Below are 121,896 nucleotides of genomic sequence, written 5' to 3'. Positions count from 1 at the left end.
GGGGGGGAGAGGGGGACCATCTATAAGGGAGGGGGGAGAGGGGGACCATCTATAAGGGGGGGGGGAGAGGGGGACCATCTATAAGGGGGGGGGGGACCATCTATAAGGGGGGGAAGAGGGGGACCATCTATAAGGGGGGGAAGAGGGGGACCATCTATAAGGGGGGGAAGAGGGGGACCATCTCCTAAAAGATCAGCACCCTCCTCTCCTGACATCCTCTGTGCTGCTGTGACCTCTCCTAAAAGATCAGCACCCTCCTCTCCTGACATCCTCTGTGCTGCTGGGACTTCTCCTATAGGATTAGCACCCTCCTCTCCTGACATCCTCTGTGCTGCTGGGACCTCTCCTATAGGATTAGCACCCTCATCTCCTGACATCCTCTGTGCTGCTGGGACCTCTCCTATAGGATTAGCCCCCTCCTCTCCTGACATCCTCTGTGCTGCTGGGACCTCTCCTATAAAGTCAGCCCCCTCCTCTCCTGACATCCTCTGTGCAGAAAGGGACCAAACATTATGTTTATTGGGGACAGCAGTGGGGGGGGGGGGGGCAGTAGTGGATTATAATGTGGGCGTCATTCTATAGTTCGCCTCGGGCAGCAGAGAGGCTAGAATCACCCCTGTATATATATATATATATATATATATATATATATATATATATATATATATATATATATGCTTTACTGCTGGTGCACTGATAACCCCAGACCTCTGCACTGGAGCTCTGCACATTTTCCTTTCCTACTTGATTGCCACCTGGAGAACAGAGGTTATCAGTGCAGTGAAGCAGAGATCTCTTCAGAGATGTCTTCTGCTTATTAACCTTTTTTTGTGTTGCAGCATGTAAGTAAACATTGGGTCACTTACACACTGCAGTACATAAGGGGTTAAGCAGAAGGACACACGCTCTTACCTTCTTCCCCGGGCCCCCCTCCTGCACGGGCCCCATAGCAACTGCCTACCCTGCCTCTATGGTAGCTACACCACTGTCTTCAGTAAAGAAGCCGCTGTGTACTGTGAACTAGTGATGGGTAGTTCGTGAGTGATTAGTTCAAAATGAACTAATCTTCAGAGTGAACTATTTCATCTAGTTCACCATCCTGACAGAGATTCGTTCATTATGAACTAAACAGAAAGTGGGAGGAGCCAGTGATCCCTCATCCAGCTCCAGGAAACAAGCTCCCTGCTCTCACACTTGCTCTATAGCTCCTGATGCTGCAAAATAAGGTAGTAAAACACTATACCGCACACATCACATACAAATATAATAGTAATAATATTAATAACATTGAGATTGCACAGTAGACAGACACAGCCCATAGGTGTGTATGAGAGAGAGAGAGTTAGTTTCTATGTGTGGTTCATGTCCCTCACCAGTCTTTGGGATTAGATCGGCCTCCTGGAGCCTAGAAGATCAGTCTTGCTAAAATCTTTACCCCCTGGCTCCTGTTCTGTACTCAAAATGGTGGCTGCTGATCTGCTCCTCAGCTCCCTCATACACATTCATTATGAGTCAGTACTCTACACCACCACAGGGGGCAGTGCTGGGCTCAGTGATATACATCACATTGAACTAGACCTGATTCCTGATTCACTCTCAAACCATTTAGTTCAGCAGTTCATCTAGTTCATTTAGTTTACAGGTCACATGATGCCTCTCTCTATCAGCTCCTCATAGGATATGGCTGGAGAATCAGCAGGCTGTTTTAGAGAAGGATTTTCTTTGCCCCCATAGCAACCAATCACAGCTCAGCTTTCTGATATTGTTCTGGCAAGTGAGAGAACTGGAGAATGATGAAAGTTAAACATTTAAAAAAAAAAAGTAAGCTTTCCAGTACTTATCAGTTGCTGTATGCCCCACATGAAGTCATGTAATCTTCCCAGTCTGACACAGAGCTCCTTGTAACATGACATTCTGTGGGACATACAGCAGCTGATAAGTACTGGGAGGCTTGAACATTTAAAAAAGAAAAAAAAGGAAATTACTAACTTGAATAAATAACTTTTGAATTTATTTTCTCCAGAGTACCCCTTTAACAAAAGTTTGTTATATAATGATCAGATGTATTAACTATATCTGATCATTTTAACAAGACTATAACTCCTCCTAGGAGCCGGAGCTTCTGTGTAATGAACTAGAACTGTTCAATATCTTCTCAGCAGAATCCAGAGAAATACTGAACTAAATGAACTCATCTTTTCAGTGAACTAATCACCAAAACGAACTAGATTGTACTTTTGCTACAGCTGTAGGGCCGCGAAAAAATACAATTCCCATCATGCCTGGACAGCCAGATATACAGGATTTAGCATTGCGGGCATGATGGGAATTGTAGTTTGTAACTGCTGGGGTGGGAGGAGCTGGTCGTTTTCCAGCACTGCTCTATACTGTTTGCTGTGCATTGTCTTCCTTTCAATAAAGTTGGTTGGAAAAAAAATTGAATCGACTTTATTGACAGCTAAGAGAGAGACAAAAGGCACAGAGGGAACAGCTGAGGTGACAGGAAGGTGAGTGCAGTTATATATGGATGTGTATGTGCTGCTGGTGTTAACCCCTGCGCTGCTGGCACTTCTGTGCTTGCAGGGTTAACCCACGAACTGCTGACACGATTGCTTCTATACTGCTAGATCTCTTACAGTTTGCAATAGAATACACTGAGTGGCTTTTGTAGTGCAGAGCCGGTGGGGTATATAGAGCCCAGAGCACAGCCCCCTGTATACAGAGCACAGCCCCCCTATATGCAGAGCCCAGAGCACTGCCCCCCTGTATATACAGAGCCCAGCCCCCCCCCCCCCCCTGTATGAGAGCCCAGAGCCCAGCCCCCCTATATGCAGAGCCCAGCCCCCCCCCCTGTATGAGAGCCCAGAGCCCAGCCCCCCTGTATATACAGAACACAGCCCCTCCCCCTGTATGAGAGCCCAGAGCCCAGCCCCCCCCCCCCTGTATATAGAGCACAGCCCCCCTGTATATAGAGCCCAGAGCACTGCCCCCCCCTGTATACAGAGCCCAGCCCCCCCCCCTGTATATAGAGCCCAGAGCACAGCCCCCCTATATGCAGAGCCCAGAGCACTGCCCCCCTGTATATACAGAGCCCAGCCCCCCCCCTGTATGAGAGCCCAGAGCCCAGCCCCCCCCCCCTGTATATAGAGCACAGCCCCCCTGTATATAGAGCCCAGAGCACTGCCCCCCCTGTATACAGAGCCCAGCCCCCCCCCTGTATATAGAGCCCAGAGCACAGCCCCCCTATATGCAGAGCCCAGAGCACTGCCCCCCTGTATATACAGAGCCCAGCCCCCCCCCTGTATGAGAGCCCAGAGCACTGCCCCCCCCCCCTGTATATAGAGCACAGCCCCCCTGTATATAGAGCCCAGAGCACTGCCCCCCCCCTGTATACAGAGCCCAGCCCCCCCCCCTGTATATAGAGCCCAGAGCACAGCCCCCCTGTATACAGAGCCCAGCCCCCCTGTATATAGAGCACAGCCCCCCTGTATACAGAGGACAGAGCACAGCCCCCTGTATATAGAGCCCAGAGCACAGCCCCCCTTGTATATAGAGCTCAGAGGCCAGTCTCCCTGTATATAGAGCCCAGAGCCCAGCCCCCCTGTATATAGAGCCCAGAAGCCAGTCCCCTGTATACAGAGCCCAGAGCACAGCCCCCTGTATACAGAGCACAGCCCCCCTATATGCAGAGCCCAGAGCACTGCCCCCCTGTATATACAGAGCCCAGCCCCCCCCTGTATGAGAGCCCAGAACACAGCCCCCCCCATATATAGAGTCCAGAGCCCCCCCGTATGAGAGCCCAGAGCCCAGCCCCCCCCCCTGTATATAGAGCCCAGAACACAGCCCCCCCCATATATAGAGTCCAGAGCCCCCCCGTATGAGAGCCCAGAGCCCAGCCCCCCCCCTGTATATAGAGCCCAGAGCACAGCCCCCCTGTATACAGAGGCCAGAGCACAGCCCCCCTGTATATAGAGCCCAGAGGCCAGCCCCCCCTTGTATATAGAGCACAGAGCCCAGCCCCCCTGTATACAGAGCCCAGAGGCCAGCCCCCCCTTGTATATAGAGCCCAGAGCACAGCCCCCCCCTGTATACAGAGCCCAGCCCCCCTGTATACAGAGCCCAGAGGCCAGCCCCCCCTTGTATATAGAGCCCAGAGCACAGCCCCCCCCTGTATACAGAGCCCAGCCCCCCTGTATACAGAGCCCAGAGGCCAGCCCCCCCTTGTATATAGAGCCCAGAGCACAGCCCCCCCTGTATACAGAGCCCAGCCCCCCTGTATACAGAGCCCAGAGCACTGCCCCCCTGTATATAGAACACAGCCCCTTGTATACGGAGCCCAATCCCCCTTGTATTGTATGCCCTATCCTATAAGGTCACTTCCCTCCAGGTTAACTCTATCCATTGTTCTTAACAAAGTTGCAAATTGTAGCCATAAAGTGTCAGCTGGTCCTCCCCTGCTCCATCCTCTCATCCTACATTATACATCACAGGTGTCAGACTCCAGGCATGATGGGAAATGTAGTTTTGCAGCTGGATAGCCTGAGTCTGACCCGCCTACTTATTGTAGCCCTGCAGTCTGTATAGATCAGGGGTGGGGAACGTCCGACCCACAGGCCGTATCCGGCCCACAAGGTCCTTCGATCCGGCCCCCAGCTCCCCGACTAATAGTAAAATATTCCTGCTGACTTCTTCACCGCGCTCCCTGACTGCTTAGGAGCGCAGTGAAGAAGTCAGCAGGGATAGGTGGAGGTGGAGGCGGGCGGGCACAAGGCCACCGTGCGATAGGCCGCATCCCCTGTCACTCTCGCTTATTGGTTGCGTACGCCGCAGCGGCCGTCCACTACGGCGCTACGCACGTGTCCGCACCCACACCAGCGACTGTCCTCCGCGCCATCCTCTGCCACATGCTGTGTCGGACAGATGGAGGTTCCGGGGGAGAGCTAGGGGGGGAATAAGGAGCGGGAGTGCGGGGGACTCAGGAACAGGAGTGGGAGAATCAGGAGCGGGAGTGCGGGGGAATCAAGGGAGGCACAGCTGTGGCAGCATGATATACAGGGGGCACATGTGGCAGCATTACTCTGTGCCCCTGGCTATAATGCTGCCACATGTGCCCCCCTGTATATCATGCTGCCACATGCCGTACCCCTGACTGTAATGCTGCCACATGCCGTGCCCTTGAATATAATGCTGCCACATGCCGTACCCCTGACTGTAATGTTGCCACATGCCGTACCCCTGACTGTAATGCTGCCACATGCCGTACCCCTGACTGTAATGCTGCCACATGCCGTACCCCTGACTGTAATGCTGCCACATGCCGTACCCCTGACTGTAATGCTGCCACATGCCGTGCCCTTGAATATAATGCTGCCACATGCCGTACCCCTGACTGTAATGCTGCCACATGCCGTGCCCTTGAATAAAATGCTGCCACATGCCGTACCCCTGACTGTAATGCTGCCACATGCCGTACCCCTGACTGTAATGCTGCCACATGCCGTACCCCTGACTGTAATGCTGCCACATGCCGTGCCCTTGAATATAATGCTGCCACATGCCGTACCCCTGACTGTAATGCTGCCACATGCCGTACCCCTGACTGTAATGCTGCCACATGCTGTACCCCTGACTGTAATGCTGCCACATGCCGTACCCCTGACTGTAATGCTGCCACATGCTGTACCCCTGACTGTAATGCTGCCACATGCCGTACCCCTGACTGTAATGCTGCCACATGCCGTACCCCTGACTGTAATGCTGCCACATGCCGTACCCGACTGTAATCAGTACCAGCCCATGTAAAACGCATCGCCAAGGAAAAGCATTTCCAGCCATCACATTAACGGTGAGTTTTTCATTTTTTATAATGTTATTTTGTACGGCCCTCAAACTATTTTGTAAATTTCAAAATGGCCCCCGACAGGAAAAAGGTTCCCCACCCCTGGTATAGATGGACGTTGTTCTCTATCTGTACAGTGATGTTAGAGAGCTGCTGCTTTTATGTGTATGTGTACTGTATGTTGATACTGAGTAAAATGGGTGGAATTCTGCGGCGGAACTCTCCGCCCGTTGTGTGAACATACCCTAAACCAGCAGTGATGCTTTTCCGCGTTCAGCACAGGGGAAGGGGGGGGGGTATCGTTTCTATGGGTTTTTCGTCTTTGCAATACTCGTCTTTTGGAGTTTTTATTTGCCAGTCTTGCATCTTAAAGCTTTTTCTCTTCTCATTTTTGCAGTTATTAAATTCTTTTATCCAGTATATGCCATAAAATGCACCAAACGTATTGTATATTTCTGAGACTTTCTGCACCTCCATTGAAAATGTCTGGTATAGAAGGGAAGGATGTGGTTTGGTATAAGAAATTTGCAGAACTCGCATTGGCTTTAAAGGGTTAGGTCACAAAAAGATATTCTTTTAAATCAACTTTTATTTATATTAAAAAGTGTCCAATCTTCCAGTACTTATCAGCTTCTGTATGTCCTGCAGGAAGTGGTGTATTCTTTCCAGTCTGACACAGTGCTCTCTGCCGCCACCTCTGTCCATGTCAGGAACTGTCCAGAGCAGCAGCAAATCCCCATAGAAAATATTTCCTGGTCTCCAGACTGGAAAAAATACCACATCCCGCAGGACATACAACAGATGATAAGTACTGGAAGATTTTAGAATTTTTAATAGAAGGAAATTACAAATCTGAGGACAGGGGTGGTGCTGTGTCTAGAAGAAACCAACCATGTTTTTTTTTCCCAATTCCGGATAACTCCTTTAAAAGAACATCAAGTCTGACAAGAAAACTATTTGGCACTCACTGTCACTCATGTAACTTTATTGTAACAAATTTAAATACAAACAGGAAATAATAATAAACACATTTAAATAATACTGAGACTCTTAATGAGGGGTATATAACCAGCAAGCCCTGGGAATGGCTGCAGTGGAATACGCCTTTAAAGTGACTGTACCACCAGGCCCAGGCTGAAGCACTGGAGGCGGCCGACCCACCCTTAGTGGGAGGAAACCCTAGCCCCTCTATGATAAGGTTCCATTGATTCTAATGGAATCACGTCATGGAGGGGCTGGAGTTTCTTCCCCATCTCCAGGGTGGGTCGGCCCGCCTCCAGTGCTTCAGCCTGGGCCTGGTGGTACAAACACTTTAAGCATCCCGCCAGGTCACATGTGAAGCTATTGAGTCACAGCCGCACAGTCCTCTCTGGTCTCCTGTGTGCTGATCTCTGGAAAAGCTGCAGGTGATCGTCATTCCCGTCCTGTGTAGGGATCAGGCTGTAGCCCAGAGAGACCACCTGGTGTACAACCTGAACCCCTCCATTCCCCAGAACACCTGGAATCCTTACTAGAGATGAGCGAACCTGGAGCATGCTCGAGTCCATCCGAACCCGAACGTTCGGTGTTTGTTTAGCGGTGGCTGCTGAAGTTGGATAAAGCCCTAAGGCTATGTTTCCCAGACAAGCTTAGAGCTTTATCCAAGTTCAGCAGCCAGTGCTAATCAAATGCCGAATGATCGGGTTCGGGTGGACTCGAACCCGGTTCACTCATCTCTAATGCTCACTCATAGACCACCAATAGTACTGACCTAAACCCCCTTAAGTACCCTAGACCATTAGGGATATTAACACTGACCTTTTCAATTCCCTCAGATCACCAGGGATGCAGTCACTAGCCCAGTTCACTCCCCTAGACCACCATGGAGGTTGGTATAAATCAATTTACTACCCTAGAACACTGGGGGTGTTGGAATGAACCAGTTTTTTGCCCTAGATGACTACGGTTGATGGCATTGACCCATTCAATCCCTTAGACTATCAGAAATGATAACATTGACTACTTTAATACCCACAAATCACCAGGGATGTTACAATTTACCTTCTCAGTACCCTAGATCACCAGGGGTGTTAGCATTTACCTTCTCAATACCCTAGATCACCAGGGGTGTTAGCATTTACCTTCTCAGTACCCTAGATCACCAGGGATGTTACAATTTACCTTCTCAGTACCCTAGATCACCAGGGGTGTTAGCATTTACCTTCTCAGTACCCTAGATCACCAGGGGTGTTAGCATTTACCTTCTCAGTACCCTAGATCACCAGGGGTGTTAGCATTTACCTTCTCAGTACCCTAGATCACCAGGGGTGGTAGCATTTACCTTCTCAGTACCCTAGATCACCAGAGATGTTAACATTTACCTTCTCAGTACCCTAGATCACCAGGGGTGTTAGCATTTACCTTTTCAATACCCTAGATCACCAGGGGTGGTAGCATTTACCTTCTCGGTACCCTAGATCACCAGGGGTGTTAGCATTTACCTTCTGGGTACCCTAGATCACCAGGGGTGTTAGCATTTACCTTCTGGGTACCCTAGATCACCAGGGATGTTAACATTTACCTTCTCAGTACCCTAGATCACCAGGGATGTTAACATTTACCTTCTCAGTACCCTAGATCACCAGGGATGTTAGCATTTACCTTCTCAGTACCCTAGATCACCAGCAGAAATGTTGACATAAACCAGTTTACTTCCATAGACTACTAGGAGTGTTAGGGCCCTATTCCACGGGACGATTATCGTTCAGATAATCGTTAAATCGTTTGGGTCAAAGCGATATTTGTTCGGTTGAATAGCAGTTAATGATTAAACAACAAACGAGATAAATAACACCTGGACCTACTTTTATCGTTGCTCGTTCGTAAATCGTTCGCATGGAATAAGACGTTGTTTGTTCGTTCACAATAGCGACGACAAGACGAGCGCAAGAACGATCATAAGTAATGATCATCATTCCGTGTAAATGGGTGAACGATTTCAGGTCGTTCGCAATATTGGTCGTTTGAGATCGTTCATTGTTAACGATTATGCGAACGATATTTGTCCCCTGGAATAGGGCCCTAAAATTAACAACTTTCCTGACCTAGGCCACCAGGGATGTTAGCATTGAACTTTTCACTCCCCTAGATCACCAGGGATGCAGACACTAGCCCCATTCACTCGCTTTAACCCCCCAGAGATGTTGGTATTGATCCATTTATTACCTTTGACCACCAGGGATGGTAGCATTGACCTTTTTAAAAACTTATAATACTGATTTCAGCCTAATTCATTGTCGTAGACCACCAGGGAGGTTGGTATAAACCACTTCACTCCCCTAGACCACCAGGAATATTGGCCCTAACCACTTCACTCCCCTAGACCACCAGGGTTGGTATTGACCCTTTCATTACCATAGATCACCAGCTGAAAATTTACAGGAAAGACCTATATGTTTTTTTGCTGAATCTCAGTCCACAGATATGACATTATACATAGACATTGTGGGATGTTATTATGCTACAGTAGTAACATCCACGTGCAGCTAAACCTATTCTTTCTAAAAGATTTAGTAATTAGTGATGAGCGAACCTGGAGCATGCTTTGGTATTTGATTAGCGGTGGCTGCTGAAGTTGGATAAAGCCCTAAGGCTATGTGGAAATCATGGATATAGTCATTGGCTGTATCCATGTTTTCCAGACAACCTTACAGCTTTATCCAAGTTCAGCAGCCACCGCTAATCAAATACCGAACGTTCGGGTTCGGATCGACTCGAACTCGAACCCGGTTCGCTCATCTCTAGTAGTAATACCTGCAGTGGTGTAAGCAAGGGGGGAGCTAGAGGTAGTATGTGCATCTTGGCTCTTTGCCAAATAATTGGAGGCCGTTCTTATAGCATAAACAGCTACTGGCCCCCGGGTACAGCACAGGGAGGACATGTTACATGTATATAGATATATAGGCATCTGCTAATGACTGTAACACAAGCACAAAGCTGGGGAGCATCTCTGCACAGGGTTATATCTCCTGGTCGGGGGTCGGGTTTTGCCGTCTGCATCTGTGTAAGAAAAGGAGGAGGGCGCAGAGGGAAGCCATGTACATGCTGCAGACCACAGCCACCTGCCTAATGTCACCTGGGGGGGAAACAAAGAAAAAACGAATTTATTTTATTAGAAGATACTGGGTTTAATATTGAAAGATCTATCTTATATGTATGCATTGCACAATGCCCTGTATGTGTGTGCTCACTACCCTGTAAGTGTGTGCTCACTACCCTGTAAGTGTGTGCTCACTACCCTGTAAGTGTGTGCTCACTACCCTGTAAGTGTGTGCTCACTACCCTGTATGTGTGTGCTCACTACCCTGTATGTGTGGGCTCACTACCCTGTATGTGTGTGCTCACTACCCTGTATGTGTGTGCTCACTACCCTGTATGTGTGTGCTCACTACCCTGTATGTGTGTGCTCACTACCCTGTATGTGTGTGCTCACTACCCTGTATGTGCGTGTGGGCACTCTACCCTTTATGTGCGTGTGGGCACTCTACCCTGTATGTGTGTGGGTACTCTACCCTGTATGTGTGGGCACTCTACCCTGTATGTGTGGGCACTCTACCCTGTATGTGTGGGCACTCTACCCTGTATGTGTGGGCACTCTACCCTGTATGTGTGGGCACTCTACCCTGTATGTGTGGGCACTCTACCCTGTATGTGTGGGCACTCTACCCTGTATGTGTGTGTGGGTACTCTACCCTGTATGTGTGTGTGTGCACTCTACCCTGTATGTGTGTGTGGGCACTCTACCCTGTATGTGTGGGCACTCTACCCTGTATGTGTGTGTGGGTACTCTACCCTGTATGTGTGTGTGGGTACTCTACCCTGTATGTGCGTGTGGGCACTCTACCCTGTATGTGCGTGTGGGCACTCTACCCTCTATGTGCGTGTGGGCACTCTACCCTCTATGTGCGTGTGGGCACTCTACCCTCTATGTGCGTGTGGGCACTCTACCCTCTATGTGCGTGTGGGCACTCTACCCTCTATGTGCGTGTGGGCACTCTACCCTCTATGTGCGTGTGGGCACTCTACCCTCTATGTGCGTGTGGGCACTCTACCCTCTATGTGCGTGTGGGCACTCTACCCTCTATGTGCGTGTGGGCACTCTACCCTCTATGTGCGTGTGGGCACTCTACCCTCTATGTGCGTGTGGGCACTCTACCCTCTATGTGCGTGTGGGCACTCTACCCTCTATGTGCGTGTGGGCACTCTACCCTCTATGTGCGTGTGGGCACTCTACCCTCTATGTGCGTGTGGGCACTCTACCCTCTATGTGCGTGTGGGCACTCTACCCTCTATGTGCGTGTGGGCACTCTACCCTCTATGTGCGTGTGGGCACTCTACCCTCTATGTGCGTGTGGGCACTCTACCCTCTATGTGCGTGTGGGCACTCTACCCTCTATGTGCGTGTGGGCACTCTACCCTCTATGTGCGTGTGGGCACTCTACCCTCTATGTGCGTGTGGGCACTCTACCCTCTATGTGCGTGTGGGCACTCTACCCTCTATGTGCGTGTGGGCACTCTACCCTCTATGTGCGTGTGGGCACTCTACCCTCTATGTGCGTGTGGGCACTCTACCCTCTATGTGCGTGTGGGCACTCTACCCTCTATGTGCGTGTGGGCACTCTACCCTGTATGTGTGTGTGTGTGCACTCTACCCTGTATGTGTGTGTGTGCACTCTACCCTGTATGTGTGTGTGGGCACTCTACCCTGTATGTGTGTGTGTGCACTCTACCCTGTATGTGTGTGTGGGCACTCTACCCTGTATGTGTGTGTGGGCACTCTACCCTGTATGTGTGTGTGGGCACTCTACCCTGTATGTGTGTGTGGGCACTCTACCCTGTATGTGTGTGCACTGTACTCTGTATGTATAAAACAGCTCCATAAATCTCCAATTTTGTATGGGATTATTTTGAGTCTTTAAAGGGGTAGTTCATCAGAAAAAAAAATTCTTTCACATCAACTGGTCTTCCAGTCTTTCTGTACTCATCAGCTGCTGTATGTCCTGCAGGAATTGCAGTATTCTTTCCAGTCTGGAGAGCAGGAGAGGTTTTCTATGGGGATTTGCTGCTGCTCTGGACAGTTCCTGACATGGACAGAGGTGGCAGAAGAGAGCACTGTGTCAGACTGGAGAGAATACACTACTTCCTGCAGAGCATACAGCAGCTGATAAGTACTGGAAGACCGGAGATTTTTTTTTTAATAGAAGTAAATTACAAATCTATATAACTATTTGACACCAGTTGATTTAAAAGAAAAACATTTTGGTGAACAACCCCTTTAAAGTCAATGGGAGTTAAGAAAATTTCTTATACCAAACCACATCCTTCCCTTCTATACCAGACATTGTCAATGGAGGCGCAGAAAGTCTCAGAAATATACAATACGTTTGGTGCATTTTTTTTTTTTGCATATACTGGATAAAGAAATCTTATAACTGCAAAAATGAGAAGAGAAAAAGCTTTGTGATGCAAGAAGGGCGAATAACAACTCTAAAAGACGAATAATGCAAAGACAGAAAACCCATAGAAACGATAACCCACCCCACCCCCTCCACCTGTGCTGAACGCAGAAAAGCACGCCTCTGTCCATGTCAGGAACTGCCCAGAGCACTGCTGGTTTTCTCTGGGGATTTGCTGCTGCTCCGGACAGTTCCTGACATGGACAGAGGTGGCAGCAGGGAGCACTGTGTCAGACTGGAGAGAATACACCACTTCCTGCGGGACATACAGCAGCTGATAAGTACTGGAAGACTGGAGATTTTTTAAGAAAGGTAAATTACTTGTTATTATAGAACACAGTAGAATATAGATATCGGGGGTTCTCACCTCTCCACTCCGCAGCCACGTGCAGGGTTGTGGTGCAGCACTTGGCAGTGCTCGGGCTTTGTGGATCAGGTATAACCCAGCAGCTGTAGTTGCCGCCATCCTGCGGGCCCATCACCTGCACCTGCAGACTGGTATTTCTGCGCTGGTACCAGTAAGATGTTTGGTTCAGGGTTTGGTTGTGCAGCACAGTGTCCTCTGCTCCGTCCGTCGCCTTGGTCCAGATCACTGTCAGGTTACCAGCGGACGTTCTATACCCAATGATGCAGGACAGGAGAGCGGTGTCCCCGACATTAGTCACAACCTGACGCTTGGAATAGCAGATTGGGACGTCTGGGAGGTAAAAACAAAGAATCTTCACTTAAAAATGTCTGGATAAAAGCGCCTTCACGTGTGTGATAATGTGCAGGGATCGGTGTATAATCAGTGTGTAATCAATCACACACAGAAAATCTGCAAGCGTCAAATAAACTGGTGTCAGAAAGTTATATAGATTTGTAATTTACTTCTATTTAAGAAACTCAAAGTATCACTGTCATTTAATTTTTTTTTTTTTTTTGCAGAAATCAATAGTCCAAGCAATTTTAAGAAACTTTGTAATTGGGTTTATTAGGCAAATCTTCCATTATCTGCATTCAAAAAGACTTTCCCCAGGTCCCCCCTCCCCCTCCTCTCTCTCATTCACTGCTCATTATCAGGAAATCTCGACATCAGTCGAGCCCTGTGTAACCTATGGAGAAGGGAGGGGGGAGGAGGGAGATTAGTTGCCAGCAGAGAACAAAGGATTACACAGTGGGACCTGTGTGAAAGCCGGTATTCAGAGGTCAGAGAGGTCAGTGCTGACTGTCCGGTGATGTAGCTGTAAATTAACTCTTTGTTGTCCTTTTTTGGTGCCTCATCTCCCTCCACTCCTCCCCCCTCCATAGAGAACAATGAAGACAGGGGGGAGAGCTTCAAACTGCTTTTTCATGATAAAAATAAATTATAAATGATAAAATAAACCCAATTGCAAAGTTTCTTAAAATCGCCTGTACTATTGATTTCTGCAAAAAAAAAAAAATTAACAGTGACAATTTCAATACTTATCAGCTGCTGTATGTCCTGCAGGAAGTGGTGTATTCTTTCCAGTCTTGCACAGTGCTCTCTGCTGCCATCTCTGTCCATGTCAGGAACTGTCCAGAGCAGCAGCAAATCCCCATAGAAAACCTCTCTTGTGTGGACAGTTCCTGACATGGACAGAGGTGGCAGCAGAGAGCTTGTTTTTTTCTATGTGCAGTTCTGTACAGGAGAGAAGTCTGTGCTTAGTGCCTTCTTTCTCAACTCTGTATCACATGACCAATGTAAGTCTATGGGGCCATCTTTTTTATGTGCCACAAACCTTTATAAATGTGTCATGGGGGCGAGGCCTTCATACATGTCTATGGGGCGGTATAGCTTTTTTGTCGAGGCCTCCATACATGTCTATAGGGCGGTATAGCTTTTTTGCCAAGGCCTCCTTACATGTCTATGGGGCGGTATAGCTTTTTTGCCGAGGCCTTCTAACATGTGTATGGGGCGGTATAGCTTTTTTGCCGAGGCCTCCATACATGTCTATGGGGCGGTATAGCTTTTGGCTGATAAGAATATCCGTCAGCTATAGAAGGTGTGTGAGCATGTATGAGCGTGTTTAGACCTGACTGTGCTTGTGTTATGAGTGTGCAAACCATAGTGGGAAGCCCGTTGCAGATATTTTAGGTTCAGACTAATAATAAATGCGTCACAAAAAAACTAAACAAGAAACCGATGCAACATAATAGTGCGCCACAGCCACACAGCCGTGTTTAGTTTCTCTTTAAATGCTGGTGGTTTGTTCCCCTTTAAATGCTTGGACAGGGTTGTCTAACACAAGGACAGTGTGACTTACCTCTCGATCCTGCAGCGAGGCACGCCGTGAGGACACATAGGTAGCCACAGACCACCCCCATGGTAGCCATCATCCGCACATCAGTGGCCAGTACAGATTAAGTGCTCGTGATCGTGATGAAGTTAAAGGGATCCGTCTGTAATCATTTTCACTTTCTGCCTTAGAGGAAAAGGAAACTTGTTACTATGCATGCTGAGAAATATAACAACAAATGCTGAAAATAAGAGAGATCAGCCTGTGGCCCTGCCCTGTGGATCCAGAGGAAGGGTTAAATACCCACCAGGGGGTAAAATTCCTTCCTGACTCCAACCCTGGTCATCAGAATAATCCCTGCATCCACCTCCCACCTCTAGAATCCATTAACTGCAACCTGTAATAGTATTATTATTATTATTATTAATTTATAAAGCGCCCTTAATTCCAGAGCGCTATACAATAGATAGACTGTACAACCTGTAATATTATTACACTCCAGAACCTACAACCTGTAATATTATAATACTCCAGAATCTACCGCCTGTAATATTATTACACTCCAGAATGTACCACCTGTAATATTATTACACTCCAGAATGTACCACCTGTAATATTATTACACTCCAGAATGTACCACCTGTAATATTATTACACTCCAGAACATACCACCTGTAATATTATTACACTCCAGAACATACCACCTGTAATATTATTACACTCCAGAACCTACAACCTGTAATATTATTAAACTCCAGAACCTACAACCTGTAATTTTATTACACTCCAGAACCTACAACCTGTAATATTATTATACTCCAGAACCTACAACCTGTAATATTATTACACTACAGAATCTACCACCTGTAATATTATTATACTCCAGAACCTACCACCTGTAATTGTGTTACACTACAGAATCTACCACCTGTAATATTATTATACTCCAGAACCTACCACCTGTAATTGTGTTACACTCTAGACTCTAGAACCTGTAATATTATTATACTCTACAATCTAGAACCTGTAATATTATTGCACTCCATAATCTAGAACCTGCAAAGGGTTAAATAATAAACTATCTCTACTTACCTCTCCCTGTGCCTCCCAATCGCTGTCCCACCGCTCTGGGATCCCCCAATGGGCTTCTCAGCTGATGGATAACATGCTCAGCCAATCAGTGACTTGGCAGGACACCACTCCAGTCACTGATTGGCTGATTGGGCAATCAATCAGCCAGTTCCCATTTTCCCTTTAGTCGTGATGACATTGCAATTCGGGGGGAAATGAGTTCTGGCGAGGATCCTGGAGCCTGTGATGCGGCACATTGGGGGCACGGGAGAGGTAAATAACACTTGTTTATTATGTTCCCCCCTGCCTAGCCTGCTGGGAAATTTTAAAACTCACCGGACTTCTTCTATAACAAACTTCCCAGGACACTTCTGTATCCCCAGGTCAGTAGGCCACAGGCATAACACTATCTGCCTATATATACTCCCCATAGCCAGCCTGCACATATAACAGTATCAGTGCCCATATCAAAACATCACTTATAGGCTATGTTCACACTACATGAAAGACCGTCCGGGTCACAGAACCGCCGGTCTCTGCCAGATAATCCCGGCCGGTACTGTAGTACTGGCTGGATGATCTTTTTGGCTGCAGTGTTCTAATGCAGACGCATCAGCACGCGCCCGCATCAGAATTCCTTGCAGCTCACAATGAAGCAAGCGGCCGTTGCCGCTCGCTTCATTGTGTGAACTGACAGGTCTGAATTGCGGCCGCAGAAAACTGACATGTCAGTTGTTTGCGGCCCAGTATGGGATCCCAGCCGGAGCGCATACGGTGTGTATACGATCCAGCCGGCATCCCATGGCAGAATAGGCAGTGTTCCACACCGTACAAAGTACGGCCGTTGTTGCCGATGGCAACAACGGCTGTACTTTTACGCTGTGTGAACATAGCCATAATCTGTGTTGATTGGTGAAGCTGCGTTTTTGTTTTTTTCCTGAAGTAAAAGAGTGTTTTTTAAATGCAGGAACGGGAGACACTTTTTCCTCTAGGGGGCACCAGAGCACATCGATAATAATTGTCATTAGTGTAGTCTTTACTGGATATGGGCCATATATCTGCACAAGGATACATATGCTTCCTAAATCCCATGTGGGGGCAACTAAAATATCTAATAAATATTAACAATATATTACAGTCAATAATAATTATTATTACAGTATATACTATATGGGCAATAGTATACGGACCCTCTTCCCATTGAGTTTGAATGTTTTCAGGTGCATATAAAAAGCACACAGCAATGAATTCTCCATACATAACTATTGGTAGTATTTTGGGGTAGGCTAAATTTACTATAGCCCCGGTGGTCATCATGTCCTATTGCTTAGAAGGCATCTGGTGGTCGCTTTGGGTAGCCTGAAGTCTGGGTACCGGCCACAGTTATTGGGGATCCTCAAGTACTAGTGATTGTTAGCCATTAGTGCTCAATATTCCCAGAGCCGATGAATATGGAAGAATTGGCCAGCCACACTCACTGAATGGCCTGGTGGCTTCTCTGCATGGAGATCAGAACCCTGACCCCAGAGTGCTGCATAAAATTCAGTGATCAGTTTTCTGTAAATCATTTGTGTGAATCCACATTAGATGAGAAAATATAATGATGAGCAACTTGAGGCCTGGTTATCGGGGCAGGCTACCCGGAGCCAGGATGTCACTGCCAAGTTCCAACCTTATGAGGTTTTCTCATGTAAAGGCGTGAAGAGTATACGGAGAATGGTGCCATCAAGTAAGAACATCCGGAGAAAGGGGATCCTGTGAATGGAAGCAACTCATAGCCATAAGGAGTCAGAGGAGGATGACGGGAATCGTTCTGATGCATCCAAATACAACACCGATGACCGACTAACATGTCTACACCCACAACTCACCACTTCTTAGCACAGATGAGATATAAGAGCACATCAGAGAGATTATGACCATCAGAGCCAGATGGATCCAGATCTCTGTGGAAGAACATGGCCGGTCAGATGGATCCAGATCTCTGTGGAAGAACATGGCCGGTCAGATGGATCCAGATCTCTGTGGAGAAACATGGCCGGTCAGATGGATCCAGATCTCTGTGGAGAAACATGGCCGGTCAGATGGATCCAGATCTCTGTGGAGAAACATGGCCGGTCAGATGGATCCAGATCTCTGTGGAGAAACATGGCCGGTCAGATGGATCCAGATCTCTGTGGAGAAACATGGCCGGTCAGATGGATCCAGATCTCTGTGGAGAAACATGGCCGGTCAGATGGATCCAGATCTCTGTGGAGAAACATGGCTGGTTGGACGGATCCAGATCTCTGTGGAGAAACATGGCCGGTCAGATGGATCCAGATCTCTGGGGCACCATGGAGAAAAATGAGCCCCCTCTGTCAGGTGTGAACAGGTCAGGCTGGTAGAGGAGGTGTAATGGAATGGGGATTGTTTTCTTTGGGTACCATGCCTCCTCTGATAACCATGGATGGACGTTTGGACAGTAGAGTTTATCTAAGCAATATGGTTGACAAAGGGCCCTACTACACGGAGCAATAATCGTCCGAATTAGGCCGATTCAGACGATTATGGCTTAGGGTTCATGTACACAGAGAGATTATATGACAGGTTATCTGCCAAAGATTTGAAGCCGAAGCCAGGAATGGATTTGAAAAGAGGAAAAATCTCAGGCTTTTCTTTATAACCTGATATCTGTTTATAGTTTGTTTCTGGCTTTGGCTTTAAATCTTTGGCAGATAATCTGTCAGATAATCTTTCTGTGTAAATGGACCCTATGTGTAATAGAGACAACGATCAGCCGATGAAACGATCATCGGCTGATCATTGGTTTAGGTTTCGACCTAGAATCGCTGAGTGATGTGCGGCCGACGGCTGACAAGTGCCCCAACACCTGACACCTTACCTCTCCCCGCTCGTGGTCTTCTCTCCTGTGCTCCACAGCTTCCCGATCCCGGCAACAGCAGCGTCTGAGCCAATCACAGGACAGGACCACTGCGGCATATGATTGGCTGAGCGGAATGTCAGCTGACAGGCCACTCAGACGCTGCTGCTGCCGCCAGGACTGGGAAGCTGCAGATCACAGGAGAGAAGACCGCGAGCGAGGAGAGGTAAGGGATCAGGTGTTTGGGCAAGGGCTGCATGGACATTGCTAACGATGTCCATGCAGCCCTTACCGCCCAATTATCGGGTTGTCTAATAGGTCCAGTAAAATAGCGGTGATCTGGCAGATCGGCGCTCGTCTACTAAAATGATCGGGCCGTAGTCGGCCTGTGTAATAGGACTCTAAGTTTCCCCTAGGGCAGATGGAGACAGTGAGCAGGACAATTTATTATCCACACGTCAGGACCTTGTCAGGACCTCCATGAAAATGAGGCCATTGTGAGAAGCTATCCCATCTGTATGGGCCAGTATTCCTATCCATCACCTTGTGGGGTCTATGCCATGATGAATTCCTGTAGCTTCTAAAGCCAATGGAGGTCCAACCTTCTTTCAATATATGTGCGTGTGGTACTTTGCATGTGTCCCATTTTCTATCTGTGACAACTTGTCTCTTTCTCCTAATATGCTGCTTTTTCCTTCCCATTGTGGACAGCTCAATGTCTAGGTTACCGAGCACCACTCTGCTCTAAAAGCAGGGGTCTGGCTTGGGTGTATAAAGCTATTATGTATATGTACAGAAATAGGGGGAGATTTATCAAACATGTGTAAAGTGAGACTGCCTCAGTTGCCCCTAGCAACCAATCAGATTCCACCTTTCATTTTCCAAAGAGTCTGTGAGGGATGAAAGGTGGAATCTGATTGGTTGCTAGGGGCGACTGAGCCAGTTTCACTTAACACCATGTTTGATAAATCTCCCCCATAGTGTACATATACTGTATAATATGTATAAATATGTATACCATAGCTATATATACACCAGCCAGGCCGCCAGAGCTGTGGTTGGTAACCTAGACAACAAGCTGTCAACAGGAGCAGCATATCAGGAGACAAGTTTGCTAAATGATTGTATCTACCAAAATATTTAAAGGGGTTGGCCACTTTATAGTAAAATAGGTCAGTACAAAGTATTAGTAAGTGTCAATGGCGGATTATAATGTAGGCGGTTTGGGCGGCAGCCCGGGGCCCGAGGCTCCGGGGGGGCCCATGCCTTGCCGCCCACATTATAATACCGCCCGGGAGGCCCCCTCGTCACTGCACTTTTGTGACCGCAAGCATTGTTTCGCTTGCGGTCACAAGAGTCTCCGGCTGCCTCCGTCTGATGCGCGGCTGCCGGGGGTGTCCGGTCCTCTCCCCGGCAGCGCGTGCATCACACAGCTCCTAGTGCCGCCTGGGGCCCTGACTTCCGGTACTGGGAGCGCACGTACCGGAAGTCAGGGCCCAGGCGGCACTAGGAGCTGTGTGATGCACGCGCTGTCGGGGAGAGGACCGGACACCCCCGGCAGCCGCGCATCAGACGGAGGCAGCCGGAGAGAGGATCGACGGGGGAACGCAGGGTAGGTGAGTTGTATTTTGTTATTTTTGTGTTATTTACTCACTGGGGGGCATCTATAAAGGGGGGGCAGCTATAAAGGGGGGGGGAAGAGGGGGACCATCTATAAAGGGAGGGGGGAGAGGGGGACCATCTATAAGGGAGGGGGGAGAGGGGGACTATCCATAAGGGGGAAAGAGGGGGACCATCCATAAGGGGGAAAGAGGGGGACCATCTATAGAGGGGGGAAGAGGGGGACCATCTATAAGGGGGGAAAGAGGGGGGCCATCTATAAGGGGGGAAGAGGGGGACCATCTATAAGGGGGGAAGAGGGGGACCATCTATAAGGGGGGAAAGAGGGGGGCCATCTATAAGGAGGGAAAGAGGGGGGCCATCTATAAGGGGGGAAAGAGGGGGACCATCTATAATGGGGGAAAGAGGGGGACCATCTATAAGGGGGGAAAGGAGGACCATCTATAAGGGGGGAGAGGGAAGAGGGGGACCATCTATAAGGGGGGAAAGGGAAGAGGGGGACCAGCTATAAGGGGGGAGAGGGAAGAGGGGGACCATCTATAAGGGGGGAGAGGGAAGAGGGGGACCAGCTATAAGGGGGAAAGGAGGACCAGCTATAAGGGGGGAAAGGAGGACCATCTATAAGGGGGGAGAGGGAAGAGGGGGACCATCTATAAGGGGGGAAAGGGAAGAGGGGGACCAGCTATAAGGGGGGAGAGGGAAGAGGGGGACCAGCTATAAGGGGGGAAAGGAGGACCAGCTATAAGGGAGGAAAGAGGGGGACCAGCTATAAGGGGGGAAAGAGGGGGACCATCTATAAGGAGGGAAAGGAGGACCAGCTATAAGGGGGGAGAGGGAAGAGGGGGACCAGCTATAAGGGGGGAGAGGGAAGAGGGGGACCAGCTATAAGGGGGGAGAGGGAAGAGGGGGACCAGCTATAAGGGGGGAGAGGGAAGAGGGGGACCAGCTATAAGGGGGGAAAGGAGGACCAGCTATAAGGGGGGAAAGGGGGACCAGCTATAAGGGGGGGAAAGAGGGAGACCAGCTATAAGGGGGGAGAGGGAAGAGGGGGACCATCTATAGAGGGGGAAAGAGGGGGACCATCTATAGAGGGGGAAAGAGGGGGACCATCTATAGAGGGGGAAAGAGGGGGACCAGCTATAAAGAGGGAAAGAGGGGGACCATCTATAAGGGGGGAAAGAGGGGGACCATCTATAAGGGGGGAAAGAGGGGGACCATCTATAGAGGGGGGCCATCTATAAGAGGGGGACCATCTATAAGGGGGGAAGAGGGGGACCATCTATAAGGGGGGAAAGAGGGGGACCATCTATAAGGGGGGAAAGAGGGGGACCATCTATAAGAGGGGGGAAAGAGGGGGACCATCTATAAGGGGGGAAAGAGGGAGACCATCTATAAAGGGGGACTATCTCCTATAGGATTAGCACCCTCCTCTCCTGACATCCTCTGTGCTGCTCGGTCCTCTCCTATAAGATCAGCACCCTCCTCTCCTGACATCCTCTGTGCTGCTGTGACCTTGGGGGGGGGCAACATCAGGGGACCAGGTGAGGTGGCGATATGTTTATTGACTGGGGGGGGGGCCCAGGTTGGGTGGACAGCCCGGGGCCCAGAGTACATTTAATCCGCCACTGGTAAGTGTACTCACTGTATATACTGACAGCCGCTCCCTGTGTACCTCATAGAGCTAAAATCAGACTCCCCTTCACCAGGCTGGGGTGCCCTGCTCTGTTTTGTTTCAGTCCACAAAATGGCCGACATGGAGGAGCATGTGACCATGCCCTGTCCACTGTGTTCTCCATAGACATATACAGGCTGTGTGGTGGACACTGGGGGGCGGGGCCTGGTCACATGCTCCTCCATGTAAGGAATCTTATGGACCAAAACACCACAGAGCAGGGCAGCACAGCCTGGAGGAGGGGAGTCTGATATTAGCTCCATGAGGTACACAGGGAGCTGCTGTCAGTATATACAGTGAGTACACAGGGAGCTGCTGTCAGTATATACAGTGACTACACTTACTAATACTGTACATTGAGCAATTTTACTATAAAGTGGCCAACCCCTTTAACTTAGTGCTAGTAGTATAACTATATACTGTAGCTGAGATTGGAGTATACCTTTAAGATCAGAGACATAGATGTCCCCACTCCTGTCAGAAGCTGGACCACCTCCCAGGCCACCATCACTTTGATTCCTCTGTATCTGCTAGACAGAGTGTCTGCACAGCCCATCTGTGTCCAGCATGTAGCCAAAGCCTTGCATTACATCTATCTGCCAACTAGTCAGACGCAGTGTGGCTGGGATCGGCGTCATCGCCTTGTATCAGTGCCCCGTGGTATCATGTACATGAACTAGAGGGAGCTGCCCTGCTACTGTGGCAGCTGAGGAATGGTGTATGGCCGGTGTTCCTGATAGCACCAAATAACATCATGTAGCTCTGGTATAGAAGCTGCTGCCTGTACTATATGAGGACATGTCCCTGCGGGGTCCCCCCCCTCTGGCTGGCAGCAAATGCATTGCATTAAATTTTAAAGACACATCAGAAGAGGCACAGAATGACACCACAAGAGGCCGATCATGTATGTACGGCCGGAGGGGAACGGAACCTGCTTATAATAATACGTATATGTGGTACAGGTCAAAGGAGCTATCCGGGATATTAAAGGGGAACTCTAGCAAAATATTTCTCCTCAGTAGTAGTAAATCCCCATAGAAAACCTCTCCTGCTCTGGACAGTTCCTGACATGGACAGAGGTGGCAGCGACTGGGAAGAAAACACCACTTCCTGCAGGACATACAGCAGCTGATAAGTACTGGAAGACTGGAGATTTTTAAATAGAAGGGAATTACAAATCTGTATAAGATTCTGAAACCAGTTGATTTGAAAGAAAAAGATTTTCACCAATGTACCACTTTAACCTCTTAAGGACATATGACGTACCCCTACGTCATATGTCCTCACTTGCACTTCAAAGCGGGGCCGCGCGGCGGCCCCGCTTTGAAGTGCCGCGATCCCGGGTGCCGCGAGTAGCCCGGGACCACTGCTATTAGCGGGCACGGTCTGATCGCCGTGCCCGGTAATTAGCTAATCGGAGGCAGCTGTCAAAGTTGACAGCTGCCTCCGATTACCGGAGGCAACGTTTCCCTGGGGTCTAGTGGGGGAGATCGCTCCTCCGGGACCTTGTCCCGGAGGAGCGATCTCCGTTACTGATGCCGGCCGGGGACGCGTCCAAGATGGCGCCGTCCTCGGCTCGGCACTCGTTCGTTTTCGGCTGCAGCAGCCGAAAGCAAACGAGTGCCGATCTCATGGATCTCTGCAGCATATCTATGCTGCAGAGATCTCAATGAGAGATCCAAGTGTATATACTAGAAGTCCCCCAGGGGGGCTTCTAGTATATGTGTAAAAAAAAAAAAAAAAAAGTGTTGTTTATAGTAAAAAGCCCCCTCCCCTAATAAAAGTCTGAATCACCCCCCTTTTCCCAGGTTTTAAATAAAAGTAAACAAATAAATAAATAAACATGTTTGGTATCGCCGCGTGCGTAATCGCCCAAACTATTAATTAATCACATTCCTGATCTCGTACGGTAAACGGCGTCAGCGCAAAAAAATCCCAAAGTGCAAAATTGCGCATTTTTGGTCGCATCAAATCCAGAAAAAATTGAATAAAAAGCGATCAAAAAGACGTATATGGGCAATCAAGGTACCGATAGAAAGATCACATCATGGCGCAAAAAATGACACCTCGCACAGCCCCATAGACCAAAGGATAAAAGCGCTATAAGCCTGGGAATGGAGCGATTTTAAGGAACGTATATTGGTTAACAACGGTTTGAATTTTTTACAGGCCATCAGATACAATATAAGTTATACATGTTATATATCGTTTTAATCGTAACAACTTGAGGAACATGCATAACAAGTCAGTTTTACCCCAGGGCGAATGGCGTAAAAACACATTTCCCCCAAATAAAAGAAATGCTTTTTTTTTTTCAATTTCACCACACTTTGAATTTTTTTCTGGTTTCGCAGTGTACTTTATGCAAAAATTCAGCCTGTAATTGCAAAGTACAATTAGTGACGCAAAAAATACGGGGTCATGTGGGTTTCTAGGTGGAAAAATGCAAGTGCTATGACCTTTTAAACACAAGGAGGAAAAACCGAAAACGTAAAAACGAAAATGGGCCTAGTCCTTAAAGGGTTAAAGGAGAGGTTCGGCTCAAAGTATTTTTTAATAGGTTATTACATAAGGAAAGTTAGACATATTCCTAATATACACTTATTATGGGAATTGCACATATACTGCTATTTTCCACAATTTAGTAGATCAGGTAGACTTCAATTTTGCTAAAAAAAAGTGACATCACGAATCAGATCAGGGCTAGGTGTAATTCCAATGAAGCGTCCAGCAGGGGGAGCAGTACATGGAGAACTTACATTGTAATTTCAGCAGGGGTTGCAGTCATCCATAGCAGCTTGTGCACTCATCAAGTGGCAGGAAGAGGCTAGGGGTGGGGGGGTGGGGGTGGCTAGGGCAGTGCAGCCGGCAGGATGGACAGGTGTGGGGGGTCCTTGGGGGCTAGGGGAGCCGGTGTGGAATGGATGGGTGCCGGTGAGCCTCTTCCTGCCACCCGGTGAGTGCACAAGCTGCTATGGATGATTGCATCCCGTACCGAAATTACAATTGTAATTTCTCTATATATTGTGCTCCCTGCTTGACGCTTCATTGGAATTACACCTAGCCCTGATCTGATTCGTGACGTCACTGTTTTTTTTAGCAAAATTGAAGCCTGCCTGATCTACTAAATTGAGGAAAATAGCAGTATATGTGCATTTCCCATAATAAGTGTATATTAGGAATTTGTATAACTTTCCTTATGGAATAACATAGTAAAAAATACATTTTGGCCAGAGTTGTTCTTTAAATGCTCTGTTTATACCCATGTCAGTACAGTCTTGCGAAGATTCAAACACTTTGGGTGCTCCCGGCATCATAATGATTCATAACGCTGGACGTTCAGCAAGTCCACCGCACAGTAATCCATGGAGGTTAGGAGTGTGAAGCTGCCCGGTGGACTCGGTGAACGTCCAGCATCATGTATAAGGCCTTACTGCTGCCACTCAATAAAAGAAAAATCATAATAATTTTTTCTTTAATAAAGTTGTGTTATGACGTAATATAACTGTGTTAAAGATACACAAAGTAAATAATTTTCCCAATTTGCTATAAAGCAGGGGTAGGGAACCTTGTCTCTCCAGCTGTTGCAGCTAAAGCTTTGGCTGTCCAGGCATGATGGGAGTTGTAGTTTTGCACCAGCTGGAGAGCTGAGGTTCCCTACCCCTGGTATCATGAGCCCCCCGCATACAGCTGCCGGACCCTTGTTGTGATGGGTTAGGTTCCATCCTCTTGGTCAGCTCTTACACTATGTTACTATACAGGTCTGTTATCGGAGCCTCCATGATACCTTGCACTTTGGGAAATTTTAGCTTTAGGCCCAGCTGAGGGGGAGCAGAGTGTAGTGGTTCTCATTGAGGAGACCCAGCTGGTGTATGGAGGCGGCTACACTATATGGACCAGAGTCATGGGCTCCAACTCGTACAGGGAAAGTCCCATCTCAATCAACATGGTTATTCTTGTAGGACTCTAATCTAGGTTACCAGTCACAGCTCTGCTCTAAAAGCAGTGGTCTGGCTAGTGTATATAAAGCTATGGTATACATATATACTGCTTTTAGAGACCTAGACAATGAGCTGTGAATATCTTCTGTATCCATGCCCTGACTCATTCTACATAGTTGGCTCAGCTGAGAAAATATCAGAACAATCTAAAAACTACCAGAGGCAAAAAGTCAATGTTTGATTGTCTTCTTGGTGCTGAGCCCAGTGGGTGTGTGTCCCTGGCATACGTCTTGGTTATATTTATTCCACTTCATAAAGGGCTCTCTGGGATTTCACCGGGTGCATGTTAGGAACAAGAAGAAAGATCTCGGCTTCTGCCATCTCTATAAAGCACCGAGCTGCAGCGTCATGGGCGAGATGGCAAATGTGTCTGGAGACAAAGAAGAAGATCTGCTTGTAAAAAAAAAGCAGAAACATATTTCATATCATGTGCAAAATTGACATTGTTGATCCCACTCGTCCATTAGCGTAAACCAGAAGTAACACTGCCTGTAGACTGAATGGATGCAGTGAGTGCGCCGCAGTGTATGTCAGCCTACCTGGTATTGTGATGGCAGAAACCAGATGTGAATGGGGCCTAATACTATGTATTCCATGGTGCGGCCCATTGGCTGCAGCTTTATTTAGCAAAATCAGCTGTTTGCTGGGGGGGGGGGCACTAATAATCGGCACTCGATGCAAGAGGCGGTTACAAAGCCCGGTTATGGGGAGTGAGGGGAAATGATCGCGCACACGGCCATTGACTTACATTATTGTCCACAGCACATTCCCCTGTTTACACAGATTGATTATTGCCTCTTACTGAATGCGGATTGATCTGGTTGTTCAGCCTGCACTGATAGCCTGCACTGACACCCTGCACTGATAGCCATCACTGACACCCTGCACTGATAGCCTGCACTGACACCCTGCACTGACATCCTGCACTGATAGCCATCACTGAGACCCTGCACTGACAACCTGCACTGACACCCTGCACTGACATCCTGCACCGAGACCCTGCCCTGATAGCCTGCATAGACAGCCTGCACTGGTAGCCAGCACTGAGACCCTGCACTGATAGCCTGCACTGAGACCCTGCACTGATAGCCTGCACTAAGACCCTGCACTGACATCCTGCACCAAGACCCTGCCCTGAAAGCCAGCATAGACAGCCTGCACTGGTAGCCAGCACTGAGACCCTGCACTGACACCGCCTGCACTGACATCCTGCACTGACACCCTGCACTGTTAGCCATCACTAAGACCCTGCACTGATAGCCTGCATAGACACCCTGCACTGACATCCTGCACTGAGACCCTGCACTGACACCGCCTGTACTGACACCCTACACTTACACCCTGCACTGACACCGCCTGCTCTGACACCCTGCACTGACATCCTGCACTGACATCCTGCACTGACACCCTGCACTAACACCCTGCACTGACATCCTGCACTGAGACCCTGCACTGATAGCCAGCACTGACACCACCTGCACTGATACCCTACACTTACACCCTGCACTGACACCGCCTGCACTGACATCCTGCACTGACATCCTGCACTGACGCCCTGCACTGACACCCTGCACTGACATCCTGCACTGAGACCCTGCACTGACACCCTGCACTGATAACCATGCTTTTTATGAGGATTAAGATCAGCATCTCACATCGTATTAGCACTGTATACATTGAGTGCACAGGTACTGTATATAGTAAATGCACTGTAATAGTATACAATGAATGCACTGGGGCAGTACAGTATATAGTGAATGCACTGGGGCTGTATACAGTGACTGCACCAGGACTGTACATATAGTGAATGCACTGGGGCTGTATACGGTGACTGCACCAGGACTGTACATAGTGAATGCACTGGGGCTGTATACGGTGACTGCACCAGGACTGTACATAGTGAATGCACTGGGGCTGTATACAATGAATGCCCTGGGAGGTGTGAGCTCTGTGTACGCTCTATGGCAGCACTGTGCTGTGGACTCTCCCAGCAGCCAGGAGGGAGGGCCGGGGCCCTGATGTCTGCTGTTACTGGGCACAGAGGAGGAGGAGGAGAGATGTGTGAGGACACTGGGAGGTCCCTGCTCTTTGCACTGTCCTGACTCTATTGCTCTCAGCACGTCCTGAATTCTGTCCGAGCCTCAGGGACATTTAGAGGGTCTTTGAAGGGGGAGTACGTGACGCGGAGGTGAGTTGCATATATATTTAGATTGTTTGCTGGATAACAAGGATTGTTTGCATGCCAGCATGGTGTCAGCTCCCTGTGTGTCCTGTGCACAGTGTGCCAGTGCCTGGTCGCACACCTTCCCCTCTGTCCTCCTCCTGCCAGTCTTCTTCATTGCTCTGACAGGTTGGAGCCATGTAAGTGCACAGTCACCGGGATGGGGTTGCTGTCCCTTTTCTCCATTGCCAGCTGATGTATTCCTTTCCTGTTCTATTACAGGGGTGCAGTATATTTTATATATTTCTTTTCTATTACAGGGGTGCGGTATATTTCTATGTCCCAGCTGCCCAGCCAGGAAGCCACCATGCAGTCCACTAGGCAGGTTCGGGTTCTCATGCTCAACGACATGGAGAAGTTGGAGAAAAGACTTTTTCGGCTCGAACAAGGTAAAGCTGCGGACCCTGTTCACACTCTGCGTGTGCAAGGGCTTACACAATAATAATAATAATACACTCCATTCACACTCAATGGGAAATTTCTTTGCATAATTTTACTGCCATCCCATATCATTATTTCTGATAAGGATTAAGTGTATTGCATTGCAATGGGGTAATGCATGCAAATCTGTTGCAACCCTGCAATGGAGCGTTCCTGCACACATCCTCACCGCCATCCCACATCACATATTTCTTATAGAAACGACAAGGACTAAATGTCTTCTTTCAAATCAACTGATGCCAGAGATTTGTAATCTTCCAGTACTTATCAGCTGCTGTATGTCCTGCAGGAAGTGGTGTATTCTTTCCAGTCTGACACACTGCTCTCTGCTGCCACCTCTGTCCATGTCAGGAACTGTCCAGAGCAGGAGAGGTTTTCTATGGGTATTTGCTGCTGCTCTGGACAGTTCCTGACATAGACAGAGGTGGCAGCAGACTGGAAAGAATACATCACTTCCTGCATGACATACAGCAGCTGATAAGTATGGGAAGACAGGAGATTTTTAAATAGACGTATATTAGAAATCTCTGGTACTTTCTGGCATCCGTTGATTTGAAAGATAATTTTTTTTGTGAACTATCCCTTTAACTCATGCAAATCTGCTGCAACCCCATTCACATACAGTGGATAATTTCTGTGACTATTCTTATTGAATGAGTGCACCATGAATTCACTGAGCGCTCCTATAGCCCTGAATGAGTGGTATGGACGATCACTACCCTAGCAGTATCTGGGGATTGCAGTTCTTAGCTGTATAGGAGAGGGTTGTGCTGCAATGATATAATATGAGGCATCCGTTACACCACTCGCAATGTCAACACTCACTAAGCAATTGCAAAAGGCAGAACTGCTGAGCGCCGTGCCTTCATGTTTGCTGATGATTTAGGACTCAGTATATAACAAAGTCTTAGAGTACAACCTTTCACATACATCGCCATGCGAGAGAAGCACATAGACATGGAGGAGGGCATGACACCAGGATATTAGGCTGATTCCGGCCCCCCCAGCTGCCGCCTTTGTTCCTGGTATCCCCCCCCCCCCTTCATACCCCCAGCCGTATTTGCTGACTCCTTGCACTTAATTACATGTGCTAATTGCCTGGTAATCCACCGGAACGGATCTTAAAGGTTTATGTCAAGTCACCTGTTTACGGTGTAAATACAGGAACAGCTGGCGACACAGTGGGCGACAAATGGCTCGGTCACCCGACATACGCACAGTCCTCTGTTATATGACCCTGCACTGACAAATCTTCAATGTCACATCAGCTTTAAAGGGGTTAAATTGATTGCGTATTTTCTGAATCAATATTAGATTGCCAGGGGCCCAATACTGGCACCCACTGCTCAGATGTTTTATAAGGCCCTGGCACTAGACATGAGCAAATCTCGAGCATGCTCCATGCCCTGCAGCCCGTTCAGTATTCAGTGATCCATAGTTTTTTTTTTAATGTAGAAAACTCCTTTAAGGTTTACCTGTATATGAAAAATGATTATAGTGCAAGACTATGCACAATAATCATTTTTCTAAATTACTTTAATTTTCAATTACATAGTTACATAGTTAATATGGTTGATAAAAGACACATGTCCATCAAGTTCAACAAAGGAGGGGATGGATACAGGGAAGGGGGAGGGGTGATAGGTTCTATACATATGCATTTATATTATTTTGCTCTAAGAACTTGTCTAGGCCGGTTTTGAAGCCCTCTACTGTTTTTGCTGTGACCAGATCCTGTGGTAGACTGTTCCACAGATTCACAGTTCTCATGGTAAAGAAGGCTTGTCGCCTCCGGAGATTGAACCTTTTTTCTCCAGGCGGAGGCAGTGCCCTCTTGTCCTTTGAGGGGGTTTTACCTGGAACATCTTTTCCCCATATTTCTTGTAGGGGCCATTTATATATTTAAATAAGTTAATCATATCTCCCCTTAAAAGTCTCTTCTCCAGACTAAACAAATGTAATTCCTTTAATCTCTCCTCATAACTAAGATGCTCCATTCCCCTTATTAGTTTAGTTGCCCGTCTTTGTACCCTCTCCAGCTCTAGAACGTCCTTTTTATGAATCGGGTTCCAAAACTGGACGGCATACTCCAGATGGGGCCGCACCAAAGCTTTATAAAGCGGTAATATTATATCCCTGTCCCGAGAGTCCAGGCCTGTTTTAATGCATGACAATATCCTGCTGGCCTTAGAAGCCACTGACTGACATTGTGTGCTGTTCTGTAGTCTATTATCTACAAGTACACCCAGATCCTTCTCCATCAGTGACTCTCCCAGAGTAACTCCCCCCAGGACATGTGATGCATGCGGGTTATTAGTACCCAGGTGCATAACTTTACATTTATCCACATTGAACCTCATTTGCCAAGTGGACGCCCAAACACTCAGTGTGTCTAAGTCATCCTGTAACATCTGCACATCCTCCATAGACTGTACTGTACTACAAAGCTTGGTGTCATCTGCAAAGATAGAAACATTGCTGTTAATTCCAATCTCAATATCATTAATAAACAAGTTAAATTTGATGTCAAAATCCCTGTGCGAATCAAGCGTTCCTGCTGGTAGCTGCTCATAACTCCTGTCCCATCATACATGGCACCTGTAGCCAGTGTGAGAATCAGATCCATAGCATCAAATGAGACCAGGTCTCCCAATGACTACATGGAGGCAAAGCAGGAGGTGTCATCATCTCCCAATGCACAGTACATAATGATTGCTTTAGATGCCGGTTTTAAAATTAATTTAGATTATTATTGTTCACAGTGCTGCACTATAATCATATTTTTCAATTTTTCATATAACATTGCTGATACACTTTAATATCAGACATTTTTTAATGGGGTATTCTAGCAAAAAAAATAATAATTATAAGTTATATTTACTTACTATGGCTTTATTAAAGCAAATGCATATATATATATATATAATTTCTTTATTGGCACAAGTTAGGGACATCAAGTTCCTTCTGCTGTCACTAGTGTGTAGGGAACTGCAGGGCTACTGAAGCCCTGGTCCCAGCACAGTTACACAATAGACATCACAGTTGAAGAAGCTGTCAGTAGCGCTGCAACCACAGCACAGTGTAGCAGAGCGAGTGGTGATGAGTGTCAATCACTGCTTACTCTACTACAACCTGCTATTCCTGCAGCACTAGTGACACAGACAGCTTCCCCCAGTGTCATTTCTGTTGTAATGGTAACATGTATTATATAGACATCAGGGGAGGCTGCAGCACTACTGACACAGACAGCTTCCCCCAGTGTCATTTCTGTTGTAATGGTAACATGTATTATATAGACATCAGGGGAGGCTGCAGCACTAGTGACACAGACGGCTTTCCCTAGTGTAATGTCTATTCTAATGGTAACATGTATTATATAGACATCAGGGGAGGCTGCAGCACTACTGACACAGACAGCTTCCCCCAGTGTAATGTCTATTCTAATGGTAACATGTATTCAGGGAAGGCTATTTGCATGTAGCAGTAATAGTGATATGTAACTGTTCTAGAACCAGGCCTGAGCATCCTTGCAGTTGCCAACACAGTGAGTGGTGGCAGCAGAGGGGAGGTGTTGCCCCTTTTTGCTGCCACTAATGTGAAAATGTTTACAGTATCTTTACAAAGTTATATAACATTACAAAAGATTTTTATTCACGAAATTCCCTTTAAAGGAAGTAAATGTTGTCTTACATCACTCATGCTGTGTCACCATTCTGTATCCTGTTATGTATAACTTTCTGTTCATTTTGAAAACTAATGCAGCTTTGTACATAATAGGATACTATGTTTTTGGTATCTGAAAATAATACTGCCATACAGTGATTAAAGGGGTACTCCAAGATAAGACTAACTTGAATGAATAGATCCGCTAGCTGATATGGAGATTACAGGGAGGTACGGAGGTGGGACCCCCCCGCGATCTCTTACTTGTTCCTTGATCTCTAGATAGGAGGCGAGTTTGTTTTATCCTAGAATACCCCTTTAAATAATGCTACAGCACAGTGACCAAATCGTGTCAAGTTTCAGTAACTAAGTAATACCACCCTGTCATGACTAAATTAATCCACTATATGTTAAAGGAGAAGTCTGGCAAAATTAAAAAATTTTTTTTTTATTAAAGTATTTTATTGCCCCCCAAAAGTTATGCAAAACACCAACATACTGTACATTTATTATGGGAAATGCACATAAAGTGTTTTTCTCCCTGCACTTACTACTGCATCAAGGCTTCACTTCCTGGATAACATGGTGATGTCACTTCCTGGATAACATGGTGATGTCACTTCCTGGATAACATGGTGATGTCACTTCCTGGATAACATGGTGATGTCACTTCCTGGATAACATGGTGATGTCACTTCCTGGATAAAATGGTGATGTCACTTCCTGGATAACATGGTGATGTAACTTCCTGGATAAAATGGCGATGTCACGACCCGACTCCCAGAGCTGTGCGGACTATGGATGCTGGAGAGGATGATGGCAGAGGGAAGCTCAGTGTCCTCCAGTGCCCTGTGTCCCTCAGTGTCCCCCTCCCATCATCCTCTCCAGCAGCCACAGCCCGCACAGCTCTGGGAGTGACATCACCATGTTATCCAGGAAGTGACATCACCATGTTATCCAGAAAGTGACATCACCATTTTATCCAGGAAGTGACATCACCATGTTATCCAGGAAGTGACATCACCATGTTATCCAGGAAGTAACACCACCATGTTATCCAGGAAGTGACATCACCATGTTATCCAGGAAGTGACATCACCATGTTATCCAGGAAGTGACATCACCATTTTATCCAGGAAGTGACATCACCATGTTATCCAGGAAGTGAAGCCTTGATGCAGTAGTAAGTGCATAGAAAAAAGCACTCTATGTGCATTTCCCGTAATAAGTGTATATTGGGGATTTCTATAACTTAAATAAAAATGTTCACTGGACTTCTCCTTTAACCAAAAACACCAATATAATGTGAGCAATAAAATACTACCATCCTGTGATAAAATAATGTTGGCATATGGTGACTGAATAATACCATCATACAGTGACTAAATGATGCCACCATACTGTCACTACAAAAAAAAACAACTACCACCATACAGGTGACCACAGGATATCTCCATACCATAACTTATTATTACCACTATACAGTGAATGAATAACAGCATAAAACAGAGACTTATACCACCATATAGCGACGAATACCACTATACTTCAGTATTGTGACTGAATACCACCATACAGCGACTAAGTACACCTTATTGCTACTAAATAATGCTACAATACAGTGAATAATACCACCATATTGTGAATGAATAATACTACAATATAATACTAAAACAAAATAATACCGCAAGCAGTGACTGTATAATAGCAGTATACCATGTACAATATGAATAGTACCACCATACAGTGGCTGTATAATACTACTATACCATGCATTAATAATACCGCCATACAGTGTAATACCACTATACCGTGAATGAAAAATACCACCATACAATGACTGAATAATACCACTATACCATGAATTAATAATACCGCCATACAGTGACTGTAATACCACTATACCATGAATTAATAATGCCGCCATACAGTGACTGTAATACCACTATACCATGAATGAAAAATACCACCATACAATAACTGTATAATACCGCTATACAATTAGTGCCGCCATACAGTGACTGTATAATACCACTACACCATGAATGAATAATACCGCCATACAGTGACTGTATAATACCGCTATACCTAGACTGAATAGTACCGCCATACAGTGACTGTATAATACCGCTATACCTGGACTGAATAAAACCCTTATACATACAATAATAGCACCCGGACGGTCATGTATACTGTATTGTCAGTGCCTGTTGTAGGATCCCATGTACCTGGGGGCTCAGTATGTCAGGAGTCGCTCAGTTATATGGGAATATGGACATATATAGGCAGTACAATAAGGCTCTTTTGATAATGACAATCATGTTATGTTCCCTATTCAGAAATACAGCATAAAACACAAGATACCGGAACACAGACCCGGCCAATGGCCATTCCACATCATGTTCTACTTTGTCAATCAAAGGATTGCCTATTAATATCCATCATGTATATATACCATACACCATCCATGTTCTATATCCATCATGTATATATACCATACACCATCCATGTTATATATCCATCATGTATATATCAAACCAAAAAGATGGTGGAATGATACCACCAAAAAACAAATGCAGGACCAAATGTAGGAAAATATATAATTTATCTTTTATTCACATATATGTAGAAAAATAATATACAAAATACTTTAAAAACAGTATAGGAGCTGATACATGAACAGATCCCCAGAAATTGGTGGTAGTAGATAATAAATATCCACAATAGAAAAATGTATAAAGTAAATGGTGTTATTAATCTACATAGACAGAGCACTGGGCATTGGGCATATACAGTAGCTAAGTAATGTTATATGAAGTGATATGCAAAACAAATACAAATACAAAACCAATATCCTTAACCATAAATACTACCCATAGAAGTTGTCCTTAGTGCAATGACCACCATACCACTCACCCGACGCGCATTTCGCGTATTAGCTTTATCGAGGGTGATCAGTCATGTATATATACCATACACCATCCATGTTATATATCCATCATGTGTATATACTATACACCATCCATGTTATATATCCATCATGTATATATATATATATATATACTATACACCATCCATCTTATACAGCCATCATGTATATATACCATACACTATCCATATTATATGGCCATCATGTATATATACCATACACCATCCATATTATATAATCTTTCATGTATATATACCATACACCATCCATGTTATATATCCATCATGTATATATACCATACACCATCCATATTATATAATCTTTCATGCATATATACCATACACCATCCATGTTATATATCCATCATGTATATATACCATACACCATCCATGTTATATAATCTTTCATGTATATATACCATACACCATCCATGTTATATATCCATCATGTATATATACCATACACCATCCATGTTATATATCCATCATGTATATATACCATACACCATCCATGTTATATAATCTTTCATGTATATATACCATACACCATCCATGTTATATATCCATCATGTATATATACCATACACCATCCATGTTATATATCCATCATGTATATATACCATACACCATCCATGTTATATAATCTTTCATGTATATATACCATACACCATCCATGTTATATATCCATCATGTATATATACCATACACCATCCATGTTATATATTTATCATGTATATATACCATACACCATCCATGTTATATATCCATCATGTATATATACCATACACCACCTCAGGGCACCTGCTCAACGATCATCAGTAATGCATACAGCATACACAATACTACTTATACTGTAACAAATAATAATAATACTAATTTATATACACAATATACAAAACACCACATACAATAGACCCATCCTCAGTACATCTCCCCAAACTACAATGCTGCTATCTGTCTGGAGAGCTGCCCCGGGGTTCAGGACGCTATCTATTACTATTAAATGCCAGTGCTTAAAAATAACCTGAAGTATCGGAGAGGCCATTACAGTATATAGAAGGAGAATACAGAGCGGTCCCGAGGACTTCCACCTCATCTACATGATCTACAATCTCTCTGGCTTGTCCTCTAAGAGGCCAGACAATACCTTAGTGCATCCGCCCGGTATGACGGAGCCTTGAAATGGTCTCTGAGGTCAAATGACTGTTACAGAAATACACGACAAGTACTATTTATATGCTTCAGACTTAGAATTATCCACAGAGAATAAACACAATGCCGCAATATAGTGACCAAATAATACTGCTGTACAGTGATTAAATCTTACCGCCATACAGTGACCAAATAGTACTGCTCTATTAAATCCTACCGCTATACAGTGACCAAATAATACTGCTGGATACACAACAAAAACTATGGGTATAAAGTCTGAATAATATCAAAATTTATTTACCATGATGCATAACATAACATGATTAACAATAAAATATTACATAAAAATTGTATATATACTTTTAAAATAACCACACAATAATAAAATTACATGTAAAAAATGACCCACATGAATGATTTACCAGATTGCGAGTGTTTAGAAAGTGAGGAAGCCGGGGTTGGCGAAACGATCGTAGGGACAGTTGTGACCCACATAGTGAACATGGGTGACTGGTAAATACTATGGAGATTTTATATTGTCTGTGGATAATTATATAGTCCTTTTACTAATATGGTGGCTATGTTTACATCCCTGACACTGTAGTAGACACTTTCTAAACACTCGCAATCTGGTAAATCATTCATGTGGGTCATTTTTTACATGTAATTTTATTATTGTGTGGTTATTTTAAAAGTATATATACAATTTTTATGTAATATTTTATTGTTAATCATGTTATGTTATGCATCATGGTAAATAAATTTTGATATTATTCAGACTTTATACCCATAGTTTTTGTTGTGTATCCATTCTGTTGGTGGATTGTTCTGGTTGTATGGTGGAGTGACGCCCGGGGTTGCAGTACATTTCTGTGCCCTATATAGCGATATTGGGTTATTGTGTCTTACCCACCAGTGAGCCTTTTTGTGTATATTCAAATAATACTGCTGTACAGTGATCCAATAGAGCCATCACACCCTGACCAAATAATACCGCTGTACAGTGATCAAATAGAACCGTCACACCCTGCCCAAATAATACCGCTGTACAGTGATCAAATAGAACCGTCACACCCTGACCAAATAATACTGCTGTACAGTGGCCAAATATTACCATCATACTCTGCCCAAATAATACCGCTGTACAGTGATCAAATAGAACCATCACACCCTGCCCAAATAATACCGCTGTACAGTGATCAAATAGAACTGTCACACCCTGACCAAATAATACTGCTGTACAGTGGCCAAATATTACCATCATACTCTGCCCAAATAATACCGCTGTACAGTGATCAAATAGAACCATCACACCCTGCCCAAATAATACCGCTGTACAGTGATCCAATAGAACCATCACACCCTGCCCAAATAATACCGCTGTACAGTGATCAAATGGAACCATCACACCCTGCCCAAATAATACCGCTGTACAGTGATCAAATAGAACCATCACACCCTAACCAAATAATACCGCTGTACAGTAATCAAATAGAACCGTCACACCAAGCCCAAATAATACTGCTGTACAGTGGCCAAATATTACCATCACACCCTGCCCAAATAATACTGCTGTACAGTGATCAAATAGAACCATCACACCCTGCCCAAATAATACCGCTGTACAGTGATCAAATAGAACCATCACACCCTAACCAAATAATACCGCTGTACAGTAATCAAATAGAACCGTCACACCAAGCCCAAATAATACTGCTGTACAGTGGCCAAATATTACCATCACACCCTGCCCAAATAATATTGCTGTACAGTGATCAAATAGAACCGTCACACCCTGCCCAAATAATACTGCTGTACAGTGGACAATTACCATCATACTCTGACCAAATAATACTGCTGTACAGTGATCAAATAGAACCATCACACCCTGACCAAATAATACCGCTGTACAGTGATCTAATAGAACCATCACACCCTGCCCAAATAATACCGCTGTACAGTGATCCAATAGAACCATCACACCCTGCCCAAATAATACCGCTGTACAGTGATCAAATAGAACCATCACACCCTGCCCAAATAATACCGCTGTACAGTGATCAAATAGAACTGTCACACCCTGACCAAATAATACTGCTGTACAGTGGCCAAATATTACCATCATACTCTGCCCAAATAATACCGCTGTACAGTGATCAAATAGAACCATCACACCCTGCCCAAATAATACCGCTGTACAGTGATCCAATAGAACCATCACACCCTGCCCAAATAATACCGCTGTACAGTGATCAAATGGAACCATCACACCCTGCCCAAATAATACCGCTGTACAGTGATCAAATAGAACCATCACACCCTAACCAAATAATACCGCTGTACAGTAATCAAATAGAACCGTCACACCAAGCCCAAATAATACTGCTGTACAGTGGCCAAATATTACCATCACACCCTGCCCAAATAATACTGCTGTACAGTGATCAAATAGAACCATCACACCCTGCCCAAATAATACCGCTGTACAGTGATCAAATAGAACCATCACACCCTAACCAAATAATACCGCTGTACAGTAATCAAATAGAACCGTCACACCAAGCCCAAATAATACTGCTGTACAGTGGCCAAATATTACCATCACACCCTGCCCAAATAATACTGCTGTACAGTGATCAAATAGAACCGTCACACCCTGCCCAAATAATACTGCTGTACAGTGGACAATTACCATCATACTCTGACCAAATAATACTGCTGTACAGTGATCAAATAGAACCATCACACCCTGACCAAATAATACCGCTGTACAGTGATCAAATAGAACCATCACACCCTGCCCAAATAATACCGCTGTACAGTGATCCAATAGAACCATCACACCCTGACCAAATAATACTGCTGTACAGTGGCCAAATATTACCATCATACTCTGACCAAATAATACTGCTGTACTCTGCCCAAATAATACCGCTGTACAGTGATCAAATAGAACCATCACACCCTGTCCAAATAACACTGCTGTTTAGTGACCATATAATACCATCATACCCTGTCCAAATAATACTACTGTACAGTGATTAAATCATACCACCATACAGTGATCAAATACTACAATCACACCCTGACTAAATGATACTGCTGTACATTGACCATATAATACCCTTAAATAATACTGCTGTGCAGTGACCATATAATACCATTATATCCTGCCCATATAATACTACAGTACAGTGACCATATAATATCACCATACTGTTTAAATAATACTTCTGTACAGTAACTGAATAATACCATCATACCCTCCCGAAATAATACTGCCATACTGTGACCATATCATACCATCATACCCTGCCCAAATAATACTGCTGCACAGTGACCAAATAATACCATCATACTCTACCCAAATAATACTGCTGTACAGTGACTAAATCATACTCATACTGAATAGTGCCACCATACTGATACTGAATAATACCACCATACGAATACTCAAAAATTCCACCATACTGATACTGAATAGTGCCACCATACTGATACTGAATATTACCACCATACTGATACTGAATAATACCACCATACTGATACTGAATAGTGCCACCAAACTGATACTGAATAGTGCCACCATACTGATACTGAATATTACCACCATACTGATACTGAATAGTGCCACCAAACTGATACTGAATAGTGCCACCATACTGATACTGAATAGTGCCACCATACTGATACTGAATAGTACCACCATACTGATACTGAATAGTGCCACCATACTGATACTGAATAGTGCCACCATACTGATACTGAATATTACCACCATAATGATACTGAATAATACCACCATACTGATACTGAATAGTACCCCCATACTGATACTGAATAGTGCCACCATACTGATACTGAATAGTGCCACCGTACTGATACTAAATAATACCACCATACTGATACTGAATAATACCACCATACTGATACTGAATATTACCATTATACTGTTACTGAATAGTGCCACCATACTGATACTGAATAATACCACCATACTGATACTGAATATTACCACCATACTGATACTGAATAGTGCCACCATACTGATACTGAATAGTGCCACCATACTGATACTGAATATTACCACCATAATGATACTGAATAATACCACCATACTAATACTGAATAGTACCACCATACTGATACTGAATATTACCACCATAATGATACTGAATAATACCACCATACTGATACTGAATATTACCACCTTACTGATATCAAATAGTACCACCATACTGATACTGAATAGTGCCACCATACTGATACTGAATAGTGCCACCATACTGATACTAAATAGTACCACCATACTGAAACTTAATAGTGCCACCATACTGATACTGATACTGAATAATACCACCAAAAGTGTTGTGTCCCATGTCAGGGCGCCCATACACCTTATACTAAGGTCACCCAACCACTCATAGTACTATATGGTGTATAGTGGTCCCCTGATGATGATGATGATGATGATGATGATGTAGGGCAGGCATGGGGAACCTTTGCTCTTCAACTGTTGAAAAACTACAACTCCCATCATGCCCGGACAGCCAAAGCTTTAGCTTTAGCTGTCCAGGCATGATGGGAGTTTTAGTTTTGCAACAGCTGGAGGGCCGAAGGTGAAGGTGTAGGTGGCAAGAAGCATCTGCCACCCAGCTCTTTTGTTTTGGAAGTATAAGACCACCAGAGTTAAATTACTGTGGTTCACCGCCATAGAGGGCAGTCGGCTGTGCTGAACGTCAATCTGTATGGGGAGGCCAGGAGAGATGACTGTCGGACGAACAACCGTTTCGAATATGTATGGGCACCTGAAAATAAATCCTGCAAGCTGCCCCCTTGAGGCGGCCATGCACGTTAGATAAGTAGGTTGATGGTTAAAGGGGTTCTCCAGAGAAAGAAAATCAAATGAACTGGTGCCAGTAAGTTATACACATTTTTATATGACTTTTATTTAATTCTCAGCTCTTCCAGTACTTATCAGCTGCTGTATGCCCTGCAGGAAGTGGTGTATTCTTTCCACTCTGACACAGTGCTCTCTGCTGCCACCTCTGTCCATGTCAGGAACTGCCCAGAGCAGCAGCAAATCCCCATAGAAAACCTCTCCTGCTCTGGACAGTTCCTGACATGGACAGAGGTGGCAGCAGAGAGCACTGTGTCAGACTGGAAAGAATACACCACTTCCTGCAGGGCATACAGCAGCTGATAAGTACTGAAAGACTGGAGATTTTTACCTAGAAGTAATTTACAAATCTTTATAGCTTTCTGACACCAGATGATTTGAAAATAATGCTGCAGATCTTTTCTCCATTTTCTGCAGATCTTCTCTCCCTTTTCTGCAGCTCTTCTCCACCTTTTCTGCAGATCTTCTCTCTTTTCTCTGCAGATCTTCTTTCCTTTTTCTGCAGATCTTCTCTTTCTTTTCTGCAGATCTTCCCTTCCTTTTCTGCAGATCTTCTCCACCTTTTCTGCAGATCTTCTCCCTTTTCTCTGCAGATCTTTTCTCCTTTTTCTGCAGATCTTCTCTCTTTTCTCTGCAGATCTTTTCTCCTTTTTCTGCAGATCTTTAACCTGCAGATCTTCTCTCTTTTCTCTGCAGATCTTTTCTCCTTTTCCTGCAGATCTTCTCTCTTTTCTCTGCAGATCTCTTCTCTGCAGATCTTCTCTTCCTTTTCTGCAGATCTTCACTCCCTTTTCTGCAGATCTTCTCTACCTTTTCTGCAGATCTTCTCTACCTTTTCTCTGCAGATCTTTTCTCCTTTTTCTGCAGATCTTCTCTCCCTTTCTTGCAGATCTTCTCTTCATTTTATCTCCTTTTTCTGCAGATCTCCTCCATATTGCTGATGCTGATACTCTGCAGGTCTCGGCCTCCATGCCGGTAACATGTGATCACTCCTCTCCTAGATTTATTTTTGCCGCACAAATAGATGGAATGGATGACTCCTGTCACCTTAGTCATGTATAGCGGCTGCGGCCTATCACTCTGCATCCTGTATGGAGGCCCAGGAGGGTCACATCTAACCTTCTCCCTGGCTTTAAGGCTGCCGACATCTCTGTGCTGGTAAAAGGCCAAGTTAATTTAAGACAAATATTCCCCCGGTGTCCTCGGCCTTAGAAACAAGACACCGATGACTTATAAGTGGCAGGGCAGGCTAATATTAGCGGCCATTGCATTAGCCGGGCTGGACTGGGGCCTGGAGGTGACCTTTCAGTGTCCTGCACCGTTCTATAATAACCTAGAGGAGGTGAATGTCACCCAGATGGAAGAGATGCACATAGGGGGAGAGTTATCCATCATGGTGTAAAGTGAGACTGGCTCAGTTGCCCCTAGCAACCAATCAGATTACACTTCTCCTCACATACTCTTTGGAAAATGAAAGGTGGAATCTGATTGGTTGCTAGGGGCAACTGAGCCAGTTTCACTTTACACCATGTCTGATAAATCTCCCCCATTGTCCTTTGTGTCAGGCTGGGTTCACACTGTGTTTTTGCAGTCCGTTTTATGCAACAACAAAAAAAAGGATGCATTTGGTGCATTTTCCATTGACTTTCGTTATAAAAAACTGATTAAAACACATCCATTTTTTTTTTTTTTTACACAAAAATGTGGTCGAACACGATGCGTTTTGACCCATTTTTTTTATAATGGAAGTCAATATAAAATGCATCAAATGCCTCCGTTTTTTCATCCATTGTTTTTGCATAAACCCAGTGTGAACTCAGCCTTTGGGTCCTATTATACGGGGCCGACTATGGCCCGATGATTTTAGTAAAGGAGTGCCAATCTGTTAGATCCACGCTCATTTACTGGACCTATTAGATAGCTCGATAATCAGGCAGTAAGGGCTGCATGTGCAAAACAAGAGTGCGTGGAGCCTCGGTTGTGAGTCTCAAAACACGGGATAGCCAGATATCTCTAGCCTGTTGCCACGGGGTGCCTCCATGATGGGTAGAGCACCACACCACCCTGATAGATAGCCCCTTAAGTCCCACTCAGTTGTGAGTATTAGAACATAAATAGGGAAACAACAGGGTGGCCCCTTTTTGTCAATGTCTAACTCAAGATGCGAGTATTGGATCATGACAAGGGAATCCATCCACAGACAGCCGTTTCGGGGGAATTTGCCCCTCAACAGTGTGGAGCAGGATTCTGGCTCTTTGGGGCAATGACAAATCAACCAAAAAACACAGTCATCGCTGAACTCAAGGAGAACAGTGAAAAAAAACTCCAATGAAGTACTCAATGAAGAGTCTCCACTGATGCCCCCAAAAATATAAATATGCAAAACAAGAGTCCGTGGAGTCTCGGTTGCGAGTCTCAGAACACGGGATAGCCAGATATCTGTAGCCTGTTGCCAACGGGGTGCCTCCATGATGGGGAAAGCACCACACCACCCTGATACATAGCCCCTTAATTCCTACTCGGTTGCGAGTATTAGAACATAAATAGGGAAACAACAGGGTGGCCCCTTTTTGTCAACGTCTAACTCATTAGTGATGTCCATGCAGCCCTTGCCCTGACACCTTACCTGTCCCCGATCCTCTCTCCTGTGCTGCACAGCTCCCCGGTCCCAGCAGCAGCAGCATCTGAGCAGCCTGTCAGCTGAAGCTGCCAGGACCAGGAAGCTGAGGAGCTGAGGAGAGAAGACAAGGAGCAGGGAGAGGTAAGGTGTCAGGTCTTATCAGGGCAATCATCAGCCGTGCATTAATATTACACATATCGATGCGCCGTCGGTGCGCCGATTTTGGGCCCAAACCTAAACCAACAATCAGCCGATGATCATTTCTTAGGCTGATCATTATCTCTATTACACGGAGCGATAATCTACCAAATCAGCCCTATTCAGCCGATTATCTCTTGTTTCTATTGATTGTTTCCTTCTTAGTATTGTGGATCTGGGCTTAGACGGATCCCAGGAGGCCGAAAGCCATGTTCACAGCCGCTCCCCGGCTCATCTTGTCGTCTTCTTTCAGGCTTCGAGCTTCAGTTCCGTCTGGGACCAACACTGCAGGGCAGAGATGTCAGCGTCTACACCAACTACCCCCTGGCCGGCGGGATCTTTGATCGTCAGACCTTCCATCCCCTGCAATGGCACAACCCCAGCGGTCGGGAGGACGACTCCGACAAGTTTTGCAAAATCGATTTGCAGATGGCCGGATCCTATCAGTATCGCTTCAGCCTAACGTAAGTGAATAATACTGAAAATAAATGTAAAAAAAACATCAGAACTGTGACTGTGGAATTCACAAGTAAAGTGTCGCTCACCTTAGGCGGTCGTGCTCCGAGCACAGCGCTGCCAATAGCAAGGATCAGACTGAAGACGTCTGCTGCCCGTACCACAATTCCAGATAACCAGTAATAGATGCAGGAACAAGAAGCTCACAGGCAAAGATGGTACAGGATTCTGGCCGCTGATCGGCACTGCAGAGAGGGTACCGCATCACAAAGATTGGGGGTTGGGTTTATTTGTGTTATGACGCTTTTCAAGGGTTTTCCTCTTCAGGTCCATATATAAACCTGATGAAGCGGGAAACCCTCGAAACGCGTCATCCGACAAAGTGTTTTATGCAGTACTACAGCTCCCATCCTCTGTTACATCATACTATCTCTGCAGTGGTGATCAGTGCCGATTATGAATCTGTATAGTCTGGAGGAAAGAAGAGAACGGGGGGACATGATGGAAACCTTTATATATGTTACAGGAGGAAGAAGGGAAAGGGAGGACATGATGGAAACCTATATATATGTTACAGGAGAAAGAAGGGAAAGGGAGGACATGATGGAAACCTTTATATACTGTATGTTACAAGAGGAAGAAGGGAAAGGGAGGACATGATGGAAACCTTTATATATGTTACAGGAGGAAGAAAGGAAAGGGGGGACATGATGGAAACCTTTATATATGTTACAGGAGAAAGAAGGGAAAGGGAGGACATGATGGAAACCTTTATATACTGTATGTTACAAGAGGAAGAAGGGAAAGGGAGGACATGATGGAAACCTTTATATATGTTACAGGAGGAAGAAAGGAAAGGGGGGACATGATGGAAACCTTTATATATGTTACAGGAGGAAGAAGGGAAAGGAAGGACATAATGAAAACCTTTATATATGTTACAGGAGGAAGAAGGGAACGGGGGACATGATGGAAACCTTTTTATATGTTACAGGAGGAAGAAGGGAACGGGGGACATGATGGAAACCTTTATATATGTTACAGGAGGAAGAACGGAAAGGGAGGACATAATCAAAACCTTTATATATGTTTCAGGAGGAAGAAGGGAAAGGGAGGATATAATGGAAATCTTTATATATGTTACAGGAGGAAGAAGGGAAAGGGAGGACATGATGGAAACCTTAATATATGTTACAGGAGGTAGAAGGGAGAGAGAGGACATGATGGAAACCTTTATATATGTTACAGGAGGAAGAAGGGAAAGAGGGACATGATGGAAACCTTTATATATGTTACAGGAGGGAAGAAGGGAAAGGGACGACATGATGGAAACCTTTATATATGTTACAGGAGGAAGAAGGGAACGGGGGACATGAAGGAAACCTTTATATATGTTACAGGAGGATGAAGGGAAAGGGGGTACATGATGGAAACCATTATATATGTTACAGGAGGAAGAAGGGAAAGGAAGGACATAATTAAAACCTTTATAAATGTTACAGGAGGAAGAAGGGAAAGGGGGGACATGATGGAAACCTTTATATATGTTACAGGTGAAAGAAGGGAAAGGGGGACATGGTGGAAACCTTTATATATGTTACAGGAGGAAGAAGGGAAAGGGGGGACATGATGGAAACCTTTATATATGTTACAGGAGGAAGAAGGGAACGGGGGGATATGATGGAAACCTTTATATATATTACAGGGGGAAGAAGGGAAAGGGGGGACATGATGGAAACCTTTATATATGTTACAGGAGGAAGAAGGGAAAGGGGACATGATGGAAACCTTTATATATGTTACTGGAGGAAGAAGGGAAAGGGGGACATGAAGGAAACCTTTATATATGTTACAGGAGGAAGAAGGGAAAGGAGGACATGATGGAAACCTTTATATATGTTACAGGAGGAAGAAGGGAAAGGGGGACATGATGAAAACCTTTATATATGTTACAGGAGGATGACGAGAAGGGAAAGGGGGACATGAAGGAAACCTTTATATATGTTACAGGAGGAAGAAGGGAAAGGGGACATGATGGAAACCTTTATAAATGTTACAGGACTAAATTAGGTTCAGGAGGGAAGTGATTTTAGAAAAAACTGAACTCGAGAACAAGAGGACACAGTTATAAGGGGAAAGGTCAGAAGCAACCTGAGAAAATATTACTTTACTGAAAAAGTAGTAGATACTTGGAACAAACGTCCAGCAGATGTGGTTGGTAAACCTACAATAACAGAAGGTAAATGCATGGTATATACATATATCTATTCTGAGATAATAAGACGGAGAATACTAAGAGGGCGGACTAGATGGGCCGGGGGCGTTATCTCCCGACAATCTTCTATGTTTCCATCGGTGCCCCCGTATCATTTTTGGCCGTGAATTTCATCCTGAACTCCTTGTTCTTGGTAATGTTAGTAAATACTATAGCAGTCTTTTGACAATATAACATGATGTACACCTGCACGGTGGGGTTGGCATAAAGCGTGGCACAGATTTCTGAGACATTTGTACGGCAGCCTGGGAGGCCCAGGATTTATGGGGAGACGTGGACCTGGGGGCCGTGATAAATCCCCCCTATGGGTCAGCTTTGCGGTAAACCGTTTCCATAGTGAGTGACTGGCGGCTTCTGGTGTTTGTGTGCTCTCATTTATATGCACATCAGCGGCCGTTGTCCGGACTGGGAGGAAGCTCTTTCAGCCTCTGGGTAATGGAGGACTCGGCAGGGAGCTGACTGATCCAACGCCTTCTGTGTATAGGATAGGTGGGAGGATGGGAGTTCTCAGTATATGGAGGGCCCATATACATACTGGGGGAGATATATCAAACATGGTGTAAAGTGAAACCGGCTCAGTTGCCCCTAGCAACCAATCAGATTCCACCTTTCATTCCTCACAGACTTTAAAAAAAAATGAAAGGTGGAATCTGATTGGTTGCTAGGGGCAACTGAGCCGGTTTCACTTTACACCATGTTTGATAAATCTCCCCTCAATGTTTGATAAATCTCCCCCACAATGTAGTGTCCCTCAACCTGTCGCTTTCCAGCTGCTGCAAAACAACAACTCCCACCCTGCCCTGACAGCCGCAGAAATACATACAATGCAGAGGGTTTAATACAGCGTCACCCGACCTCCGCTTCTCCGGCCTGTTGCAAAACTACAATGCTAAAATGTAGTTTTGCTCCAGGTCGTTGTTTTAAAAAATACAAAACAAATGGATGGATCTGGCTTCACCTCGGGCCTGTATCTGTCTGTACGGTGACCGGCTGTAACGGGAGAGATTATTAGGAAATGATCCCTTGTGTTCTCTGAGTCCTGACAAAGTGCTGAAGAGTTCTTTATCTCCTTCATTTCCAGGTTTCTGGCTCTTTTAAAGGGGTTGTTCACCAAGAATTGTTTTCTTTCAAATCAACTTTCTATTTTAAAATCTCCAGTATTCCATTACTTATCAGCTGCTGTATGTCCTGCAGGAAGTGGTGTATTCCCCCCAGTCTGACTCAGTGCTCTCTGCTGCCACCTCTGTCCATGTCAGTAACTGTCCAGAGCAGGAGAGGTTTTCTATGGGGATTTGCTACTGCTCTGGGTAGTTCCTGACATGGACAGAGGAGGCCGCAGAGAGCACTGTGTCATATTGGAAATAATATACCACTTCCTGCAGGACATACAGCAGCTGATAAGTATTGGAAGACTGGAGATTTTTTAAATAAAAGTGAATTACTAATCTGTATAACTTTCTGGCATCAGTTGATTTGAAAGAATCTTTTTTTAGTTCCCCTTTAAGAGTTTATGGGATAGGCACTGGCGTATAGGTGGAGCTAGAGAGACAGTTTCCTTCGACCTGCAGGAGAGCTGATTTGCATACTTTTTCCCATGATCCATTGTATGTAAGAATCATTAAAGGAATTATGCAGTCGTATTAAAACCACGGCTGCTTTCTTCCAGAGACAGCACCACTCTTGTCTTCAGTTTGAGTGCATGTTCTGTAACTCAGTTCCATTGAAGTGAATTAACCTGACCTGGAGACAAGAACGGTGCTGTGTCTGGAAGGAAGCGGCCATGTTTTTGTAGCTCTGGATAACCCCTTTAAGACTTACTTACCATCCTCTCTTGGCTCTAGTATCTCTCTGGTGTCTGTATCCCATATTATATACTGTACTGTTTATGTTTCTGTTCCCCTTTCTGCTACAGCAAACAGAGCAGCGGTGAAGGTTACATTGTGGTGGATCCGGTGCTGAGAGTTGGCGCCGATGACCGCGTTCTTCCATTGGATTGCATCACCATTCAGACTTTCCTCTCCAAGTGTCTGGGGCCGTTCGATGAGTGGCAGGACCGGCTGAGAGTAGCCAAGGAGTCGGGTAAGCCCATGTTATTGCTTATTACCTGGCAGCCATGTTGTATTCCTCAGATTCTTGATGATAGTGTTTGTCACTGTTTTGCAGGCTACAACATGGTGCACTTTACCCCCCTGCAGACGCTGGGGACGTCTCGATCCTGTTATTCGCTGGCCGACCAGCTGCAGCTAAACCCGGACTTCTCCAGACCGGGGCAGAGCTACGACTGGTGTGATGTGGGGAAACTGGTGGAGAAGATGAGGAGAGAATGGAACGTGATGAGCATAACGGACGTTGTATATAACCACACAGGTGAGGATACTGGCCGTGCCCGTATAAGCTGCTGCAAAACTACAACTCCCAGCATGCTCTGACAGTCAAAGGCTCCTCTGCATCGTTCCGACGTTGTTCCACCCCTGGCCGGCCCGTTCCTTTCGTTAATCGGCACAAATATTCCACTTGCAATCCCCGCCCACAGACATGTCAGTTCTTTGAGCGGAGAGTGAAGGCGAGTGAGGCCTTCCATTGAAAGGGATAGCAGGTGGCGTTTGGGACATAGAAATAGTTTTATTCTGTATTTATTACACATTACACATTTGTATTTCTTTGCAGCTTCTAACAGTAAATGGATCCAGGATCACCCGGAGTGCGGATACAACCTGGTCAACTCCCCACATCTCAAACCGGCCTGGCTTCTGGACCGAGCTCTGTGGCACCTGACCTGCAATGTGGCGGATGGGAAGTACACGGCCCGGGGGCTTCCAGCACTGATAGAGAATGACCAGCAGATGAATGTACGTGAGTGACAGGACCACAGTATGGTATAAAGCAGAACTGTTTTAGCTTTCTGACCTCTGGCAGCTACCCGGAAAGCCAATATCCATTAGAGCATTGCCTGTATACCTCCATTGTCCCCAGTGAGAATGGGTACTCCCCTTCTCACATGGGCATCTCATTGATCCAGCCAGTACCCAGCCCTGTACTGACAAGGAAGAAGAATCCCCGAAACTGCTGTCTAACATTTGGTGACTATTCCTGATCATGTTTTAAAGGAGAACTCCTGCAACTTTTGTTTTCTTTCAAATCATCCAGTGCTAGAAAGTTATACAGATGTGTAAATTCCTTCTATTTAAAAATCTCCAGTGTTCCAGTACTTATCAGCTGCTGTATGTCCTGCAGGAAGTGGTGTATTCTCTTCGGTCTTACACAGTTCTCTCTGCTGCCACCTCTGTCCATGCCAGGAACTGTCCAGAGTAGAAGAGGTTTTTATGGGGATTTTCTACTGCTCTGGACAGTTCCTGACTTGGACAGAGGCGGCAGCAGAGAGCACTGTGTCAGAGTGGAGAGAATACACTACTTCCTGCAGGACATACAGCAGCCGATAAGTACTGGAAGACTGGAGATTTTTAAATAGAGGTATAATACAGATCTGTATAACTTTCTGACACCAGTTGAATTGACCTATAGGTGGCCCTAAAGAGACAGTCTCCTTCCAGCTAAATTGCATACTTTTCTCCCATGATGCATTCTCTGTAGGAATCATTAAAACAGGGATAGGGAACCTAGGCTCTCCAGCTGTTGCAAAACTGCAGCTCCCATCATGCCTGGAAAGCAAAGGTTCCCTACTAGAGATGAGCGAACCTGGAGCATGCTGGAGTCGATCCGAACCCGAACTTTCGGCATGTGATTAGCGGTGGCTGCTGAACTTGGATAAAGCCCTAAGGCTATGTGGAAAACATGGATATAGTCATTGGCTGTATCAATGTTTTCCAGACAACCTTAGAGCTTTATCCAAGTTCAGCCGCCACCGCTAATCAAATGCCGAACGTTCGGGTTCGGATCGACTCGAACCCGAACCTGGTTCGCTCATCTCTATTCCCTACCCCTGCATTAAAAGAAATCACTATTATATAAAACTGTATACAAGGTCTTGTGCTGGAAGCTGGAGCTGCACTGGATGCAGGGACTGCACTGTATGCTGTGGATTCTGAGCTGCTGCTGCTGCTGCTGCTGTGCACAGGGAGCTGAGGCTGCTGTACTGGCAGGCAGAGAGAACAGCAGGAGGCCACAAGCTGCTGCGCTGCGAGACGAGAGGAGGAAGGGAGGGGGCACAGGAAGGAGCAGGTGGGGGCTACAGGAGTAGCCAATAAGAGGCAAGCCAGCGGCGGGAAGGGCCGAAAACGGGCGGGCGCTCCGCCCCCGTGACGTCACTCGCGTGCGCCGATGCGGCCTAGCTCCGGCAGAAGCCGGGGGCTAAATTTATGGGCAGGCCGGCGGCAGCGAGACGGCGGCGCGGAGCGCTGAAAAACGCGGCCGCCGGCAGAAGGGAATGGAGAAGAGCCTGGCAAACCACCCGGTCGCCCCTATGGAGCTGCTGCCTGCGGGCAGGAGCTCCAGAGACTCCCTCCACCCCCTCTCCCTGAAGAAAGAGGCCCGCACAGACCATCCTGCTCAGGGCCTCTGAGGGGGAAGGCAGGGAGGGAGAGAGGCAGAAAGGAGAGAGAGACAGGGGGGAGAGATATTTAGGTGCCCTGGTAGGATGACCCCCCCCCCCCCCCCAGATTCCAAGGAAGGCTAAGGACAGGAATACTCACCTGTCCGGCGTCTTCAGGTGCGCGCAGGGTCACCCCTTCGGTCACCTCGCACCTTAGTGGGGGACCGGTATCCTGCCGCAGGGAGCGGGCGTTGGGGGACGGGTGACCGGCGCAGGGAAAAGAAACTTTCCATGCACCCTCAGGGGGAACTGCGTCTGATGTGGCAGCCCACGCCGACGGTCCCCCTGATAACCTAAAAGAAAAGAAAAAGAAATAAAAAATGGAGGTGCATGGCACCTGTGTCTACCTCTACGGACACTAGACTAAAACTGGGTTAGCCTGGTGTCTGTAGGAGGGGTATAGGCTGCCAGGCGGAGTCACTTCTTCTTCTGTCTAGTGTCGCCTCCTAGTGGCAGTAGCCTATACCCACTGGTGCTGTGTCCCCCAATGACAGGCACAAGAAAGGCTATCTTCTTGATGCTATAGAACAGGATTGCACATGTTCTATTGGTTACATCGATCTCTTCTATGTCCTTGCAGAATATCCGCGGCATCATATGGGAGGAGATCTACCCCAAACTCAAACTCTGGGAATTTTACCAAGTCAACGTGGCCAAAGCCGTGGAACAGTTCAGAGCGCTGCTCACCTCTGGGGGTACGGATCAAACATTACATGGAGCCATCACAGTATATAGGTGTCTGTTATACACTCCATACTCCAGCACTTACTCCGGAATAAAGTATGGCTCTGTATGATGTAATGCTCTGTATGTATGTATCTGTATGTATTGTATGATGTATGGCTCTGTATGTAATGTATGATGTATGGCTCTGTATGTATTGTATGATGTATGGCTCTGTATGTAATGTATGATGTATGGCTCTGTATGTATTGTATGATGTATGGCTCTGTATGTATGATGTATGGCTCTGTATGATGTATGGCTCTGTATGTATTGTATGATGTATGGCTCTGTATGTAATGTATGATGTATGGCTCTGTATGTAATGTATGATGTATGGCTCTGTATGTATTGTATGATGTATGGCTCTGTATGTATTGTATGATGTATGGCTCTGTATGTATTGTATGATGTATGGCTCTGTATGTATTGTATGATGTATGGCTCTGTATGTAATGTATGATGTATGGCTCTGTATGATGTATGGCTCTGTATGTATTGTATGATGTATGGCTCTGTATGTAATGTATGATGTATGGCTCTGTATGTATTGTATGATGTATGGCTCTGTATGTATTGTATGATGTATGGCTCTGTATGTATTGTATGATGTATGGCTCTGTATGCTGTATAGCTCTGTATGTATTTTATGATGTATGGCTGTGTGTGTATTGTATGATGTATGGCTCTGTATGTATTGTATGATGTATGGCTCTGTATGTATTGTATGATGTATGGCTCTGTATGATGTATAGCTCTGTATGTATTTTATGATGTATGGCTGTGTGTGTATTGTATGATGTATGGCTCTGTATGTATGATGGATGGCTCTGTATGATGGATGGCTCTGTATGTATTGTATGATGTATGGCTCTGTATGTATTGTATGATGTATGGCTCTGTATGTATTTTATGATGTATGGCTGTGTGTGCATTGTATGATGTATGGCTCTGTATGTATTCTATGATGTATGGCTTTGTATGTAATGTATGATGTATGGCTCTGTATGTATTCTATGATGTATGGCTCTGTATGTATTGTATGATGTATGGCTCTGTATGATGTATGGCTCTGTATGTATTTTATGATGTATGGCTGTGTGTGTATTGTATGATGCATGGCTCTGTATGTATGATGGATGGCTCTGTATGTATTGTATGATGTATGGCTCTGTATGTAATGTATGATGTATGGCTCTGTATGTATTGTATGATGTATGGCTCTGTATGTATTGTATGATGGATGGCTCTGTATGTAATGTATGATGGATAGCTCTGTATGTATTGTATGATGGATGGCTCTGTATGTATTGTATGATGTATGGCTCTGTATGCAATGTATGATGTATGGCTCTGTATGTAATGTATGATGTATGGCTCTGTATGTATTCTATGATGTATGGCTCTGTATTGTATGATGTATGGCTCTGTATGTAATGTATGATGTATGGCTCTGTATGTATTGTATGATGTATGGCTCTGTATGTATTGTATGATGTATGGCTCTGTATGTATTGTATGATGTATGGCTCTGTATGTATTGTATGATGTATGGCTCTGTATGTAATGTATGATGTATGGCTTTGTATGTAATGTATGATGTATGGCTCTGTATGTATTGTATGATGTATGGCTCTGTATGTAATGTATGATGTATGGCTCTGTATTGTATGATGTATGGCTCTGTATGTAATGTATGATGTATGGCTCTGTATGTATTGTATGATGTATGGCTCTGTATGTATTGTATGATGGATGGCTCTGTATGTATTGTATGATGTATGGCTCTGTATGTATTGTATGATGTATGGCTCTGTATGTAATGTATGATGTATGGCTCTGTATGTAATGTATGATGGATAGCTCTGTATGTATTGTATGATGGATGGCTCTGTATGTATTGTATGATGTATGGCTCTGTATGCAATGTATGATGTATGGCTCTGTATGTATTGTATGATGGATGGCTCTGTATGTATTGTATGATGTATGGCTCTGTATGTAATGTATGATGTATGGCTCTGTATGTATTGTATGATGGATGGCTCTGTATGTATTGTATGATGTATGGCTCTGTATGCAATGTATGATGTATGGCTCTGTATGTAATGTATGATGTATGGCTCTGTATGTATTCTATGATGTATGGCTCTGTATGTATTGTATGATGTATGGCTCTGTATGTAATGTATGATGTATGGCTCTGTATGTAATGTATGATGTATGGCTCTGTATGTATTGTATGATGGATGGCTCTGTATGTAATGTATGATGGATAGCTCTGTATGTATTGTATGATGGATGGCTCTGTATGTAATGTATGATGTATGGCTCTGTATGTATTCTATGATGTATGGCTCTGTATGTATTGTATGATGTATGGCTCTGTATGATGTATGGCTCTGTATGTATGATGTATGGCTCTGTATGATGTATGGCTCTGTATGTATTTTATGATGTATGGCTGTGTGTGTATTGTATGATGCATGGCTCTGTATGTATGATGGATGGCTCTGTATGTAATGTATGATGCATGGCTCTGTATGTATGATGTATGGCTCTGTATGTATTGTATGATGTATGGCTCTGTATGTATTCTATGATGCATGGCTCTGTATGTATGATGTATGGCTCTGTATGTAATGTATGGCTCTGTATGTATTGTATGATGTATGGCTCTGCATGTATTGTATGATGTATGGCTCTGTATGTATGATGGATGACTCTGTATGATGTATGGCTCTGTATGTAATGTATGATGTATGGCTCTGTATGTAATGTATGATGTATGGCTCTGTAAGTATAATGGATGGCTCTGTATGTATTGTATGATGTATGATGTATGGCTCTGTATGTATTGTATGTATTGTATGATGGATGGCTCTCTATGTATTGTAGGATGTATGATGTATGATGTATGGCTCTGTATTACAGGCGCCCAGAAGCAGGGAACCAAATCTGACAAAAAGCAACTGATGATCGTCCAGGATCCGGAATACAGACGGTTCGGGAGCAGCGTTGATATGAACACAGCGCTCAGCACCTTCATACCAAACAGGTGAGATGTATATAGATGTATATAGTCACCTATCATTCATGATGTTAGAGGGGATCTGGTGACAATGGTAGGATATACAGGAGCAATGGGCCAGTCAGAGCCCATGTGACAAGATGGCGGGGGCAGTGTGATGGGGAATGTTCTGCTGGAGACCTTGTGTGCTGGCATCATGTGGATGTTACTGTGACACCAACCACCTACCTAACCATTGTACACACCAAGTCCCCCCCTTCATGGCAGCGGGACCCCCTAATGTATGTAATGGATAATGCCCCGGGGGCCGCACTGCAGACATTGTACAGGACAAAGAGACCAAGGTGGTGACTTGTCTTCCAGATTCCCCAGATCTCATCCCATCCATCATCTGTGGGATGTGCTGGAGATACAGGTCCCATCCATGGAGGTTTTTATTAGTTTGCCATTTTCTTGTCTCTTCCACCCTGACATTATTATGGGTGGTGAGTGTCTGTATCTGGAGAGTGATGTGTGTCTCTATTGTCACAGTAATGGTCCCGCAGCCATAGACGAGTGCTGCACCTGGTTCCGCAAGAGGCTGGAGGAGCTGAACTCGGAGAAGCACAGGCAGATGAACTTCCACCATGAACAGGTCTCTAGAAATAAGATGACTGTCTGATCAGGCGTCTGATCCTGGGTGATAGGGGACAACTGTCTGATCAGGCGTCTGACCCTGGGTGATAGGGGACAACTGTCTGATCAGGATCTGACCCTGGGGATGGGGGACAACTGTCTGATCAGGCGTCTGACCCTGGGTGATAGGGGACAACTGTCTGATCAGGCGTCTGACCCTGGGTGATAGGGGACAACTGTCTGATCAGGATCTGACCCTGGGGATGGGGGACAACTGTCTGATCAGGCGTCTGACCCTGGGTGATAGGGGACAACTGTCTGATCAGGATCTGACCCTGGGGATGGGGGACAACTGTCTGATCAGGCGTCTGACCCTGGGTGATAGGGGACAACTGTCTGATCAGGATCTGACCCTGGGTGGTAGGGGACAACTATGTGATCAGGGTCTGACCCTTGGGGGGGGGGGGGTCTGACCCCTGGGGATAGGGGATAACTATCTGATCGGGGGTCTGACCCCTGGAGATAGGGGATAACTGTCTGATCGGAGGGGGGGTGTCTGAACCCTAGGGATAGAGGATATCTGTCTGATCGGGGGTCTGACCCCTGGAGATAGGGGATATATGTCTAATCGGGGGTCTGATCCCTGCAGATAGGGGTTAACTGTCTAATCTGGGGGTCTGACCCCTGGAGATAGGGGATAACTGTCTAATCGGGGGTCTGACCCCGGGTGGTAGGGGATAACTGTCTAATCGGGGGTCTGACCCCTGGAGATAGGGGATAACTGTCTAATCAGGGGTCTGATCCCTGGAGATAGGGGATAACTGTCTCATCTGGGGGTCTGACCCCTGGAGATAGGGGATATATGTCTAATCGGGGGTCTGACCCCTGGAGATAGGGGATAACTGTCTAATTGGGGGTCTGACCCCAGGGGATAGGGGATAACTGTCTAATCCGGGGTCTGATCCCTGGAGATAGGGGATAACTGTATAATCGGGGGTGTGATCCCTGGAGATAGGGGATATATGTCTAATCGGGGGTCTGATCCCTGCAGATAGGGGTTAACTGTCTAATCTGGGGGTCTGACCCCTGGAGATAGGGGATAACTGTCTAATCGGGGGTCTGACCCCGGGTGGTAGGGGATAACTGTCTAATCGGGGGTCTGACCCCTGGAGATAGGGGATAACTGTCTAATCAGGGGTCTGATCCCTGGAGATAGGGGATAACTGTCTAATCTGGGGGTCTGACCCCTGGAGATAGGGGATATATGTCTAATCGGGGGTCTGACCCCTGGAGATAGGGGATAACTGTCTAATTGGGGGTCTGACCCCAGGGGATAGGGGATAACTGTCTAATCCGGGGTCTGATCCCTGGAGATAGGGGATAACTGTATAATCGGGGGTGTGACCCCTGGAGATAGGGGATATATGTCTAATCTGGGGGTCTGACCCCTGGAGATAGGGGATAACTGTCTAATCGGGGGTCTGTACCCAGGGGATAGGGGATAACTGTCTGATCGGGGGGTCTGACCCCGGGGGATAGGGGATAACTGTCTGATCGGGGGTCTGACCCTGGGTGGTAGGGGATAACTGTCTGATCGGGGGTCTGACCCTGGGTGGTAGGGGATAACTGTCTGATCGGGGGTCTGACCCCGGGGGATAGGGGATAACTGTCTGATCGGGGGTCTGACCCTGGGTGGTAGGGGATAACTGTAATAGGTAATAACTGGATAGGTAATAACTTTGCAAAATGGAAACCCCCTTAAAGGAACAGTATTTAAGGGGGCTAGATTGTTACATTATAGTCATATCTTCTTGTATTTAGGCAGTGAATTGCATTTTGGGGACTGTGACATATGAACGTTTGGCGAATAACGGTCCGAAGCTTGGAGCCATAACAAGGAAAGATCCTATTGTCACCAGGTAACATCATTCACCGGAATGCCCCTTTAAACCAACTGTAATAACTGTAAAACTGTATAACAATCTGAAACCAATTGATTTGAAAGAAAAAAAATTGCTGGAGTACCCCTTTAATAGCCTTTACAGTCAGTGTACGGTCATTGTATGGCTATAGCCCAGGCCTTACTGTTACTGTAAAACTTCCTTTTTTCTTTTTAGTTATTTCACTTTCCCGTTTGGAAAAATGTCCCTCGAAGAGGAGGAGGTGCTCATGCATCAGCCCGATAAGGCGTGCTACTTCATGGCTCACAACGGCTGGGTCATGGGGGACGATCCCCTGCGCAATTTTGCTGGACCAGGTACGGACGAGTTTACTGTCTGGTTATAGGAGTGTTAGATATCATCCATCTCAGATGAAGAAGCTGTCACCTTTGCTGCAGTTTATAGTATGAAAATATAGATTGTTATGTATTCCTGTATATATGGGGCGCTGTGCCATTCTATGTCATGTTACAGATTACATATGGCTGCACATTTATTTAAATGGTTCCTCTTCTTCCAGACTCCAACGTGTATCTGCGCCGGGAGCTGATCTGCTGGGGGGACAGCGTGAAGCTGCGGTATGGTGACAAGCCGTCAGACTGTCCGTATCTGTGGGATCATATGAGGAGATACACAGAAATCACCGCTACCCACTTCCATGGAGTTCGTCTCGACAATTGCCATTCTACCCCTATTCATGTGGCTGAGGTAGGCAGCTCTGCTGGCGGTGAGATGTCGTGTCCTATCAGAGACGTGTTATGTGCGAGCGTAGTCATGTGACAGTCGGTAGTGATTCCCAATCCATGGTGAAAAAAGTGCATCAAACTGGTGGGTGTCCAGGTGCAGTGACCCCAGTGATTGCTGACCATACAGTGATGTGTAGGTAGGCCTGGTCAGACACTGATACGTGTAGATCTGCCCAGCCCTACATCGATATGGGTAGATCAGCCTGGCCATACATTGATATGGGTAGATTGGGCTGGTCATACATTTATATGGGTAGTTCAGGCTGGTATACATTGATATGGGTAGATCTGCCCGGCCATACATTGATCTGGGTAGATCGGGCTGGTATACATTGATATGTGTAGATCAGCCCAGCCGTACCTTGATATGTGTAGATCAGCCCAGCCGTACATTGATCTGGGTAGATCGGGCTGGTATACATTCATATGTGTAGATCAGGCTGGTATACATTCATATGTGTAGATCAGGCTGGTGTACATTGATATGTGTAGATCAGGTTGGTGTACATTCATATGTGTAGATCAGGCTGGTGTACATTGATATGGGTAGATCTCCCCGGTCATACATTGATCTGGGTAGATGGGGCTGGTATGCATTGATATGGGTAGATGGGGCTGGTATACACTGATGTGGATAGAACAGCCTGGCCGTACATTGATCTGGGTAGATGGGGCTGGTATACACTGATGTGGGTAGAACAGCCTGGCCGTACATGATATGGGTAGATCGGGCTGGTATACATTGATATGGGTAGATCTGCCCGGCCATACATTGATCTGGGTAGATCGGGCTGGTATACATTGATATGTGTAGATCAGCCCGGCCGTACATTGATCTGGGTAGATCGGTCTAGTATACATTCATATGTGTAGATCAGGCTGGTATACATTCATATGTGTAGATCAGGCTGGTGTACATTGATATGTGTAGATCAGGCTGGTGTACATTTATATGTGTAGATCAGGCTGGTGTACATTGATATGGGTAGATCTCCCCGGTCATACATTGATCTGGGTAGATGGGGCTGGTATACATTGATCTGGGTAGATGGGGCTGGTATACACTGATGTGGGTAGAACAGCCTGGCCGTACATTGATCTGGGTAGATGGGGCTGGTATACACTGATGTGGGTAGAACAGCCTGGTCGTACATTGATATGGGTAGATCAGGCTGGTATACATTGATGCAGGTAGATCTGCCCACCATACACTGACACACGTTGGTCCTTCCTTCCTGCACATTCATGGCCATCCATGTGTCACACACACGCAATGTTTACACCTGAGCAGGGACTTTTCCTTGCAATGTCTTCTAGTATGCAGGATCCTAAGCAGGAAACCCCTCCTATGAGGTCCCCCTACCCCAATAGGACATGAAGTCTATGAATCTATGCGCATTGATGGCCCCCCTGGTTAGATGAATGACTGTGAGAGTCTCCTGTGTCAGTCTATATGTACATGTAGTCTGTGCACTGTATCACAGCCGGCACTTTGTATCTGTAGGACATGCTGGCCACCGCCCGGGCGGTCAGACCCAATCTTTATGTGATTGCTGAGCTCTTCACAGGCAGTGAATATATCGACAACGTATTTGTCAACCGCCTAGGGATAACCAGCCTCATCCGAGGTATCTGCTCTGTGGAGCTGCTGCTCTGAAGGACGTTAATGCTGCTGTCAAATACTAAATGTTGCCGTGTTTTGTTTTTTTTTCTCCCCCTAACTCTCTGCTCCTGGCTGTCTCCTCTTGCTCTGTGCTGTCTATGCATCTCCTCCATGTCTACCCCATACCCATCTATGCCTAGCCTCCTCTCCTCTCTCTATCCTTTCCTTCCATCATCCCCTTCTCTTCTGTTCTTCTCATTTCACCTCTTCTTGTTTCCTGCTTTACCTCTTTTATCGCTCCTTTTGGCATGTGCACGTTTTTCTTGTTTTCTTCCTCTTTGTTCTGCACTTTGCACGCCTCTCCTTCTCTTGTCCCTCCTGGTATCTGTAGTACTTGCTGGATGCTGCCAGGAAGCTGCGGCCGGACTTGTATGTGGTGGCTGAGCTGTTCACAGGGAGTGAGGAGCTGGACAATGTGTTTGTCACTAGGCTGGGCATTAACTCGCTCATACGAGGTAGGCCGCAAACGGGAGGGGGTTGCATGTATAAATGTGTACCTGTCACAACATTTTCTTTCTTTTTTTTTTTTTTTTTTTAAAGAAATCAACAGAGGTTGTGATCACACACTGTTTTGCTTTTTTTTTAAGGTTCTTTTTTTTTTTTTTAAGTTTAAAGGGGTTATCCAACAAAAATCTTTTTTCTTCAAATCAACAGGTTTCAGAAAGGTATATAGATTTGAAAAATCTCCAGTCTTCCAATACATTTCAGCTTCTGTATGTCTTGCAGGAAGTGGTGTATTCTTTCTGCTGCCATCTCTATCCATGTCAGGAACTGTCCAGAGCAGCAGCGAATCCCTATAGAAAACCTCTCCTGCTCTGGACAGTTCCTGACATGGACAGAGGTGGCAGCAGAGAGCAGTGTGTCAGACTGGAGAGAATACATCACTTCCTGCAGGACATACAGCAGCTGATAAGTACTGGAAGGCTTAAGATTTTTTTTTATTAAATGTAATTTACAAATCTATATAACTTTTTGAAACCAGTTAATTTGAGAAGAAAAGATTTTCGTCTGAGTAGCCCTTAAAATCAGCATTATACATACGGCCACTAGGTGTCTCTTTTCCTGTCACACTGTGCTCCATGCTCCCTCCATGCTGATATTTGGTCTTTTTTCTGTTCAAAAAAGAGACCAAACATAGGAAGTCCCCGTCCTCTATGCGGTCTCACAAGATACCTGTCCATCATGCAGGTTGTATATTACCTGAGGGCAATTACCTTAGACTGATATTATTAACTTTTACTAATTTTATTATCAGCTCTGCAGGTTACCAGGAGACAATGCTCTGTGTTATGCAACAATTCAGTTAGTATAATGTCACTGTGTGGTTACAGAGGTTTTGCTGCTGTGTAACAGGAGAGCTGACCATACAATGCAAGAACCCCTGGGATTCTTTGCTACTGAATGTGGATGCACAGCAGCTGCACACATGTGCAGGGAAGGAAGACACTTAGTGGCCATATGTGTACCATTGCGTTAAACATAGAAAACATCAAAAATAAATAGTGTATACTGCAAAACTGGTTGTGGTCCCTGTTGATTTCTTAAAAAAAAAAACTTTTACCTTTGCTCTTCTAACTGGACTGTAACTGCATTGTGTGTAGTCCTGTAAATGCATCATAAACCCATTAATATCATTAGGATTCTGTGGTTTTTGCACATGTTATATCTTGTTTGCGAAACATAAGCTTATAATAGGAGAAGGAATATAAAGTATCATGCATAGTAAAGCCTTGTGCACATGTACATCCTGTAGATACATATGTATAGTGCTAAACAGCAGGGATGGGGAACCTTCGGCTCTCCAGCTGTTGCAAAACTACAATTCCCATCATACCATTACACCACTTCCTGCAGGACATAAAGCAGCTGATAAGTACTGGAAGACTGAAGATTTGTACATAGAAGTAATTTACAAATTTATATAACTTTCTGAAACCAGTTGATTTGAAAGAAAAAGATTTTCGCTGGATAACCCCTTTAAGTGTTGCGGAATCTGTTGGCACTGTACGAATAAATATTCCCGTCAGTGGTTTTGGCGTTATGGCCGATCTCTATACATATAATACACACACAGTTATATTATTATATTTATTATTATTAGTATTATTAATATTATTATTATTATTATTTCTTCACACCTTTGCTCTATTAAAAATAGTAGTTTGAGTTTTATTATGCATCATTGTTTCTTTAGCATAAATCCGTCGGCCGCCATGCAGTGCCCTCTGCCATGCAGTATATATATTGGTCACGTCTCTGGGGATACATAATAATTATTATTTTTTTTTTTTCTGTCAGAGGCCATGAGTGCGTACAACAGCCACGAGGAGGGCCGGCTTGTATACCGCTATGGCGGGGAGCCAGTGGGATCCTTCGTGCAGCCGTCTCTCAGACCCCTGGTTCCTGGCATCGCCCATGCTCTATTCATGGACGTCACACATGACAATGAGAGTCCCATTGCAGTAAGGAAACATCTGACCTTCATCTGTCATCCCTGTTATATGACAAGCAGACAAATGAGTTGGCTTTATTTCCAGATACATCACATTGGTTCACACTGCAATCCATTTTTTTTTTCCATCCATTTTATGAAAGAAAAACGGATAAAAAACAGATAAAAAAAACATGTTTTTTCCATTGACTTCCATTATAAAATACAGATCAAAAGGCATCCGTTTTTTAGCCTTAGCAAAAACATCAATCATGTTGTTTTGTATTCTTAACAAAAGGATGCATTTTGACCTTTTTTTCAGACATTTTTCATCTTTTTTTTTGCATAAAACGGATTAAAAAAAGAAGAAGAAAAAACGGATTAAAAAAACACAGTGTGAACCCGGCTTTGCTTACAATACTATCTGCAATGGGAGCTACTTTTCTTTGGGTCAAAAAACTTTTTATTATAGCGTTTGTTTGTTTATTTAGTTCTAAAAATGTGTTTTCATGAGAAATGATTTGTTTTCCAGCACCGATCGGCTTACGACTCATTGCCGAGCTCGGCTATTGTCTCCATGGCGTGCTGCGCTACCGGGAGCACCAGGGGATATGATGAGCTGGTGCCACATCAGGTTAGTACATGACAAAGAAGATGGAGAATATCCAGACTAGACAGGCTGCTGTGTATGTGTCTGTAACTTACTGATCGCTGCTGTGTATGTGGGTGTCTGTAACTTACTGATCGCTGCTGTGTATGTAAATATCTGTAACTGATCACTGCCTTGTATGTGTCTGTAACTTACTGATCGCTGCTGTGTATGTGGGTGTCTGTAACTTACTGATCACTGCCGTGTATGTAAATATCTGTAACTGATCACTGCCTTGTATGTGTCTGTAACTTACTGATCGCTGCTGTGTATGTGGGTGTCTGTAACTTACTGATCACTGCCGTGTATGTAAATATCTGTAACTGATCACTGCCGTGTATGTGTCTGTAACTTACTGATCGCTGCTGTGTATGTGGGTGTCTGTAACTTACTGATCGCTGCTGTGTATGTGGGTGTCTGTAACTTACTGATCGCTGCTGTGTATGTGGGTGTCTGTAACTTACTGATCGCTGCTGTGTATGTAAATATCTGTAACTCATCACTGCCGTGTATGTGTCTGTAACTTACTGATCGCTGCTGTGTATGTGGGTGTCTGTAACTTACTGATCGCTGCTGTGTATGTAAATATCTGTAACTGATCACTGCCTTGTATGTGTCTGTAACTTACTGATCGCTGCTGAGCGATCTGCTCCATCCTGCTCTATGGGGTATATATACTCAGTATAGATTGTTCTCCCTCCTTGCAGATTTCGGTGGTGACAGAGGAGAGGTTTTACACTAAGTGGAACCCCAATGCGCCCGCCGCCAGCGCTGGAGAGGTGAACGCTAGAAGTGGAATCATTGCGGGGAAGAAAGCTCTGAATAGACTCCACCAGGAGCTGGCCGCCCGCGGCTTCATCCAGGTAATTGTCTAGTCACTATGTTAGGGACCATTTAGACGCATCAATCTTTGACCTCTCTATTTCCCAAACTCAACCTTTCTAAAACTGAACTTCTTGTATTCCCTCCCTCTAACCAACCCAAACCCGACATCTCACTCTCAGTCTGTGATACTAGCATAACGCCTGTGCATCAGGCTCGATGTCTGGGGGTTATGCTAGACTCTGATCTATCCTTCACTCCCTATATCCAAGCTCTTACAACTCCCAACTAATCGGTCTTCCTTTCTCTAAGCTCTCCCCTCTCCAGTCTATCCTTAACGCAGCTGCCAGGCTCATCTTCCTCTCCAGCCGTTATACTGATGTCTCCTCTCTGTGCACTGGTTGCCTATTAAGTCCAGAATTAACTTCAAACTCCTTACCCACAACTCTGCCCCTCCATACATCTCCTCCCCCATCTCCACCTATCATCCTTCCCGTACTCTACGCTCTGCTAATGATCTAACCTCTCATTCCCGCCTCCAAGACTTCTCTCGTGCTGCACCAGTTCTCTGGAATGCCCTACCCAAAGACCTCAGACTCATACCCAATACTCACAGTTTCAAACGTGCCCTGAAGACTCATCTCTTCAGGCTGGCTTATAACATTCCCTAAACTTGTTCCCCCTTCTGTTATCCCCTCACTCTATATCTCTGACGGTTCCTGCACTTTATGAGTATTACCTGCAATCAGACATCGGCGTGTTACTGGCTCATCCTATTCTTTCCACTATGTACAATGGCTGGACCATGGACAAATAAAGCACTTGTACCTGGTGTCGACCCCAGTTGTAGTCTGTAAGCTCCAACGAGCAGGTCTTGTATACACTTTTATACAATTTTTATTTATTCTAATTATTTAACTGTGTATTATGTAACCTCTCTACCATATATGTGTATAAGAAAAATAAGCGCTGCGGAATCTGTTGGCACTATACAAATAAATATTATTATTCTATTATTGACCGTCCACAGCCGGTCAGCTTGCAATGCCTTTACACGGCACAACTGATCGAACATCCAGGCCACATGAACCATCTCTGTATCATCATGAATTCGGCGCTATCAGTCGTACACAGGAAGATGTGCAGACGATAAACGATGATCGTAAGGCCCGCACAAAAGATGGAGTTAGCCAACTGATCGCTGACACAGAGAGATTATTATCTTATAAAGATTTGGCGTAGCGATTTACATGTTATTACATGGAACGATTGCTGTACTATTACGCGTTTTTTTTTTTTTCACAAACAACCAAGAGATTTCTTATAAGGACTATTCCCATCTCAGCTTGTTATCCTCCATGCTATGGGTAAGGGATAACAGGCTGATCACTCGGGGTCTGACCACTGTAACTCCCACCATACCCTGCAATGAATGGCACACTCACCACACCTGTGCGGTCATGTCGGCCTGAATCCCATTCATTCTCTATGAGGCGGCTAAACACTAATTAAACGCACCATTAATCTTCCCCTCCTAATTGAAAGCACATGCATGCACAGCTGAACCGAGCGGTTGCAGCAGACTGCTGCTATCTGCTATGGTCTGCCCAGAGGATCCCCGGACAGCCGCCCACAGCTCCCCATGGCCCCCGCTGTACTCACCTGCTCACAGCCGATGCGTGTAATAGCGGCGGCAGCAAGCGGGGAATGAGGAGCAGGCGAACGCTGACAGCGCTCGCTTGCTCCTCTCAGTCACCCCGTGTAATAGGGGCTTTATTGTGTGCAACTATTCTATGAAAATGCAAAAATTGCGCAAGCATATTCACCTGGTACTGACCAGACTTAAGTCTGCACCTGTTTGTGCGACTTTTTAAAAAGTCGCAAATGATAAATTGGGCGCTAATCCTGGATTATACAAACTTTCGGGTGAATTAAAAAAGTTGCATCTAAAAAATATTCGCCTGTTGAAATAGAGCTTAGACCAAAACTGGGTGAAAAATCCAATTATTCACCGAATAATAGGCGCAAATCCCTTGATAAATTTCCCCCATAGTGTCTTGTCTCCATCCCCGTCTTGTCTTATCTAAATGTTTTGTTTTTTGTTTTTTTGCCCCTAAGGTTTATGTGGATCAAGTGGACGAGGACATTGTAGCGGTGACCCGTCACTGTCCCCATACACACCAGTCAGTGGTCGCTGTGTCCAGGACGGCATTCAGAGATCCCAAAACTTCATTCTACAGCAAGGAGGTTCCCCAGATGTGCATTCCAGGTACAGTGCTGTCTGTCGTGTCTGTGGATGACCGGAATTCATTCGTTCTGAAGCTGCAGCTGTGGGATCGGGGAGGAAACTGTAAACTGTTTGGGCAAGGGCTGCATGGACATCGCTAACAATGTCCGTGCAGCCCTTGATAAACGATTCAGGCTATGTAATAGGCCCAGTAAACGAGCGCCGATCTAGCAGTTCTCAATATTGATCGGGCCTTCATCGGCCAGTGTTATAGGACCCTTAGCATTGTACAGAAAGTATCGTACAGTCCTACAGCACCATGAGGAATAATCCAAGTTTATCCAGTTTAGAGGATAGATACATGATGGTATACCTGCAGTCACTATGCAGGGGTCACGACATGTAGAGAATCTAACTGCATCCATGGTATACCACAGATGGTTCCGGATTCTCTTCACTACATGTTGTAGAGACCTGTCAGACAATTTCATTGGTCAGGGAGTATAATTAGCATAGAGAGAAGTGCGTGGCTGAACGCTTCTCTCCTCGCTCTCTGAGCACGAGATGGTCCCATTGACTTCCATTGGGATTCTGTCTCTATCACACTTAGCACTCACTTCTTCCAGCTAATTCTAGTGATCAGTAAAGGGTCACGCCAGCGATTTTTTTCTTTAAATCCTGCAGGAAGTGGTGTATTCTTTCCACTAGAGGTTTTTCTGTGTGGATTGGCTGCTGCTCTGGACAGTTCCTGACATGGACAGAGGGGGCAGCAGAGAGCACTGTGTCAGACTGGAAAGTATACACCACTTCCTGCAGGACACACAGCAGCTGATAAGTACTGGAAGACTTGAGATCTTTAAATACTATTAAATTACACATCTTTATAACTTTCTGACACCAGGTGATTTCAAAGAAAATTGTTTCGCTGGAGTGCCCCTTTAAGGAGTTGATATAACATTATGATCTTTAGAGTAATACTTTTTTTCTGTGTTAAGGAAAAATCGATGAGGTGATCCTAGAGGCCAGGACGGTGGAGCGGAGCGCGGAGCCCTACAAGCAGGACCAGCACTTCATCAATGGCTTACCTCAGTACACTGTAGAGATCAAGGAGCACATTCAGGTAAGAAGATATAGCGGGTTATTATATAATGTACTGTGTTATTAGGGGTCTCTGGCGGGGTCACTGTTCAGATGAATACATTATGTGTTTCTTTACCCTGCAGCTGGCAGACAGTAAGATAGTCAGACAGGCCGGAGTGACCACAAAGGGGCCCAATGAATACGTCCAGGAAATCGACTTTGAGAACCTGACGCCAGGAAGTGTCATTGTATTCAGGTATCGCTCTGCAGTCGGTGTATATCAGCTTCAGTTCACACCTGTTCTGTCACAGGAGCAAAAAGCCGATTCTGTCTCCCCCATGGCCCAACTAGCGCCTGATGACCCCCATGGCTTATTATGGGATGCGTCAGGTTCTGCCATGGTGCCTGTGCTTGGGAACATTTTCACATTTGTTTTCTTTCAAATCAACTGGTGCCAAAGATTTGTAATTTGCTTCTATTATCTCCAGTCTTCCAGTACTTATCATCTGCTGTATGTCCTGCAGGAAGGGTGTATTCTGTCCAGTCTGACACAGTGCTCTCTGCTGCCACCTCTGTCCATGTCAGGAACTGTCCTGAGCAGTAGCAAATCCCCATAGAAAACCTCTCCTGCTCTGGACAGTTCCTGAGATGGACAGAGGTGGCAGCAGAGAGCACTGTGTCAGACTGGAAAGAATACACCCCTTCCTGCAGGACATACAGCAGCTGATAAGTACTGGAAGATTAAAGATTTTTTAATAGAGATAAATTACAAATATCTGAAACCAGTTGATTTATAAAAAAAAAAACAAAAAAAAAAGGTAAACAATCCCTTTAATGGTTCACTGCCATGATGCGTTCCCACCGACTCTCCACAGATTGGCATAGAGAGACGTCACTCATGCCAGGGTGGTCCGGTTGCTGAAGCAACACCCCACCCTGATGAGTGAGCGCCATTCATTGGAATAAGGCATGTGCAAGGGACTTGTCCGGAGCAGGGCGTATTCACAGCAATGCATCATGGCCTCCATCTGTAGTTTGATGCACAGCTGATACACAGTGTATAGTTATTGAGTCTTCTCCTCTATATTATATCCTATCACCCTCAATTTACAAGTGTTTCATTACTTATAAAGTCTCGTGTCTGTACAGGGTAAGTCTGGATCCCAACGCCAAGAAAGCCGTGGGCATCCTGCGCAGCCATCTCATCCAGTTCAGGCCACATTTCAAGTCGGGCAGCCTGAAGGACGACCAGCAGTGTCCCGCCCTGCAGGTTCCATTCGAGACGTGAGTATGGTGCACAGATTGGTTTGTTTCTAATGTATTTTCTATTGAAACCACCTATAGATGTTAGGTGAAAAGAGACGTCTGACTCCTATAGAGCTATTATGTACGGACAAGCATGCCAACCTCTATGTGTATATATAAAGCTGCAAACCAGCAACATGATAGATGCCGATAACGGGGTGATGAATTGTTCACACATTCAGCCACTGTATGTCCTGCAGGAAGTGGTGTATTCTTTCCAGTCTGACACAGTGCTCTCTGCTGCCACCACTGTCCATGTCAGGAACTGCCCAGAGCAGCAGCAAATCTCCATAGAAAACCTCTACTGCTCTGGACAGTTCCTGACATGGACAGAGGTGGCAGCAGAGAGCACTGTGTCAGACTGGAAAATATACATCACTTTCTGCAGGACATAAAGCAGTTAATAAGTACTGGACGACTGGAGATTTTTAAATAGAAGTAAATTACAAATCTATATTGTAATTTGAAAGAAAAAGATTTTTGCTGGAGTATCCCTTTAAATCATAGTCTCACAATGAGCTTATACACTTGCTCAATAGTGGATACAGAAGAAGCACCACTCTCACCCCGTCACTGTGTTGTAGCCATCTCCAATCATACATTGTCCACTCTCTCACCTCCAGCATTGCATCCAAGCTGTCTCTGTCTGACCTCAACCAAGTACTGTATCGCTGTGAGTCGGAGGAGCAGGAAGATGGGGGTGGTTGTTACAACATACCAAACTGGACTCCCTTAAAGTATGCCGGTCTACAAGGTGAGGCGGCTGCACTTTTATCCCTGCATTGCCTACACTGTTTTGCCAAAATCGGCCAACCATCTAATGTGTATATAAGTCTCCGCACTCTTAGCATGTTGGATATCAACATAACCGATCCTTTGATTGATTTATTACTTATATCATACTGTTCAGACGTACTCCTAATATGCAGGAGAATAGCATTCTTGCCACACCCCTCCCCCGCCCTCCAGCTACCGATTGACCGTTGCTGCCTATACACAGCAGGATAGATAACTGCCAATCAGCAGCTGGTAGGCAGAGTTTTCTGCTTCTCATGAATATCCAGGACTACTGAGCTCATGCACATAATGGAAAGGACTACTTTTTGTCCATGTTATTCAGCAGGATATCTCTGGATCAGCTGCACAGAACTATGTAAGTGATACATCATTCTGTTCAGCTTCTCTGTCACTAGTTTATGGTACATTGAGATAGCACAGCATAAACCTATAAAGAGTGCCTTTGTATACATGAGTGCTCAGCTAAACCGAGCGTACATATACCTGTGCAGATCCAGATAGATCTGTTGGCTTCATGCTTGCAGAAATGTATGGCTGGCTTTAGTTTCTGCGCATAGCGTCACAATCTGTATCTGCATCATCTTCTGGGTTTAGGCTCTGACCCCTATATACATCCCTATATACATCTACTGGGCAGGAAGGTTGGAAAGCTAAAAAATCCAGTCCTATAGAATGCCATAGTAGAAGATGGACACCTGTGATCATGTACTTGCTTATTCCGTACTGGCCGGCTGTTATGACATCTATGTGTTGTGTCCGGTGTCTATATACAGTCTAGAATCTAATCCAATCCCTTCATGCCTTACCAGGTTTGATATCTGTCATGGCCGACATCAGACCCAAGAATGATCTGGGGCATCCGTTCTGCGATAATCTGCGGTCCGGAGACTGGATGATCGATTACGTCAGTAACCGATTTATCGCTCGCGGAGGAGCCTGTGCAGAAGTAAGAAAGAGCAAGGATATAGAACAATGATTGCAAAACTACAGTTCCCATCATGCCTGGACAGCTTTTGGCTGTCCAGGCATGATGGGAATTGTAGTTTTGCAACAGCTGAAGGGTCAAAGGTGACCTTCTATCTGTATTTGACACTAAATCTGCATTTCTTTGTGACTACAAGGTGGGCCAGTGGTTTGCAGGGATGTTCTCCTACCTGAAGCAGATCCCGCGTTATCTTATCCCGTGTTACTTTGACGCCATATTGGTTGGGGCCTACACAACACTATTGGAAGCCGCATGGAAACAGATGTCCAGGTATGACATGTATACGGCTCATCAGCTCTTCTCTATCTTCCCACAGCCTTGTGTCACCCAGTCCAGGTAACCCTGACCTGTCCCTGTATCTCTCCCCCGCAGCTTTGTACAGAACGGCTCCACCTTGGTGAAGCACCTGGCTCTGGGATCGGTGCAGATGTGCGGAGTTGGACGATTTCCCGCTCTCCCGATGCTGTCACCTTCCCTATCGGATGTGCCGTACCGCACCAACAATATCACCCAGGAGAAGGAGCAGTGCTGCCCCTCACTAGCAGCCGGTAAACTATAAATCTCTATATCATTCAGAGCTTGTTCACATTTGCAGGTGTAGCAGAGTTTAAAGGGGTTGTTCATAACGAAAAAAAAATTCTTTCAAATAAACTGACCCCAGAAAGTTATACAGATTTGTAATTTACTTCTATTAAAAAATCTCCAGTCTTCCAGTACTTGTCAGCTGCTGTATGTCCTGCTGGAAGTGGTGTATTCTTTTCAGCCTGACACAGTGCTCTCTGCTGCCACCTCTGTCCATGTCAGGAACGGTCCAGAGCAGTAGAAAATCCCCAAAGAAAACCTCTCCTGCTCTCCACACTTGAAATAATTTTTTTGGGGGGTGAACTACCCCTTTAAGGTTGTGAAAAACATGGCTGCATAAAGAAAGCACCTACAGTTTTATAATCCTGGAGAACCCTTTTAAAGTCAGTAGAGATGGGTGAATCTCCAGCATTCTCGGGTACGTCCGAACCCAAGCGTGCGGCATATGATTACCGGTGGCTGCAGAAGTTGGATGCATTCCTAAGGCTTCCATAGGCTGTATCCATGTTTTCCAGGCTCCCTAAAGCTGTATCAAACCTCTGCAGCCACCGCTAATCAAATGCAGAACACTCCTGGTGTGGTAACTGTCCCCCATTTGTATGGAGCTGTTGCTATCCTGTCACTGTTCTGTGCACTTGCAGTGGGAGTGATGAAGATTACACAGGGCTCAGCTATCATCCGTACAGTACAGGGCTCGGCTATCAGTACAGTACAGGGCTCGGCTATCATCAGTACAGGACAGGGCCCGGCTATCATCGGTACAGGACAGGGCTCAGCTATCATCAGTACAGTACAGGGCTCGGCTATCATCGGTACAGTACAGGGCTCGGCTATCATCAGTACAGTACAGGGCTCGGCTATCATCAGTACAGTACAGGGCTCGGCTATCATCAGTACAGTATAGGGCTCGGCTATCATCAGTACAGGGCTCAGCTATCAGTACAGTACAGGGCTCGGCTATCATCGGTACAGTACAGGGCTCGGCTATCATCGGTACAGTACAGGGCTCGGCTATCATCAGTACAGTATAGGGCTCGGCTATCATCAGTACAGTACAGGGCTCAGCTATCAGTACAGTACAGGGCTCGGCTATCATCGGTACAGTACAGGGCTCGGCTATCATCGGTACAGTACAGGGCTCGGCTATCATCAGTACAGTACAGGGCTCGGCTATCATCGGTACAGTACAGGGCTCGGCTATCATCCGTACAGTACAGGGCTCGGCTATCATCAGTACAGGGCTTGGCTATCATCCGTACAGTACATGGCTCGGCTATCATCCGTAAAGTACAGGGCTCGGCTATCATCAGTACAGTACAGGGCTCGACTATCATCAACACAGTACAGGGCTCGACTATCATCAACACAGTACAGGGCTCGGCTATCATCGGTACAGTACAGGGCTCGGCTATCATCGGTACAGTACAGGGCTCGGCTATCATCAGTACAGGACAGGGCTCGGCTATCATCAGTACAGTACAGGGCTTGGCTATCATCCGTACAGTACATGGCTTGGCTATCATCAGTACAGTACAGGGCTCGGCTATCAGTACAGGGCTTGGCCATCAGTACAATACAGGGCTCGGCTATCAGTACAGGGCTTGGCTATCAGTACAGGGCTTGGCTATCATCAGTACAGTACAGGGCTTGGCCATCCTCATCAGTCACCATTCCATATACTTGGGGGACCCCCATCACCAATCAGAGTCCCTGCAGTCAGACCTACACCGATAGATACTTACCAGCTATCCTGCTGTTATAATGCTGAGTCTATATAATATGTATGTTATTGATTCCTTTCCTTCCCTTTTTCTTAGGTCTTCCTCATTTCTCCTCCGGAATCTTCCGCTCTTGGGGCAGAGACACCTTTATATCGCTCAGGGGTTTGCTCCTCATCACCGGACGACACATTGAGGCGAGGTGGGAGAAATCGCTTTTTATTTGACATGGCCTCCTATAAAATGTCATAATATACATTGGCCTTCCCATTCCCACTGGATTTCTGTAGACACCAATACTGCAGGAAACGGGATGGAATCTCATTGTCCAAAATGGTTCTTTTCTCCAAAAAAAAAAAAAAAAATTCTTCTCTGGTCTTCTCTGTAGTAAGCCACAGTTATTGGTGGGTTACTAGTTCTCATTGAGGAGTTCCAGATGGTGTAGGAAGTCTTACCTGTAATGCTAATGATCTCTCCTCCAGAATCACTGGCTTTGGCTTCAGTGATCTGTCAGTTAAATCTGTCTGTGTAATGGGCCCCTAACAATTAGTTCCATACTTGTTTTTACTTTTCCAGTCTCCTTCCCCCATTTCTGAGCAGCTACTGTGTATGAGCTTTTGTCTCTGTCTCCCCCTCCCTTCCAAGATGACTCTAGTAAGCAATGTCCCTGGTTGGCTGTCTCTGCCCTGTGTAATAAGGGTTAAAGGGGTTATCCAGCGTTAGAAAAACATGGCCACTTTCAGAGACAGCACCACTGTTGTCTCCAGTTCACTTCAATAGAACGAAGTTGCAAAACCTATACCCAGACTGGAGACAAGAGTGGTGCTGTCTCTGGAAGAAAGTGGTCATGGTTTTCTAGCGCTGGATAACCCCTTTAATTAAAGGCCAGATTACTTGTGACCTTACTGTGATTAAGGGCCCTATTACACCAACAGATTACCTGACAGATTTTTTTGAGCCAAAGCCAGGAATGGACTATACACAGAGAACAGGTCATAAAGGAAAGACTGAGATTTCTCCTCTTTTCAAATCCATTCCAGGCTTTGGCTTAAAAAAAAAAATCTGCCATATAATCTGTTGGTGTAATAGGGCCCTAACCCTCCCTGCATCACAGAGTGCAGAAACGGCTGACCAGGGACACTGTTTACATGAGCCATCTCGGAAGGGAGGGGAGGAGGGGCAGTGAACAGCTCACACACAGTTTTTTGTTGTCTTCAGCTTGGGTTCTGACAAACTTGAATGATCGCCATTTGGATCCCGGTGCCTCGGGCTGCATCCACCTTCTCCAGGCAGCGGGATCCAAATGCCGATCGTTCCAGTTCGTGAGAACCCAAACTTTCAGCAATTTTGCTCATTGCTTGCAGACATCTATAGTCCGTTCCATTAGGCTGTGGTGATGTCATTATCCAGCACATCCAGTGTAGATTTGCTTGGCTTGTCCTATATGATGTGTGATCTTCACCTGTCAGCCATATTGATAAATGCATCTGTTGTCTCCTCAGGAACATTATCCTGGCCTTTGCCGGCACTCTGAGACACGGCCTGATCCCCAACCTTCTAGGCCAGGGCACCTACGCCAGATACAACTGCAGAGACGCCGTGTGGTGGTGGCTGCAATGTATACAGGATTACTGCAACATTGTGCCCAATGGTATAGCAATACTCAAGTGTCCCATCTCCAGGATGTACCCCAAAGACGATTCTCAGGCCTTGCCTGCAGGACAGGTGGTATGTATCCTGTATAATGTATATACATGTCATGCTGTTACCCAGTCCTGTATAGTATTACTGTACCTCCGGTAGTACAATCAGTGCACCGCTATTTACCACCATCTCCCATCCTGTACTGTATAAGACTGCTGGAGTGCATATACAGTACAGTAGTAGTACAGGCAGTGCACCACCATCTATCTCCCATCCTGTACTGTATAAGATTGCTGGAGTGCATATACAGTACAGTAGTAGTACAGGCATTGCACCACCATCTATCTCCCATCCTGTACTGTATAATATTGCTGGAGTGCATATACAGTACAGTAGTGGTACAGGCAGTGCACCGCCATCTCCCATCCTGTACTGTATAAGATTGCTGGAGTGCATATACAGTGCAGTAGTAGTACAGGCAGTGCACCGCCATCTCCCATCCTGTACTGTATAAGATTGCTGGAGTGCATATACAGTACAGTAGTAGTACAGGCAGTGCACCACCATCTATCTCCCATCCTGTACAGTACTGTATAATACTGATGGAGTGAAGTTTAAGAACAGAGGTAGCAGTGTATTTTCCAGTAGAGTTTCTTTATTTTGGGAAATCCAGAGGAGACACTATTGCTTTCCAAGAACTCGGGCTTCCTGGTGTAAAATACATTGAGTAAAGCCATAGTGGTGACAATCCGCAGCAGAATCCCCATGGCTTTGTGCAGGTTTCCTTGCACAGTAATGTGAGTCTGTCTTCTTCTTTAAGGATCAGCCCCTGTATGAGGTTATCCAAGAAGCGTTGCAGCGCCACGCACAGGGTATCAACTTCAGAGAGAGGAACGCCGGCCCCCAGATAGACCGGAACATGAGAGATGAAGGTGAGACACTGAACATCCCCTGCTGACTGATAGAGCCTCACCTACAGGACGTGCTGACCGTTCTCCACATGTCTGGCCTCACTCTTTAGGTTTTCACATCAGCGCCGGGGTGGACCCAGTGAGCGGCTTTGTGTATGGAGGGAACAGACTGAACTGCGGGACGTGGATGGACAAAATGGGGGAAAGCGAAAGAGCCCGGAATAAAGGAATCCCAGCAACACCAAGGTGCTGATCTGTATATAATCTCCTGTCCTGTAAGGGGGAGGGGAGGTATAATCTACAAGCAGAATTATCTTATTATTAACTTATTAAAGCGGTTATCCAGACTTAGATAAACATGGCGGCCTCCTTCCAGAAACAGGGCCCCCCCCCATCCTCAGTTTGGGTGTGGGGTTTGCAGCTCTGTTACATTATGGAGCTTAAAGGGGTACTCCAGCTCATGTTACTTCCTGAGCAGCTCAGCCGCGGGAAGTTTGATGTTAAAGGGGTAGTGCACCAAAAAAAAAATTCTTTCAAATCAACTGCTGCCATGAAGTGCCAGAGATTTGTAATTTACTTCTATTAAAAAATCTCAAGCCTTCCAGTACTTATCAGCTGCTGTATGCCCAGCAGGAAGTTGTATTATTTCCAGTCTGGAGAGCAGGAGAGGTTTTCTATGGGAATTTGCTACTTCTCTGCATAGTTCCTGACATGGACAGAGGAGGCAACAGAGAGCACTGTGTCAGACAGGAAAGAAAACACCACTTCCTGCTGGACACAAAGCAGCTGATAAGTACTGGAAGGCTTGAGATTTTTTAATAGAAGTAAATTACAAATCTCTGGCACTTCATGGCAGCAGTTGATTTGAAAGAAAAAATATTTTGGTGCACTACCCCTTTAAAGCACGGCTGCCCTAGCACTGCCATTCTGTGCCATCAGCTACAGTGGGCATCTCTTCCTCGATATGCCGCCCTCTGCTTCAAATGCTTGTGTGCCGTACTCTCTCATATATCTAGAGAATGGGGTGAGAGTACCGTACACAAGCGTCTGAAGATGAGGGCAGCACGTTGAGGAAGAGACACCCACTGCGCTGGAACACAGCACAGAATCATGGCACTGGAACGCAACTTCACCATGACGTCACACTTCGGGCGGCAGAGCTGGTTAGGAAATAACATGGGCCGGAGAACCCCGTTATTTGTAATACCACACACAACCTGAGGACAGGGGTGGCGCTGTTTTGCAATACAGTAGCTGTGCTTTTTCTAATCCTGGATATCCCCTTTAAGGGATTTTTTTCCCCTCTTTCCCTTGCATGCTTTTTTTTCTCAAATCCGTATGAAAAATGCATGGCATAGCTAAAAACAGTCATATAAATATACACGGCATAGAAAGCAGCACATATTAACATCCATCCATCTCAGTCCTAAAAACAATTCCGCTTTACCATCTCCAGCATGTGGCGTCCATATGGCGCTCACATCAGCTGCAGGCTGCACTGTGTATATTCCACCACTAGGTGGCGATATCTCACCTCTTCATTCCCCTTTCAGAGACGGCTCCGCTGTGGAGATTGTCGGCCTCTGTAAGTCTACGGTTCGCTGGCTAAGTGACCTGAACGAGAAGAAGGTTTATCCGTACAAAGGAGTCACAGTCCAGAGGGAAGGTGAGAACCTGCAGAGGGCGCTCCAGGACCATACACTTACATGAGGGACTGATTTACTTCAATATATCTGTAAAATGATCACACAACTTTTATCTCTAATAGATATATGCAGCTAAGGATTTTATTTTTTTAAAGGGGTATTCCATTCAAACATAACTTTTGATATGTTGCTGCCCATGGTCAGACTAAAAATTCCTTCCATACTTGTTATTATCTATTCAGCCTCCTTCCCCCAGTTCTGAGCCGCTGCTTTCTGCTGAAGACACAAAAATCTGTGTGTGAGCTTTTCTCTCTGTCTCCCCCTCCTCCCTCTACCTTCTGAGACGACTGAAGTCCCTGGCATGCTGTATCTGCAACTTTATAACAACTTTGTAATGCTGGGAGGGTTATTCTGAGCTCAACTTGCAGATTAACCCCTTACAAAGAAGCAACAGTGTTGCAGATAAAGCCAGTCAGGGACTTGTTTCAACTGTCTCAGAAGGGAGGAGAGGGGACAGAGAGAAAAGCTCACACACAGAGTTTTGTGTCTTCAGCAGAAAGCAGCAGCTGAGAACTGGGGGAAGGAGACTGAATAGATAATAACAAGCCTGGAAGGAATTGTTAGTCTCACCATGGGCAGCAACATATCAAAAGTTATGTTTGAGCGGGATACCCCTTTAATATCTATTCTAAGTATGTAAATAGTTCCATTAATAAAAAGTGTTATGGTTATTAAAAAAAAAAAACTTTTGAAGTCACAGAGACATATTGATAGTTTTGATGGCTCAGGGTCTGAGCAAAGTGCAAGGCTGAGTGCTTGACTCTTGGCTCACTCCACAGACTTACAGTAGAATCAGTCTCCTGCAGGGGGATGAGGAGAACAGTGAATCAGGGAGTGAAGCACCCAGCATGCACTTCTCCCAGCTTGTTATAGCAATTGTTCGGGGTCTTAACACCCAGACCCCGATCGATCAAGCACTATGTCAGACTGGAGAGAATACATCACTTCCTGCAGGACATATAGCAGCTGATAAGTACTGGAAGACTGGAGATTTTTTAAAAGAAGTAAAATACAAATCTGTGACGCTTGTGTTTTCTGGTCTCTCCTGTATACAGGGAGGGAGGTGTTATGGACCTTCTGCGAGTGGAATAAACAGATACAAAATAACTTTGAAAAACACTTCTACGTCTCCGAGGACCCGTCTGATCCAAACGAAGAACGTCCAGACCTGGTTCACAAGCGCGGTATTTACAAGGATAGCTATGGAGCGTCCAGTCCCTGGTGTGACTACCAGCTGCGGCCAAACTTCCCTATTGCCATGGTGGTGGTGAGTGTGTATCAGACACAGATGTGCAGGACTGTTCATCCCACAGCCATTCCTCCTGTCCTCCCCATGCACAGGCATGCCCTGTTTTTCTATACATGTATGTGTTCTCAATATGAGCAGGAGAATAAGCCGCTACCAGACTCCTCTGGTGGCGGCTTATTTCCCTTAAGAACAAAAGGACCTGGTGCTAAAATTTATCATGCCTAATTATTCTTTACATCTTTGTAATGGGAGTCCTAAGACGATCCTACAGTATATAATTTTTCCCTGGTTCAGCCGAGATCAGCAGGTTTGGGCAACTTTGTTCCTTTTTAAGTTTAAGTTATGTTTATATCAATGCTATACATATGGCCACCAGGTGTCTCCCTTCCTGTCATACCCTGGTCCATGCTCCGACCGTGCCAATATTTGGTCTTTTCTCTGTTCAAAAAAAGGGACCATACACAGGAAGTCCCAGTATTCACTGGGTACGTGTACAGCTGCTGCGCGTCCACGTTGCATTGTACGGTCAGCTCTCCTGTCACATGGCAACTCTGTAACCACACAGTGACATTATACTGACTGAATTGTTACATAACAAAGAGCATTGTCTCCTGGTAAGCTGCAGAGCTATGAATAGAATTAGCAAACATTAATAATATAATTATCCTAAATTACTTGCCCTCAGCTGATATACAACCTGTATGATGGACAGGTGTCTTTCCTTGTGTGACCGTACAGAATGGGGACTTCCTGTGTTTGGTCTCTTTTCTCAACAAATATCAGCACAGAGGGAGCATGGAGCCCAGTATGACAGGAAGGGGAACACCTAGTGGCCATATGTAGTATGCTGATTTTTATTTAAAAAATTTCCATGACAGGTACGCTTTAAACATAAAGACGCCCTTCAGCCGTTTACTCTCCAGTGCAATAAAACGGGAAGTTTAATTCATGGGATTTTGCGTCATACAAACCGCATTGCGGAGACCTGGACCTGGGGTTCCGTCCTGCCCAGTCCTAGACAGCTGATACATGGAGCCTATATCAGCAGCACTCAGCATGTTACTGTGGTATTAACCTTCTTGATACCTGTTTCAGGCTCCGGAGCTCTTTACACCTGTCAAATCCTGGAAAGCTCTAGAAGTGGTGGAGGAGAAATTAATGGGACCTTTAGGAATGAAAACTCTGGATCCAGAGTAAGTGACCGTCTAAGGCTCTGTTCACATCTATAGGTCAGGGGTGTATGGCAGGAGTGCTTCCTGATGTCAGGAGAGTTCCCCCCATGTCAGTAGGGTTTCCTCCAATATCAGGAGGGTTCCCCGATGTCAGGAGTGCTCCCCAATGTCAGTAGTGTTCCCCGATGTCAGTAGTGTTCCTTGATGTCAGGAGGGTTCCCCAATGTCAGGAGGGTTCCCCAATGTCAGTAGTGTTCCCCAATGTCAGGAGGGTTCCCCGATGTCAGTAGTGTTCCCCAATGTCAGGAGGGTTCCCCGATGTCAGTAGTGTTCCTTGATGTCAGGAGAGTTCCCTGATGTCAGGAGGGTTTCCCGATGTCAGGAGAGTTCCCCCCATGTCAGTAGGGTTTCCTCCAATATCAGGAGGGTTCCCCGATGTCAGGAGGGTTCCCCAATGTCAGTAGTGTTCCCCAATGTCAGGAGGGTTCCCCGATGTCAGTAGTGTTCCCCAATGTCAGGAGGGTTCCCCGATGTCAGTTGTGTTCCTTGATGTCAGGAGGGTTCCCCGATGTCAGTAGTGTTCCTTGATGTCAGGAGGGTCCCCCGATGTCAGGAGGGTCCCCCAATGTCAGGAGGGTTCCCTGATGTCAGGAGGGTCCCCCGATGTCAGTAGTGTTCCTTGATGTCAGGAGGATCCCCCCATGTCAGTTGTGTTCCTTGATGTCAGGAGGGTTCCCCAATGTCAGGAGGGTTCCCCGATGTCAGGAGGGTTCCTTGATGTCAGGAGTGCTCCCCAATGTCAGGAGGATTCCCCCGATGTGAGGAGTGTTCCCCATGTATACCGCTGACATATGATAAGGAACAGAAGGTATTCTCTGAGCTCAATTATCACAGATCAGGATGACAAGGAAGTAAACTCACTATTGTTAGAGCCAATGCAAATGATTGCTTGTCCTGCAGAAATGACATTATGGGCAATGGCGGCCAAACCAGCCACCAGCTAGAGCAGTGCCACCCAGCAATGTCTCCCCACAAGGATCACACCATCCAGGGGGTCTACACACTCAGCTCCTGGGCAGTGATTGGCATAGCAGGCTGGGCACCTGGTTAGAAGTTAAGCACACCTTAAAGGGCTACTCCAGTGAAAATATTTTTCTTTAAAATCAATTGGTGCCAGAAAGTGCCAGAGATATGTATTTTTCTTATATTAAAAAAGCTCATTTTCTTCTGTTTAAAAAGTGATGTGAACATAGCCTCTCTGTGACATTTTAAAGGGGAACTCCAAAGTTTTTTTCCTACAAACCAACTGATGTTAGAAAGTTATACAGATTTACTTCTATTTAAAATCTCCAGTTTTCCAGTACTTATCAGCTGCTGTACATCCTGCAGGAAGTGGTGTATTATTTCCCATCTGAAACAGTGCTCTCTGCTGCCACCTCTGTCCATGTCAGGAACTGTCCAGAGCAGGAAAGATTTTCTGGGGATTTGCTGCTGCTCTGTACAGTTCCTGACATGGACAGAGGTGGCAGCAGAGAGCACTGTGTCAGACAGGAAATAATACACCACTTCCTGCAGGACATACAGCAGCTGTTAAGTACTGGAAGACTGGAGATTTTAAAATAGAAGTAAATTACAAATCTATATACCTTTCTGAAACCAGTTGATTTAAAAGAATCAGGCCTTAGTCTGCCACCATATACCTCCAATATTACGTAGAGGTATCATGCACTCTCAGCTGGTGCATTATGAAGCTATGCTCCCCCTAGTGGCCTAACCGAGAACCTACAGACGTGTCCTTCCTTTTCTTTATTCCTGGCCTCAACTCAAAGGTGCGTCCCAAGATTTGCAATACTCTGCTGGGAGTTGTTTATGCTATATGCTGGTATAGGTGGCCACCTGGTGGTCATTATAGGAATTGCAGTCTGTTGAGGTATTTGCTAGCTTGTGGCTATAATGTCCTGATTGTTTATGCTGATCTCCGCTGATCAGATGACGGTATGGGATGTAGCTCTAGGGCTAGCGCCTGTAAGTGTTTGTAGAACATACATCATGGCTCCTGTAGTTAGGTCAGGTGAGGGTGGACACATGTGTATGTTCCATATTACACTGCGTCATGTACACGGCTCAATCCGATGCTAATAACCATGTACCTGTAACCTCTTCTTCCCAGTGACATGGTGTACTGCGGAGTGTATGACAACGCTCTGGATAATGATAATTACAATGTTGCGAAAGGATTTAACTATCACCAGGGTCCGGTGAGGACGATTTTCTCTTCTTATAAATCCCTGTCTGATCTGAGCCCCTTGGGTCTGGGTCTTAACGCTGGGTCTGCTCCGTTTCTAGGAATGGCTCTGGCCCATCGGGTATTTCCTGCGTGCCAAGCTGCACTTTGCCAAGCTGATCAACCAGGAGGCGTACCAGAAGACGGTGGTGTTAGTGAAGAACGTGCTGTCCCGTCACTACACGCATCTGGAGAGGTGAGGACGGACGTGTGATAACACCACCGGCTATTATAACGTGTCATTATACATAATAGTGGGCCTCCGCAATAGCTGCTGGTATTTCTAGGTTAACAACACAAAGCCAAGATACAATTATCATAGAGACAACACCGGGCAATTGTCCAAGTGGAGAACACGTCATTGCCAAGACTGGGAGCAAATCCCATCTGATAGAAGGAAGGATTACCCTCCACATTAACACATAGATATGAGGACAGGCATACAGCATTGTAACCCCGGAGCTGCATTTATAATTCTGCAAGTGTATTTGGCAAGATGGGGAATGCCCATCATGCCTGGAGCAGTGCAGGTCATAGGTCATCTAGTGTATTTATTAAGCTCATACCTGAATGGGGCTGTGTGTATTATAATATAATGGTATTCTGAGCTGTATATATAATTGTATGTTGGGCTGTATATATAATGGTATGTTGGGCTGTATATATATATATATATATATATATATATAACGGTATGTTGGGCTGTATATATATATATATATATATATATATATATATATATAACACGGTATGCTGGGCTGTATATATATATATATATATATATATATAATGGTATGGTGGGCTGTGTATATATATATATATATATATATATATACAGTATAATGGTATGTTGGGCTGTATATATATATATATATGATGGTATGCTGGGCTGTATATATATAATGGTATGCTGGGCTGTATATATATAATGGTATGCTGGGCTGTATATATAATTTGATGCTGGGCTGTATATATAATGGTATGCTGGGCTGTATATATGATGGTATGCTGGGCTATATATATATAATGGTATGCTGGGCTGTATATATAATGGTATGCTGGGCTATATATATATAATGGTATGCTGGGCTATATATATAATGGTATGCTGGGCTGTATATATGATGGTATGCATGGCTGTATATATATATAATGGTATGCTGGGCTGTATATATATAATGGTATGCTGGGCTGTATATATGATGGTATGCTGGGCTATATATATATAATGGTATGCTGGGCTGTATATATAATGGTATGCTGGGCTATATATATATAATGGTATGCTGGGCTATATATATAATGGTATGCTGGGCTGTATATATGATGGTATGCATGGCTGTATATATATATAATGGTATGCTGGGCTGTATATAAATATATAATGGTATGCTGGGCTGTATATATATAATGGTATGCGGGGCTGTGTATATATATAATGGTATTCTGGGCTCTATATATATAATGGTATGCTGGGCTCTATATATATATAATGGTATGATGGGCTGTGTATATAATGGTATACTGGGCTGTGTATATATATGATGGTATGCTGGGCTGTATATATATAATGGTGTGCTGGGCTGTGTATATAATGGTATGCTGGGCTGTATATATATAATGGTATGCTGGGCTGTGTATATAATGGTATGCTGGGCTGTGTATATAATGGTATGCTGGGCTATATATATATATATATATATATATATATATATATATATAATGGTATGCTGGGCTGTGTATATAATGGTATGCTGGGCTGTATATATATATATATATATATATACAGCCCAGCATACCATTATATACACAGCCCAGCAGCCCATTCACATCCGTAAGTCTTCCGATATATATATATATCGGAAGACTTACGGATGTGAATCTGTATAATATGGAGGAAAGAAGGGAAAGGAGGACATGATGGAAACCTTTATATATGTTACAGGAGGAAGAAGGGAAAGGGAGGACATGATGGAAACCTTTATATATGTTACAGGAGGAAGAAGGGAAAGGGGGGACATGATGGAAACCTTTATATATGTTACAGGAGGAAGAAGGGAAAGGGGGGACATGATGGAAACCTTTATATATGTGACAGGAGGAAGAAGGGAAAGGGGAGGACATGATGGAAACCTTTATATATGTTACAGGAGGAAGAAGGGAAAGAGGGACATGATCAAAACCTTTATATACAGGACTTACAGGACTAAAAAAGGTTCAGTAGGAAAGTATTTTTGGGAAAAAAAGTGACCACAAGTACAGGAGGAGACAGTGAGAGGTTACTGGGGGAAAGATCAGAGGCAACGTGAGAAAATATTACTTTACTGAAAGAGTAGTAGATGCTTGGAACAAAGTTCCAGCAGATGTGGTAGGTAAAGCTACAATAACTGAATGTAACCTGTCTGGTATATACCTATATCTATTCTAAGGTAATTAGAAGGGAAATACTAATAGGGCGGACTAGACGGAGCAGGGAGGCTTATTCTGCCGACAATCTCCAATGTTCCTATAACTTTCTCTCTTCTCCAGATCCTCCTGGAAAGGTCTTCCTGAACTCACCAACGAGAATGGTCAGTACTGTCCCTTCAGCTGTGAGACACAAGCCTGGTCCATCTCTACGGTGCTGGAGGTCCTACACGACCTATAGGCCCCTCCGCAGCCATCTCACCTTTATAGATTGTTTATATCCTATGAAGAAATGGTCACGAGCACTGAAGGAACTCACCGCGATCCGACACAGATCACAATCCCTGGGTGAATTGCTAGTTGACGTTGCACATATCTCCTTTCAGTCCTACTGTAATTTCACTGAGGCCCATCGGCCGCCATATTACACTGTACTCCATGAATGTTTCTGTGCTTAGGGATGTATATAAAGCCATCGGAGTCCTGCTGGAGATGGCACCCCGAGAGATACAGAGATATATAGGGTGCTCGGACCGTATAGAAAAAGCTAGGATTATAATAGTTGAGCATAACTACGGCAAGACCCCATTTATATTGTTGTGCAAATCTGCATGAGTAGAACCTGGATTTCTCAGGTCGGAGGTATCTATTGTAAGTAGGATAATACCTTATATACTGGAGTCTATTACAAAGGAGATGTGTCCATCCTTACCTTTTTGCATAATACGGATTGAATATGTTATAGTGAAACCCTGATCAAGGTGCAGTACACATCACCGCCATTAGGTGGCGACGTATATAGCATAAACAACTCCCTAAAGAGTATCGGGAAGATCTCAGGAGATGTCAATGCAAGAAGAAGGATGAGGATGGACACATCTGTATATGATGACTGTCTTCCTGGCCATATAGCAGTAACAGTGTGTGGTCAGTGCAGGCACAGTGTGTGAGATACTGCATGGGGTATACCTTAGATACGGTTGTTTAGATGATGTTTGTCTGTGATCTGTAAATCTGTGCAATAAAGCCTATACAATAAGTCTTCTTGTCTCTATATCTGTACCGTAAGTGACTCTATTCATCCCTATAATGGCTTCCAGCTGTTGCAGAACTACAATTCCCATCATGCAGCTGTCCAGGCATTATTGGGATTGTAGTTCTGCAACAGATAGAAGCCTGAAGGTTCCCCATTCCTGCTGTAATGCACCATACATAGTATTTACCATTGGTACTACTAGTAGACAAAAGTGTCCTGAAGCTTACCCATAGCTGTGTGTGCCCTTATTTATATAATGGTATGCTGGGCTGTATATATGATGGTATGCTGAGCTATATATATATAATGGTATGCTGGGATGTATATATAATGGTATGCTGGGCTGTATATATGATGGTATGCGGGGCTGTATATATATAATGGTATGCTGAGCTGTATATATATAATGGTATGCTGGGCCGTATATATAATGGTATGCTGGGCTGTATATATATAATGGTATGCTGGGCCGTATATATAATGGTATGCTGGGCTGTATATATATAATGGTATGCGGGGCTGTGTATATATATAATGGTATGCTGGGCTGTATATATATATATATATATATATATATATATATATATATATATAATGGTATGCTGTGCTGTGCTGTATATATATAATGGTATGCTGGGCTGTGTATATAATGGTATGCTGGGCTGTATGTTACAGGAGGAAGAAGGGAAAGGAGGGACATGATGGAAACCTTTATATATGTTACAGGAGGAAGAAGGGAAAGGGGGGACATGATGGAAACCTTTATATATGTTACAGGAGGAAGAAGGGAAAGGAGGGACATGATGGAAACCTTTATATATGTTACAGGAGGAAGAAGGGAAAGGGGGACATGATGGAAACCTTTATATATGTTACAGGAGGAAGAAGGGAAAGGGGGACATGATGGAAACCTTTATATATGTTACAGGAGGAAGAAGGGAAAGGGGGACATGATGGAAACCTTTATATATGTTACAGGAGGAAGAAGGGAAAGGGGGACATGATGGAAACCTTTATATATGTTACAGGAGGGAAGAAGGGAAAGGGGGGACATGATGGAAACCTTTATATATGTTACAGGAGGAAGAAGGGAAAGGGGGACGGGACATGATGGAAACCTTTATATATGTTACAGGAGGAAGAAGGGAAAGGGGGAAATGATGGAAACCTTTATATATATTACAGGAAGAAGAAGGGAAAGGGGGGACATGATGGAAACCTTTATATATGTTACAGGAGGAAGAAGGGAAAGGGGGGACATGATGGAAACCTTTACATATGTTACAGGAGGAAGAAGGGAAAGGGAGGACATGATGGAAACCTTTATATATGTTACAGGAGGAAGAAGGGAAAGAGGGGACATGATGGAAACCTTTATATATGTTACAGGAGGAAGAAGGGAAAGGGGGACATGATGGAAACCTTTATATATGTTACAGGAGGAAGAAGGGAAAGGGGGACATGATGGAAACCTTTATATATGTTACAGGAGGAAGAAGGGAAAGGGGGACATGATGGAAACCTTTATATATGTTACAGGAGGAAGAAGGGAAAGGGGGACATGATGGAAACCTTTATATATGTTACAGGAGGGAAGAAGGGAAAGGGGGGACATGATGGAAACCTTTATATATGTTACAGGAGGAAGAAGGGAAAGGGGGACATGATGGAAACCTTTATATATGTTACAGGAGGAAGAAGGGAAAGGGGGAAATGATGGAAACCTTTATATATATTACAGGAAGAAGAAGGGAAAGGGGGGACATGATGGAAACCTTTATATATGTTACAGGAGGAAGAAGGGAAAGGGGGGACATGATGGAAACCTTTACATATGTTACAGGAGGAAGAAGGGAAAGGGAGGACATGATGGAAACCTTTATATATGTTACAGGAGGAAGAAGGGAAAGAGGGGACATGATGGAAACCTGTATATATGTTACAGGAGGAAGAAGGGAAAGGGGGACATGATGGAAACCTTTATATATGTGTGCCCTTATTTTGTTAAAGGGGTACTCCAGAAAAAAATTACTTTGTGGAAAACCAGTTGCTCATCCTGTTAACATTATGTAGAGAGGGATCATGACTCAAACCCGCTCTATACATGACGCCTCCGCCATCAGCAGCTGCGGCTGGCACTTATAGCCGGCACAGAGTGATTCTAATGCTGCATTTACACGTAACGATTATCGTGCGTGTAATCGCTGCGAACGATTAAACGACGAACGAGAAATTGTTCATTTTGATCTTACAACATGTTCTAAAATCGTCGTTCGTCGTTCGCAAAAAATTTGCAGATTGTTCAGTGTAAACAGTCGCTCACCGAGATAGGCTTAAGCGATTGCAAAGCGAATTTTGATTTGATGGATTGATGCAGTACATATGTATTGCACTGATCTCTATGAGAAATCAAGTTATTGCTTACAGAGTCCCCTGGTGGTACTACAAAAGTGTATAAAAATAAAATAAAAATTTACCTTTCAGGAATCATTCAGAATTTGATGTTTTTGGCAGGATAAGCCAAGTCTTTGATGTGTTTGGGGGAATCAGCCATGTCGGCTTTCTGTTTAACCCCTTAAGGTCACTTTTGTGTTTTTGTTTTTTCCTCCTCGCCTTCTAAGACCCATAACTCTTATTTGTCCACCTACAGGGCCATGTGAGGGCTTGTTTTTTTCAGGAGCAGGTGTACTTTGTAATGGCAACTTTCATTTAGCCATAAAATGAATGACGGAACCCCCAAAATATCTTTTATGGGGTGAATTTGGGTCAAAGAATGCAATTCCGCAAATTTTGGGGGGTTCCATGTTTACATAATGCACTTACGGTAAAACTGGCATTTGTCCTCTATTCTATAGGTCGGTCTGAACACAGCGATATGCATGGTTACTAGGTTTTCTATCATTTTACTATTTTTATTAGCAGTAAAACTTTTTTTTGCAAATAGGCATATTTAAAATGGTCCAATTATAACTCCTATAGCGCATATATTTTTACCTACGGGGTCGTATGGGGCGTCATTTTTTGCGTAATGATCTCTAGTTTTTATTAATAAAATGTTTTTGTAGATCAAACGTATTGATTGCTTTTTATAATTTTTTTTATACATAAAATGTCATTTAAAAAAAAAGCAATCTGCGTTCACCGTGCGGGAAAAGTATTGTTTTATTTTAATATACCGGGCGATTACGCACGCTACGGTATATAATATGTTAATTAACTTTATTACTTTTTATGTGTTTCATGTATGAAATGGGAAGGGGGGTGATTTACACTTTTATTGGGGGAGGGGCTTTGGGGCATTTTGTAAAACATTTATTGATTTATTTTTTTTTACACTTTTATAGTTCCCTCAGGGAACTATCACTTACACACATTGTATTGTATACACTGATCTCTGCTATGCAATAGCATAGCAGGGATCAGTGTTATCTGTGATCTTCTGATTCAGCCTGCCTGTGGTAGGCTGAATCAGATGACTGATCCGAGGAGGAGGAAGGTAAGAGACCTCCGGCAGTCAGGAAATGCGATCGGGACCCCCGCAGACACGCTGCGGGGGTCCCGATCGCTAAGTGACCAGAGATGCTCATACCACTTAAACGCAGCCGGTCCTCACCCGCTATGGGGCGGGCTCAGCTTCATTACAAGCATACTGTAAACACACCTCATTCTTGCCTAAATGTCCCAACAAAGATATATATGTCTATATGACAGGGAGATGGTGATGAAAGTTACAGTTAAGAGACAAGATCCAGCCCCATCTACTGAGACAGCAGAGAATGATGCGTTGTCTTGAGAGGGAGGAGCCAAGAAGCTGGAGACAATATGTATAAAAACATTAACTTCCTGTCAGGTGAATCATGCAAAATCACAATGAAGTCAGGACTTTTAGTAATTACACTATAGAAGTAAGTTATATGTCTTGGAGTGATAGTCTTTTCTATTCTACTTAAATGCCATTTTCTGACAACAGAGTACCCCTTTAAATGGAATTAGTCACTAGGTTTATGGTGCATTAAATGGGGGCAGCATAAACTAGTGACAGAAATGCTGAACAGATTGGTGTATTACTTACATCATTCTGTTCAGCCATTCTCCTAATATGCAGGAGAATAGGATTCTTGCCACACCCCTCCCCCCGCCCTCCAGCTGCTGATTGACAGTTGACTGCCTATACACAGCATGGATAGATAACTACCAATTAGCAGCTGGTGGGCGGAGTTTCTGCTTTTCATGAATATCCAGGACTTCTGAGCCCATGCACATAATGGAGAGGACTACTTATTGTCCATGTTATTCAGGAGGAGATCTTTGGATCAGCTGCACAGAACAATGTAGGAATACATCTATTTCTTTATCACTACTTCATGCTACCCTTAGGTGGGAAAGAGGTGGGGGTGGAAAGTATTTGCAAAAGAGGCTAAATCTAAACAGAAGAAGGAGATAGATGAGGATGAGCACAATTTATCCAGATGTTCCCAAGTCATGTCGGATTTAATCCTGCACAACACAGGTGTCAAACTCACGGCCCTCCAGCTGTTACCAAAATACAATTCCATCATGCCTGGACAGCCATAGCTTTAGCTGTCCAGGCATGGTAGGAACTGTAGTTTTGCAACAACTGGAGGGCTGAAGGTTTGACACCTGTGGAAATGTCAGAAGGAAGAGCAAGTGATCAAACAAGCTCAGCGTACAGCGTGTTCACATGTACGTTCTCTATGTACGTTGCTCACTGCTTTCATTAATAAATGCTACAGATGTGTCCATCCTTACCTTTCCTCTTGGCTCAACATATCATGAGAAGAAATTTGAAAGATGGACCAGCATTGTAAAAACTCATCGGGTTGTATTTTAAGCTCTACGTGGTTGTGGTTTGGATTGCCGTGTATTGAACTTGTATCAGGAGAAATCAGAGCCCTAGATGACATTTACAGAAAGGTAAGGATGGACACATCTGTAGATTCTAATGAGGGAAAACATTTGTATATTACCACTTACAAAGACATCACACCCACCTGGGCCAAGCTGCACAAAATAGGATGAAGGTCAAGAGACAGTTTCTCTTATCTGTTGCAAAGTGGCTTGAGAAATGCATTCCTCTTATCCGTGGTTACTTTAAAAAAAATAAAAAAAACTTACAAGAGTTATCCAGGCTTAAAAAAAACATGGCAGCTTTCTACCAGAAAAAGAGCCACTCTTGTCCTTGGTTGTGAGTTTTGTAGCTCCGTTCCATTGAAGTGAATGGTGCTGAATTGTAATACCACAAACAACCTGAGAATAGGGGCGGCGCTGTTTTTACCAAAAAGTATCTGCTTTTTCCAGTCCTGGAAGCCACAGACTCTAATTTTTGCCACATGTTCATTGCATTTTCTTAGTCTGAAGTGTCGGCATCCCGTAGCCACCACAGATACATTGTTATACTGTGTGTTACACAATGCGCCTAACCTGCATTTACCAAGGTTCATTTCACAAAGCTGTAAATAGCTGCAGGTTATTACTGGCACCAATTCAAGATAAGCAGCTGGATATAATTACAGAGATACGCGTCCAATAACACAGATTTACAGAAGCGTCCTCCTTTATCTTTCCAGGAACTTCTTTAAGGATGCCAATTTCTTATCATACACTAGATTATTGTGACCTATGAACCCCTCAGCCAACCGCAATTCATGAGCAATTAGCTACGGTATGGAAATCAGGTTGACATCAAAGCTGGTCGTCATGTGAGGAGGAAGCAGGAAAAGAATAAACTGGGAATGATGCTCTGTGTGATCCTGATCATCTAATCTTGGCTGATCAAGTGAAGAGCAGCTGAGCTGCAGTAACCAGTTCTGGCCACTATTCAGTGAATGGCGCTAACTGCTCACTGTGTAGTGTGAGTGCTAAACCGCTGATAGGTGAGGGTTCCTATCTCATGGATTAGTGACTGATAACTGATCGACAGGATAGCTTATCAATACACTTTGCCTGGAAAATCCAGTGTTTTTTAATATAACGACCGCCTGCAATAGGGAACATCCTGCTTCCAGGCCATTCTAGGCAGGTGTAACCTCAGCAACAAATCTGGGGCCTTTGAACTCTATAAACTACATTGAGGATTTCCATTGCACTCAATGGGTCTTGGTTTAGAAGCAAATCATATATATACATATGTAATGTTTTCCACAAAATAAGACAGTGTATTACATACATTTTTGCTCCCAAGGATGAACTAGGTCTTATTTTCAGGGGATGTGTTATTTCTCCATAAAAAGGAATTCACGTTTCATGCACAGCAGGGACCGTGTACAGTATGGCGGCTTCTGGCGACCAGAAAAGGCTCACTAAGGCAAACTTGTACAGCACAGCAGGGACAGCGTTCAGCATGGGGGCTCTCTGCCACCAGGGGGAGATCACCACAGTACAGCACAGCAGGGACAGAGCGTACGGTATGGTGTCTTCCAGCCACCAGGGGGAGCTCACCACAGCACACTCATACAGCTCAGCAGGGACAGCGTACAGTATGGCGGCAGGCAACGGTATAACGGCAGACTGTGTGCGGCTCTACATCTGGCAGTAGGGGATGGCGGCAGATGATGAGCCTCTTAATGCCTTGCCAGACGGCCGCCAAAGGGAGCATCAAGTTTGGCGGCAGGTGCGGTCTTCATGTCCTGTATGCGGCTGCTCGGCAACGGACGCTGAATGTAGGGGACAACAGCGGCAGGCTAATAAGAATCCCAGCTGCATGCCCTGGTGTTCTGTCCGGCGGCCATGCTTCCAAATAAAAGCTTTGCTAGGTCTTACTTTCGGGGGAGGCCTTAGATTTAGCAATTCAGCAAAACCTCTGCTAGGTCTTATTTTCAGGGTAAACAGGGTATGTGTACAAACAGTATATGTGGTGGTCGTTCATGTGCAGTAGAAGACATTGACAGCATTGGACGTCCCTAATGTTATACTATAGATGAAGAAATTACAGCATACACTACACGTCATGAGGAAAGAGGAGGTTGATATAACATAGAACCAGTCGACATAGATTTGCCAACCGGAACATAATGTAGAAAAAAACAGTGTTGCAACTGTGTGTAGAAATAGTGGGTGACCAGTTTGGGTGATATATATATATATATACAGATCAGGTTACTCCATACTGTGCACAGATCAGCCAGATCAGCCATACTGTGCACAGATCCTTCCAGAAATACAGCACTGCAGCCTCCTTATCGTCTCCGGGTTATGAGGGATTATAAGGATATACAGAACACTCTCAGAGAACAGTAATGTGGACAGGTTTAGGAGCACTCATATCTTGCACTTTGCATACAGTATATACATTACCATATAATCCACTTTAACTTTGAAGGTAAGACTGTAATTTACAAAGGTCTTAGGATTCTTCTTTGATGCTCAAACTGAGGTCACCACAAGGCGGACCGCCGGCTCATCGATGTTGTCTGTGCGCGTATGACTATTAAACAGCCCGGTGAATACCTCAAAAAGTCTCTTGTGCCCCAAGGGAAACCAACTCATCCCTTAAAATTCATACCCCCCCCCCCCAAAAAAAAAATTTTAAAAAAATTGTACAGCAAAGTATATGTATCCCGAAATGATGCTATTAAAACAATGCAACTCAACCCACAAAAAAGGTCTCAAATGATGACTCTGAGAGGTAATTTTTTTTTTTAAAGTTATGGTTCTTGTAAGTACTAAAAAAAGGATCAAATATTTAAAGGGTTTATCAGGTTCAGGATGTATTGTTGCAAGTATATAGAAAATAATAAAGGGCCTATACTTACCTCTCCATGCTCCTCCGGTGACCCCCTACGGGTCTCTGGGTCCTCTGCTGAATGCTCCCACCTCCACTTCCGTGACGGACTCATCTTGGGGGTGACAGAGGCCAATCAGAGACTGAGACAGGAAAGTGCCACGGCTAGTGATTGGCTTAGTGTGCTGTCACTTCTGAGATGAGTCCCTCTCGGAAGAGGATGGGGGAGCATGCATTGAGTGGCGTCTGTGAAGCCTTAGGGGTTGTTTGCATGGCATGGCATGAGTCAGAAAAAAAACCCCTATGTAATGACAATGCAAAATCAGTGTATGTAAAGTAATCTAATGACTTCTAGTGATTAAAATGGCAGAGCTGAGAGGCGTGGCTAGCCGCTGGGGAAGATGGCCGCTTGAACAAGGAGCTCCGCTCACTAGCCGCCTGCTACATTAGCAAAAACCCACTTATAGCCGTCCCCCTGCTTGCTGACCTCTTCCCAAGGCCTCAGAGATCGCCGGGCAGCGGTATTGAGGCTTCCGAACCCCGGGACGAAGCGGAGGAGAGGACACTGACCGGCAGCCCCGCGCGCACAGAGCCCTCAGCGCCATCTTGGGCGAGAAGACCGGGTGAGCACTTTCCCAGATCTGAGCACCGCTGCGCTCACAACCCCCAGCGACAGACCGGAGGGTACAGTGCTACCTTTGCACCCACCTATTGCGGCTCCTGCCACCCGGACGCGGCTGAGTCCCCGCTCCGCGGACTCCACGTGACCCCCGCCATCTTAGCCGCGCGGGAGCCTGTGAGGTGCTGTATACGGCATTGAGAAGCCGCCTCGGAACGCACTTACCCGAGCTCCACGTGGTGGGGAGACCCCTCCGGTACCTACAGCTCCTACCCGAGCGGGTTCTTCTCCCTGGCAGACTCCGGGCGCTCCACGCGGGCCTAAAGCAACGATCCCCCCCACTCCGTCCCACGTGACCGCCGCCATCTTGCGGTCCCCGGCGGAGACGCAGCATATAAAGACCGGCGCCTGGGACCTAACAACGGGCCCCGGCTCCTACTATCTCTGGGCCTCTATAAGCTACTGCAGAGACTACAACGCTATAGCACTGAAGAGTGCTGCCACAGCCCCAATCCACCAGAGGGAAAATATACAGAGGGCTGGAGCCATCAGATCCCCACTCTGAACCCTCTCTTAGGGACAAGGACTCTGCTGGAACCAAGGTAACTGGCATTACTCCTCCTCAACTCATACAGAGGACTCTGCGCCAATTTTTCCCTATTATACAGACACCCCAATCCCCGCAGAGACTGATTGCTACCCCACCCCCCCTCTGCCAAGGGAACCATCCCACCCCATTACTTTACACTACAGCAGGCGCTTCCCATTTAGCAGACTTGAATACTCAGGAAACCACTATGCCTTTTAAAAGTACTCGTTCCACTTCTTCCGCAAAAAAGGGCCCCGTAAGACCATCACAGGGATTGGCGGAGTGGCATTCTTCCCGGGACGAGGACTATGAGGCCACCCCAACTTTATTAGCCCAACGGAAAAACTGGCGCTCTTCTACAGAATCAATAGTGGAGGACACGGCTGACCAAACCGCTGCGCTCCAAAACCCACCAGAATGGCATAAACTACTTCAAGCCCTCCCTACTAAAGCAGACTTTCAGACACTAGTATCAGAGGTAAAAGAAACATGCCGAGCGGAAATCGCTCACCTCCGTAAAGACCTTAAACAAGTGACTGATAGGGTGGACTCATTGGAACAAGACCATATTGATCTCAGAAAGCATTTCTCTGTCTCCCAAAAACATACTGTTTTGACTACCAAACACCTTCAAGAGACTACCAGGCACCTGGAAGACCTGGATAATAGGGGCCGGAGACATAACATTCGAGTGCGGGGTCTCCCAGAAGACCCCTCAGAGGATCTTAAAGCGGTCCTCCAGTCACTGTTTAATTCTATACTTGAGCGCCCAGCCGACACTCCACTACAATTGGACAGAGCACATCGCGCCTTGCGGCCAAGGGGTCCTGGTACACAACCCCGAGATGTCATTTGCTGCGTGACTGACTTCACTACCAAAGAGCTCGTTATGTCTGCAGCCAGACGAGCTGATAATGTGGCCTACAATGGCACCCCAGTTCAACTCTTTGCGGACCTCTCCTGGCTGACCTTACAAAAAAGACGCCACCTGAAACCGCTGCTGAGTACACTAAAAGATCACAACATCCCTTACAGGTGGGGATTTCCTTTTGCTCTGATCGCCCGAAAGAACGGCCAAGTAGCTACGCTATCCACACACGCTGATATGGATGATTTCTGTGCTATCCTGGATATCCCACACCCAGATATCACCGATTGGGAACTCCCCCTACCCCCGCGGATTCTCCCAACAGAACGGCTTCATGGGGACTCCCAGAAGAGGAAACATCCCCCTCCTAGAGGTTCAGCTGGATCCTCCCCAACCTGACTTGGATACCTCCCAACCCATTACGCATGGGCCTTGATGGAACTTTCGCTCCCCCTCCATGGGACGAGCTAGGAATCCCTGAGTTGAACAGCACTTCCCTATGGTCCCCTTTCTCCCCCCCCCCCCTCCCTCCCCCTCCCCCCCCCCCCCCTCTTTCCCTCCTTCCTTACTACCCCCCTTTCACCTTTGCCCTTTTAACTAATTCTCCCTCTTGTCCCCTCACCGGATGATCGCACCGCTAAAGAATAATTAGAAGAGGGGTCCTCTAACAATACGGCGCACATAACGTGCTACGTGGACTTAAGCGGGACTGGTTTAAGTTTGGTACCTGGCGCAGCTTCTCTGTGCCATGATCTAGGTTATAAGCCTAAGGGCGGTTGAGCATACAGAGCTCTCTGACTGTTCTAATAATTGTTTTCTGTTGTAACTGATTACCCTGACCCCCATTGGGCTGGTACGCCTCCACACCAGTTGGGGTTGATATCGGGCTCCCCTACTCTCCTCCCTCCCAGCCTGCTGGGTGGACGGAGACACAGGGCCCCCCTTAAAGGAGGACCTAATTGTCTACTATTGCACGACTACCCCAACCCAAGGTTTCCTGGGGTGTCTTGTACGACATTCCGGGTGTCACTTGGTATTGACTATTTATATCTTGTTTGGATTGTTTTATCACATTGTTTTTATCCTATCCTCCCTTTTTCGTTGTCTTGTCTATCTGTGTTGTCTTCTGTGCTTCTTCTCCCCTTGTGTGACCCATCTCACCTACTAGACTGTTCATATTCCGTGGAGCTGGTGAGTAGATCTACACATTACCTCTTTAGTGCTTAACCTATTGGGATACTTAATGATGGTGAGATTAATGTCTTTAAATGTCCATGGCCTCCATTCTAATGCCAAACGCAAACTCGCTCTGACGGAATTCACTAAAACTGGGGCGGAGATAGTGTTTCTCCAAGAAACCCACTTTGATACTTCCGGGAATTTTAATTTTGCTAAGCACCGATATCCGACCTCATATTCGGCCCCCTGTGATCGCAAGCGAGCGGGAGTGGCCATCCTCATCTCTCGTACATGCCCCATTCAGGTTCAGTCCTCGACATTAGATGCTGGAGGTAGATATATTATTCTTCAAGGTACCTATAGAGGCCTGCCTATAACTCTCTGTAACATGTATGTCCCCAACTCCCACCAGATACGATTCCTAAATAGACTACTACTCAAACTCTCCCGGCTACCCCCCTCCACCCTTGTTCTTGGAGGCGACTTTAATGCCATTTTCTCTGAACGCACTGACCGTTTCTCTCCGACTAATACGCAAACCCCGCCCGCGGTAATTACCTTGGCCAGAGAGTTTCGCAAGGTGATTCGCAAATTCTCCCTATACGACTTGTGGAGGATTAACCATCCCTCGGACAAGTCTTATTCTTTCTACTCCTCGCCACATGGGACATTCACACGCATAGATTATTTCTTTGGAAATGTCCCAGCGGTGCGGATTATGAAAGATGCCCACATGGGTCTCATCACATGGTCGGATCACGCGCCGGTGATTTTAGATCTCAAAGACTCTGCCATGTTCACTAAGACGTGTCATTGGCGTCTTAATGAAACACTCCTAAAAACTCCTCATCTGAAGGATAGCCTAACTACTTCCTTGACGGAATATTTCACCATTAATACAGGCTCGGTGGGGTCCCCGGTAACGCTTTGGGAAGCCCACAAGGCGGTGATGAGAGGCCACTGTATTTCCCTGAGTACTAAATTAAAAAAAGATAGGAACCATATGATGGATAAGTTTACTGCTCAGCTGCGATCTCTAGAAGCTAGATTGGTTGCCTCCCCTTCGGTGGCACTGCTGCGGAAGGTGATGAGTGTTAGAGCCAAGATAAAAAACCTAGCCCTACATAAAGTTGAAAAACTTCTCATGTATACGAAGCAGAGGTACTATGAAAGAGGCAATAAAGCCCACACTCTCTTAGCTAAACAATTAAGGGACGATGCTGAGCAGCGAACGCCACATATCATTAGAGGGCAAAATGGTTCTCTTCTCCATGACCCCTCTGCTATAACAGAAGCCTTCAGGGAATACTTTGCCCATCTCTACACTCTCCTGGACGCCTTACCGCAGTCCCCGACTGATCGTACACAGCTAATTGACGCTTTTCTATCAGACTGTAAGCTCCCCACCCTGCCTACAGAAGCCCATGAGACATTAAACTCAGAAATTACAGCCGAGGAATTAGGAGAAATTTTGAAAAACCTGCCCAACGGTAAATCCCCGGGACCTGACGGGCTGACCTACCTTTATTACAAATCTTTTGCCCCCATCCTCATCCCCCACCTCCTAACAGTGTTTAATAAGTTCCTCCAGGGAGAACCTATCCCCACATCTATGTCCCATGCTTTTATCACACTGATCCCCAAGCCAGGGAAAGACCCTCTAAGCTGCGGTAGCTACCGCCCTATTGCGCTCCTTAACGCTGATTTGAAATTGTACACTAAGATCCTTGCCACGCGATTATCTCTGTGGCTTCCCCAACTCATTGACAAGGATCAAGTGGGCTTCGTGACCTGCCGGCAGGGGGGAGACAACACTAGACGGGTGATCAACCTAGTAGATGCAGTGAACCAGGAGAAGGGATCGGCCCTGTTATTGAGCCTTGACGCAGAAAAGGCCTTTGATCGCCTGGGGTGGTCCTTCATGCTTAGAGTGTTGGAAACGTTTGGTATAGGGGGGGCCTTCCTCACAGCGATCAGGGGCCTGTATACTTCTCCATCTGCAGCAATTAAGCTCCCCCATGCACTATCCGCCTCCTTCCCGATACATAATGGCACAAGACAAGGTTGCCCACTCTCACCCCTGATATTTGTCCTATGTATTGAACCCCTGGCGGCAGCGATACGTCACCACCCGGATATCCATGGTATTCAAATCAGGGGAGTTGACTTTAAGCTCTCCTTGTTTGCGGATGATGTCCTACTGTCGATCACTCAACCGCACATCTCTCTGCCCAATCTACATACTCTTTTGACCCGCTTTGGCCATCTCTCAGGGTACAAAGTCAACACCCTTAAAACAGAAGCCCTGCCCATTAACTTGCCGGAACCCTTGTTGACCAACCTGAAATCCAATTACAAATATAATTGGAAGGAACACTCCCTCAAATATCTAGGAATACAGATCTCCAATTCCTACTCCTCGCTATACACGCACAACTTTCCCAAACTCTTCTCTGACATACGAACCTTGTTGGATAGATGGCACACGCTACCTCTCTCGCTACTAGGAAGAATAGCAGCAGTTAAGATGACACTGCTACCCAAACTCAATTACTACTTTGAGACTTTGCCAATCCAGGTCCCTCTTACTGCGCTTAAATCATTGCAAGCAGCCATACTCCGCTTTGTTTGGGCTCGTAGACGGCACAGAGTGGCCAAAACTATACTGTTGGCGCCCAAATCTTTCGGGGGGTTAGCCCTTCCGGATATACTCTGCTATTACTGGGCAGCACACTTGCGCCATATTCCAGCCTGGTCCGCACTGCGAGCTTACTCAAAGTGGATGATCATTGAGAAACTTTGGCTAGCTCCCACTCATCCCAACTCCTTTCTGTGGGCTACCTCAGACACCACCCTTTCAGGCCCTGTCTTGGGCCCGATCGCCCACACTAAACGGATCTGGAATACCTGCATGCGCAAGTTTCCCCTAACCTCCCAACACTCCCCAATGACCTCATTCCTATTCCATCCGAAATTCCCGGACAGCCTCACCAGTGGACTGACAAAGCATTGGTACGCTAACGAGCTATTCCGATTTGCAGACATTGTGAATCCGGCAGACCGCACCTTGCGATCCTTTGTGAGTCTTTCGTCTGATTTTAACCTCCCTCTTGCAGCCCAGTACCAATACCTTCAGATAAAACATTACATGTTGTCATTATTCTCTTCTGCTACGGTATCACTCCCAACAGATTTTGAGAGACTTTGTAGGGCAGGTGTGTCTACCAAGGGCCTTATCTCTGACATATATAGAATTCTTAAACAACCCTTACCGGATACCGAAGTGAGGTATCCCTATATGGATAAATGGGAAAATCTTTTTGGACGACAGCTACCCTCGAATGTGTGGGGGATAATCTGGGACAGGGCGGCTAAAACGTCTATATGTGTCACATATAAAGAGAACCAATATAAAATAATGTACTTCTGGTATTATACTCCAGAAATTTTGCATGCCATGAACCCAACAATTCCCAACATATGTTGGAGGTGCCAACGATCTCCGGGCTCTCTTCCACACATTTACTGGGCCTGTCCGTCTATTACCCCCTACTGGACGATGGTCAAGGGATTACTTAGTGAGATCTCGGGACTGGATATCCCGTTAGATCCAGTCTTTTACCTGTTTAATGTAACCACGCTTAAAGTTGGTCGTACTACCTTAAAACTCCTGCTCCATGTCCTCACAGCTGCCAGATGTTTAATTGCAAAATATTGGAAACGCACTGCCCCTCCGACTAGGGAGGACCTTTGCGCACGCATTCTAGATGTGAGAAACATGGAACAGCTGACGGCTATGCTTGATAACAAAATGGACCACTTTAAAAAGGTCTGGCGCCTATGGGAGGTATACTGGGAAGAGAGAAATATTACCCATCCACCACCGCCCCGGAGACATCAGCCTTAACAATCAGAAGACTATCCCCCCTCCGTTCCTGATTCCCCTCTGTCGTACTCCCCCCCCTCCTCGTGTTTGTCTTGTCTAGTCTTTGTTTGTCCCCCCCTACCCCATTTTTTTTGTTGTTTATACAGCAACATGGGATGTTGCCTATGATTACTGCTGCTAGGATGAGTGAAGTTCCCTATATCTACTTGTATTAAGCTTTATGTGGTGATATGTCAGTAGTCGCGGCTGCGATCCGTGCTTTCCGTTGGACTGCCTTAACTTTTGGTATTATGTTCCTGTTTCTTATCTTTCTCTATCTGCTTTTATGCTAGAAAAGAAAAAAAAAACGAAAAACAAAACTTTAATAAAAATACAATTAAAAAAAAAAAAATGGCAGAGCTGATAATATACTGTATTACACACCCATATATGGTAAAGAAGGTTCTAGAAAGGGGGAGGTCCTACTGAGCCACCAACCTCCTCTCTAGCTAGGGGGAGTATGTTATGTCCCACCTAAAGAAGGCTGAATCATAAGAAGTGTAGAGAAAGTCCAGAGGTAGCAGAAAGAGAATTTAGAGTTTGCTCAGCCTTGGCTCACATAGGCCTAGATTGTAGCCAAGAGAGGTTAATACCAGGGCATTCCCAGTTCTATCCAAGAGGTACTCTCCAACTCCAGTCTACTGGTCATGTTTTCCCATACATCCCAGACAGCTGTGTCCACTTCACATATCGGTCTCCTGTCTTTACTTCTTTTTTTTCGGAGCGATTTGCCAAGCTCATTTATGGCCCGATTAAAGTTCACCGCCTTTATAAACCATCTAAGATCCTTTGTGTGTGTGGTTGTTTTTGGGTTTTTATAGTGCATTTGAGGAACAAACTAACCAATGCAATATAAAACTATTTCCTTCTAGAAGCCACAAATCTAAGCACATGTAAGATACACCCTATACACCCTAATGGGGTCATAAAGGGGACATGAATTATTCAGGCCAGGCATATGACATATGGTGCTCAATGGCGCACTGGGCACCACCACACTATGTAAATGGGAGCTTTATAGTCCTAATTAAGTTACAGGTACCATCTGGTTGCTTAGTTGGTTTGGACAGGTTGAGTTTGGCGTAGAAGGGCCATGACGGCTATAGGTAAAGTAAGGGTTAATTATAGAGGTGGAAACGTGATCTTGCTTTTCCTGCTCTCGAGGGTAATAACACTTGTACAGTCCGGGAGCTCAGATAATTAGTAATAACAGGTTGCTGTAAAGGATTCTTCACAAAGCCTTTGTTTGGCCCATGGGTGTGATCTGTGAAACCGCAGCTCCACGGCTGACGGTGGACGGATCCATTACCACGTGTGAATGTCTCGGCTGGAGGAAGCTCATGACAAATGAATGAAGACCCGAGAGGATTTAGTATTTCTGACAGAACACAACGTCTTGGGATATTAGCTTACACCAGAAGTGAGATGGTAGGATTGTTCATCCTCTGAGGAATGTTAGTGAAGAACAAGAGATAAAGAACCTTTTCTTCTGTCACACCCCCAGCTGAGAAGATCCTTCATGATAGCCGGGCGCCTGTTACCATATGCACCACCCGATACCATGGACGTGCACACTGAGGCAGGGCCTGCGGATCATTGTCTTCGCTGATCACACTTACCTCTCTGCTATCTAGGATTCCTGAGTGTCTATCAGCTCTATCTTCCTTCTTCTCCTTCTGCTCTCTAAGGGTCCTATAAGACAAAGTGATTTTTAAACGATTAACAATAAACTATCGCAAACTAGATTGTTTATCGGTAACCTGAAATCGTTCACCATATTACACAGAACGATAGTTGTTAGTCACCATCGTTACTACAATCATTTACTCCAAAGGTGTCAAACTCAGGTCCTCCAGCTGTTAGAAAACTACGATTCCCACAGGTCGGCGCTCGCTTGCACCCAGAGGTCACCCTGTGTAAGGGTATATGCACACTGGATTCCGGATTCCACTGCAAAAAGCGTGCAGAATTCCACCCGTTTAAAGGGATAGTCCACCCAAAAATTTTTTCTTTCAAATCAACTGGTGCCATAAAGTGCCAGAGATTTGTAATTCACTTCTATTAAAAAATATCAAGTCTTCCAGTACTTATCAGCTGCTGTGTGTCCAGCAGGAAGTGGTGTTTTCTTTCCTGTCTGACACAGTGCTCTCTGTTGCCTCCTCTGTCCATGTCAGGAACTGTCCAAAACAGGAGCAAATCCCCATAGAAAACCTCTCCTGCTGTCCAGACTGGAAATAATACAACTTCCTGTTGGGCATGCAGCAGCTGATAAGTACTGGAAGGCTTGAGATTTTTTAATAGAAGTAAATTACAAATCTCTGGCACTTCATGGCAGCAGTTGATTTGAAAGAAATTTTTTTTGGGTGAACTACCCCTTTAAATGCAAGATTGCTCCTTTCCATAGAGAAAAACGGGATTTCCGACCGCCGGTGCACACAGAGGAAATTTACGTGTTCCCCCCAAAGAGAATTGACATGTCAATTCTTTGGGCGGATTCCGCAAGAGGAATCCTATAGAAGTCAATGGGGCTTGAATTCTGCTTGAAATCCGCTTGCGTTCCGCTTGATTTCCACTCGGATTCAGCTCCTATTCTTCCAGCACAGAATAGGCGAGGAATTTAAAGCAGAAAACTTTCTGCTTCAATTTCTCGAGAATTGCTCAGTGTGCACATACCCAAATAAGGGCTTTAGTTCACATGATGGGATTTTTTGGCCGTCATTGACGACGGCCATCATGAAGTCTTTTGATATTAGCTAAAGTTGGCCTTCATAATGATTATGATCATTATAGACGGCCATGCTTAGTAAATATCGGACGTCTTTTTGACAGCTGTTGGCAATGATGCCCAAAGAATTCCAGCCAACCACTGCCCTCTCTCCTGTCCCATATGTTATTCACTGCATATCCAAGTCCTGATCACCTCCATTTCCTGAATCCGCTTCTTCCTCTGTGCATGCCCTCATCTCCTGAAACATCCTCCTCTTTGGCCTTCCATCTAACACTCTTGCTCCCCTCCAATCCATCCACTCCCCTCGCTCCTCCTCTGCCTCGCCCCTCTGCTGATCCCATCACCGTCCCTCCAATGCCAACAAATTCACTTTAAACTGTTAACACTGACATACAAGGCCGTCTACACCCTGTCCCCTCTGTACATCTCTGACCTGATCTCCCGATACCGCCCATCACACAATCTCTGATCCTCAATCTCTGATCCATTTGTGCTCTCCCCTTGTATACTCCTTACACAACGTCTCAAAGACTTTTCCCATGCTTCCCCTCGAACTCACTACCCCGACACATCCGGCTCTCATCCACCATCACAACCAATCAAGGCAACATAAAAAATATATAGTAAGTTAGGGGAGTGTGATGGTGACAGAGGAACTGGTGATGTGGGGTGAGTGGATGGTGATGTAGTCATGGCACAAGTAACAGTGGTCATGGTGGCTGGAGGGCTTCCACCAGACCTCCCACACCCCTTCGGATGGTGCAGCACTGACAGGGTTACAATACGATAATAGTCCCCAGGTTTATACCCTTTGGGGGAGATTTATCAAACATGGTGTAAAGTGAAACTGGCTCAGTCGCCCCTAGCAACCAATCAGATTCCACCTTTCATTCCTCACAGACTCTTTGGAAAATGAAAGGTGGGATCTGATTGGTTGTGCTCCTTTTTCCCTGTGACCAGAATTCATGAAGCATGCAGTGCTAAACCACCGGGGTGGTGCGACTGCCGCTCAGGAATCGAGCCTGTCCACGCTGTGAGAGTCATCTATGTCTCAAGACAAGTGCTGCATTCTGCAGAGGTACTACAAGACCAGTCAGGGGAGGAGAAGTTGCGTTTCTTGCCGAAGGGCCCCCCTGCTTCACCAAGTCCTATTTCGGGCTAATACCAAGGACAGCTCCTACCAGCCTTTCATGTTGGTGCCTAGTACCCCTGCATATGCCCCACTTGTGACAAGGTCGGATTCTGTGGTTTCTCTCTTAAAGACTGCAGTCCAATGAGGGTCAGGTATTTTTTCCTGAGTTGTGATGTAATTACAACTGGGGGGAAAATGAGTTCCGGTGACCTGGTGCTGCAGAGGCACAGGGACAGGTAAGTAGTGCTTGTTTATTATGTTCCCCCCTGCCCCTGCCTCCTGGAAAATGATCATTTTCACCTGTGATCTCCTTTAATTTTAAGGCAGTAACAATTATAGCTGGGAAAACTTACAGGTTACTTGTCTGCAGGCCTTGAAGGGGTGATCCAGCAAAAAAAAAAAAAAAAAAAACGTTTTTGGGGGTGTTTGGAAAATAAAAAAGTAAGTATACTCACCTGCCCTGATCCCCTGAGCTGCCTCATGGCTCCCGGTCCTCGCTGCTTCCTGCTGCCTCCTTTGATCCCTTCATCCTGGTGTCGCCCACCTTCCCCCACCTGTTTGTGCCCAGTTTTTGTCTCTCGTGTAGCTCGGGATTGTGACGCTAGATATAACATGCCTGTACTCATACGTAGGTTTTATTGCGTGTTGTTCTCTGCCCTCTGGTTAATGTGCGCCTGGATTTCGCAACGTTAAGTAACACACTGAGGTTTATAGAGAACGATGAAGTGACATCCAGAGGGCGGAGAGGAACAAGTGCGAAGACGCTGAAATCATCTCTACAAGCAGAGAACATAGAGGATTCCCACACTGAGCTCCCAGAGGTAAGCGGCTCCCATCATGTCGCCTCCATATACCGTCATGTCATGCATCTAATATAAGAAAACATAAAACAAACTGCTTTAAAGTCACCGCAGGAAATTAGAGGAGACGTTTATTATAGAGTATGTGCAGAAGCAGCGGGACATGGTCTCCTGGTACCCGGGGCAAATTTATATGCAATGTGCCCCCTATGCAGTATAATATATGTGCATATACAGCGTGCATATACTATATGGGTATACAGTGTATGTGTATATTATATATGTATATACTGTATGTGTATACTATATGGGCATATACTGTATGTGTATACTATATGGATATATACTGTATGTGTATACTATATGGATATACACTGTATGTGTATATTATATGTGCATATACTGTATGTGTATATTATATAGGTATATACTGTATGTGTATACTATATGGGCATATATTGTATGTGTATATTATATGGGCATATACTGTATGTGTATACTATATGGGTATATGCTGTATGTGTATACTATAAGTGTATATACTGTATGTGTATAATATATGGGTATATACTATATGTGTATACTATATGTGCATATACTGTATGTGTATACTATATGGTAATATACTGTGTGTTTATACTGTATGGGCATATATTGTATGTGTATATTATATGTGCAGATACTGTATGTTTATACTATATGGTAATATACTGTATGTTTATATTATATGTGCATATACTGTGCAGCTTCTTTATCTTTGCTGCTTATTTCGATTTGTATCTATGTTCAGCTAGCACCACTCAGCCATGATCTTATCGGAGTGCTAGAATATGACACAACACCGATGTAGTGCTGATCTGACCCCTGACTATGTTGATACTGTATGTTTATACTATATGTGTATGTGTATATTATATGTCCATATACTGTATGTGTGTATTATGTCCATATACTGTATGTGTGTATACTATATGTGCATATACTGTATGTGTGTATTATATGGGTATATACTGTATGTGTATATTATATGGCAATATGTGTGTATTATATGTGCATATACTGTATGTGTATATTATATGGCAATATGTGTGTATTATATGTGCATATACTGTATGTGTGTATTATATGGGTGTATATTGTATGTGTGTATTATATGGCAATATACTGTATGTGTGTATTATATGGGTATATACTGTATGTTGTGTGTATTATATGGGTTTATACTGTATGTGTTTATTATATGGCAATATACTGTATGTGTGTATTATATGGCAATATGTGTGTGTATTATATGTGCATATACTGTACGTGTGTAATATATGGCAATATACTGTATGTGTCTATTATATGGCAATATACTGTATGTGTACACTATTTGGGTATTTACTGTATGTTTGTATTATATGGCAATATACTGTATGTTTTTATTATATGGATATATACTGTATGTGTATATTATATGTGCATATACTGCATGTGTGTATTATGTGGGTATATACTATATGTGTATATTATATGTCCATATACTGTATGTGTGTATTATATGGGTATATAGTGTATGTGTATATTATATGTGAATATACTGGGTTTTCATACTATATGTCCATATACTGTGTGTTCATACATTTGCATACGCTTTGTGTTTACACTATTCCTGTATATCCAATATGCCGTATACCAGGATCTCAGATATAATTGTGATCACGGTTTGGAGTGTAAGGTTTAGTGTGCACTACGCCTGAATGAATGTGAATATCTTTGACCATCTCTGTTTTTCTATCCCCCACAGTTTTGCTAGGATGGAAGTTCCTGTAAGAATCTTTACTTGTCTGTTGCTCGTCCTTCTTCCCATTCATTCCAATGGGTACCCAAATGGAAAGGTGGAAGGTGTGTGCGGCACAATGATGCCCTCACATAGAGGGCTGGATGCTCAGAGTTCCCCTTCTCCATATTGGCTAAGCTTCTCCAGAGTCAACTACACAGGGATGGAAGGATTCAACGGTAAGTGATCGATATATATATATATATATATTTATTTATTTACAGGACAGAGACTCACGCTATATACTGTATATACAGGACAGAGAATCACGCTATATACTGTATATACAGGATCAGAGCCGTTTTAATACATTGGTGGGCCCAGTGCACAGCCCTCAAGAGTGGGCCCCCCCTTCCCTTTCGGCACATTGTATAATGTACTGAATTTGCCCCCACACTGTATCAAGAGCCCCAATACATACAGTAGTTACCTTATAACACTATTTCCACCATACAGTGATTACATATTACATAAAAACTGCACTAAACAAAACAGAAAGATATCACCAATGATACCATTACATAATACCGCCACATCATGACCCCTAACACTACAATCCTATAACAGAGTGCAGTTACATCCAGTGACTCACCGGGGGCGTTTTCTCCAATCAGAGTCTGTCACCTTTTCTTTTTCTCTCCATCCAGCCTGGGCCACCTTGAAGTCTTCTCCTGGCTGTGAATCTTCTCTCCAGAATCTGCCAGACAAATATTTTAGGCTCCAACACATCCAGTAGTTAGGTCCCTTGTACCCCTATACAGTAGTTACACCCCTCTGTACTCCTACATAGTTACACCCCTCTGTGCCTCCATAGTTTTAAGGTGTCCCTGTAGTATATAGACCCTCATGTGCTCCTCCAGTTATATACAGCCCTCCTGTGCGCTCCCCCATTAGTATATAGCCCCCCTGTGCACTCTCCCCAGTAGTATATAGCCCCCCTGTGCTCTCCCACAATAGTATATAGCCCCCCTGTGCTCTCCCCCAATAGTATATAGCCCCCCTGTGCTCTCCCCCAATAGTATATAGTCCCCCTGTGCTCTCCAATAGTATATAGACCCCTATGCTCTCCCACAATAGTATATAGCCCCCCTGTGCTCTCCCCCAATAGTATATAGCCCCCCTGTGCTCCCCCCAATAGTATATAGCCCCCCTGTGCTCTCCCCCATAGTATATAGACCCCTGTGCTCCTCAATATGATATAGCTCCCTGTGCTCACCAATAGTATATACCTCCCCTGTGCTCCCCAATAGTATATAGTCCCCTGTGCTCCCCAATAGTATATAGCTCCCCAGTGCTCCCCCATAGTATATATTCCCCTGTGCTCCCCCATAGTATATAGCCCCTCTGTGCTCCCCAGTAGTATATAGCCCCCTGTGCTCCCCAGTAGTATATAGCCCCCTGTGCTCCCCAGTAGTATATAGCTCCCCTGTGCTCCCCAGTAGTATATAGCTCCCCTGTGCTCCCCAGTAGTATATAGCTCCCCTGTGCTCCCCCATAGTATATAGCCCCCTGTGCTCCCCCATAGTATATAGCCCCCCTGTGCTCCCCCATAGTATATAGCCCCCTGTGCTCCCCCATAGTATATAGATTCCCTGTGCTCCCCATAGTATATAGACCCCTGTGCTCCCCAGTAGTATATAGTCCCCTGTGCTCTCCCATAGTATATAGCTCCCCTGTGCTCCCCCATAGTATATAGCCCCCTGTGCTCCCCCATAGTATATAGCTCCCCTGTGCTCCCCCATAGTATATAGCCCCCTAAGCTCCCCCATTGTATAAAGCTCCCTGTGCTCCCCAGTAGTATATAGCTCCCTGTGCTCCCCCACAGTATATAGCTCCCCTGTGCTCCCCCACAGTATATAGCCCCCTGTGCTCCCCAGTAGTATATAGCCCCTTGTGCTCCCCAGTAGTATATAGCTCCCCTGTGCTCCCCAGTAGTATATAGCTCCCCTGTGCTCCCCAGTAGTATATAGCTCCCCTGTGCTCCCCAGTAGTATATAGCTCCCCTGTGCTCCCCCATAGTATATAGCTTCCCTGTGCTCCCCATAGTATATAGACCCCTGTGCTCCCCAGTAGTATATAGCCCCCTGTGCTCCCCCATAGTATATAGCTTCCCTGTGCTCCCCATAGTATATAGACCCCTGTGCTCCCCAGTAGTATATAGCCCCGTCCTCCCCCATAGTATATAGCCCCCTGTGCCCCCCCATAGTATATAGCTCCCCCTCCCATATAACATTGAAAAAAACAAACACTGTTACTCACCTAGGTCCACGCGTTCCTCTTCTCTTCCCTCCTGTGGCCGCACTTCCTGTGGTCACAAGAGGCTGCACTCCCCTTACCCTCGCGCCGACGCTCCAGTGACGTCGGGCGCTAGAGGGAGAGTGCGGCCTCTTGTGACCGCAGGAAGTGCGGCCACAAGAGTGACTGACCGGGAGGGAGCCAATGGCTCTCTCTCTGTCAGTGTCGCTGCTGCTGCAGCGCTGAAGCGCCGCAGCAGCAGCGGGCGGGGGCAGCGGCGGACGGGGGGGCCCTGCAGGGGGCGCCATGGAGGGGTAAGTAGATTACCCATCCATGGCGCTCCCCCCTGACAGGCTGGTGGCCGGAGCCCTGTGCGACCGCATTGGTCGCACATAGCAACGGCCGGCCTGCTCGGGGGGGCCCCTTTAACCAGTGGGCCCGGTGCACGTGCACCATGTGCCCTCTGGTTAAAGCGGCCCTGTACAGGATAGAGAATCACGCTATATATAAGTGACACAATGAGTGTTTCCTCATCCTCCATAATGGGACCATCTCCTGCAGACATGCTCACCAGGTGGACCCCCTGACCTCCTCTCTCTCTATCACACGGCAAAAGGTTCTTAAAGTGACAGTGACACTTTAAAGTTCTGAAATGTCATCAGATTGCTATTAACTATACAGGTTGCTTCAGGTTGATGTATTCTGCCCTTTGCCGGGCAGCTCTTGCTTCAGCCTGTGTGCTAATGTCGCCAACCACCAGAGAAGTGTGAGCACACAACAGGAAAGGCAGACGCTGTTATTTCTTAATCATCGTAAGGTCGGGTTCACATATGGCAGCTGCGTCCCGCCAGTTCTCCTTTTTTTTCTTATTTGGACACAACTGATGGGAAACTTGTGCACTTAGTTTTCCCGTTACTTGTGCAGAGCCAGACAGTAAAGTGTTGCATGCAATGTTTCACAGGCCGGCATCACATCCTCATCAGGACCATTCTCTCTCATGGCTCCCCTGGACTTGTCTTGGCATTATACTCTTGCCATTCTGCCTTTTTTGTGCCCAGACTGCCACTTCTATTTAAAAGTTTCCAGTCTTCCAATACTTATCAGCTGCTGTATGTGTAGTGTCCCAGCGTAGGTGTGCCACTAAGTTCTTCTCGCACCTGGGCAAAGTAACTTACTCAGGTTCTCACAGTGGGATTTGGTCAGATTGTATTCTGTGTTTTTCCCACTAGGTGTCACTACTGTGTTTTCTGTATGCCCTATGTTATGCACGGCTGGCGAAATGTACTGGTTTGACTGTTTGTCTCATGTTGTTCTTATGTCCTATCACAGGTGCAGGCATGTTTTTCCTCAAATTTCTACCTATCCTCTTCCTTCTCTCTTTGCAGACACAGCCCCATGAATCACTAGTTTGGCCCCTATAAAAGGGGGGTTAGTTTCTGGTGGGAGAGTCTTTAAGTTCAGTCAGTAGAGGGAGCAACACAAAAATACACAGTTCCTGCTGCAGTGAAGCCAGGGCCTGGCTCAGGTCAGGACCCTTGTCAGGGACCAAGAAACAGATTTACTTTTGTGCAAGTAACCACCGCTAGCATGCAGTGCTAGCTTCCTTAGGAGGAAAGGGCATCCTCTGAGGATAACCTTGTCCACGCCAGGGATACTCTTAGCAAGACACGGGGCAGTATACCTGAGTATGGTACTGACCCCAGTAGGACAAAGCTACAGATAACGCCTATGTATCCTGCTGTAACGCACGGCTATTCTGAAAGTTTTCAGAAAGTATTCTTCCCAGTGCAAGGACCTGGGACCTCATACTACCTTTATAGGATGGGTATCCTGACACTGTAGGGTATAAGGCGGTCAGATACGTGAGTACGAGTATTTTCTACTTCTCTTTCTTCTCCTCTCATCTACACTATCCTGGTAGAGTACACAGCTACCTTGGACAGGGCCCTCAAGACGCTCCTATACTCTACTGTCACTTCTGCAGTTACTCCTTCTTCTACCTCTCGCCTGCACCTCCAGTTACTGAAGCCTTATTTTTTGTATTGCACTTAAGAACTGTTGCCGGCGTCCAGGGGGGGATGTAAGAGGGACCAGAGCCACTCACCGTCCTGGAGGGGAGGGGGGGGGGGTTGGTGCTGTGGGTTGGAGCTGCTGCTGCTCACCGACGTCCGGGGGTGGGAGAGGGACCAGAGCGGAGCTCTGCGGCTCTATGCGGCTGCTGGGCAGGAGTCCTTCCGCTCACCGACCTGCGGGGGGGGGGGTTGGGGGTGTTGTGGTGGGGGCATGGGGACCAGAGCGGAGTGCCGCGGCTCTATGGGGCTGCTGCTACTCACCGACAGTGACGCACCCCGGGGGAACCCGCTCTGCACCGCAACCGACCGGACCTCTGTGATCTGTCTCCTTGCTCTGACCGGAAGCCGCTGCCCATTTTACAGGCTGGTTGAGTACAGGCTTCAATAAAATGGCGCCGCCACCCTGCCCCATATAATTCTGCTTTGTACTGCGCATGTCTATGCACATGCGCAGTAGACAGCGACGGAACCTCAATGTAAGTGAACCAGACGGACTCCGTCGGTTCACTCTAATGATGTGGAGTTGCCGTATAGCGTCTGTGTGTGTGTGTCGTGAAATGACGTCACACACAGACACTATAAACATGGCAGCCCCCTGTGCAGGAGTAAATTTTATAAAAAATAATCAAACACTAAGTTAAAAAAATAAAATAAAATCCAACACACTTATTTGATCTTATTACTTTTCATTAAAAAATTTCCAAAAATGTGACACTGTCCCTTTAAGTAAATGGACGTTATTTTGTTTAAGCCACTGCACTCTGTCTATTATTCTGCTCTTAGACACCAGGTTATATTTGGGTTATCGGAAGAGGTACCTGTCTGACCGGGGATGGGTACCAATGCAACTCCAGGCTACCGTGACAAGTGCCCAAGTGACCCACACCCACCTAACAGCCACAACACCACCAAAGCTACCCCAACAAGGTCACTCGCCCCGCCTTGCCGCATATGTCCTGCAGGAAGTGGTGTATTCTCTCCAGTCTGACACAGTGCTCTCTGCTGCCACCTCTGTCCATGTCAGGAACTTTTCAGAGCAGGTGAGGTTTTCTATGGGGATTTGCTGCTGCTCTGGACAGTTCCTGACATGGACAGAGGTGGCAGCAGAGAGCACTGTGTCAGACTGGAGAGAATACACCACTTCCTGCAGGATATACAGTAGCTGATAAGCACAGAAAAAGGTTTCGTTTAAATTAGACATCATTTTTAAATGTGTAAAACTTTCTGGCCGTAGTTGATTTAAAAACAATTTTTTTTTCTGGAGTGTCCCTTTAAGGCCGGGATACAGATACACTGCTCTTGATAAATTCCCATCATAGGGGGAGCTTTATCAAACATGGTGTAAAGAGAAACTGGCTCAGTTGCCCCTAGCAACCAATCAGATTCCACCTTTCATTCCTCACAGACTCTTTGGAATATGAAAGGAGGAATCTGATTGGTTGCTAGGGGCAACTGAGCCAGTTTCACTTTACACCATGTTTGATAAATCTCCCTCATGGTGTAAAGTCAAACTGGCTCAGTTGCCCCTAGCAACCAATCAGATTCCACTTTTCATTCCTCACAGACTCTTTGGAATATGAAAGGAGGAATCTGATTGGTTGCTAGGGGCAACTGGGCCTGTTTCACTTTACACCATGTTTGATAAATCTCCCCAATAGTGTTCTGAGCGGAAATATCTAGAAGCCAAGCCGACCACATGGCACAGCGGGTCCATTGCCGGTTACACATTATAGGTGGGGTGTTGGCTCTTGGTAGAGGGTAACAGTTATAGGTTAATATCTAGATGTGACCTGAATTATTTTAGTCCTGATAATGTATTCCCTAGCCAAATGGATTTCTCTATACCAGGGATGGGAAACCTTCGGCCCTCCAGCTGTTGCAAAACTACAATTCCCATCATGCCGGGACAGCCAAAGCGAAGCTTTGGCTGTCCAGGCATGATGGGAATTGTAGTTTTGCAACAGCTGGAGGGCCGAAGGATCCCCATCCCTGCCCCATACAGTTTGCTATAACCATCATGTCTTATTTTGCAGTCACTATCCTTAAAGGACCCACCACCATTGACTTCAAAGGCTTCATGATTCAGGCCCGGGCGCCCAATGGTAACACCCCCCAGGGCACCTTCATTTCCCCAAGCCCGGATGCCCAGGTCCTGAATTGCACTAATCCTAATGTACTTCACGTAAGTTCCGTCCAAGTTTCCAGAATATTCAAAAAACATCAATTCTTTTTTTCCGCCTTTGGTAAATGTCCACAGCATCTTGGTAATGTTGGTCACTGGCACTATTAAAGGGGTACTCCAGCTAAAAAATATTTTTCTTTCAAGTCAACTGGTGTCAGAAAGTTATATAGATTTGTGATTTACTTCTATTTAAAAATCTCCAGTCTTCCAGTACTTATCAGCTGCTGTATGTCCTGCAGGAAGTGGTGTATTCTTTCCAGTCTGACACAGTGCTCCCTGCTGCCACCTCTGTCTATGTCAGGAACTGTCCAGAGCAGGAGAGGTTTTCTATGGGGATTTGCTACTGCTCTGGACCGTTCCTGACATGGACAGAGGTGGCAGCAGAGAGCACTGTGTCAGACTGGAAAGAATACACCACTTCCAGCAGGACACACAGCAGCTGATAAGTACTGGAAGAGTGGAGATTTTTAAATAGAAGTAAATTAGAAATCTATATAACGTTATGAAACCAGTTAAAGGGGTTATCCATACAAAAACATGGCCACTTTCTTCCAGAGACAGCACCGCTCTTGTCTCCAGCTTGGGCAGGGTTTTGATGCTCAGTTCCATTGAAGTGAATGGAGCTTAAAGGGGTTATCCAGCGCTACAAAAACATGGCCACTTTTCCCCCTACTGTTGTCTCCAGTTCAGGTGCGGTTTGCAATTAAGCTCCATTTACTTCAATGGAGTTTCAAAACCCCACCCAAACTGGAGACAACAGTAGGGGAAGTGCCATGTTTTTGTAGCGCTGGATAACTCCTTTAATTGCAAGCCGCACCTGAACTAGAGACAAGAGTTGTGTTGGCTCTGAAAGTAAGTGGCCATGTTTTTGGAGCACTGGATAACCCCTTTAATTTGAAAGAAAATTATTTTTGCTGGTGTACCCCTTTAAAGTCAATGCGGATGTGCAGCAAGGTGACTTTATAATAGTAGCGTATAATAGTAATGTAGAGACAATAGAAAAATGTCATCAGTTGAAGACCACCCGGTCCAGCTTGTTGTGTACGGTATATGGGACGGTTCCCCGGTTACTATAGTGCTATTCTACAGTTCTAGCTATTGGACGTCTACATTTGTCCTGCATTGATGATCGGCCCTTTGGGTCCATTTACACAGAAAGTTTTTCTGACAGATTATCTGCCAAAGATTTGAAGCCAAAGCCAGGAATGGATTTGAAAAGAGGAGAAATCTCAGGCTTTCCTTTATGACCTGATCTCTGTTTATAGTCTGTTTCTGGCTTTGGCTTCAAATCTTTGGCAGATAATCTGTCAGATAATCTTTCTGTGTAAATGGACCCTTAGACCCGCCTCTCTACTCCTTAAAAAGGGAGGAGGGGGACTAAAAAAGTTGTAGGGAAGGAGAAGACTTTTGCCGCTTTCTGCTCCCCAGACAACCCTATAAGATCTCAGAGCCCTAGGTGACCTCTGAAACCCACCCCCAGAGCATTATTATTCACCTCCACCAAATTTTACAGCGGGCACAATGCAGCCCAACCAAACCAAGACTCATCCATCAGAAACCAGATCCGGAACTGGGATCAATCACTGCAAAGACCATGTCACCTCTCTCCAGTGGTGGTGGCCCTCCATCTGATGCCTGGCATTGTTCCTGGTGATATAAGGCTTGCATGCAGCTGCTCAGCCATGGAAACGCATGCCTTGCAGATCCCAGCGGGAACAGTCTTTGAGCTGATGTTAATAACAGATGAGATTAGAATATCACCTGCACTACTCTGTGAGAGAAATATTGTGCTGTATAACATTGGGTTTTTACTCACTCGGGACTATGGATGATTGCAACAGGGGTGCATCTCATAAAATGGCATATTGTAAAGACAACAAATGCAGTAGAACGCTGAGGGCACTCACCAAGAAGTTGCGGTCTATCTTTATTCCAGCATGTAGTTAAAAACTTCAGTGATACATATCACTGTTTAGCAGACGCCAAACTACTTCACAAAGACAACATAGACTTGATGGCCATTTTGCGCGCATGCGTACTTCATCAGATCTGATTAAGCGCACATGCGCGCGAAATGGCCGTCATGTCTATGTTGTCTTTGTGAAGTAGTGATGTGATGAATAGTGATATGTATCACTGAAGTTTTTAACTACATGCTGGAATAAATATACACCACAACTTTTTGGTGAGGGCCCTCAGCTTTCTACTGCATTTGTTGTCTCTATAATACCAGATGAGGTTTGGTCTCTGCATTCTGGAGTCAGCAGCATCGGCGTCTTTTATGTACTGCGCTCCTCTGCTGACAGGTGACCCTGCTCCCTAACATTACATGGTCCATACATCAAGTTGCTGCGGTTCCCAAACGCTTTCACTTCTCAAAAATACATTAGAGCTGATGGGGTAAGATGTAGGAGGGAGGAGATTTCAGGGACTGACAATGGTGGCCTGTATTACCACACCGCCCTGGTATCAAGGGGCACTATACAAAGACCCATTCTTGTACATAGTTTGTATAGGTGACGGCACTGGTCGGGGTTGGACGTTTTACATCTGTAACAATAAGGCTGAATGAAATTCTAATAACGTGTCACACAATACTTCTGTCCATGTAGTGTAGACCGCCAAACAGCCAATACCAGCAATAACAACCTACTATGTCAGTAGATACCAGAGTTATTATAGGACTAAATATAAAACCCTCCTCTTTCTGTTGCCCTCATGGGGTATAATGTATATCTGCTATTCCTAATCATATTATATTTTGTCATGTGTTTACAGGGTGCAGTCAGTCACACATCCCGCAGCATGAAACCAACTATATCTGTCATTTGGATTCCACCAAAACCAGCGACTACAGACATACAATTCAGGTAATGCAGCTTGTGCAGGAGTATAGTAACAGCTGCAGTATAGTAACAGCTGCAGCTTGTGCTGGAGTATAGAAACAGCTGCAGCTTGTGCTGGAGTATAGTAACAGCCGCAGCTTGTGCTGGAGTATAGTAACAGCCGCAGCTTGTGCTGGAGTATAGTAACAGCCTCAGCTTGTGCCAGAGTATAGTAACAGCCGCAGCTTGTGCCAAAGTATAGTAACAGCTGCAGCTTGTGCCGGAGTAAAGTAACAGCTGCAGCTTGTGCTGGAGTATAGTAACAGCTGCAGCTTGTGCCAGAGTATAGTAACAGTCGCTGCTTGTGCTGGAGTTTAGTAAAAGCCGCAGCTTGCGCCGCAGAATAGTAACAGCCGCAGCTTGTGCCAGAGTATAGTAACAGCTGCAGCTTGTGCCAGAGTATAGTAACAGCCGCAGCTTGTGCCAGAGTATAGTAACAGCTGCAGCTTGTGCCAGAGTATAGTAACAGCCGCTGTTTGTGCCAGAGTATAGTAACAGCTGCAGCTTGTGCCAGAGTATAGTAACAGCCGCAGGTTGTGTCGGAGTATAGTAACAGCTGCAGCTTGTGCCAGAGTATAGTGACAAGTCCATAACATTTTATTTTATTATTTTTCAGGGCTACAGTGGTGCAGAATGTCAGCACGTTCTGGATAAATGTGTTGAGTGATGTCCTCCCCCTGGCCGATGCAGGAGCTCAACTCTTGGTAATGAAATTGTGAATTATTTGTAGAGTTCACCAATTCTTATAATTGAAATTAAAAAATATTACAAAATTGTAGAACAAAAACCTGCACGACTAAAACCAAAGCATCAGGGGAACTATCAGCAGGTTAGGATATGTTCACACCTTGTTTTAGGTCCCACCTCGGGCTGCACGTCAGGAATCAGTGAAAAAAGGATGCGAACGTGCAGCCCGACATGCGGCCGACATTGCGGGACGTACACGGCTTTTGTGGTCGACTACGCTTTTGAGTCCTACACAAAAGCCGTGTACGTCCGGCAAATGAGCAGAACGTTGTCACATAAGGACTCCGTCCTGCTCATTTAAGTCCATGTGGCCGTCGGCTGCACCGCGGGCTGCATGTCGGGCTGCATGGCAGCATCCTTTTCTCACTTATTCCTGACGTGCAGCCCGACGTGTGGACAAAAACGCTATATGAACATACCCTAATCCAGTCCCCAGTCGATCGCAATGATCACAGGTCACAATGAACAAGCACAGGGATGTCGGGACGTGGATCGACTTTATTAAATGGATTTTATCTGCGTCCGAACCTGTGGCCAAAAATACCGAAACAGGTGATAGAAATCCGAGATTTTGCTTCACATTCCTGCAGGTTGACAATGTGCGCTCCTTCCCTTAGGCTACATTCACACGGGAATCAGATGTGCTGTTATGGCTGCAGAGAATGCGCTAAGTGTATCCTTACCAGTCAGTGGGGACGGACTGGGGGCAAAGCCTGAGGGGAGTCCCTCATGACAGGGATTTGACAGGAATGTAATTAAGGGGTTATAGAAAGGGTAAAAGGCAGACAGGGACAAGCAGGGGGAAGGATGGAGTGATGGTGGGGGGTAGTCCCTGTGGGTATAAACAGTGGGGGTGATTGGGCAGAGAGAGGGGGGGGGGGAGGAGTAACATAGGGGGACAGGTTATATAGGTTAGCTCCACAGGGGGTCGGCAGCCATTTTAGGTTAAGCTGTGGTGAAGATCTCCCGCCCACCCTCCCTGGTTTGTTAGTTATGGTCGGAAGCTTGGTTATTTAGGAATTGGTCGTGGGGAGTATGGTCCAGCAGCTGGTGGTGAAGGGGGGAAATGTAACTGTTTGTCATGGCAGCTGGGCGCGGCGGTGGGGGTCCTCGGGGTTGGTGTCGGTGGAGAAATATTTGGTGTGATGGGAGGGGACCTTGGAGTGGTTCCGGACTCCCTGGGCCTATGGAAAAGGTTATGGCAGGGCGGCAATAGTTAGCCAATGGCTTAAGGTAATACGACCTCCATAAGAGGAAGTTACAGTGGCCCTGCACTCCGGGTGTTAGTTGGTGTCTCTGGGTTAAGTGCTCGTCGGCCAGAGGCAAATCCTGGGTGCGGGGGGGAAGAATGTTTGGCAAAAAGCCGCCTGTGGGGTTTTGGGGCTCCGAGGACCGCCCCGTCGAATAGTAATGTACATTTATGTTACAAAACTGTTATATATATTGGTTATATATATTGGTTAATATTATAAGGATGTTTTTTAATAAACGGCTGCTGTGGCCATTATAATCCAGAAGTTGTCTGTGGTTATTCGGGAGGTTACCAGGGGTAAGGGAGGGAGGGGGGTGGTTTTTAGGGTAAAGGTGTTTTATGGAGAGACTTGTCAATACCCTGGTCATGGAAAGCAGGAGAGGTTTTCTATGGGGATTTGCTGCTGCTCTGGACAGTTCCTGACATGGACAGAGGTGGCAGCAGAGAGCACTGTGTCAGACTGGAGAGAATACACCACTTCATGCAGGACATACAGCACCTGATAAGTCCTGGAAGATTGGAGATTTTTTAATAGAGGTAAAATACAAATCTCTGCCACTTTCTGGTACCAGTTGATTTGAAAGAATATTTTTTTGGGGTGAACAACCCTTTAAGTTTCAATCAGATGCATGAAATAGTTGTCAATTTGCCCTGTCAGTTCTGCAGCACTGTAGGTAATGTGCGGGTTGACAGCGAGTGGGATATCCTTCCTTTACGGTACGTTCTGTCTTTCAGGCTCCGACCATCAGTCACCTCTTATTGTGCAGCTTCGGGCTCCTCTACGTTCTGTTCACCCTCTGAATTGCGGACACTCTATAGAGAGACCTCCATGTAAAACCTATAGCAGTGTCCGTTCTGCTTGACTTGTGAAGACGGACAGCTACGAGTATTATTTTCTGTATATGTTGTTTATCATGCATTGACGTTAGGGTCTGTTCACACTAACAGGATCTGCTGAAGATTTCATGCGGTTTACATTGAGATCTGCAGCCTGGATGTGTGAATGGACCTAAGGAAAAAAAACTTGATTTTCTGATAATACATATATTTCTTTTAATGTTTTTTTTAAGAATTTTTGGAAATGAAAGAAAAAAATGGTTACTGTCTGTTTTTTTTTTATTTTAAATTTTAATCAGCAGTTTTCACTTACAATAGGCTAATAAGTGTGTCAGGAGTCATCCTATAATCATCAGAGGCAGGATTAGGGGGGAAGGTAACGCCTACATACTGTATAGATAACAGAGGAGTCACCTTTACATCAGGTGAACTTTCCCTACCCAGTGACCTCCACACAGGTCACAGAGCATGCCTACAACACAGGTATCAATTGGCAATAGTAACAATTTAATTATAATCTCTGAATAAGTCAAAGAGCATGCCCACAAAACTCTCCCACAGAAGTGAATAGGTTATAGTCACAGCTCAACTCTCCCACCTTCCTGCTTTATGAGCTCTTGATGGGTTAAAGAGCATGCCCACAGAACAATTTACCTATAATCTCTGAGTAAGTCAAAGAGCATGCCCACAAAACTCTCCCACAGAAGTCGATAGGCTGTGATCACAGCTCAACTCTTTCACACAACATTTTCACACAACTATTAACAGGTGTCTGTAGTCTATGCTTAACCCCTATAAAAAGCAGCTTAGGCAAGATGGTTGCTGCCATGATAATGTACAAAAACTGGGAACAAATTCTACATATATATATATATATATATATATATATATATATATAAAACAATCCCTTTAAGTGTCCTATGATTGAACCAAGGATTTTTCTACAATGATCTGGCCATCATTTTGAAATGGACACCACTTCTCAGCATGTGTTAAAATAAAAACTTTTAAAAAACTTCTCAAGGACTCTAGAACTTTATCTCTGCAGCCACATTGACATAAAGCAGATGGCACTTTAAGTGTTAAAGGGAAACAATGAGCAGGTAAGGTATATCTAACCTGCTAATATATCCCTACAGCGCACAGGGGCGCCGAGGATGGAGAAAAGTTTCTTACCTTCATCCTCAGTGCTGTTTCTGTGCAGTTTGTAGCTATATTCTTAGGTTAATCAGGTAGTCTGGTGCACAGGAGACGGGACTACTGCCCCCAGAGCACCAATTCCAACCCACCCCCATCCATTCCTCTCCGTTGTTACACATTAGGGGGCGCTGCTTCTAGCAGGTAGTCTGAGACTTTTAGTAGACTTTAACTTATTGTAAAATACTTTGCAACTTAGGGGATACTTAAAGTAGAGTGTAACAAGGCAGATTACTAGAGGGGCAATGCCATACAGTACTGTACTCTGGAGGGGGTCCTGACAACTTTTATTAGGTTGCAGCTACTTGACAGACGTATAGAAAGACCACCAGTACTCTTGGTAAAGAATCCAACCTTTCTGGTGCCAAGCACATCCAGGAGTACTTGGCACCAGTGTGACACTGGTAAGAGTAGACCTTGGCGTTAAGTGAAGAGAAAGTGAAAGTAGGGGGGCACTTCGGCAAGAAACACAGCTTCTCCAACCCCTGACTATGCTTAATTCACTATGGAACACAGGACTTAAGACTTAAAAGGGGTAGTGCGGCGCTAAACAATTATTCACAAAATAACACACATTACAAAGTTATACAACTTTGTAATGTGTGTTATTTTGTGAATAATTGTTTAGCGCTGCACTACCCCTTTAAAGACTTGTAGACAATGATCCTCAGGCGTAGTTGTGGTACTGCGACCGGTTACCAGCTAAGTTTTTACGCCACTTCTATGGTGGTTGGTTGGTGGGATATAGCTCAGCCGGTTATAGTTCTATCGTGATGCCAGTGTTGGTTCAGCACACAGGTGTGATGGTATACATGCTTTAGTGTGTGGCTGGCTATATTGGTCCCCAATGGTCGGTGACCTGCTGGGCTGTAAGGGGTCCCTTGGGCTCTTATCATGGTGGTCCGCAGTGTAGAGAAGACCCACCCGGACTGTCGGTACCGCCACCCACAGAAAGGGGAAAATGACCCAAGGACGTGTAGCGTGAGTGAGGTAGAATACAAAAACTGTTCTTTACTGACAAGTCTCTTGAAGTACAGGAGGATAAAGTAACAGGTGGTTTCTGACATACAGATTTGCGTTTCACTGAATCTGTGCTAAGAGATGCTGAAGTAGTGAGGTAGAATAACAGTGCTGGTTTAGTTGAGTAGAGAGTTTAGAAGAGTGGAGAGGAGTTTGTGGAGAGAAGAAAATAGCGATAGGTAGGGAGGAAAGAGTCTCTCTCATTGGTGCACAGAATCACAAAACATAACAGCCGGGTCACGGAACGACCGGTCTCTGGCCGGATAATCTTTCGGCTGCGGAGCTCTGATGCGGGCGCATCAGCGCACGTCCGCATCAGAGCTTCTCATAGCCCACAGTGAAGCGAGCGGCCAGAGCCGCTCGCTTCACTGTGTGAACTGACAGGTCTTTCTGCGGCCGGAATTCACTGAATTCCGGCCGCGGAAAACTGACTTGTCAGTTGTTTGCGACGGCGTATGGGATCTCTGTCAGAGCGCACACGATGTGTGTATGCTCCGGCCGGGATCCCATAGAACAACAGGAATTGTTCCACCATCGGCAACAACGGCCGTACTTTTACGTAGTGTGAGCCTAACCTAGTGTGAGCCTAAAAAATCAGCTCAGCACCCTCCTTGTTTACGTCCTGTAGCTGCTCAGGGATCTCATTACGAGAAACACAAGTCTATGGAGATGGAGGAGGGAGATTGGGGGGGGGGGCACCTGGGAACATGGATAGAACAAGAGACAGCTGAGAGACAACTCTGTAATGTAAAAGATCCCACACAGTTGAGACTGTTCACTACAGCTTTATCATGGCTGCTATGCTGCTGCTGCTGCTGCTGCTTTTTAGGCTGTGCACAGAGACAGTGCAGGATCTCCTCCTCTAATTAAAAATTTAGCTTGTAGAAATCTGTAAAAAAATGGTATGTATATATATATATATATATATATATATATATATATATATATATATGATATGTAAAGACTAGATATAGCGCCGCTCCTCATGTACACACACAGGACAGCCTAATCTGAAAAGTCACCTGAAGCCCCAGGTTCACGTCAATTACAGCTCATAATCTTACAAAGAACTCCCATGTCATTCAGCTTGTGACCTGCTGACCTTTGCTGACTAGTGATTATACCTCTGTATACAGGAGT

General features: G+C 45.5%; 2 protein-coding genes across 6 annotated transcripts; both read left to right on the top strand.

Moving 5' to 3' along the window:
* Positions 1-2,456: 2,456 nt before the first annotated feature.
* AGL (amylo-alpha-1,6-glucosidase and 4-alpha-glucanotransferase) lies at positions 2,457-84,929 on the top strand. Of its 4 annotated transcripts, none has more exons than XM_069967564.1 (34): positions 2,457-2,507; positions 28,282-28,410; positions 44,177-44,387; positions 48,567-48,733; positions 48,818-49,021; positions 49,322-49,503; positions 51,784-51,898; positions 54,861-54,984; positions 55,489-55,591; positions 57,394-57,491; positions 57,690-57,829; positions 58,033-58,220; positions 60,253-60,376; positions 62,220-62,383; positions 62,885-62,986; positions 63,709-63,864; positions 65,942-66,092; positions 67,046-67,170; positions 67,274-67,386; positions 68,280-68,414; positions 69,059-69,189; positions 70,043-70,179; positions 70,355-70,488; positions 70,591-70,766; positions 72,618-72,720; positions 74,021-74,246; positions 74,983-75,094; positions 75,184-75,319; positions 76,627-76,739; positions 77,835-78,046; positions 79,124-79,221; positions 81,371-81,458; positions 81,547-81,680; positions 84,014-84,929. In XM_069967564.1, the coding sequence occupies exons 2-34, from the start codon at positions 28,299-28,301 to the stop codon at positions 84,129-84,131; spliced, it is 4,632 nt and encodes a 1,543-aa protein (XP_069823665.1). In that variant the 5' UTR covers positions 2,457-2,507; positions 28,282-28,298; the 3' UTR covers positions 84,132-84,929. The 4 variants fall into 4 exon arrangements, with proteins under 4 accessions (XP_069823665.1, XP_069823664.1, XP_069823667.1 ...); XM_069967563.1 differs by lacking the exon at positions 2,457-2,507 and adding an exon at positions 27,882-27,988; XM_069967566.1 differs by lacking the exons at positions 2,457-2,507; positions 60,253-60,376 and adding exons at positions 27,882-27,988; positions 59,763-59,886.
* A 19,490-nt stretch (positions 84,930-104,419) lies between these two features.
* On the top strand, positions 104,420-119,557 carry LOC138790088 (putative defense protein Hdd11). 2 transcript variants are annotated; one of them, XM_069969042.1, is made up of 6 exons: positions 104,420-104,528; positions 106,297-106,508; positions 112,670-112,818; positions 115,597-115,688; positions 116,320-116,407; positions 118,438-119,557. In XM_069969042.1, the coding sequence occupies exons 2-6, from the start codon at positions 106,307-106,309 to the stop codon at positions 118,501-118,503; spliced, it is 597 nt and encodes a 198-aa protein (XP_069825143.1). In that variant the 5' UTR covers positions 104,420-104,528; positions 106,297-106,306; the 3' UTR covers positions 118,504-119,557. The 2 variants fall into 2 exon arrangements, with proteins under 2 accessions (XP_069825143.1, XP_069825144.1); XM_069969043.1 differs by lacking the exons at positions 104,420-104,528; positions 106,297-106,508 and adding an exon at positions 112,270-112,369.
* The last annotated feature ends 2,339 nt before the right edge of the window (positions 119,558-121,896 follow it).

Source organism: Dendropsophus ebraccatus, chromosome 4 (assembly GCF_027789765.1).
Source record: "Dendropsophus ebraccatus isolate aDenEbr1 chromosome 4, aDenEbr1.pat, whole genome shotgun sequence".
Taxonomy (NCBI): Eukaryota; Metazoa; Chordata; class Amphibia; order Anura; family Hylidae; genus Dendropsophus; species Dendropsophus ebraccatus.
This window is presented reverse-complemented; position numbering and strand designations above follow the sequence as displayed.

Bases quoted from the DNA above. Each gene is read 5' to 3' on its own strand.
- LOC138790088 (XM_069969042.1), top strand. From the start codon at position 106,307: ATGGAAGTTCCTGTAAGAATCTTTACTTGTCTGTTGCTCGTCCTTCTT. The intron at 106,509-112,669 runs GTAAGTGATCGA...CTTATTTTGCAG, and splicing joins AGGGATGGAAGGATTCAACG to TCACTATCCTTAAAGGACCC. The intron at 116,408-118,437 runs GTAATGAAATTG...TCTGTCTTTCAG, and splicing joins ATGCAGGAGCTCAACTCTTG to GCTCCGACCATCAGTCACCT.
- AGL (XM_069967564.1), top strand. From the start codon at position 28,299: ATGTCCCAGCTGCCCAGCCAGGAAGCCACCATGCAGTCCACTAGGCAG. The intron at 55,592-57,393 runs GTCTCTAGAAAT...TCTTGTATTTAG, and splicing joins TGAACTTCCACCATGAACAG to GCAGTGAATTGCATTTTGGG. The intron at 60,377-62,219 runs GTAGGCCGCAAA...TTTTTCTGTCAG, and splicing joins CATTAACTCGCTCATACGAG to AGGCCATGAGTGCGTACAAC.